General features: G+C 31.6%; 7 protein-coding genes across 11 annotated transcripts; 2 read left to right on the plus strand and 5 right to left on the minus strand.

Annotated features, from left to right (window-relative positions):
* Positions 1-1,540: 1,540 nt before the first annotated feature.
* Positions 1,541-12,769, minus strand: LOC143047912 (bcl-2 homologous antagonist/killer-like). Its single transcript, XM_076221253.1, has 5 exons — positions 12,585-12,769; positions 10,802-11,058; positions 9,786-9,929; positions 8,044-8,230; positions 1,541-7,431 (listed from the first exon to the last, which is right to left on the minus strand). The coding sequence occupies exons 2-5, from the start codon at positions 11,047-11,049 to the stop codon at positions 7,324-7,326; spliced, it is 687 nt and encodes a 228-aa protein (XP_076077368.1). The 5' UTR covers positions 11,050-11,058; positions 12,585-12,769; the 3' UTR covers positions 1,541-7,323.
* A 10,102-nt stretch (positions 12,770-22,871) lies between these two features.
* Positions 22,872-43,460, minus strand: LOC143047913 (S-adenosylmethionine decarboxylase proenzyme-like). Its single transcript, XM_076221254.1, has 12 exons — positions 43,318-43,460; positions 41,119-41,205; positions 34,750-34,876; positions 34,256-34,330; positions 33,786-33,813; positions 32,821-32,863; positions 29,693-29,750; positions 28,046-28,126; positions 27,271-27,363; positions 25,644-25,718; positions 24,333-24,413; positions 22,872-23,685 (listed from the first exon to the last, which is right to left on the minus strand). Exons 1-12 carry the CDS (start codon positions 43,428-43,430, stop codon positions 23,548-23,550), a joined length of 999 nt encoding a protein of 332 aa, XP_076077369.1. The 5' UTR covers positions 43,431-43,460; the 3' UTR covers positions 22,872-23,547.
* A 3,243-nt stretch (positions 43,461-46,703) lies between these two features.
* Positions 46,704-75,955, minus strand: LOC143047914 (cyclin-dependent kinase 8-like). Of its 5 annotated transcripts, none has more exons than XM_076221256.1 (14): positions 75,773-75,955; positions 72,611-72,686; positions 71,008-71,118; positions 68,055-68,195; positions 66,457-66,514; positions 65,907-66,038; positions 63,460-63,603; positions 62,536-62,605; positions 61,754-61,826; positions 61,101-61,198; positions 60,649-60,736; positions 59,961-60,068; positions 53,081-53,110; positions 46,704-49,675 (listed from the first exon to the last, which is right to left on the minus strand). In XM_076221256.1, the coding sequence occupies exons 1-14, from the start codon at positions 75,898-75,900 to the stop codon at positions 49,583-49,585; spliced, it is 1,350 nt and encodes a 449-aa protein (XP_076077371.1). In that variant the 5' UTR covers positions 75,901-75,955; the 3' UTR covers positions 46,704-49,582. The 5 variants fall into 5 exon arrangements, with proteins under 5 accessions (XP_076077371.1, XP_076077370.1, XP_076077373.1 ...); XM_076221255.1 differs by having other exon boundaries at positions 75,767-75,955; XM_076221258.1 differs by having other exon boundaries at positions 59,994-60,068; positions 75,767-75,953.
* A 10,028-nt stretch (positions 75,956-85,983) lies between these two features.
* Positions 85,984-89,126, minus strand: LOC143047916 (NADH dehydrogenase [ubiquinone] 1 beta subcomplex subunit 4-like). The gene is made up of 3 exons (XM_076221261.1): positions 88,888-89,126; positions 87,319-87,462; positions 85,984-86,164 (listed from the first exon to the last, which is right to left on the minus strand). Exons 1-3 carry the CDS (start codon positions 89,044-89,046, stop codon positions 86,093-86,095), a joined length of 375 nt encoding a protein of 124 aa, XP_076077376.1. The 5' UTR covers positions 89,047-89,126; the 3' UTR covers positions 85,984-86,092.
* A 212-nt stretch (positions 89,127-89,338) lies between these two features.
* On the plus strand, positions 89,339-119,414 carry LOC143047917 (transcription termination factor 2-like). The gene is made up of 24 exons (XM_076221262.1): positions 89,339-89,445; positions 91,264-91,363; positions 91,635-91,721; positions 93,822-93,888; positions 94,205-95,305; positions 95,679-95,865; positions 96,709-96,783; positions 97,108-97,263; positions 97,829-97,928; positions 100,930-101,069; positions 102,900-103,028; positions 105,683-105,836; positions 107,285-107,411; positions 107,972-108,171; positions 108,650-108,708; positions 111,828-111,919; positions 112,442-112,533; positions 113,004-113,247; positions 113,973-114,122; positions 114,731-114,798; positions 115,162-115,398; positions 115,799-115,873; positions 117,463-117,546; positions 119,215-119,414. The coding sequence occupies exons 1-24, from the start codon at positions 89,403-89,405 to the stop codon at positions 119,273-119,275; spliced, it is 3,828 nt and encodes a 1,275-aa protein (XP_076077377.1). The 5' UTR covers positions 89,339-89,402; the 3' UTR covers positions 119,276-119,414.
* A 2,442-nt stretch (positions 119,415-121,856) lies between these two features.
* On the minus strand, positions 121,857-129,580 carry LOC143047918 (lambda-crystallin-like). The gene is made up of 6 exons (XM_076221263.1): positions 129,427-129,580; positions 125,100-125,334; positions 124,521-124,682; positions 123,665-123,859; positions 123,098-123,203; positions 121,857-122,116 (listed from the first exon to the last, which is right to left on the minus strand). Exons 1-6 carry the CDS (start codon positions 129,450-129,452, stop codon positions 121,884-121,886), a joined length of 957 nt encoding a protein of 318 aa, XP_076077378.1. The 5' UTR covers positions 129,453-129,580; the 3' UTR covers positions 121,857-121,883.
* A 1,000-nt stretch (positions 129,581-130,580) lies between these two features.
* On the plus strand, positions 130,581-138,562 carry LOC143047919 (lambda-crystallin-like). Its single transcript, XM_076221264.1, has 6 exons — positions 130,581-130,641; positions 131,267-131,501; positions 131,860-132,021; positions 133,093-133,287; positions 134,581-134,692; positions 138,250-138,562. The coding sequence occupies exons 1-6, from the start codon at positions 130,613-130,615 to the stop codon at positions 138,477-138,479; spliced, it is 963 nt and encodes a 320-aa protein (XP_076077379.1). The 5' UTR covers positions 130,581-130,612; the 3' UTR covers positions 138,480-138,562.
* The last annotated feature ends 5,617 nt before the right edge of the window (positions 138,563-144,179 follow it).

Raw genomic sequence — 144,179 nt, forward strand, 5'->3', positions numbered from 1 at the left:
AACCTTCCTTCTGTGGTCATAAACCTTGTGTCAAAATTTCATAGATTTCTATTTACTTAAACCAAAGTTATAGTGCGAAAACCAAGAAAATGCTTATTTGGGCCCTTTTTGGCCCCTTATTCCTAAAATGTTGGGACCAAAACTCCCAAATTCAATCTCAACCTTCCTTTTGTTGTCATAAACCTTGTGTTAAAATTTCATAGATTTTTATTTACTTTTACTAAAGTTAGAGTGCGAAAACTAAAAGTATTCGGACGACAACGACAACGACGACGCAGATGACGACGCCATCGTGATACCAATATAAGACCAAAAAATTTTCAATTTTGCGGTCGTATAAAAATGATTATTTTGGGGCCACTTTTTGGTCCCCAATTCCTATTGGGACCATAACCCTCAAAATCAATCCCAACCTTCCTTTAGTGGTATTGAACCTTCTTGTAAAAATTTATAGAGATCCATACAAATAAACACAAGTTGTTGTCTATAAACTTCAAAAATGCGTCTTTTTGCCCTTTTTTGCCTCTTTTTTTCCTACATATTCGAGAAAATTTATCCCAAACTGAATCTCAGCCTTCCCTGTGTTATATGGAAACTTGTGGTACAATGTCAGAGAGATCCATACAGTTCCACACAAATAATTGTCTTGAAACTAGAAAAATGCTTGTTTTGGCCCCTTTTTGGTCCTTTATTCCTAAACTGTTTGCCCAATAAGCCCTTAAAATAAATCCCAATCAATGGTATTTAACATTGTGGTACAATTTCAGAACAATTGAAATACCAATACACAACTTTTGTCCTAAAACTAGATAAATGTTGTTTTTGGCCCCTTTGGGTCCCTAATTCCTAAACCATAAACCCCAAAATCAATCACATGCTTTCATTTGTGGTTATAAACATTGTGTTAAAATCTTATTGATTTCTTTTTACTAATTCAAAAGTTATTATCCGGAAACAATCTGTCGTCGTTGTTGTCATCAGCGTGATACCAATATACAACTATTTTTTTTTTTATTTTTGTGGTCGTATAAAAACGTCAAAAACTTATGTTACAGCATTAAAACTTGGGGTACAGCATCAGAATTGTATTATCATTTTAATTACTATAAAACACACAAATATGTCAACAAAGACAGACAAAAAGACATATAGACAATGCACACAAGCAAAAACGAAAGACAAGAACACAAAATATACCAAAGATGATGAGATGTTCTTTGACATAGCCCTGGTTCATCAACTTTCTACTTTCTGCATATAAAGAAGAAGACAAAAGAGCATAGCTTATCAGGTAAATCATCAAACAGCATTCATTGTTTCAGCTTACCAGAGAAATACAATGATGACTTCAGATAAAATTCTCATGTACACAATTATAATCCTGGTATCTTTGATCATTTTTTTTTTTCAGACAAGAATATGATCAACCAATCAAGTTAAGAGAATTTGATAGTTGCATGGTCATCAAGCTAAGGAGCAATGGAACATTTCCACCTTTTTGGTGTTTTGAAGTTATAATGCCTTATAAAAAAATAATATGTATGTAGTAAGTGGTTTAATATCTCAATAACAAATCTTTTATACAATTGTTTACAAAAACTGAAAATCAACAAACACTCATATTGTTAACTATATTTTCAAAGGCACTTCAGTAGTTCATTATAATAACAAATAAAATGAATCATGTTGAAGTTCATGGAAAATATATAAAATAGTCAAAATCCTGAGCATCAAAAACAAAGTATTCTCAAGACTATTACTAAACTGATTATTTTCAATAATTTTAACTTTTCTGCTATTTTAAAGCTATTTATTTTGTCATTTTCATTCAAATTCATTGTTAAACACATACATTCTCAAATGATGAAAGTAACGAGATAGTTTTCAAAATTTTTACCACAATATATATCATCTAATTTAATGTTTTTATCATGTAGATCAGGTACCTAATTCTGCAATACCTCACTCATGCTAATTTATTAAGTAATTTAACTAACTTTTGTGCAAAAGATTGTTTTGGAATCCCCATACCTTGTTTTTTTTTCATTTTCAGTGCCTTTTACCACCTGGATTTAATTAAGGAATAGCCCATTCCTAATTCTATACAATAATCTCAATGATTGCATTTGCATATAATAATGATACATAAATGGAAAATGATTTGATTAAAATTTGTTCTCATTGCTGAAATTAAGTTACTTCTTCTTTAATCACGTTTTTATCGTCCATTAATACAGATTTTATGAAGAGCATAATCTATGGATACAAATAAGATTAAAACCTTCTTCAAAACTTCTTTCACCATGTAAAATAAAACAATCAAATAATGAAAATAGTAAACTCGTATTACTCTTAATTTGTAAACAAAATACATTGGGATTTATCTTCTGATTTTGAAATTACAAACAATGAAAAATTATAACATGCTTAAAGGAAAATATGAATCTTTTATCTAGAACAGTAGTCCTTGCTGTCATAAAACTTTTGAGTCAGTTTTTTGTACTCGTACTCGAAAATCAAACAATGAAAATGTTGGATTTCATGTTTCGAGCATGATTTTTGTGCTCCAAGCACTAAGCAAAGTTTTATGACTTCAACCCCAGGTGAATAAATCATTGTGTTTGAGGTGAAGCAATAATGTAGAAACATCCTTATAATATGACAACCAATTTGAGACTTGGTATAAAATCACACATTTCAAACATGAACTTTAAAATTCAGTAAAACATATGTCCATCTCCCAACATAAGCATGTTATTTTACTTTCTTTAATTCAGTTAATTGTAAGAACATTTAGTCCTTAGATCTTTAGTTTTCTTTATTAAATAAAATTATTTCATAAAATTTGTAACAAAGAATTTTACATTCAAACAATTACAATGCCATAAAATAGTTTGGACTAGTTAAGTATTTATAAAAGGTATAGATTTTTAATTATAATAATTTATCATTCAGGTCAAAAACTTCTTCTTAGAGTCATTTCATGACAAATATTCATTAAATGGAAGCAGGTAAGAATTTTTTCTGAGTTTTTTTTCTCGAAAAAAGTAAACCAACTAGTTTTCACCTCGACTTTTTTTAAAACAATATATATGCCAGGTGAAAATCAAAACTTTCTTTTTTATCTATTATCTTTTTATTATTTACATCAACAGATGTCCCGAGAACATGAAATTCAATTTGTTTACAGAGGATTTCATGACCATATCCTTCATTACACAAATGAAATCATAATACAATATATAGGTAATCAGTAAAATGGTCATATAATTAACTTCATGGTTCTGTGCTTCATAAAAAAATATCTGCATGTTATTTAAATTCTTGAAATATCTATTTCTTGTTAAGGGTGTAAATGAACTGGTTTTCATTTGTTTTTAGGTAAAGCTAAATTTAAGTATCTTGCTCAATACTGCTTTGTAACAAAATAAACAAGTATATAAATAGAATCTTGATTCGTCAATTTACGAAAATAAAAGTATCAAGGCTGACTTCACAATAATATTATATATTTGTAAATCACAGCACTTAAAGCAAAAGAGTATTACATTGTAATAAAAAGATTACTTATCAATTGTTGAATGTTTAAAGCACATTACAATCTAACAGTAAAATCCCTTTCATTGTATTCAATAAAACACACACATACATAAGAATATAGACAGACATAAAGTAAGTACTCTTATTGTCAATACTGTTTTTAGATTATCAGTTTTGTTCTATAACAAAAATTATGTAGGATTATCATTCTTATTTTGTTACCAATCTAATGCAAGATTATCATTTCATCTATATATGTGTTTAGATTGAACATGAATATAACTAAAACTAACCATCAGTCTTGTCATTTTAACCTGTTCTATCTTTTGAAACTGGCGGTGGTTACAAAAATTATCAAGTTAACTTAGTGAAATGTGATCAAAACAATAAAGATTTGATCACTTTAAATGACCTCGATCACTTTAAATGACCTTATCTTATTTTTTAATGACTACATGCATTTTATTATTGCATTGTGAAATGGTAAAATACTGCTAACAAACTTTTATCTTGTGTGGAATCATTTATTTTTGTGGGAAGCAATTTCGTAGGATGAGAACAAATTTATTAAATTCAAAATGAAAATTATATTTAATATGATGGTTTTATCAATGTTTGCATAAAAGCCAATACAATTGATAATAATACTACTGTAAACTCACATTTTGAATTGTTTTATATCAATTAAACAGGATTTTTCTCAAAATCCTAAAATTTAAAATCGCATTTAAGTCTAAAATGACAAAATCGCAATAATAAAAACTCGCAATAATTTCTGAATTTACAGTTCCTAAGGAAAATCTAACCAGAAGTAAGGTTATCATTCTTACAGCTACTCATTTTTTTACGGGTAATTGTATATTTCCCTTTCATCATAATATGAAATATTGAAAACAATTTCATACAAAAAGTTGAAATGTCAACTATGATAACACTATCAATATGACATCATAACATAAAGAGTGACATAGTAACTTATTTGAGTAATGTGGAAGGTTTGTAACCAAATGCTTATGTTCGTCTCTAATGATTGAAAAAAATTTATGCTATGAACTCTTCTAGAGATTATCTTATCTTGAGCAAATAAAGTACATCTGAGCAAGACCTTAAACTAGATATGTTGTATCTCCTATGATTGTTCAAAAATAACAGAAACATCTACAGAATATGAAGACAAAACAAGATGATTTCAATTCTTGATAAACTGCTTCTCCAAGTTCACCTTATGCACATATTCACACAACAATGAGAGCGATCATATACACTTTTTGACAAACAAAAAAAAGGTGTGACATGTAAAAACATGAATAAAGTCCCATAACTCAGAAAAAGTGTAAGTTAAAATTGTTTAAAAGTACGCAGACCCTTAAACCACTATTCTTAATAATTTGGTATGAAGTAAATCACTCGAGGCATTCTTGAGCTAGTGTATAACATGCTAACACCGGAAATACAATATGTCCCACAGATTCCTACTTGATATAAACGACAGCTGCTGCACATATTTACATTTATCTAAACTCCTTTCAATATACATGTTCATCTTTACAAACAAACAAAAAACATAAATTTGTATAGAGTACTGGCCATTTATACTTTATAAATGATATGTGCTATGGTTGATGAAAATTCTAATTACATCACTAAATATAAGGCCTAAATATTTATTACTAGACCCATAACACAACTTGTCATCTAGGAAAAAATCACCAGAGATATTCTGATTTCAACCTGTATCAGCTGCTCCCATTTGTTTTCAATAGCAATGATCAAATGCAAAATAAAAGGGTTCAGGCTGTTCTACTGTTTGTTTTAAAAGAGAGTCAAGAAGCAGAACCTCAATAACGGTAAACCTAACTTTCAAAAGGTTATGTCATTATTTTCATGTGTTCCCAACCCCTCTCAAAACCCATAGCAAACTTCAGGGAACAACCCCCTTACAAATCAGTAATATCTGATGCAGTTCTGGTTTTTCCTTCATATAAGAATGGTAAAAACATTGAAAAGATGACTAGATGGCCAACATTATTACCCTTTTTCATTTTAACATTTGGCACTAGATTGTATATTCATATCTGATGATTGTTGATGACTCAAACTCTCAAATTATAATCGCTGAAGTACTAATACATATATAATCTACCTATCTAATATGCATATCACATCAAACAAATTTAAAAATAAAAAAATAACCTCTTTATTGGTATCCTCCGTTCAAAATTTGCAAATGAAAATTATATATTTTTTTTTTTTAATATTATGAGGAAAAGAGTTCAATTATTGATGGATCATTTTTATGGAGAGTAGAAAAAAAACTTGGTATCTAAATTATAATCAATAGAGCTAAGATATTGAAAATTTTCTTCTTTAATCCATCAAAAATTTAATTGGATTAAATGTTAAATACATGAAATAATAGTTAAATACTTCATTATATTTACAATTCAACCTGAGTTTAATCATCAAACATGAGATTACACACAAAACTGTTGTTTGTTCTAAACAACTGGACACCATGCATGAATACATTTATGTCATGTTTTGCAATTAACAGGAATAATTTGCATAAAACATATAAATATATTAGTATAAATAAGTGTACAAAGAAGTATTTTATAACTACAATTATGTCAGGAATGTGGATAAAATGAAGCTAAACTCTCAAATTAAGGGGAACAAAAACATTATGTACTTGATTAATCATCACACAGGAGAAAAATGTGTAAAAATGTAATTTCAAATCTATTTTCCTTAAACTATGATATTAAACTTAAATGTTCTACAGTATTAATTCATGTTCTTTCTTTATAATCAAAGCAAGTTGAAACCCATGTCACAAATTATGACCAGATTGTCTTAAAATCCCATCTAAGTGATATTTTCAAATCAAAGATTCTGACTGTGTAACACATGCAAACTCAACGTTGGCCTTCAAAGGCAATTATGTCCTTTAGATAATGTTGCTCATCAAATATTACAAATCAACACTTCACATCCGACTAAAACAAATCCAAATAATCTCTTGCAAGTACAAGACTTCAACATTCTGAATAGTAAAATTGCATATAACAAAATAAATTAAAAACTAAATGCACCAACAAGGCACAAAGATAACAAAAAACAATAAGGTTCTTTGATCACAGTATGAAAGGCATTCAGAAATACATTTTCAAAACCTGTGTTAGTACATGGGTTTTTTAAATAACACTAAGTACATACATTCTTATGTGATCTGAGCAAAGAGAATTATATAATTACTGAGGAATTTTCAATTTTGGGGTTGAATCTTAAACCCTTTAAGATGAGTATGGTAGGCTATCTTGTAATTTGGGCAAAAATTAAAAAAAGTGTGCTTGTCCAATATCAAAATTTAACACTATCCAAAACTAATTTACCAGAAATAATTGCACTTGTTGTTGAAAGGCACTTGAAAAGAAATCTTAAAGGATGTTGTTTTAGTTAATCTGCCTGAAAAATGCTAGGAAGTGTGATCTGAAGTACCTTCCTCAGCTCTCAGAATAACTTTATTTCTAGAAAAGATAAAAATTTTCATTTTCTTCCTAAATGTACCTATGACCATTTTTCTAACAATTTTTATTATAAAATTATAAATTTAATATATTTACAATTGTTAAAACAAAATATATCTACATTTGTAACAATTAATTATGCATATTTTAATCAGCATATTTTATTAACGAGAGATCTGCATGTGGTTACCACAAGATATCACCATAGAATGTCTCTACTATAATAATCTCTAACACTAGGTGTCACTCTAAGTTAACTTCCTCTTTTGAAATACAACACTGCAGCTACAGCAGCAAGACAGCACACACCAACTGCTATATAACCTACACTAGAGGGTAGGGTGTAATTTAGGGCATCACTCTGAAAATATAAAACGGTAAGATTTAAATCTTGTATCCATTATTTTACAAAAATGTTTTAAAAATAACAATCAAATTAATTAGGACAAAAAGCCTTTGTTATTACCAGCATACATTTTTGTAATAAGTATATGGGTCAAGTGTTTTCTGGTAAGTCACTTTAATAAGGTTTAAAACATTGTGCAAACTGCTTATTCTTTAACATTTTATGAAATCCAGTCCTGCTTTTTAACTACAGTTTTGTACATTGTCAACTAGAAGTTGAGATTGATAGAAGCAGTATATTCTGTGGATTATTTGTTCTTATGGTACCGATTGTGGATTAAGAAAGTGAAAGAATATATATTTTTTTACATAATCTGCATACATATGAATTCAAACCTACAGATAGATTTTTTTTTCACTTGACCCATAAAATTCCAGAAAATAAGACTGTTTCTTTAACTGATGTAGGTGTATCTATTTATAACAAAATTAATCACAAGATAAACATATCCTACCAAATATGACTTGTTTGAAATTATCAGATGATAATTAACATATATATCTTCCTCCATCATAGACAAATATAACAAGTTGTAACACAGTATCAAGTAACTATATGACAACTTACCCATCCACCTCTTTGTACAATCCAATCCACTATTTTTTCCCTGATAAATCTCACTACATAATGAACTATTAGTTTAACAAACTGTCCAAACTGAGAAGCTTTTTCTTTGGAAACTTCTATCACAATACGATAGGCAAAACATAGTAATGCTGCTACACGTCCCCAGTTAATACCTTCAGCAAAAATTCTATAAATAGACAACAAACATGGAATGTAATTAATGTTAACAATTTGTTTAAGATATAGCGGTATGAGGAGTTTTTTTTTAAAGCTTGATTTTTTAAAGTCCACTAGCGGTAATAGAACTGGTTATATGCAATAAGTATATAGAAATAAGAAGGTGTGGTATGAGTGTAAATGAGAAAACTCTCTATCCTTGTCAGAATGTCTGAAAAAAAACAAACCATTACAGGTCAAAGTATGGCCTTCAACAGAGTCTTGATTCACACTGAACTGCAAGCTATAAACAGCCCCAAAATCAGTAGTTTAAATGAATTCAAACAGAAAAACCAACTATCTAATCTAAAAAATAAAACAAACAAAAAACAAGAAACACTTTAATATAAATATGAACCACATCAACAAGTGACAACCGCTGAACAACCAGTTCCTGACTTAAAATGGAGGCATTTTATTCACTAGTTTTTGATATAATTGTGTGATGAAAATATTTGTTTTATTCAACATATGTAAAATTAAAAATACCAGCAAATTGTTAAAAATGAAGTGTCGCAGATTTGGAAAGTGCATTCCGGCACACATTACATCTTATCAGTGCATTTCAACCAAATATGAAGTATTTCTGTTTTGTAGCTAATGTCGCAGAGAAAAGTACAGAATTTTTGTTCTGACAATATAACAAATGTGTGGTAGGAACATATGGGTCAATATCTTAAATTTTTTTACATAGGCGGTAATGGTAACGTTTTTTCCCGTTGCTCAGTCCATATCGTAAACTTGGACATGTATGATAGCTCGTTTCCAAGCTGTGACATTTTCACATATGTGGTTAAATTTTCGGGGTACGAAATGAGATTACTTTTTCCGTAAATTAGCATACCCCGAACATCCTTTCGTGATGCGGCTCCTTGTGGCAAAATATCCCCTTTTCAACACAATAAGTTCTTTGAAAATTTAATACTTTGAACACATTTAATAGCTCCATATTTTTTTACACATTTATTCTATGTTCCTCTACTTTCCAAATCACCACAAATGGTTAAGCTCAGTCATTTGTAAAAAATAGAAACATGTACAATATCACTACACAGAGATTTTTTCTTTACACGTGACTTTTGAGTTCCTCATTTCGAGGCGCATTAGGGATGTTCTCCCATATATACAATTAGAATCAAGTGCTTTGAATTACTGAGGGGTAAAGATTGCTTTGATTTTGCATAGTAAACTCAAAATGCATAGTATTAAATAAATTAGAACATATAAGGCAATATTTTTAATTTCAGAGTTATCTTTCTTTATCTATAATTGTATATGGAACAGATTAATTTGTATGCCATGCACAATATGTATTAAATTAAGAATAAAATACTTTTCTTTACATTATGGTTATACACATGCACATCATTTTATAATCAAAATATCTGAGTTCATTTCATTAATAAAATGCTTTAAGTAGACATGGATAGTATCTATTTGAACCAATAAATTTATTTTTGACAGTTGTTTACAGTGAATGAAAAAATAATACCTTTACGTAATAAACCAAAATTGAACTTGCTTACTTTTTGGCAACTCTGGCAAATACATCATATGCTGTGTCTTGAGTAATTCTCAACTGTTGTATCATATCACTGAACTCATCAGCATATCTCCTATTTATATCATCACCAATGATGGCAAGCTGTCTGCCTACTTGTGATGCTTGACTGAAAAATAAAGGTGTAATATATTATGACATTATATGCTTTGAATAAGAAAGACCAAACATGTATATGTGTATGTATCCTGGGAAGCTGCAATAGATGTATCAGTTTCATCAGCACCTGCCAAGGCTGTTTTGTGTCTCACAGTATTTATAGGGAAATCAAAAATTTGTACATTCCCCATCAAGAATGTCTTATTTTCTTTTAGTCTTATTTTCTTTTAATCAACATAATGTACATTAAAGTTGCTAAAAACAGTAGTGAAACATAATTTTTGTGAACATTTCTTCACCATAAAGCTTTTATGAGGTCAAAAGCAGATCAACCATAACAACCAATTTTAAGCATTTAGCAGGAAGTAGACCTGGGCATCACAATCATATAATTTAATGATTATCAATGTGTTTACATTATCAATACATTTAGGTATAGGGACCTGGCTTTAAAAATATTGTTATCTTTTCTATTAGTGACTCAATTTATTTTAAAATATTTTCATACATGTATATGATATCTGCATTGAATCATATCACAACACAGCTTACACAAGCCAAGATGAGATTCATAAGCAAATTTATGATTTTGATTAAATAAACCATTTCCCTATATATAGCTAGTAAAGGCTTTTCCCCCTATATATAGCTAACAAATGTTGAATGTCCTACTTGAATGAAGTAATTCCCTTACAAATAGTTTTTAACCTATTGATTTTCATCAATTACACAGGATGTCAATTTATTTCTCATGATTTTTTTTTATAGAACTTTTTCAAAGTATTTGAATGTTCTTACTATGCTACCATTACTTCTGTTTTCAGTGGGCATGGTGGAACTAAAGGTCTTTTATTTTCTTGCTATGTAATTGTATCATATTACCTCAGTGGGTCAGATGTAAAATTCATAAACTCTTGAATCTGAGGTGTTGTCTCAGTTGAACTGTCGTCTGACTGACTGGATAGGTCCTCTGTATATCGTTCAAATAAAAAATTTCTCACAACATCCTCTGTCTCTTCTATAACTTGTTCCTCTGATTCTGGAGTTACCTGCCCTTTACGAGGTGAAAGCTGCCTCATATCAGATGGTTTCTTTCCACCATTTCCCGAGCCTCCATCCCAGTAGGCCATACTTCAACCCTAAAAAAAAAAATAGATACACAAATGTAAATAACATTATCATAATTTAGTAGTTCATCCTATCTACAATGAAAAAGTTCAAAATTAAACAGTAGAAAGTATGAGGAGAATCTTGATTCATAAAATATTTCGTTTTGCCCTCTGCTTCATCAATTTTAGATTCAGTATACATGTATTTATAAGAACCCTTCTTCATTTTTTATCTGGGGACAAAGTCCCCAATAACCATGATAACAGTAGAAAAATCAATAAAAAAAATAAAAAAAATCAGGAAAATTTTCCTGAATTTTTTATTGTACTAATGAACTCAAAATCGTTCAATTTTTTTTGATGTCGTGTTTTGAATTCCCGCATCTGCCCAGAATTCTACAATGTACTTCCTTTTTCTGGTCTCGTTTGTATGAAACTTTGAGCAAAATATATATCGATCAGTCTAGTATAAAATAGGAAGGAACGCAATACCATTTTCATTTTTAATAATTCCTTGATATGAAAAAAGTTGCCTGATAATAGCATTTCTTTGTTAACATTGCATATGATGTCATAACTTAAATAATGTCACAACGAAAATCCCTAACAATAGACCTAAAATCAGAAACGTTACGGTATTTTTGTTTCTTTTGTCTAACAAATATTTAAGTTACAAAAAAATAATTCATAGACTTCGTCCCCATTTACAGGTAATGCAGGCCTCATATTATGGGGACGAAGTCCCCTTTTACAATAAAAAAATCAATAAAAAAAAATTTAAAAATAAATAAAATAGGGGAAAATTTCTTGAAATTTTCATTGTCCTAATGAACTCAAAATTGTTATGCTTTTTTAAATTCTCGCATTTGCGCAGAGCGCAGAAATCTACTTCCTTTTTTCGGTCTTGTTGTCATGAGACTTTTGAGTTGTCTAGTAAAATATAGGAACTCAAGGAACACAATACCAATTTCATTTTTAATAATTCTTCAAATGTCTTTGATATGAACATGATGGATGAACGTTACCTGATGATCGCGTTTCTTTGTTTTCATTGAACATGACGTGATAACATAAATAACATCACAAGTAAAATCCCAAACAACAGAACCAAAATCTGAAATGTTACAGTATTTCCGTTTCTTTTTTAACAGATTTTGAACTTACAAAAAAAATAATTCATACAGAATTCGTCCCCTATCACAAGTAATGCCTGCTTCACATTAACAATTAAGGCGAAATTACTATGTGTGGGAACGATCCCTGAGTTAACATGTAACAAGGATGAATGAACCTTATACTTTTTCAGTGAATAGGACACAGAAATGTACATGTTTGTTCTTGACTTGGCCTGAATACTGACATGACTGAGGTGAAACCCAATAAAAATTCTTCTTTCATTTCAAATAAAGAAGATAAAGATTATATTTAGCAACCTTACTGACAATAAATTTTCATTTGACAAATAGACAGATATGTAGAAAATTGACACACATGTCGAATAACGCTTTGTTGACAAAAGTATGGCGTAAGCATGTTAGATTCTAAATTTAGCTTACTCTATGGAACTGATTTCCAACGGAATTCTTTCATGAAACAGTTATCTGTGTGGCTCTGGGCTTCGTTTTATATTGACAGTATTTTCTTATTTTGGTCTACTACTGTTTTTATTTTTTAGATAGTTATCCTTTGTGCGTCATGTTTTAAATCCCAAAGTGTTTGGTAATGGAACTCTCTTCTGAAGAAGTTACATACAATTATGATCGAAGTGAATACCCATTATACAACAAAAAATAATGCACCAAAAAGAACGTAAATAAATTTCAGATGTCTTTTTTTGTTTGTAAATTTATAATCTTTATAATGTAAGGTATGCGCAAATAGGACTATAAAGTACAAAAAAGAAGACAATATCTATATATAATGACTGACGAGTGTAAGATTTTCAACATGCAGTCGATATTCTATTATTTACGTACTTTTTTTTATTGCATGTGTACCTATATTATGTATTGTATTGTTATAAATGTTGTACTGTTAAATAATGTCTCATATGTCGGTTAAAAGCTCATTAGAGCTTATGTTTGTCTATGTTTTATATACCATGCCGACTCTAAATAAAGCTTATTTATTATTATTATTATTATTATTATTATTATATACCAGCCATGTCAAATTGCCAAATTTTGATTGGATAATACGATAATATTTTTTCTATCCCGTGGCTCAGTGGGCGTAATTTAATGTCACCCTCTCCTGCTAAACATTCACAAATAGATAATTTAAAGTGAATTAGCGTCGAAAGACAATGCGCATAGACTGTCAAAATAAAAATAAATATATCGCTTCACGGTTCAGTGTTGTTTTTTCTAATTAGTGTAACGTTATTTTGTACGTGACGTCATAGTTCAGAACTTTCAAGGCAATGATTAATGAACATTCAGAAATGGCATACTAGTATAATTGCATAAGACCACGAACAGCATTGTCAACCTCAGATTGACAATGTTTTCTAGGTGGAACAATCTGCTCTATTGAGGCCCCTCATGGGGGGGTCCTAGTAATCACATAATCACCATTTTTTTGCCAATATAATCACATAATCATTAAATATTTGCTTATCTTTAGTAATCAAATAATCATAAACTAAAAATACAGTCCTAGGTAATCAAATAATCATGAAATATTTGGCTTAATAATCAAATAATCATTAAAAAAAACGGCCAAGTAATCACATAATCAAAAACCCCATGAGGGCCCTCTCTATTGCCCTCTGAGCTATCATACAAATTGTGTACTATGTGTGGATCACTACTGGGTGACTTTTAGACAAAAAGAAAATATAGCAATCTTGAAAAGTTCTTCTGATATGTACTGATGATGTCTTATCACTGAATAAACAACGTAAGAGATATTGTATTATTTTAGTGACGACCGCATTGAGAGTTTGCATCTCATATACACCAATTAGTAGTCATATCACACATAATGGCTTACTTTTAAACAAAGGTCTTACTATTCTGCTTTTATTCTGCATGTGCTATCTATGTATTAATATATATATGTCATATATGTGATGTCTGTATGTTTGTGTTGTATGTGTATCTGATGTTATTACATGTATGTTTTGTTTATTAATATCAGTCGGTTAAAGAGCTCTTAAGAGCTCATGTTCTTTGTTATTATGTATATATATATGCAACCCGACTTTAAATAAAGATTACTTTACTTTACTTTTACTTTAAAGGTCTAACCTTGCGACTTGAAAGGAGGATTTTGTTTGACAAACTCTATACCAACCAAAAACAATGACCAGGTTAACTGCCAACTAGCAATTTTGTGATTAGTTTTTGGAAAATTGGAATTCTTTCTTCTATCAAATTTATGATATAGTAGATTACAAAATAGAAAGTTTATACTTTATAAATTGTAACAGAAAGCGAATCACAAACCCTGAAGTCTGAACTTTTAGTTAAATATTACTAGGTCACCAACTCGTAATTTTCTGAAAAATTCAAGTAAGAAAGAAAAATAAAAATCTTGTCCGAACATCTTCATGTGCAACTTCTACAACATGTACAATGTAAAAACAAAATATGTAAAGTGTAAAATGTTTTCAGATGTACTGATAGGGACACTTTTTCAACGCTAAGGTATTCATGTTAAGGTTGTATGAATGAAAATAAGAACAACGCACTATAATTCATAAGTCTCATTTGCTGGAAGATTGCCATCAAACATGTACCACCTGCATTCTTGATCGTTCACTCCGATATGTTGAAGTGTTTAAAACACCTTTGTAAATGCTGTTTTATTATAACCAAAGCAATTTAGTGGTTATAATTTTTGGCTGTATATCGTATATGCTTTTTTATTTATTGATTTGTGTATCAATCAGTCTGTTAAGTTTTCTCGTTAAAATTGTCTCATCTTTATCATTTAAGGACTTTTAAAAGCGTTCTATGAGGTTTGAGTTTTTCTCGGAAATGTTGAGGGCACTATGGTGACATATACGTTGCTAAATTATATGTCGTTTCGTCTCTGATGGAAAGTTATCTCATTGGCAAGCATTCCACATCTTCGTATTTTTATCTATGTCTAATGTTCTCGAAAGGAGTATAGAAATGTCACGATTTCCCATGTTTCAATGTTAACGTTTACCTCTATTGTCTATCGTATTTAATTTTTAATTGGCACCATGTAACATCACTTGTTAGGTTATATACCAACCAAGTCAACAGTGCTTGGAAGTTCTGGCTAATTGAACAATCTGTATGGCCCTTAGTAGCCAAATTTGACCGTTTACCCAGAATCAAACTTTAAGTAATCATAACACTTTAACACTTTTAATCTATACCATCCAGGGAATATTTCTGAGTAAATGTTTTTCATGTCACTTATTTGCTCCTTAAAATCAAAGCAAAATAGGAACGAGTCAGCAAGTAGAAGAAGAGGTTCCGATGGGAAGGCAATATATGTTGAGACACAAATTATCTAAACGTAACCAATATCATGGCACCAAATACACAGTAAACATTATAGAAAAGAAAAGCAAAACGTATTCCCCCAGACGAGTGGTTGTAGACTTTGACTACAACTGGCATCTATTCTGAATGTCTGATAGGTGGCAAATAACAACACTTTTAAAGGACTTTAAATGAATATATGTAAAGCTTAGTTTCAGTTAATTCAGTTGTTCTTGATAAGATTACCGAAGTTAAGCCAATCAGACATAAAAACATAAAAAGGCCATGATTGTCATATATATTGATGAATACGCACCAAAGTAACAAATCAAAAAAAATGACCATGTTAAAACATTTATGCCACTAGCTTGTTTTTCTGTACAGAGGAATTATAAAACAGGTAAATTCTTGAAAAAGTGGTACGCTTGATCAAAATGAAACAATTCGTGAGTTTCAGCATGTCCAAAATCTACAAAAATGTTCACATAATGGGAAAATCAAAAATTAAAGATACTAGAATGTGTTGCAAACTGCAGATAATTATTCAGAACAAGTAACATAATTTGTTCATTGACTGCCAGACAACTGCCCATACATACTTGCCAATTAACTAACTACCAGACACATCTTCAATGACTGCATTAAACCTGTTCATCATAGAACTACTGGACACCCGCCCTTCCATTGACTTCCTGTTGCATACCACTCAATTAACTGCTAGACACAGCTTTAATGACTTAATTAAACCTGTCCATCATGTAACTGCTGGACACCTGTCCATCTTTTGACTGCCTGTTGCATACCAATCAATTAACTGTTAGACTCATCTTCAATGATATAATTTACCTGTTCATCATGTAACTGATGGACATCTGGCCATCCATTGACTTCCAGACATCAGATGCCCACCAATTGACTGCCATAAACCTGCCCATCCATTTACTGCCAGACACCTGCCCAGTCATTGACTGCCAGACACCTGCTCATCAATTGACTGCCTAACACCTGTCCATCCATTGACTGCCAGACAATTGGCCATCCATTTACTGCCAGACACTTGCCCAGTCATTGACTGTCTGACACCTACTCATCCATTGACTGACAGTCACCTGCCCATCAATTGACTGTCGGACACCTGCCCATCCATTGACTGCCAGACACCTGCCCAGTCATTGACTGCAAGACATCTGCTCATCAATTGACTGCCTAACACCTGTCCATCCATTGACTGACAGACAACTGGCCATCCATTTACTGCCAGACACTTGCCCAGTCATTGACTGTCTGACACCTAATCATCCATTGACTGACAGTCACCTGCCCATCAATTGACTGTCAGACACCTGCCAATCCATTGACTGCTAGACACCTGCTCATCAATTGACTACCTGACACTTGGCCATCAATTGACTGCCTGACTAGTACTCCTGGCCATCCATTGACTGCCAGACACCTGCCCATCCAGTAACTGCCAGACACCTGCTCATCAGTTGACTGCCAGAAACCTGTTCATCCAATGACTGCAAGACACCTGGCCCTCCATAGACTACCAGACACCTGGCCATCCATTGACTGCCAGACACCTGGCCCTCCATAGACTACCAGACACCTGGCCATCCATTGACTGCCTAACTCCTGGCCATCCATTGACTGCCAGACACCTGTCCATCCATTTAATGCCAGACACTTGCCCAGTCATTGACTGCCTGACACCTGCTCATCCATTGACTGACAGTCACCTGCCCATCAATTGACTGACAGACACCTGCCCATCAATTGACTGTCGGACACCTGGCCATCAATTGACTGTCATACACATGCCTATCCATTGACTGATAGACACCTGCTCATCAATTGACTGCCTCACACCTGCCCATTCATTGACTGTCAGACACCTGTTCATCCATTGACTGCCAGACACCTGCTCATCAATTGACTGCCTAACACCTGTCCATCCATTGACTGCCAGACAACTGGCCATCCATTTACTGCCAGACACTTGCCCAGTCATTGACTGTCTGACACCTACTCATCCATTGACTGACAGTTACCTGCCCATCAATTGACTGTCTGACACCTGCCCATCTATTGACTGCCAGACACCTGCCCAGTCATTGACTGCAATTACCTGCTCATCAATTGACTGCCTAACACCTGTCCATCCATTGACTGCCAGACAACTGGCCATCCATTTACTGCCAGACACTTGTCCAGTCATTGACTGTCTGACACCTACTCATCCATTGACTGACAGTCACCTGCCCATCAATTGACTGTCAGACACCTGCCAATCCATTGTCTGCTAGACACCTGCTCATCAATTGACTGCCTGACACCTGGCCATCAATTGACTGCCTGACTAGTACTCCTGGCCATCCATTGACTGCCAGACACCTGCCCATCCAGTAACTGCCAGACACCTGCTCATCAGTTGACTGCCAGACACCTGCCCATCCATTGACTGCCAGACACCTGCTCATCAATTGACTGCCAGACACCTGGCCCTCCATTGACCGCCAGACACCTGGCCATCCAATGACTGCAAGACACCTGCTCATAACTTGACTGCCTGACACCTGCTCATCAATTGACTGCCAGACACCTGGCCCTCCATTGACTGCAAGACACCTGCTCATCAATTGACTGCCTCACACCTGCTCATCAATTGACTACCATACACCTGCTCATCAATTGACTGCCAGACACTTGCTCATCAATTGACTGCCAGACACTTGCCCAGTCATTGACTGCCTGACACCTGCTCATCAATTGACTGCCTCACACCTTGTCAATGATAAAGCTATGAAATGTCAAGAGAGAATATTTCCCCGCCAAAATTTCAATGGCTTATATCTCGAAAACAATCACGGTGACCTATATATTTTTTTGGCTCTTTTGATTCCTTTTTTAATTCCCTATCAATATAAACTAGTGTTTTGAAAAGTTAATTACTTTGAAACTGAGAAACGAACTCCCTTAAATAGATCTGCTGAAATATTTGAAAAAAAAACAACCCAATAATTATCAATAACTTAACAAGAGTACTAGCTTGTATTTGAGAGACAAAAACACGAAAAAAATCATGTTGCACAATGAACCATGGAAATTAGGTCAAGGTCAGATAAAACCTGCCAGTCAAACAGGGTCTACTAATAATCAATTAATAAACCAAATATAGTTGACAGATATGGACTTGACAACGTAAACTTTACCTTGATCATTCATTCCTGAAATGTAGTCTAGGATATGTGAACCTGGTCTGATGGACAAGGACATCAAACATTTGACAAAAAGATACTTGGTAACATAAGCCTTCAATTTACATGGTACGAATAATTATCTAGCCCCTGAAATACATGTTCATGGATAAAGCCTTATACAAAAGATGGCATTGCTACCTGATTGTAATCCATATGTTTCATATTCTGCAAATTTTGTCATCTAATTAAGGATGTTCTCTCTTGTTTTTGGATTTTTGCAAAATATTTGGAATCCTCTGGTTTTATCCATGTACGGCCATTAAAAAAATCCTAAAATCCTTGCTTACCCCAATTTTTAAGAATTATTCTATTACACATATTTTAAAAAGCCATATTTGAAAGAGCTTCTAAATGTATAATGTATGTTAAAGTCTAGAGAATCAATTCCTGCCAAATTTTCCATGGCCTATATATCAACAACAAGCACACAGACCTGATTTTTTCTGCTTTTTAGTTCCTTTATTTATATAATATCAATTTATAAGTCTTTTAAAGAGCTTGTAATTTTTTGAAACAGATTAGCGAACATCTTTAACAAAGAAACAGAGATTCATGTATAATGATACATTTCAGAGAAACATATATTAGTCTGAAAAAAAATTTACAGAATAAATTGATATGTTTATACAACAGTATTGCATAGCTAATAGGAATCTGAATAAAGATAAAAACATGAACATAAAACTATTGTGAAAATGAGGTTAAGGCTAAATAATTAATCAACATACCAACTTGACTTAAATTATTGCTGACACTTAAGCCTTATCATAGCCTATGAATGGATAAGTTTTTCTCAACCCAGGAGAATGGAAAAATAGAGCATCAAGATATTTGCAATGGGTAATGATGCTATCACCACTACAAAAGTCACACTGAGGCTCATACCAAGGGAATTTTGTTACATGCTAGACAATAATAATACAACTAACCAAATTCATAAGACTCATTTAATAGGACAAAGTTAACAAACTACATATAATACAAGAATGCATATATTGTTTATCATTTGAAATAATCATGATTATTTCTGTTAACAAAACAACATTAAAATTTTTAAAAAGTCACAAAAAAATCATTCCAAAACTATTCATATGGATTTCAGTTATTTTACTGTGAGCAAATGACTGAGTATTATGCTGTAAGTATAAATTTGGGTATTTTTATTTAATATAAATTCACTGAAGAAATTCAAAGAACGTTTCCAGTAAATTCAATAAAGATTCTATATATCTTGAAAATTGTATCCAAATGGTAAAATTAAGTTAATACTGTATTATCAAAATCAAATCTTTTAATTTATTTAGGCCACTATATACCAGTATATACAGGGCTGATTCGGCAATTTTTAAAAGAGGGTGTTCCCAACACAGGATAAAGGGGTGTGTGTTTCAAGTGTTTCAACCATATGTCCCCATTCAAATGCATTGATCGTCCAAAAAAGGGGGGTCCAACCCCCGGACCCCCCTGGATCCGCCACTGTATATATTTAATATTTTTCAACCACGCTTTCTGACATTAAACAATTATGATAACCTATTAAGCAAGTCAATCTAGATTTATTTTATTACTTTCAATTATACTAAGAAACAATGTTGTTTCCTTCTTTGAATTGACACTTTGAGTATATAAAATATGAACACAACTATTAAGATGAACTTAACAACTATCATCAGAGGCGGATTTTGGAAAAATTTGGTTTAATTTATAAAGAATCACTGAAGTATGACCCAAGCGGCTCCCCAGGGCAGTCAGTGGGCCCCTTCTTATAAAAATTTCTAGATCCGCCACTGATTATATCTTTATATTAAACATATTCATCCCCCACAATATGTCACAAATGATCAATTATAATAAATTTTAAATTGTCAAATGCAATTCTGTTGCTGTCCAAAATGAAAATAACTCATAAATCTTTAAAAGATGTAATCAGTATACAAAATCTGACATTTTAATAAGAACAAGATATGTGATCTGTTTCCTGACAATCTTTAACAAGAGACAATATATATTTGATTAAATATATAACAACTGTATATATCTTCAGCAACAAACTAGTATATTTTAACAATAGAAAAATGTCTGTGTTATATATACTCTGATTGTTTTACCAGTGTATACTTGGACAGTATTTGTTAGGAAATATTTTGACAACATTTTGAACACACGACAAGTAGATTTTAATAGTATTTTAACAAGAGACAGATTTAAGTAGAGTATATTTATTGATTAACTGTATACATACATATGAAAAATTACCAAACTATGTGATAATTCAACTAATGTAAGAAAGGAATTGGAAAACAATAAATGTATTACATATTACTGTCAGACCAATTATCAAGTATACTTGGCAATACAAAAATATCTTCCTGTAAAAGCATGTTAATTAAAAAAAAGCTAAATAGCATGTATAACATATATTTATAAAAGTACATCATTTAGTCAAAGACAAGGTATTTTTAGCTTCTCAAGCACAACCCATATTCAAAAACACCATTGTAGACCGGGATAAAACCGAAAAATCATTGTTATTCCTTGGTTCCAGTCAAACATTTTTGTCAACAGTTGGAAGTTTTAAAATTTAATTTCCGATGTTTTTACAGAGTTTTAGAAAACACATCCATGGAGATGATATTTATGTTGATGTCAACAACTGCAGGTTGTTGTTGTTTTAAAGTGCCTTTATAAAAATAGCCAATGTGATTAAAATCATATCTTTCACTTTGGTCTGATAGATTTGTTTTTCTGGGTGTGTAATCAAACAAAAAATTGTCTTGAGGAGCAAATACTTTGTACATGGATTGTAAACACTTTCCATTACTAAACATATGGGAGCATGAGTGTCACTTTTTTTTAATATCTACAACCAATCATAATTTTAAGATTTTTATTTTACAAAAATTCTAAGGAAAATAAATGCAAACATCCACCATTTATGAAGTACCTCCATCCCTCTACATGATCAGTTTTGGAGCAGCCAAATGGCTACAAATTATATACTTTTGATTTATTTATTTTCATGGATTGAGAAAATAATATTTTCCTGTATACTTGATTTTGACAAAATCTGTACACAAAACTTTTTAAAAGGAAACAAACACCTTCATATTTTTATTAAAATGTAAGCCACGGTCATATTTATCCAACAAACAAATTAGTTATTAATATAACAATATTCTGATTCTTAATATTCAAATGACTGTACTGACTTTGTTCATAAAAATAACAAGGCAGCCATGTACAAAGAAAATTCAGATGTATAAATGTAAACAGTACTGGCCAAGCAGATATATTGCAAAACTGTTTAAAATCTGAACACAGAATTCTATCAATGCCCTCTGAAAAGTCATATTCCAATTATTTAATTGTATTCTGTAAATGCATTTTGAGGAAGTTACACAAAATTGTAATTGAAATATTTCAATTTAGTTTTTATCAAAATTAAAATATTACAAAAGTGAAATTAAACAAATAAGGAGCCATGGTATGATAATACACGAAATAATGATAGCATTAAAAGGAGATTTCTAAACCTGTTTATGAGAAAGATACTTTTTTTAATTGGATTTCAGATTTTCAAATATAGAACATATGAGAACCAAAACATGATTTACTACAGTATTTGTCAATTTGAAAACTTAAGGGTTTTGCATAAACTTGATATTTGCATGTGACAAAAAAATCAAAACTACTGCAATTTTGTCATCTTCTTTCCTGAGTAAATATTCTAAAAAAGTTGCATTTACAATTTTTATTTTAATTTTTTTAATTTTTTTTTTAAACTTTGCTGTTTTTGACCCGAAGGCCCTTAACACATGTCCTATCCAGATCTTTTAATTGTGAATTTAGATTATAAATGATAGATTTAGTCATTAATTAGAAATAGCATAGCATTGCCAAGTTAGGTCAAATCAATTTATTCGGTGTTTGGCTTCATTTGTTTCTTATTTGCAATGTAAGCAAAAGAAAAAATAAACAACAAGTAAAATAAGATCAATACCTTGTTATAAACCATTATTAATGTTGATGATCACAATACATTCATTATAGCAAACCATTTGTGTTCATCATTACTTGATTACTTTAATACCTAAATGAAAAGTATATCCCAAAACCTCTTCTGCCCAAACTAAAATAATTTTTATAGCTTCAATATTTTATTGAAGTCTTATATCCATTAGAACAGGTAATTCAGTACAATAGTTACTACAATTAAGTGTTTAGGTCGTTCCTTAATAAAGTTCACACTAAACTTTCAAATTGTTGACGTGAACCTAATTAATACTTTTAATGATCGAAATAAATTTTCAATTTGGTTTTAAAAAATGTTTTTGAAAAATGTTATTAACTACTTGAGATTTAAGAAAATTTTGCACATAAAAAACAAACATTAGTAACAAAAACTCATATGAGAAAAAGCTCATATTATTTTATTATTAATATATCAAAAACTTTAGTAAAAATTTGTAATACTCTTAAGAATAACAATAAAGATCTTAAAACAGATCTTAATATACAAAACAGTGGAAAAGTCTTTCAAAGGTAGGGCCAATTTATCTAGGTTTCTGACAGTTTAAATTGAATCTTAAATGGTACTTCTTTCTTGTTTTAGAAGTGCCCCAAAGATGTACATAATACACACACATTGTTACAAATAAATATATACTAATATTGAAAGCTAATCTAATACTACAAAAATAAAGCGGAAGTTTCCCAGGACAGCTGCAAAGGCTACATTGAGTCCACACACTATCTACATTTTGGACTTCAATTGGGAGACTTCCGGACCACATCTCCTAGATGATTGGTCGTGTGTACATCGTGTAAGTAAGATTGTAGTTCTGGAAGGCACAGAACTGATGATCTTTTCTCTTGTAGCCTTTCAATCGGTACAAATCTTCAAAATGCTTGTGAGACTCCTTAGCAATAGAAATCTAAAACAAAGAAATGATATATTGCCTATTATCTTTTTCTTTCATGAAACGAGTGATATTTATCGTATCGCACTGAATGGGTATGTCGAATGAATAATAACTTGCAGTGTTAACCAAATTATCCTAAATTGCAACATTTCCATTGTAAGGTTAATGACTTCCAAAGGTCATAATGGACTACTTTTCCGATATGGCTACAAAGATTTGTGATTTCTTCAATAAAATGTAAAACACTCACATATATCAATTGAAAATATTCTTTTTTATAAATTTGGTTCCATTCTCAAAATAAAAAGCTTAAAACATCTGATGTAAACATTTAACAACAAAGGTGAACTTATGACGTCATACTGTTTTGGTGCAAAAGAACAGTGTTTACCCTGAATATGTTTTGCTATAGTGGAATAAACTCCTGAGAACCTGATATGGGTTGAAATCAATTATTGTTATTTAATTGCAATAATAATTATAATTCGCAAAGACTCATAGATTATTATAAATTGAAATAAGTTATTAAACTCAGTAGATATTAAACAATATCTAATTCTCACTTGTTATAAAACCTTTAACTGTACTGGTTAAGGTATACACAAGAGTGACTAACTGGCTTAACTATGGGTTTTATATCACTGCACCGTAATACTCACCTTGTTGGAGAAGACAGTCATCAGAAATTTCCCTGGATTGAAGCAACCCAATACCTTGTGAACCAAATCATAATATGATTCCTGCAAACAAAATAAAACTCACTTTAAAACAAACCAAACTACCTTAAATGATTTTTTATCTGTACATGCATTTTTTCAGAATATTAAAGTTAAAGAGTTGAGACCAAACGTTTAGGCAGTCATAAATATCGAATATCAAACATTGGTAGAGCTAAGAAATCAGGAGAAAAAAGTAAAATCTAAGATTGGGTGGTTTACTGTGGATGCATTTATATTTAGTGGCCACCAATTTTTCCTGGATTGAGAACAATTTGCATTTTTGAAGATATTTGATTTCGTTGTTTTGCCAAAATCTGCATACATTCATGAAGAAGATTTGTAATTGGTTGGACTTTTGAATTTAAGGTTCTTGGGTAACTATGAAATCCAAGAAAATTAGTATCCTGTGAAAATATTAATGAATCCACTGAATGTAAAAACAAAAACAAAAATTTGTTTGCTTGATATATTTTTTCATACAAATTTGTGCAACTACATCTGCAGATTAACATTTAACTGTTGTGTTCTCTAGGAATTAACAGCTAACATTATACAATGCCAAAAAAAAAATATACTACTTTTTCAGAAGACAAAACTTGTGTGATGATAGGAAAGTGTAACTCTTATACCCCAAACTTAAAGTCATAAGAAACCTCAAATTAAAAAAAAAAATCATGCATATGTTTTTATAACTAAATGGATAGTTTTCATTATACAACTTATGTACATATACTTTTTCTGAGGAAATTTTTTTAACTTGTCCACAATTAGAAGAAGTTTATTTGTTTTTATTTGCTTGCTTCCAGGAAACAATTCACCGACATATTTTCCGTATGCATAGTGACCTGAGCGTAACCCTCCTCGTAAAAATCCGGCGATCGCAATACGCATGGATCTGTCATTAAATAACAATTATCTGATTGTACATGTTAAACACGTGCTTAATACCCATGCTTTTTGTTATTTATTTACTATAAGGTGACAATCGGTAAACTTCGGCTTTAAAACACGGCATTTAATGAGCAGCCATATTTGTTAAATCATAACAGACACAGAGAAAAAAAATTGACGATTATAAATACGAAATATTTGCGTAAAAAATGACAAAATCGTGCACAGAGTTCTAAGTTTATGATATATACATGCATTGGTTCAAGAATTGGATAAACATTATTTTTCAACACTCACTGGTTTCATATGACTTAAAATCAACACTTTATAATAAAATTCTATAGTTAGAACAGTACTTACTTGAGGAACATTGCTTTCAAAACTAACATAAGAGCAATGTGGCTCTGGTGTAATGTGGATAGTAATGTAAAATCCCTAGAAAGAAAATGTGGATAGTAATGTACAATAAAAGAAAAACAAGAATGTGTCCATAGTACACGGATGCCCCACTCGCACTATCATTTTACATGTTCACTGGACCGTGAAATTGGGTTCAATACTTTAATTTGGCATTAAAATTAGAAAGATCATATCATAGTTTACATGTGTACTAAGTTTCAAGTTGATTGGACTTCAACTTCATCAAAAACTACCTTGACCAAAAACTTTAACCTGAGCTTCACACTATCTTTTTCTTTGTTCAGTGGACCATGAAATTGGGGTCAATACTTTAATTTGACATTAAAATTAGAAAGATCATATCATAGGGAACATGTGTACTAAGTTTCAAATTGATTGGACTTCAACTTCATCAAAAACTACCTCGACCAAAAACTTTAACCTGAAGCGGGATGAACAAACGGACGAACGAACGGACGAACGAAGGCACAGACCAGAAAACATAATGCCCCTCTACAATCGTAGGTGGGGCATAATAAACATCTTGTCAATTTAAGTATACTCCACCATATAAAATATAAATCAAAAAGTTTGTGTTGGACAGGTTAAAAAAAGCTAATACTTTAAAACTCATCACTATTACTGCTGTACATATATATGGAGTCATTCTCCTTTGAAGTACTTCATAAATTATGATGCAGTTCTTAAACACTTCTATTCCGAATTTATCTTCACGCCAGAAAGGAGTAGGTTCAGTAGGACCCCTTTTTAGCCCCAAAATATATTAGTTTTGCAAAATTGTTATAATGTAAACTTTTAGCTATTTATTGGAAAGTAGAATACTTCTGCTACATAAATATGGGCTGTTTTTGACAATATAATGCACATATGTTGGGTACTAGCATTATTAAGTCATGTAAAAGTAATGAAATCTTCACAATTTTAGCATTTGAGTTATATTTTAGACACTTTTCGTCTTAAATGGAAGTGGACGCATACGTGTTGTCTCAATATTAAATGTAAGTTGTATTTGATAATAATACATAACATATATAAAATTTGAGGATGAACATGGATGCGGCCACTTTCATTCTTGACAAAAACTATCTGAAAAGTGACATATTATGGCATAATTGATAGGTTTTTTATATTCAAGCTTAAATATGAGCTTCTTAACTGAATAAATCAGTTCAAATTTTTCACACAAACTAATTGAATTGACTGTAGTTGACACTTAAGTGTTTAAGTGTACAAAATCTATCTTCAGACGAACCTGAAATTTGGGGCCAAAATGGGCCCTTACCGGACCTACTCCTTTACAGGAATATAAGATAAAAATATTTTGGTATGATTGCCAATAAGACAACTTTCCTCCTTGGATGTAAACAAAAAAAAGACTACAGTACAGCTTTCAATAATGAGCCAAACCATACTGTAGGCAGTACCTCAGAAATTTAAAAGACATTCAGAATTGCTTCTGTTTGACTTTCAACGTTACTTCAGATATCTTTAATAAGTTCCACAAATTCCTATTATATATAGCATGTCATCTGATCATACACTTATGTCCAAATGGAACAGTACTTACCCCTGGCAGAATTCCATTCATAGAATATCCACATGGATCAAACAAGAAGTCATCTATCTGTAGTCCTGGTATGATATCAATTATCCCAGATTTCTAAAAAAATAAGTCATGTTTGCATTGAATGCATGCTTGTTTTTGAACCAATTAATTTTTGTTTGCTTTACTTTAATTCATGAGATCAGGAAATAAATCTGAATGGTCAAAACTAAAACTAGAACTAGTGGATAAAGAATTCCTTCAAGGCAATATTCATCTAACAAAAAATGACTTTTATCCCTATTCAATCAAAATTTACTTTTATCCCTATTCAATTAAAATTTACTTTTATCCCTATTCAATTAAAATTTACTTTTATCCCTATTCAATTAAAATTTACTTTTATCCCTTTTCAATTAAAATTTACTTTTATCCCTATTCAATTAAAATTTACTTTTATCCCTTTTCAATTAAAATTTACTTTTATCCCTATTCAATTAAAATTTACTTTTATCCCTTTTCAATTAAAATTTACTATTATCCCTATTCAATTAAAATTTAAAGTTACTGTGGATTCTTTTATTTTCGTGGATTGAGAATAACTTGCTTTTTTATGGCTATTTGATTTCGCGGTTTGCCGATTTCTGTGTACAAAGCCTATAGAAAATTTGTAGTAACTTGAACATTTGAATTCATGGTTCACCTGTTTCCATGAAACCCATGAAAATTGGTATCCAACGAATAACAATGAATCCACAATAAGCTAAATAGATAACAAGATTTAATTCATGATAACTACCTGTGTAGCTTCTGCACCATCTTCTGAAACTTCCTTGGTAAATATCTTCATTTTCTCTGGACACATATCCCACATTAAAAGGTTCATAGGTTAAGGAGAAATTAGGATAAGAAGTAATTTATAAAACAATTAAAATGCTTGCACTGCCAGATGATGTTCACAAACTACACATACCCGTACATCGAGAGATTAAAAAAAAATTTAAGTGTTCAAATACATGAAATACAAGTATCCTTGGAGGATAGTTGCATACATATCATTTGAACTTTAGTTGAAAGTTGTCTCATTGGAATTCATATCACATTTCCTTATTAAAACAAAATCTTAATCATGAGCAATTAAAGTTAATCCTAAAACACTTGGCACTTAAAAAAAAAAGAAATTATATAATATGACATGCTCAACAATATTCTCAGTATAAATTATATACCGGGATATATATCTCAAATAGTCAGATTAACCTCATCATATGTGACCAGCCGCGACATATCCAGGCTTATGGAGGTAGAAAGTCATTGTGAGAAAAACGCCATTAACTATATGTGACTAACCACTTCAAGGTTTAGGAGGGTACATTGTTTAAAATTTGCTTTTTGTATATTTATCTAGAAGATCTAGTCATGTTTTTATGACATTTTTGTTGTAAAAGCAACGAGTCATTTCGAATACCGATATGGAAATGAGACTGTTCTATGAGGACTTTTATTTATTGAAGGCACTAATTTATAAAACACAAAATTGTATTTATTGGCTGTTGGTGATGTTCAATAGCGTATTTGAATAAAATATCAAAGACTTAAATTTACTACAATACAAACAATTCTGATCTCTATTTTAGAACATGTAATTTAAACTTGTTGAAATGAAGTTAGCTTAAAATTTGTCAATATAAACTTTAAAAATTCCTTTTTTTTAATTTAGATTTATTATGCATGTCTCTAAACATAGTAAGCGACGCGTAACAGTTTATGAGGTGTTCTCATATATGCATTTAATTCGGTGAATTTATTATGGATATATTTCAGACTTCATTTATGAAAAAAAATCTTTAGAGCAGTCTCAGCATTTTTGTTTTGTTTGTAGCTCTATTCTAGAACATGTAATTTAAACTTGTTGAAATATGTTTAAAATTTGTCAAAATAAGCTTTAAGAATTCCTTTTTTTTTTAAGATTTATTATGCATGTCTCTTTACATAGTATGCAACACGTAACAGTTTATAAGTAGGTGTTCTCTTAAATGCGTTTAATACGGTGCATTTATTATTATGGATATATTTCAGACTTCATTTATGAAAGGAAATCTATAGAGCAGAATTTTTTTTTTTTTTTGTATCAATTTAAAATGTAGATTCAAATATTTTTCACTGCACACAATAAACTAAAACTTCTCCAAACTTATATATGATGTATAATTCGGCGTCAGCAAAAAAGAAGCCAAGGAAAGTGTTCATCTCTTCTTTGCAATACGTATTTCATTGAATCTCGATATTTATCATGTTTATAATTTTTCTAACAATGACGTTCTACCTCCATAAGCCTGCAAATGTCATGGCGGGTCACATATGTGATTGTTCATATTTAGATCTTTGAAATAAAACATGTTATATAGAACATATGTTTATTGAAATGTCCATTTTTTAAGGATATTTCAATGGTCTGATCTGGATCTTTAACACCAGGTACATCCTCCAACATATACAAGTGCCTGAAACATTCAAGATAACTAATTAACATTTCATTCACAAATAAAAACCTGATAATGAAAGAATTATATCATAGTTAGATTTAGATAAAGTTAGAAACATCTTTTTATTCCTGAATATAATTTGATTTTGTTTAGCATAGACTAAAAGAAAGATCAATTTGAATGCTTATTCACACTAGAGTAAATTACTGTGATTGTATCTGTTTATTTTTCAACAATAAAAAAGTCAAAAAAGTATTTCTAAATTTTGTTTTTGTGCTTCACAAATTTATCTTAAAAATCAATTACAACAACTTTCCTCCATTTATGAGTTGCTGTTTCCATAATACAGTAAATAAGACAATAATGGAGTCACAATAACTGCAGAACTTAAGTCATGAATAATAAACAGTTAGACTCTTAGTCTCAATATCATCATCTGTTCATTATCAGGTGTGTAAAACATATTTCGATCCCAAAATTGAAGTCTAAACTCTAAGGGACTCTTAAGGCCAAATACAGTGTATATCAGTTTAATGGACCTTTTTCTATGAAATCTACTGTAATGTTCTTTTCTTAATTTTGTTAAACATAAAAAAATTCTGAAAATTTACTGCTGAACATGAAAACATATGTGCAAAATTATTAGCTAATTTAAATAAGAAATGTGTCAATAGGACATGATAGCTTTTATATTTCTATATTCAGATCTATAAATATGTATAAATAATAAAACTCAAATACAGTTATCTTCACATTTTCTTTACAAATATATATTTACATTATAGTCTGTAAAAACATTCAGATACATACAATTTTCTCTTCCCCTTTTTAATATCAATACAATTACAAGCAGAGGAATAACCTAAGATAATTCATGTAAATATGCTTTATATAAATTATAAGTCTGGTTTTGGTAGAAGTAGAACATTCTTCAAGAATGATGGATAATATTTGAACAGGAAAATTTCAGACATACACAAAGTTTAAAATCTCAGGACCAGTGGTATAGATAACATAAGTAACCTTGGCAACATGCCAACAGTAAAATGATTTATCATTGTTTTAGCTGGTGTCAGAATATAGAACTTTCTATCTCTGAACCAGATAAACTGTTGACACGGAGATATGATATGCCTTGTACTTTTGATAGAATGCAAATGTTACAATATAAAATGTCAACATATAAACTATACAAAACATTCCGTCAATGAATCATAACTAGTTACAGACTGCAGGACTATGTAACATTTGCTGAAATGAAAAATGTCAAATACTAATACAACTCCATACCAAATGTCATTGACTTATTCATAAGTAGTTTCCTTTAAGCTAACACAAACTTTGACATGTAGAATATGCAAAAGATTCAAAGGCAATCAACCATTATGAGGTGGAAAGGACACATAAAATCCATGGAAATAAAACTTGCAAACACTAAAACAATTGCTTACTGAATATCATTGACTTGCCATTAGTGGTTTCTCTTAAACTAACCTAATTACAACTTTAACATGTAAACTGCATGAACTAAGCAAGTTTCAGACTATAGACCATAATTGAGGGGCATGGCCAAATAATCTCCATGGAAATTGGATGTGACTGCAAATACAAATGCAGCCCAAATATCAATGACCTACTACTAGTCCCTACCTGTTTACTGACACACTAATACATTGTTGATGCTGATGATGTATAAGCATGTCCAAGTCTCTTTTTCTTCACTTCATCAAGGAAAGACAAAAAAAGGTCAGGGGTAGCAATGATTAAGCTATCTAACAGGTCAGGATTAGGAATGATTTAACTACGGTATCTTATCTTATACTACAACATTGTTTTTATAGTGAAGTAATACCTGCTACAAAGAAGAATACACTTTCTGAATGTTAAGTTAAGTATAATACCAAAATTTAAATAAATACTGAGTAGTACTGCTTATCACAAAGGACGGTCTTTGATAATTGACCAAATAATAAACAGACAAACAAACACTGCCAATTGACCAAACTCCTTCATATTCTGTTTTTAAAAGAACATTATTTCACGTTTTTCTATTAAATTGAAGTACACTTTTTTTTTAAATTTTAATACACTAAGCATAACTTAACTGCAAGGCATAAAGAGTGATTAGCAGGTAACTTTGTATAAAGGTACAACCTGGGTCATAACAAATATAACTGGCTGATGTATGACCAATCTGAACCCCAGTTATAATTTAAATTGACCAATCAAAATTCAGTTCAGTTTGAAAACTGAGTTTGTGAATGTAGTCATACTTTCAAAGCCAATCAAAATTTGTCATGACCGTCCGTTCATCCTTGGCCATGGTCTTAAGCACCAATTTTCATTTGGTCCGATAACCTGTTCAAGAGGACAAAATAAAATAGTTTCAGTATGATTGATAAAAACAATTAAATCAAACTTTTCATGCTATATTTTTTGCTTTATTTTTAATTAATTGTAAGAGTAAAAATTCATTAAAATCAGTGTTTCCTTTATAAAATGGTTGTTTTGTTATAAAAGACTGAAAATAAAATAAAATTACTTTGAAATGGAATTATATGAATACTTTGAAATGCTTTTTGACTTACAAAGCAAACTTAGTTATACTATTGATTTTGGAACCATGGTCCATTATATGTCATTGTATGTATCCAGAATATTTTCAAATTAAAATATCAGTGTTTGATTAAAAGATCTTTTTTTTTCAAACTAATTAAAAGATAAATATTTCTAAGCCAATGTGAATAAAATGTGTGTGTTTGATAATTATTCCATTGATATTCACAACAAGTAATTACATGAAGCCTCTTTTTCAGATCTATAATTGATGAAATACCCACTCTCCCCTAAATCCCTATCCCTGAATGTGGAGAAATCAACAAACAATGTACATGTTTATCTGTCTGCACCCTTATACAGGGATATTATTTTAAATGGCCATTAAATAATTTCTCTCTTTTTGCTGCATATAAGTGTGTGTGTGTTTTGTGTATAAATATAGCAGATACAGGTTTTTGAAAAAGGGAAAAAGCCCAATAAAATATTTGTGTGTGATAAACAATGGAAATGTCTACAATATTCAACTCACCAACAGTCTTTATTAATCTTCCCAAGTGTGTAAGCAGCGCCATCTACAAATAACATTTATATGCATGTTCTATTAAAATTTTGTTCCACTTCAATCAAAATTAAGAGATATGATAAGAGCTATTCTCTGATGGTGGTGATTAGTTAATTTGATTGGCTTATCCAACATCATGAAAAAATATTCGGTTGTTTGTTTGGTCAGTGATGACTTTCAAAGGTCAAAACAATGTATATTTCCTCCATTGCATCACAATGTGAATGTTAACCATAAGAGAATCACATGCAGGTTTAACAACTCGTGAGAATTGGATATCCCTTAAGGAGGTAGACCTAGGTTAAGGGAAATAACTCTTAAAATCATCAGTACGTTTGTGTCAACCATTTTCATAAATATATTCTAAGCTTCAAGGTTACATAGATTATTTCCAATCTGTTTCAGGTAAAATACATTGATGATACTTGACTTTTACAAACGCATAACTGATTTAAAGAGTTATCTCCCTGGACCAAGGTCTACCCCCTTAAAATCAACTCTTTGTTTTATATAAATACTGTAGTAATAAAAGCTTGCTGAAATTTGTGAAACACATTTGTAATTGACTATATAGTTGTATGCTGTTTCAGACTTGACAAGAAGTCATAAAGGTTTTACTATCGGTGATAAGTCATGTTGAATTTTTGCAATTTGATAAAATCAATAATGAGAAATTATTGATTGGTAAGATATCACAAATTTAGCATTAGAATACTGTAAATTCAGAAATTATTGTGTGAATTTATAATTGCACAAAAATAGGAGATTAATTATTGCAATTTGATGAAAATCTTCATAAAAATTTATATATCAAATTCAGAATGCAACTTCTTATTATTGTGATACTTATCCAGTAAAATTATTCTAATAAATAAAAAATTGACATAATTTTTGAATTTCTGGTACAAGATCATTGGCCAGAAACTACTTACTTTTAAACAGCTGATCAAGGTGGTGTACCTAAAAGAAAAACATACTGTCATGAATGAATGACTATAACAATAGAGTAGGAAATGAAAATACAGTCATCACTTGGCCCTTTGAAATTGCCATAAAAAATGGGTTAGAAAATAAATCAGCCAGGTAGAAATACTTATGCATGTTATGGTAGTAAGTCATGAAGTGAATGGCAATACAAATAGGAATTACTCTGATGAAAGAAATTTTATCATCTCATGAATTTTCAGTAATTCTTCATTTGTATATTTTAGTACGGTCATGAAGGTTAAATTGAGGATGGAAATGGGGAATGTGTCAAATGAACATTTCACTATTACCATTTCATATATTTTCTATTTTTTGTTTGTTTACATTTGAATAACAGGTTAAAGTTCATGCTAGAAACTTGCAAAACTTCTCTGAAGAAAACAATTAAAAAATTAGTCTACCCTTGTCTAATTACCTCATCTTCAAAAGTTCTGTGTATCTTGTGTTGTTGCTCTGGCTTTGCAAATTTCTTCCTTGAGTAAAACACATCCTATAAATATGCACAATTAGTATAGTATACATGTGTTTAATATTTTATTTTCATGCTTAGTTGATTTTGACTCTAAACAGATCTTTTACTTGCTTCTTTTGACCTTTTGATTTAGATATGTTTAGTAACGATGTCAAAATGAAATTAGTACCACTATGCATAATGTTGTCAAACAGAAAGCTAAAAGGCTTAGCTTTTTTTCTATATCTATCTATCTATCTTGAAGGCAAAAATATTATATTTCTCTGCTATGAATCACTGTGCATGTAAGTAGATTCATAACAAAATGATTTTATCTTACAATGTCAAAGGGGTGGCAGACAACATGTTATACATTACATATGGCAGAAAATGGTAGTAAAGAAACCTTGCCTTTTTTCAGTCAATCAACAAAAACCATAAATATGTCAATAACCTACCACAACTTTATGGTCACCACATTTTTCTGTTACCAGTCTGATCAATGGTTCCATGGCAAGTAGCAAAGTTGTCCTTCCACATGTCTTTAGTATGAATCGCTTCTGTGTTATAAACATACTGCTTTCACTGCAAAGATATAATACAATAAAATAATTAAAATGTCAACACAATAAAATTAAATCACTAATTTTGTCAACCTGTCAATACAGTAGAAACTTCACTGATGAGTATTATATGAACCAGACACTTTTTTTCTCAAGTTTCTTGGACCATAAAGGGTGTGTGCACAATACACACTTAAAAACAGTATTCAGTTTGTATTGCTTTTTACCTGTCTGTTTATATTATTAATAATTTCATGGTATACCAAATGGGGTCACCATCCATCTTTAGTAATCATAAGTCATGCAACTCATGCCCATGGTTAATAAGATAGCATCCAGTAAGGAATACACACAAAAAGTGTAGACACTTTATAACTTTATATGGATTTCATACATTTTCTATGGACTTTTTGTAGTTATGAGACAGCTTACTCTCCTTTGGTGAATTTTAAATGACAGGCTCAGCATTTGATCATTATCATTATGACCATAGTAGAACATAAAACACTGGTTTCCAATGATCGTTTTATGTTTACCTTATTCAACATGGCAGGAAGAAAAATGTCGACCTAGCCAACCTATTTTGAAGTTAACCTCATCCTGAGTTAGAAATGGTAGATCTTTGTCTCTGCGTGTCTAGTAATTGAGAATTCTTTGAATAACTTTTAGAATGATAGCATATTACTGAGTTAGTTCCCCTTAATTGTTAATTTCTAGTTCATTCCATCTAATTTATATCTTGGACTATTATACTAACATAGTATAGTAGTCCAAGATTATATCTTGAAATACCAGAACAAGTAAAGGAGACAAATATTATAATCATGCATCATTATACATTTTGAACTCAAATGAATGTCAACTTGAGTGGGTTTTTGTTTGTCATGTTACATGACTGCCTGATTCTTAGGCAAATTAGGCCCTAAATCTTCTTCATACAAAATGTCAGTATTTGCTATGACCAGGGTTCTCACTCTTCAGATCAAATGCAAAAGTCAAGAGTTTGTGTTTGAAAAGAGCAATGTTTTTATCTTACAAGTCAACATCTTTAAATAATTCCAGAATTTGAAAACTTCCTATATCAAGAGGGACCAAAGATACCAAAGGGACAGTCAAACTCATAAATCTAAAACAAACTGACAACGCCATGGCTAAAAATGAAAAAGACAAACAGAAAAACAATAGTACACATGACACAACATAGAAAACTAAAAAATAAACAACACGAACCCCACCAAAAACTAGGGGTGATCTCAGGTGCTCCGGAAGGGTAAGCAGATCCTGCTCCACATGTGGCACCTGTCGTGTTGCTTATGTGATTACAAATCCGGTAAATAGTCTAATTCGGTATGTCACATTTATGAAAGGGAAGGGGATTGTAGTTACGACATAAGGAACATATCCGATATCATTTGTGAAACGGTTATTCCATAACGGTCAACCAACTCGTGATGGCATCCGTAAAATTTACGAAGGGATGATTTCAACTTCACCATTTGGAACTCTTGGTTTAATAGCTTCCTTGTGAGCAGTATCAATAAAATCATGATAGGAAATGCAAGCCCGGGAATATCGTATCCATTGGGAGATATATACCCCGTATGCAGGTGCTGCTGGAATGTTGCTACTTAGAAATGGAAAGTTCACAATTGGAAAGCTGAAATCATCTCTTTTGTTGTAAAGTTTTGTTTTCAACCGACCCTCATTGTCAATTTCTAGATGTAAGTCAAGATATGAAGCCGACTTAACTGTATCTGTAGTATCCTTTATCTCCAATTCGATGGGATAGATGTGTTCCACATAGTCACCAAATTTTGAATTGTTTAGTGAAAGAATGTCATCTATATAGCGAAAAGTAGAGTTAAAGGATATTGCTAACTTCTTATCTTTCTTCCTAAGAAGTTCCTGCATGAAGTCAGCCTCATAATAATAAAGAAACAAGTCGGCAAGTAGAGGGGCACAGTTTGTTCCCATTGGGATGCCGACAGTCTGTTGAAAAACACGTCCTCCGAACTTTACAAATATGTTGTCAATCAAGAAATCAAGCATCTTGATAATATCGGTTTCAGAGAATTTTTTGTTTGAATCAGAGTGATTCTTTACAAAGTATGATTTATCCCTCCCTAAGACAAGATACTTGTATCTACATTGGCCATTCTTTTTTATGAAGCAAAGTAATACCAACTCTTTCAATTTGTCTTTTAGTTTGGAATGTGGAATACTTGTGTAAAGAGTAGAAAAGTCAAATGTTTTAATACTGTTACAAGATGAAAGAGAGTTAGATTGTATGTACTCTAAAAGATCTTTGGAATTTTTAAGTATCCACATCTGATTCACGCCACCTCTAGAATAGGCAGTTTCACAATAACTTTGAAGCCCGTCTTTGATTGCTGATAAAATAGATGTTAATAATTTAGAAAGATATCAACATCTTCACTGAGAAATAACCCTTTCATGGTACATATATATCAATTATGATAGCAATGATAAATATCAAGGTTTATAGTATTTATTTTAAGGATAAATCGAAAGACAAAAATAAGCCTTGAATTGGGTATCTTGTTTAGTCAAAATGCTAGATTTAAACACAATTTATTTCTTGATTTATTTAAGAAATATTGTTTGCATAAACAGCTGCTTACAATAAAAAGATAATTAACGGATTTTTTGCTTGTCAATATCCTTTATCAAGATGTAATTACATTTACAGCTTGGGCAACTAGATGTAAACTATAATTCACTAAAGAAACCCTAGATATATATAGCTATTTTTTAACATGATGTTGATAAGTGACGGCTGTGGAAACGTATCTGACAGTATAGAATATGCTAACATACATGACATAGCGCTTGATACCAAATTTCAGGGAACTCTGATTTGGTGTATATGAACAATGATATTTACAGGAATTTTAATGTCATTGCACTATATTAGACCCAAATAAGATTGGCACAGTAGTGCCTTTGTCTCCCCTCTTTTGCCCCTGCACTATGCCTTTTGTTTTCTGATTGAAAATAAGCATTTTTCAGTGAAAAAAAATGTGTTTTCTTTTTGTTAAAGCCTTTTTCAACCCATAATACCATAAAACCTATAAAAAAACCATCATAGCCTTCAGTTATGCCAATTATTTTAAAGTGTTCCTCTGCTCTTAAATTCTAGCTAGAACACAAAAGCTCAAAATTAAAGTGATTGATTTGAAATGTGTCAGACAGTAAACCATACTCACATTAAGCTTAGATTGATACTAAAAGAGATGGACTAGAAATACCCCCTTTCCATTGGAACAAGGGTGAAAAGATTAACTATATGAACAACAACTGTATCCAGGGAACTATTGATAATCTTATACATGCTGTATTAACATGATTAAAGATGCTTTAAAAAAATAAAAGTTAAAAAAAAAAGAATAAGAAGGGCCTGATCTATTAAAAGTAGGAGGTTTTAAAAAACTTCTGCAACGCAACAGGGACCATGAAACCTAAATCCACTACACCTCTGTTTATTGCAAACACCAATAGTGTCCATGCTAAGGAACATCAGGTTTTAAATCTAAAGGTGCAAATTCCACTTAAATTTGTTCGACTTGTATTTCACAAATCCATTATCATAATTACTGCAAAATTCTTTAAAAACAAATCATTATCATAATTACTGCAACATTCTTTAAAAACAATCTGTTAAAGTGAACCATCTGACAAATTACGAAAACTTTAAAGTGTCATTAAAAAGACATTATTATAAATATAGAAACAATCATATCTAACTAAGTACAGCCTACTACAGGCAATCTTTTATTGTGATTGTTTTTATATCCAAGTAGAACAATTATTGTTACTTGTAACTTAGTGATATAAATCTGTTGTAAACTTATTTGAAGACGAAAGTTAACAATTATAAAACTTTATGATGGTAGAATATTTGTTAATATGACTAAATAACCTTGCACTAGCAAAATTAACGGCCTTAATTATTATTATTTTTTTTTTTTTAGCTGAGCAGTTTAAATTTAACTTAAACAAGCATGTGTCCATAGTACACGGATGCCCCACTCCCATTATCATTTTCTATGTTCAGTGGACCGTGAAATAGGGATGAAAAATACAATTTTGCAATTAAATTAGAAAGATCATATCATAGGGAACGTGTGTACTAAGTTTGAAGTTGATTGGACTTCAACTTCATCAAAAACTACCATGACCAAAAACTTTAACCTGAAACTCCAACTTTCATTTTCTATGTTCAGTGGACCATGAAATTGGGGTCAAAAGTGTAATTGGGCTTTAAAATTAGAAAGATCATATCATAAGCAACAATTGTACTAAGTTTCAATTTGATTGGACTTCAACTTCATCAAAAACTACCTTGACCAAAAACTTTAACCTGAAGTCGGACGAACGAACGGACGGATGGACGAACGAACGAACGGAGCCACAGACCAGAAAACATAATGCCCCGCTACTATCGTAGGTGGGGCATAAAAACTATTTCAGGTGGTTTGTGAATGGGTAAAAATCACAGAGTATTCATGCATAGTAAAACTTGTTACTTTGTAGGATTCATTAGCAAAAGGAGTTCAATGATTAAAAGTTCAATTTTAAAAATTTCACAATCTCAATTAAAAAATTGCCTATAATAATAAATAAATATATTTATCAAAGTGGCTGGTCACTTTGGTCATGTTGACATGTATTAACTATAAATATAGATTTGCTTTAATTTTTGAAAGGACTTTCAATAGTTAAAGTTTATCTTTCATCTGTATTATACATTTTAAAAACATTTCAAACTTTTTTCATTTCAGGATACAACTAAGTGCACTGAAGCATGAACCAAGTAATAAATACTGCTAAAGGATTTAGACTGTGACCTACATTTTGTATGTTAGCGGTTAATCTGATTACCAATAATTCAATATTTAAAAGTATAGAAACTTTTCATAAATTGAATAATATCAACATGAATGTAAAGTAAACATTAATTTCATTTCAAAATTACTGAACTGAATAATATAATTTTTTTATTGAATATTTGTAATATTTATATTTCATAAGTTGTATTGATTCCGAATTCCATAAAAGAATATCATTGATCTTCAAAATTGAAATGCTAATTTCATTAATTTTCCATATTTAATTTTGACAAATTTTTCTGTTATCATGGTTATTTTCCATATATCAATTATCGGCCTTTCTCTTGTATAATAATTTCACCATTGTGCCTGGGCAGAAAGATAGTGCATTAAATATAAAACTACTAAAAGTAAATGTACCCTTGGGTTTTTTTCAGAAATCAAATATTCATTAACTACTCTTACAATCAGACAAATAGACAAAGGCTAACAATTTCATGTAACCTGACTAGTATTCTAGAGAGTCTACTTCAAGGTTATGTTCTGATCTAAAACTTTTTTCAGTTTGCGCATATTTTGAATAAATAGAACACACTGACAGGATCATCAAGCAAAAGATAATTTCTGTGTATTTAGATGTTTTTAAAATGGAATTCTTGTCCTTTTACCGATAAAAAAAATCAAGCACTTGGGGAAAAATATCAAGAAAATTTTATAAATTCTTTAATATTGAAGTGATTACAATTTTATTTATTAGATTACTTGTTTCAGTGATTTTTAAAATCTGAAAAAAAATAACAAAAAATATTTAGTGAGTGAGGTCAATATCTATGGACAATGATAGATAGGTGTGTAAAAATTGTAAATGGGAATCAAGATACTTTGCTTTCATCCTAGCTTATAAAAGAAAGAAACAAGAATGTGTCCAAAGTACACGAATGCCCCACTCGCACTATCATTTTCCATGTTCAATGGACCGTGAAATTGGATAAAAAATATAATTAGGCATTAAAATTAGAAAGATAATATCATAGGGAACATGTGTACTAAGTTTCAAGTTGATTGGACTTCAACTTCATCAAAAACTACCTTGACCAAAAACTTTAACCTGAAACATGCACTTTCATTTTCTATGTTCAGTGGACTGTGAAATTGGGGTCAAAAGTTTAATTTGGTTTTAAAATTAGAAAGATCATATCATAAGGAACATGTGTATTAAGTTTCAAGTTGATTGGACTTCAACTTCATCAAAAACTACCTTGACCAAAAACTTTAACCTGAAGCGGGACAGACGGACGAACTAACAGATGGACGAACGAACAGACGGACAGACGAACGAATGCACAGACTAGAAAACATAATGCCCCTCTACTATCGTAGGTGGGGCATAAAAACGCCAGATATGCATGTATACCTTAAAACATATGCATCCATGTCATCACTGGAACTTTTGCTGATGATCTCACATCTCACTATCCTCAGAAGATGTTCCCAGTCTAACCTATAAAAAACAGGAATTTATATTTATTAATAATTGGATGATGGCTTATTCAGATTTAGATTTCAATATATCTCTTAAAGACTATCTATATATAAAAAAAATACATGAGGATAGAAAATCATTATGAATCATGCTTGATAATGATAAAAATAAGTAAAAAATTTTGAAACAGATTAATAATAAGTAATTGAATGTGGTTGTGTACTTTTTATATTTATATTTTCATGAATATATATAAATATGGTTCTCTAATTCTTCGTCAATTTATCCCTTTTTGCACCCATTGTATAAAAAAATTTAATCAACGTGTGTTTCATTTGATCTCAGTTCTTCATTGGTTAAAATCCGATTATGACGTCGAATTTTCCTGTTTTCCTCTGAATTTTCAGTGGCGTAGCTAGGCTATTTTTAAGTGTACGCCCTAACCTCGGGGAGGGGTTTGAGGGCCCCAATCGAATCCAGGTTATAACATCTACTCGTAGTGGGTTCGAGGGGGAGGCTCTTTTCGGACATTACAAACTAATCAATAGCAAGTTCATCTTATTTAATCTTTTATGTTTAATCTATACATTGTTTTGATTTGGAATCTAATGGTCATTGGTGTTAGAGAAAATATCCAAATTAGTTACTTTAAAATATGTTTTAAAGGAATCGTTGGTCAAAGAGGTAACTCGAACAAAACCCCTTTTTGTACAAATGTCGTTAATGGATATGAATTGATTAATTTGCACAGATGTTAATGTGCATTATGAAAATTCGTAAAGGGTTCCGTGGAACCATGTTTCTCGCCTGGGATTACCTGGGAAAGTCAATGTCATCACTTTTATTCGCAATTACAAGCTATTGAAAAAAGATTAACAAGCTTTTAAACCAGATCTTTTTGATTCATTGATATTATTTTTTTTATTCAAAATTCAAGTGTACAATGTACGTCCGGGCGTTTTAACATTAACGTGGCTACGTGCCTGATTTCCTATTGTGACGGCATGAAAAGAGGCGACCATGTCTGATGACGTCACATAGAAAGAACACATCTTTTTGCAGATCAGTCGCAAAGAAGAAATAATTTTGCCTGCGTATTGTTTGAAAATCATTAGAGAAACAGATTCCACCACCAAATCTTGTGTAATACGAACACAATGGAAAAGTGATTGTTGTATGTGTCAAAAGTTCAAGCGGCCGGGATTAGCGATAAGGTGTATTATGAGGATTTGGTTTGCGGGATAAATCGTGTAATTTATTATTATAGTTTTCAAACCACTTGCTCAACATTGAAAAGGAAAGGACTATGCCCCTAAACGCACGAATGATGTTCACTAATACCAGAGTTTTTGAAGGAAATGTATCAAACTCGAAAGTTGTTAGCCTGAGGTCCTGGCTAATCTTGTCAGTATAGCCAGGCGTGTATCAATGTCCTGTCTGTTAATGGTTGGCTACTAATTTTGTCGCGCAATGTTTGTTTTATATCTGTATCCAATCAATTTTAGTTTAACATCAATTAGCAAAAATTAGACTGTATTTATTTTTCTTTATGAATTGATGTACAGTGTTATCATATCTTATTATTAGTATGATGATAATTAGTAAGCAGAAAAGGGTTAACTCTTATCAGCAGTAACCTGGTGAGAAAGTTAAAAGTTTTCACATGACCAAGGTGTGAATTGGATTTCACTTTTACGACCTAATTTACACATCAAAATTTATGCAAATATTTATTCAGCCTCACTTAAGATTCAGAGTCAACTGGCACTGAATCAAACACATGGTATTTGTTCCCCACCTGGCCCTTGCGACGAAAAGTTAGAATTGGCTGGGATGCCAGGCTAGAAAGTTGTCTATTTCAGTATTTGCCCAGCCTGACCCCAGGTCAACTCGACCAAATGATAGGCAAATCTTGACAAAAAATTACACAGAAACTAAAATTTGAAAAATAGATGGCAAACATTGCAACCCTGGTAGAACTACTTTTATCATTTCAGATTTTGCAATTATTTCACGATCAGCTGATACAATGATAGTGGTGATAGTGTCGAGCATGTTTTCATTTACGTGTACTTTTATTCATACAGATGTCACTCTTCACTTCTAGTACTACCATAAATGAATAATTACCTTCCTATATTTCTAAGATCAAAACTGTCATCTCCTTTAGTTGATTCAAACCATACTTCAAGCAATTTTTCGGTTCCCTCAAAGAAATGTGGATCCGACTGCACACCGGCCATTTCGAATTCGGTGAAGGTCAAGAAATGGACTAATTATAAGATAACCAAGAAATATAGAAAACATCCGAAACAATCCGAATAATTTTACTAATCACCGAAGAATAATACACACCACAACGTACTAGTTATTTTTTTCAAATTGAAATTTAATGAGATGTGGGAAATATTATAAACGGGTCAATTGACAATTTTGGTCATGTTGACTTATTTGTAGATCTTGCCATGCTGTTTACAGTTTACTTCTACTGTATCTATAATAATATTCAAGATAATAACCAAAAATTGCAAAATTTCCTTAAAAGTACCAATTCATTGACAGCAACCCAACAATAGGTTGTATAATTTTGTATGGAAATTTTAGAGCAGATACATTTCCACCTGATAAACATTTTTTTCCAGTCAGATTTGCTCTAACTGCTTTGGTTTCAGAGATATAAGCCAAAATCTATATTTTACCCCTATGTTCTATTTTTAGCAATGATGGCCATCTTGGTTGGTTGGCCAGGTCATTGAACACTTTTTTAAAACTAGATACCCTAATGATGATTAATGTTTGGTTAAATTTGGCCCAGTATTTTCAGAGGAAAAGATTTTTGTAAAAGTTAACAACAACAGGCGACAATGACAGACACAAAGTGATAAGAAAAGCTAATAAAAAGGCAGAACAGAGATAACAACTTAAAAAAAATGCAGGACAAAAATTTGAGGACTTAAAGGGCACTGTCTGACTGACGATAACCCCCTGATCCTTTTTCTTTTTCCAAAAATGGCTAATTCATATTGACAGGAATACAAGAAAGACTGAGACAGGTTGCATAAATAAATGGCTGATATTATATGTACTATTAAGGTTAATAAAAAGAGTGTGTGGATCTTGTTTGCTTGTTATTCTAAATTTAAACACTCATTTGCAGTTTAATATTTCTCTACAATTGCATATCAAAACCACATGAAAACAACAATTTTAAGACAATCATTTCTTTTTATTTTATAAGATATGATAAAACCAATGTATTACAGTCATCACTTTTAGTTTGCAATATTAACTCTTTAATATTTTAGGTATAAATACAGCACCCTCTTTTGTTAAATTAATCCTTTCCTCCATTGATATTTTATTTGTACATGCTTGATTCGCATAGGATTTTTTCAATAAAAAGAAATCATCAGGTTTAAAGTATCAATGCATTGCAAAAAGGAATATTTCATCAATGAAATTCCAGTCAGATGTTCTCTTGAATATCCTTTTTATATTAATAGATACAAATTTTATTAGGTCTGATACAGATTTTTCGCAGTTCAGACGTTTCAACTGAGGCACTACACAGGCGTCAAAAGGCGTCATTATGGAGTAAAGGGGGTGGCGTCAAAAAGCATCATTATGGAGGAAAGGGTTAAGTGTAGCAGTTGATAGTGAGAGGAATATAATGAAATTCACTTTTTGAACTACAATGATGAGAAAACTCATACTATTTAGTTACTGTGCTTAGGTTATCAAGTTTAAACAGAGAGTTAATGGCAAAATATAATATTCCATCCTTCTGCATAAACACTGACAATGACCTAGTCAATTAAAATCAACCATATACATCCAACTACTCTTTATAAATATACTAAAGGCTCAAAGGTGTCTCAATCACAAATTTTCGTAGGCTGTGTATTTGGGACATTAATGTTGCTCAATTTATAGTAATATATGCTGCTGCTTGTATGAAGGCCAATTTTTTTGGTCATTCTCTGGCATGGGATTTTTATTGCTTCTTGGAATTTTAAATAATCTATTTTTTTGTTTAAAAACTGTGGCACAGTGACCTTCTAATATCATTGTCTCCACAAAATCTATGTTTAGCATATCATTCTATCAGTAAATTTATTATCATGAATATCTAATATTTCAATTCAATTCAATAATTTATAGGAAAGAGCACAATAGAGGCATGATTTATTTACTGATATATATAGTAAACAGACTTTTTTTTTAGAACAACCAAAAACTTTTGTTTGCTTGTATGATATATCATCTCAGTATAGTTATCTGTGTAACCACTTCATCATACTTTTTAAATTTGAGAAGTGACCTTTATGAAGATTCAAAACAAGAATGTGTCTCAAGTACACGGATGCCCCATCCACACTATCATTTACTATGTTCAGTGGACCGTGAAAATAGGATAAAATCTCTAATTTGGCATTAAAATTAGAAAGATCATATCATAGGGAACATGTGTACCAAGTGTCAAGTTGATTGGACTTCAACTTCATCAAAAACTACCTTGACCCAAAAACTTTAACTGAAGCAGGACAGACAGACGAATGGATGGACGAACAGAAAAACCAACAGACGGATGCACAGACCAGTGAACATAATGCCCATAAATGGGGCATAATAATAAATGGGGCATAAAAAGAATCTCAGTGGAAGATCAAGAACTTTTTTAAAATTCTTTGTGAAAACAGGGATGTCAATTGACTGAGTTCCGCTTCATTCTTAAACAATGACCTATTTAGAGCTAATATTATAGATGATCCTTCTTGCCATTGTGGGTCCGATGTTGAGGATGTCTACCATTACTTCTTCGTTTGCCCAAAATACACATTATGTAGAAAAACCTCATTCCATAACCTTAACTGGCTATCTAAAAACTTTGTTTTAGATACAAAACTATTAATTTGCGGACACTTGGAACTTTCGAACGAACAAAATATTCAAATTTTCAAACATGTTCAAAATTTCAAAAAAAGGTCAAACAGATTTCTTATGCCTTGATAGAGCGTTGTTATTACTGACACAGAACGTCATCGTTGTCATCAATTCACAAGTCATCATCACAGAATTATATGACTTTTCAAACTTTCTTTTTCTCTTTTTACTTTCTCTCCTCTTTGGTCACCTGTGAAAGCTAGTATTATATGGTATAAACTGATTGTTTTATATGCATGTCCATTATATTATACTTTTATTTGTAACTTTATATTGTATTATGGAGAAGACTTCATAAGTATGATTTACTTGTGTCTAATCCATTTTGCTTTAATTCAGCAAATAAAATATGTTTAAACTAAACTGACCTCCACTTAAAAGCCACACTGAATCTGTTTTATGTTATATATTATTAATTCTAAATGTCGTGCTGATGGTCACTTTCTTGTCCTTTGAGCTTTGGTGGCTTACAGTAGTTGTCCTTTTAAAACACATACATGTATTAAAATCTTCAATATATTATAGTCTACATATAAACAGCAATCAAAGATTGAATAATAAAAAAAATACCATATTCTCCATATTCTTTATTTTACACATCTTCATTTAAACAATCTCCCTACAATATAAACATGCATTTAATTATACAAACAAACAGAGATAGTCAAAACAGACTTAAATGTTCAAAAATAGTAGTTTTTAATGTAGGTCTGGAATTTTCAAATTCAATATGATCATGATGATAACTTCTTCAATGAGAATCTTAAGATTTGGAATTTTACTCAGATTGCTAGCCAGTAAGCATTCAAAATAAATAATAATCTATGGTTTAATTGAACTAATTATATATTTTTTAATAGATTTGTAAGGTTTAAATGACTTTTAAAAAAAATTATAGGGCTCCTAAGTTTAGTTGCTGACCATTTTAATAAGTGAAAAGTTACTGAATGATTTGAGGGATATATATCATATAATATCATATGATTGACAATAATATTTAACTGTCCATATGAACAGAAATGAAACAACAGTTATGAAGGATGTGCTTCATATTCTGAATTCCCAAAAATCAACATGTTTTTTCAAAAAGAAACATAATAGTACATATGTGAATTTAAATTAACAGTTCTAATACTAAAGCACTAAAATTTTGCATTTGATAAAGAAAATGTAGTTATCTAAAACAGTCATTAATGTTAGCATATAAATCAAACCAAAGAAGTACCAAAATAATGCAGATCATAAATAAATGTAAAGATTTCTGATCGGCTGATCCAGAAAAATCTTCAACAACTTAGGTGATTATTTATATATATACATACAATAATAAGGTTAAGGTGGTACCCAACACATTCACTGGAGTTTATTTGGCTCGTTTAATTTTCATAAAATTTTGACAAATGATTTACTTTGACCCTATGACAAAAATATAAAAATTTCCAAAAATTTGAAACAACCATTTTATCAGAAAAATTACACTGGTTATATAGCAGTTTGACAAACACTAATTTTGATAATTGAGAAGCTTACTATTCCCTTTAACAACACAACGTAATTAAAACGTTAAGCTGATTTTACAGAGTTATCTCCCTGTAGTGTTAGGTACCACCTTAAACTTTAAGTCCACAATAATTGTACAAACCATGTTGACAGAATAGCACTATGAACACATATTGAGATATGATAAAGACTTCAAATATATCATAAAATAATGCCACAGGAAAGAGAAACATTAGCACCTTGTATGGCCAGGAAAGATATGTGTAATTCAAAAACATCTTTAGACTCATTATATTAACCAAAATAACATTGTAATATTCACAAACTGTATTAATTTAGACATCATCACTTAAGTTGCTTTATAATAGTCTTAGCAAAGAGAAACAATTTGAAAATGTAATTTCCAATGAAGAAAAATAGGAACAAATTTCTACAGTCAAGCTTGCTATTCTAAAGCAAAAATAAGCTAAGGATATATAATTTCATCCAAAATTTAGCTGAACTTTTCAGATGCTTAGCATCATTCTATTAGGTGAAGATATAGGTCAATTTGAATCATTTCATGAAAGAAATAGGTCATTTGGAATCATCCAATGAAAAAAATAGGTCAATCAAAATCAAGTCATCAAATAATTAGGTCAATAGAATCATGTCATAAAGAAATAGGTCAATAAGTTTCACCTTAAATGAATTAACTCAACAATAATCTACTTAAACAATCTGAATTGTGTTGTAAAAGTTATAGGTCATTAAGAATTATCTCTAAGGCAATACTTCAATCCAAATAATCTCATAGAAACAGGACAATCAGATTTGTCTCATTAAAAGAAATAGGTCAGATTCATCTCATAAAAGAAATAGGTCAATCAGATTCATCTCATAAAAGAAATAGGTCAATCAGATTCCTAATAAAAGAAATAGGTCAATCAGATTCATCTCATTCAAAGAAGTAGGTCAATCAGTTTCATCTCAATCAAAGAAGTAGGTCAATCAGATTCATATCATCCTAACAATTTTTCCAGGTAATTTATTCTACCAAATAAACATGAAATGAGACATCTTTGTAAAAGACCAGTTACTTTTTTATCATTATAATCTATATTTTAGGTTAAAAGCAGTACTGTAAACTTAGAAAATGGAATATAAAGAAAACATTTTGAAATAATAAAGACATGACAAAATATAATACATGTAGTATCAATTCAAAAAGAAAAGTTAAACTGATGACTGACCTAAAAATTCTTAAACATTTTGTATACACAGTGTATTGTGATTGTGTATTTACTTCCTGTACTTATATTTACAATTTTCTATACAATACAAATTCACATTACTGCATATATATAATGTTATCAGTATATATCTGCTAGAACTTATTTCCATAATAAATTATCTCATGAGAAATAAGTGAAATAAACAAATGTAAATTGTATACTGTAAAAGTAAATAAAACCCAATACATGTATTACATGTATGTTGACTTTACAAAAATATACGATACTTAAATATAGATAACTAATTTGACACTCATAATTGTAACATACTGTGGATTCATTTATTTTTCGTGAGTACCAAATTTCATGGATTGAGGAAAACTTCCATTTTCGTGGATATTTGATTTCGTTATTTCTAAAAGTCTGCACTAAATCATACAGCAAATTTGCAATTAGTTGAACATTTAAATTCAAGTTTTCCCCATACCCAAGAAATCCATGAAAATTGGTATCCAAAGAATAATAATGATTTCACAGTATTTTATAACAGTTTAAAAATCTACTTCTTTCAAGTTGGCAATTGATAACAAATATGAAACCAGAAGCATTGTCAAATGTACCAGTAACTTGATTGCAAAGTTCCCACAACAATAACTTGCAAACAATGGTTTCCATACGTGTTCTATAAGTTCTCGATTCAAGTCAATTTTTAGTAGATAGTCACAAATTTGAATCCCTCAAAATCTTGAAGTATATGTGGATGAAGTTGATGTCTGTATATTGCTGGAGGAAAACTGTAGTTGCTGCTGTGCTTGAACATTATGAATGTGCTACAAAAGAAGAAAACGTCAGATTGAATTGTAATTTACTTTCATAAAACTCCTAGCTCCTGAAAAAAGCATTAATTTCCAACCTAAATCATAATTTAATGTAAAACAATAAATAATATGTTAAAAACAGTGATTCTCAATAGGAGAATCAATGCTGTAAAAAACTTGGAAAAAAAATAAATGAAAACTGTATTAAAATACTAGTGAAATTTCCAAAACAGCATTGTTCAAAATAATACATAATCAAAATTGAAAATAAAGCATAATATCATAAGATGATCAAGTTTTGTTTCATGAAGAAAAAAAAAGCTGAAAAATAAAATACTAATGTTAGAACAGAACTAACAGTTCAATATAGATACTTCCTGTACATAATATATCCTTCAATACTTCCTGTTAATTATACCATCAATCCATTCTTTAAATAGTATTTTATATTATACATGTCTCTTGCCCCTATTAGTTAAAAAAGGGCTTATTTATGGTGGGAATGTTGAGGAGTATGACTGCCTGATAAATAACTGGAAGCTAAACATCCTTTGGAAAATATTTTATTCCTATTCCTATATTTCAGCATTGTTAGACTATTTATATCTTTGATTTTTAAAAACCACTTTTGAAACCTTAACTATGCACATTGATGGAGATCTTGTTTTCATTTCCCCCTTTCTTTTAAATATTTTTTGGAAGTGACACAAAGTGTTATTGAAAGTTATAAATGAGATAGGAAAATTATTAGGAATTCCCTGCTTTGCAGAATAATCCAAGATAGTAATACAGTAACTTGATGGAATGCAATATTTTATAAAGAAATGGATACAACATACCAAGTACATCTAAATATCACCTTATCAGAAAACTTACTATTGAAGAAGGGCGGGGTAAAAGGGTGTGTTATCCAGAATTCACGGGAAAAATTATTCTTTCGAAATTCCAAAACATTTACCAAATATTCCTGATTCCTGATAGGTGCAAAGCCCTAATTCCCAAGAAAAATAAAAGCCCAATCATGAATTCCTGAAAAAAATAATGCCCAATCCTGACATTTGAAAAAGGTCCTTCAGCCTCTCATTCAACAATGTATCATACCTAATTAGGTCAATTTAGGTGACCTAATATTGAACAATGTATTATTCCTAATTCTGTTGAAATAACTAATTATGTTGTCCTATAAATGAGATAAAGTATATATATTTATAAACACGCAAAAATAACATTCCAAGTATTATTTGGTCTTCCTCAAATGTACCTTCAACAGCCATCTGAATAAAAAAATATCTGCAAAAAAATCAGAATTCACTGAAAAGCATCAAAGTGGGACCCTAGTAAATATACTACTTGCACCCAATCAAAATGTATGAATTTAAATGTAATAGAGTACATAGTTTCAAATTTAAAGTCTATTCTGTAATAAATTTAAAAAAAAATCTTTTTTGAAATATCTTATAATCAATTACATGTAACAACATTTGCCCAAAGTATACAATAGTCTTGCCTTCATTCTTCAGACTTTCATTAAAGAACATGAAATGGGTTAATCTAATATGTAGACCTATTTAATTCTGATATGGAATTAATGTGTTGACTACCATGCAAGAAAATAACACCTATGTTTTACTTCTTACAATTTTTACTGCAGGAAAGGTGAAGTTATTGATACATCCTTTTTTAGAATTCATTAAGAATATGAAATTGTAAGATAATAAATTGATTAATGAAAATCTTGAAGATTATTTAAGTGACAGACATTTTAGTTCAGGTATTAAGTTAGTTTGAGAGGAATTTCATTAATTGGTGCAGCAGCCAATAAATTTTGTGAGAATGAATATGTTAAAATTGAGTAAGTTCAATCAGGAGCCTTTTTACACCTTAACAATAAGAATATGGATCTTCAAAATTGCATTATTTTTGGGGGTTAATTAATTGCTTTTCAACAAAATGATTCATCTAAAATTCAGTCTACCCTAATAAACCAGTACCAAAAGCACATGCAGATTCCCAAAGAGCATTAATATATCAACATGCTTAATTAATCATAGACTTTTTCATAAATTCATCAGTTTCAACGCATCCAATTTGTTTGCATAATCTTATAAACATCCTTGACAACCAATATTTCCTGTTCCTAAGTCTGAAAAATAGGATAACAATTCCAGTGGGAACTGGGAGGTTCTTATTTCAATGTGTGCAACATTCTTAGAAGTGTCAAAGATCTAGGTTTAAAACATCTTTAGGAGATGGAAGCACAAATTAAATAGGTATTCACTTTTTCAATTCCACTCATTCACCATTTAACATTCTTTGTGACAAATTTATACATATATATATCATACTTCCTACAACCTAGCCAGATAAACTTTAATACCCAGTTTTATTTTTTAGTAAGTATGAAATCTGTTTGGAAAGATATTTAAACAAAAGGGCTTTTTTTTCATGAAAAAATAAATATCTCAAATGGGTGAAACTTTTGGAGTCCGTGGAATATTAATGTCATTGCCATGCATTTAAGTACTCTTTATTATTTAATAGTTCATAAGGCTCAGAAAATATTGAGCACATGCAAGAATCATGAAAATATTTATGAGAAGTATTGTTCTTCAAGACAAATTTCATGGTAACATTTCAGTAAGATCTTAAATGCATTCTATTTTGGGAAATCTGAAAATCCCTTCTCAAATTTAAATATTTTTGAAAAATCGATTTACAAATCAGCTTTCTTTGACATTCTAGCTACTACTTATGTTATTTATTTTTGAAAAATCACTTTAAAATAAGCTTTCTTTGACATCCTAGCTACTGTTTATGTTAAGTCATAAATTTTAAACTATCTGCTCTAAATTGGATAATCTAAACTTTTAAATAGGAATAATGACTCTAAAATATAAATTTTAATAAAATAAGGTAAAAAAAAAAGTCTCATATGCTGTATAATGGGCTAACAAGAAGGCTAATAGATTTTATCTGATGAATAATTGGGATAAAAAAGTTTTTCATTTTAAATGAATTTTCATTGATCCCCCAATTTGTGCAGCAAAAAAATATATTTTTTTAATAAAAAACTGTTTTCATTATCATAATATTTCTGAATAAATGTGGATCAATTTTATTCTTATGTCTATAAATATAGGCATGCAGTTATCATGATAGGGTCCAGTAATTAACCTGAATGTGTTATCATGGATATGTCAATATAACATCATACCAAGAATTTAAATAGAAATCCTTGATCATTATATTGTTCAAGATTATTAATTGAAAATGTAAATTGAATGTACCTGAAAAGAACAACCTGAATATTTCTTCTCGCTGAAAACATCTGATTGGATACCAAAAAGTTAGTAGTGAAACAAAGAAACCAATGAAGAATAAAATTGTGTATAAAAGTTACGCAAATTTCAGACTTACTTGATTTTTGTAGGGGTACCAATTCTGTGCCTTGAAATATACAAATGTTAAAAGAGATATAGAAAGCAAAGCAAGACAAAAACACATGCTGTATTAGTGAGCTTACACTCTGTAGATCAGGTAATGTAAACTTTATTTGCAGGTTATTTCAGGTAGATTGAAGCTTTTACAGTCATAAACACTCAAAGTAAGGTATCAAATGTCAAACAAAAGTCATTTTGTCAGTCCAGAATGTGACCTGGTAAACTGCTGCAAGTAAAATATCTTTTAAAAAATCTGAAAGATCTGCATTTTTATCTTCCACGTAATTTTGATTTACTTATTCTTTATCTTTTCCAATATCCCACTTAATGACTGACTGAGATTGTTTCCAAGACAGCTGTGTATGATTTATCCATTTTTCAGTTTTAATTTATCATGAAATTGCATAACCCTTCTTTCCCTGAAACTGTGTAATACAACCAAAGGGAATGTTACCTTATGAAGGGACTCAAAAGCCAAAAACATTGACCCTTTTAATACTGCAAGTAAAACATTCTAGGTGTTCATTTATTCTTAACAGTTACCTGAAACTGATATTTCTAAAAACATTTTTCTTGCAACTAATCTAAGAAAATGGCATAACTCAGGTAACTGCTTGTGGCTAGCAGGTGTAGAAACACTCCAATAGTAATTTAAATTCAAAAGACCTTTATAATATTAAAGTACTCAAGCATGTGCAAGGTTGTGCTTGTAAACAAAATGCAAGTTTAGAAAGCCAGTAGCGTATATTCTATAACAAAATGACTCCATTGCTGGTAAAACAACCCTTTAAAATTGACCTTCTACCAAGGATGGATGCACATAGAGTCCTATCCAGATCTCAAACACATAGTCTGTTCTTGAGATTTGCATTTAAAATTGAGGGAGCGATTCTTTTGCTGGAATTTTTCATTTATTTTCTAAAAGATTATAAAAGCCAAGACCAAATAAAACTTCTTCAAAAAGTCCAGTTCATTAAATATACCATTATTCAGCCAATGAATAAACAAAATCTGCTGTTGTCAAGCAAAATCAAGTAATTAAAAGCACAGCAACAAGAAATGTTGTTGATACATAACAAAAATAATTCTACTGTTAAATGTTTGTTCCATGCCATAATTTATTTAGGGAATCTTTACTTTCGTTTCCCATGTTGTCCAACGAGGAAGTGAAAAGGAACAATCTGGGGGTAAACCACCTAATACATATAACACTAAAACTTAACATCACATCACAACTCTGAAACAGACTGTACTATATAACATGCTGGGTACAAAATGTTCAGGTCAGTATACATTCAATGTAAACACACACACCTTGTACATTTACTTTCAGGAAATAACTTTTTGATACAATAGAATGTGTTTTCCGTACAAGAAAATGTTATTCAAAATTATTCTGAACACCAGTGTATGCCAACTTTTTGATATCTAAAGTGAAATATTCAAACTCCTAACCATTTACTGAGATTGTTTGGTTAATAATTCATTGATTATTTCAAAAAGTATTGTTTTTGATACCAAACTGATAAGAAGCACACCTGAGCCTATATTGCTCCACTGGTTAAGAAAGCCAGTTTCCTTAAAAGAATGTTGATACATACAGTAGGTTTACATGTTTAACCTAGCTCCTTTAGTTTTTTAGATAACAACTAAACTGCAAAAACAGTAAACATTTACAATAAAGAGGAAATAACTGCATAACAGGTTGTCAAAATACTCCAAAAAAAGGTTGAAAGATTTTCTCCAATTGGCAATGAATAAATCTTGTCTTGTTGATCCTTTTTACAATTAAATTTTTTAACCTAAATCCTATGAAACTCATGTGGTACAGCCAATTACTGCTATAAAAAGGGAGAATGAAAAAAAACCAGATAATTCAGGGTCAATAACTCATGTTTATTCTTTTCTTTCTTAAAGACAATGGACACAAGTTGATGACAAAAGCTAACATGACCCTTACTTATGCCAGGTCAGCTAAAAAAGGAACAAATTGCATAAAATATGCATACTATTTTAGTATCTTACTTAAGCTTTTGGACAAGAGATCTAAACACTGATTAAGATATTTATCATCATCCTTTATTAATGTCTACATTCCAAAAACGAATACTGTAAATTCAGATATTTTATCTAGAATTTATGAATTGTATTTTTTATAATGAAACAAACGTGAGATTAATGGTTACTTCAGAAATTGGCACATACAAATATTGTTTTCAAAACTTGAAATGTGTTTTCATTTTTTTGGTGAAACATATCCCATCACAATTTCTGAATTTACAGTACAGTAACTGTAAGGATGAATTGATAGGCCATAGTTTTGGTTTCAAACATCATTTTCTTGTACTAAAAATTGACTCCCTGATACATGTTTTGTTTCCATGGGGATAGCTACACACAGTGAAATAACTAACACAGGTTGAAAGCATGGAAAGATGTGATGAAATGACTAATGTTTTGACTGGTCAACAATGATGAAATGACTGTTTTGATTGGTCAACAGTGATTAAATGACTAATGTTTTGACTGGTCAACAATGATGAAATGACTAATGTTTTGACTGGTCAACAATGATGAAATGACTGTTTTGATTGGTCAACAGTGATTAAATGACTAATGTTTTGACTGGTCAACAATGATGAAATGACTAATGTTTTGACTGGTCAACAATGATGAAATGACTGTTTTGATTGGTCAACAGTGATAAAATGATTTGTGGATTTCAAATGATAAATACCTGAAAAACCTGCAAATTAAAATACATCAACCTGATTAGCAAGCATGTTAACTAAAAACTACTGATACATAAATGCCACACAACTAATAAAATAATTATAGATTATTGTTGATTATCTCAATGAGATTGATTTGCTTGAGCCAGTATGGTGAAATTGAGAAAAGCAATCGAGTTGAGATGACCAATGATAATCTGTTTATCGCTGTTTTACCTATGACGACATTGTAAATTCCATTAACAAAGGGTACATGTGTCCTTAGTTACTAGCGATCATTTTTCACATCACTCTACTGTGATGAGAAAGGAAATTATCAGTCAGTAGAATCAAAGGAAAATTTTGTAAAATAGCGATAGTTCTATCTATCTACAGATATGTTGCCATGTTAGACAACTAAAAAAAAAAAAAAAAGACACACACTAACTACTAAAACACACACTACATCTATTTCTTTAAAACAAAAATATCATGCACTAATTGCTGTGTGAAAATTATTTTATTTACTAGTGCTCGATGTTATATATTAGAGATATAATACTGATTAATGTGTTCTATTTCTATTTAAAGGATTTGACAATCTAATAAGACAAATTACTTTATGTTTTTCTAGGGAACTTTAAAGTATAAAAATTTAGTGTAACATAAAATTTATTAAACTTTGAGTGAATTTTATTGGTGATTTAAATTTGACTTATTACCTTGTATGAGGCAGAACACAAAATTGCATATATCATAGGGTTGATTCAACTAAATTTTTCATACAAAAAAGGTTTTGATTCTTTAATATTTCTAGGGTACAAAATATTGTTTTTTTTTAATAATTGACAATCAAATACACTTGTGGACTTATTTTTCCTTAACTTTTTTGAAAGAGGTGGTCATTCGTCTTAAGTTTGAAAAAGATGCTTTCCAATTCTTGCCAGTGAAACATCATTTATTGACTATTTGATGTGAAATTACAAAATTTCTCAAAATTTACATTCTAAAGTCAACTATAGTAAATAAACATTTTACTGTACAAAAATATACCAATGGATACATGAAACAACACATGCTATTAAAAAAACTGCATATTTTATTTAAAAATATAAAAGGAATATGTACAACAAAGACATCAAAATAAAAACACTGTTGCCTTGGCTAGAGGTAAAAGGGGTGGGTTCAGATCTCACAAAACATGGTTAACCCTGCCACATTTCCTTAAAATCAGGAGAATACAAAACATCTGCAAGTAAAACTGTGATCAAATAACAAAGAAAGATAAGTTTTAAATAAATTCAGCCATAAATACCTTCAAACATATTTTTGTTAAAATATAATATTTTTAAAAAAAATTACCTAAAACTTAACAGGGACAATATGTAAGTAAGTCCCTCCCTGCACTGTATTTTGGTAGTAATTTTCATTCTGATTTTGTCTAGATATAAAAGTATTGGGCTTCAGACAGGACTGTAGGATGTACCCATGGTTGCGAGGTTGCTTGTAAAAATGTGTCAGGTCACCAGGTTACATTTAAGCAAAGGAGTAAGTTCGGTAAGGGCCATATTTGGCCCCAATTATAAAGTTCATAGTTACAAGCCAATAAAGGTTTTAAGTTGCATTAAATACATGCGAGAAAGTTAAACAGAACTGTTTTTGTCAAAGTTTAAGTCTAAGACGTTGATTTTTACATCCCAAAAAGGTCAAGATAAAGGATTTTGGTGAAATTTGACAAAATGAGCTGGATTTCAATCAAATTAAGGACCAGGAAACATAGAGCGCAGGCGTCGACAAACTTAATATTCAAATAAGACATGTGAAATGTCTTCACAAACATTATTTAAAAAGATTTTTGTTGTCGACGTATGCGCTCTATGTTTCCTGTCCAATAATCTATTGAAATTTACCTATTTTCATTGAATTTTTCGTGAAAAATCAATATGAGTGCAACTTGTGACGTCATAATGTAACGTAGAAACATAAAATTTTCAACAAAATAGTTTATTTCCTATCTAGTCATTACATTAGCTTTAATTTATTGTGATATTGGTCAATAAATCCGAATTTGAAATTTACGCTAAAAAAGGGGGCCATTTTAGGACCTTACTGAAACATACTCCTTTAATAAAGGTTTATAAAGGTTTGGTCACAATGTTGCTACAAAACATTAACCCCCAAAAGGTCTCAGGACAAAATTTACCATATTGGAGCCACAATAATGGTGCATTTCAAGAGAGACAATATCAAATTAAGCTATCCTTGTCCACTTTTAGGGAATAGTAGTCTAAAGCTGAATAAAAATTTCAGCTTTCTAACTGAGGGCTGGCTCACATAGTACAAAAAATAACAATAACTAGTATGGAGTTATGTAACAAAATTCTGTTTCTATAATGCTTTTGTTCAATTCTTTGAATTGGTCTAAAATTGAAAACATTATGAGTGTTGTTAAGTATCAGTATTTTTTTTAATACATTTTACTATTTTATTTTGTGCATTGCCATTGTCATGATTATAGCAGCATGAATAAATTAGTAAGACATAACTTGCAGTAAAGCACATTCCATAAAAGACATTACATGACTTTTGTTAATACATCATAACATGTAGTATCAAATACGACCATTATCAACAGTAGCTATTTTACTGAGCATCAAAGCATTTTTACATGCTATGCATTAACAGATTAGTTAAACGTACACAATACAGGCGATTAATGTAAATACACCTTTACAACACCTGTTGTTTTATATATATATATATCCTAATGTGTGTTAACACATGACCATACTTATAAACATCCTTCTCTTTTTAGTCTTTTGAGAATAAATGTCTCAACGGCAACTATACCACAACTCTTTATTTATATATAGAACTGTTGTTTCATACATATACCCTATCCTCTAAATCTTGATAAAATTGAGAATGGAAAGATGGAATATGTCAAAGGGATAACAACCTGTCCAAAGAGCAGCTAACAACCTAGTGAAGTGTGTTATAAATAAATATTCCTTAAGGTGGTACCTAACACTACAGGGAGATAACTCTGTAAAGTCAGCTAAACGTTTTAATTACGTTGTGTTGTAAAAGGAATATTAAGCTTCTAAATGATCAAAATTGGTGTTTGTCAAACTGCTATATAACCAGTGTAATTTTTCTGACAAAACAGTTGGTTCAAAATTTTTTATTTTTTTTATTTTTGTGAAAGGGTCAAAGTTAGTACTTTGACGAAATTTTATGAAAATTAAACGAGCCAAATTAATTTTAATTCAAATATTGGGTACCACCTTAAGTAATGAACATAGGGATGGTCTGGCTTGGACACACAATCCATTATCTAGTAAATTATAAGAGCATAAACCTGGTCTTTTTATGTATGACATTTTTGTATAATCAACTATTAAAAACTGTCTTGCTACTTTTACTATCTAGCTTGTTTTACATATCAAAATGAATCAGCTAAAATTAAGTGGTAGCAATCAGTTGCCATTATCAGGCTTATAAAAGACATAGGAACTGTAGCAATTTTTTAAATCAATGTGACAGTCCTTTAGATATATCATCCTTAATCATAAAAAGACATAATTTTCTTTAAAAAGTAACATTAGAATGAGAATTGCAGAAAACAGGAAAAGGTATTGGTTTCCATAGTAATTCATATCGGATGTTGAGGCTTTTTGAAGGATTCATATAAAGCTATACTATCTACAGTGTTACAAATCATCATTCAGATATATTTCACATCAGTATAAAGTCATTCAATAATGTATGCAAAACACAGACAGCATTCTTTCACAGTCATCCAATATATTAAAGAAGTGAAACAGAATTTGGAAATATTTTTAATTACCTACTGCTATAATTTGAATAAATGGACAAAAGTGAAAATTTACCTTATCCTTGACATTAAAGTTAAAAAAAAAAATAGTTTCAAATAAAATTTTGGACCGGGGTCCCCCTTCCATTCTTTCAAAATTTGCTTTAAGTAATAATGATTATAAACATCAATTATTTATCTTCTGAGCAAAATTTAGTTGTATGAAAAATGTAAAATTTCTACTTTTCCAAAAACTGTTTCTGTAAGTACAATATCAAGGACATTCAGTACACAATACAACAACAAGGAGAAGTTGTAATGTGATTTACCTGATAATCACTTGAAACCATTGAACTACTGACCGTAGAAGGGGGCATAACTCTAACTCTCTTTGCTGGTGGCTGATTGTGTCCTGATGACTGATCGGCACCTCCAGCCTGTAATTTAAACTTTATGTTTAAATAGTTACAAATATCCTCTTCATTTATATAACAACAGAGTTTTTAAGCATAGCCTCTCTATAATTTTTTCAATCAATTTATGCTAAACAGTGAGCAGCTCTAAAGTTAGAAATATTTTGCAATGTTTTCATTATTGCAAACATTACAACAGGATAGGTTTTGTCCTAAGTCCTATATTAGTAGGGTTTTTCTACACATTTTGTTGTTGATTTTTATTCTTTTTGTACTATTATTCTGGGTGATGAGGAGCTTGACCTTTTTTATTGTTGAACCCAAAATGCTGACATCTAGCTGTAGATGGTAATTTTTTTGTTGTTGTGTTGCTGTCTCAATGTTTACCTTAGATCTACATTTTTATATCTCAATAATGAGATTAAATTAAATAGGAACAAGGCACTTATTCACAGTGTAGAAAATTTAATACACTTTCATTTTTGGCCTTTATATAATTCATTCTTTAATAGGACAGGAGAGGCATTTTTTACGTTCTTCTTAATGTATAAGAAACTTTGTAAGAATTTTTTTTAATGTATAAGAAACTTTGTAATAATTTTACCTTGCTTGCTCCTGTATCAGCCTTGTCATCATCATCGTCAGTGAGGAATTCACGTTTAGGATATGGAATGTTTTTACCTTCAAATACACTGAAGCAGAACAAATCTTTATAATAAAATGTAAAGAACCAAAATCATTGTTATTATCTTCCATTGGACGGATGATGTACCTTACTCATTCTTTATAAGATAATAATTTGAGCTTTCTATGTTTTAGTACAGTTAATTTTTTTTTAAACAATGCTCTTTAAAAGACATATGAATGAAATTTTGTCTAATATAGTCTTAAAGCTATTCGATGTAAGAACATAATTTTTTCTGATAATGTATAATTTATATTGTCCATGTTTCTCTGTCTTTTTTCTTTTTCCCCATGGCTTTTTCAGTTTATTTTTGACTAATTAGATTAAAGTTTAAATGTCCTCTTTGAATCTTTCGCCTCTCTTTTACTTACTCCTGAGATGGTAAGGGGTCCTCTAAAAAGTAGGGATCCTTCATTGCTAGTTCTGAGGTAATTCTTTTAGTGGGATCCATAGTCAACAACTTTTGTAACTAAAATGAAGAGCATAATTTTAAAGCTACTAAAACAACAACAAAAACAACTTATACTACTGAGATTTGCACTGTTTGAAGTTAAATACAAAAAAAAATTAGAACCCGGTCAATGATAAATTTGACACTCACTATGTTACAATTTCCTAATTTGTACTTATTCCATGTAAGATTTAATCACTTTCCAGCTGAAGTTCGGTTAGCTTTAAGTTAAAATACATACTGTACATGTGTCTCTTATTGTAACTGCTTGTTGAATGGTACACTTAGATGATCCAGAAATGAAATTATATATTTTCAAAATTTTTGATCTGGATACTGTATTTTGGTCATAAAAGCTTATGTTTTTAATTTCAAAAAAATCCATGAAGTTTTGACAAAGTTATTCATGTCTAAAAAATATTTAAACAACAGATGGAACCAATATGTTGAAGCACCCATTGCCACAAACATGAACTAGGATCACTATGTCTCGACAAAAGGGTGAAGAATAAAAAGAAGGTGAATTTTGAAATTGATCTTTCCAAAAGTTAAAATCTTTTGAAGTTTACTCACCAAGTGAAATTGTTTACTGTCAGGCTTTACTTTGTGTTTTTCCATATATTTTACTAAATTACAATTTACATAACTGAAAATATAAAAACAAATATTAATACTCAATGAATAATATACAAAAATATCTCAGAATAGAAACAATCTTTTGTCATCTTTGTCTGTACTAATAAAGAATAATCTTTAAAAATCAGGATTAATCTTTATGAAAACTAATAAAATTAGGCACAAGGTGTTGAAGAAACTGAAAGTTTTGAATAATCTACTTTCATCAATTGAGGGAAACTCATTATTATCAATATTAAGTTATTTTGAATCAAGACCAATACCAGGTCTTGTCCATTGCTGCATGTAATTGATTAAAGTATAATTATCATTCCCTCATTGAAGGCAAGAAAATTTTAATGAGACTTTTCCTTGTCTATGAGTGTTGTTTAACTATTTGAAAACAGGAAGCAGGCCGGCTACATAGTGGATGTAAAAATTGCTAACTAACTACAACTACACATTATCAAACAGGAAACCAAATATTAATTCATTCCCCTTTCATAGAAGCCAAGTAAACTTTGATAAAAGTTTGCTACATGAAGTCTTTTGGATGGACCTATGGACAGGGGGATGGAGTAGAGTGGTTACTAAACCTGCTTTTGCTTTCAACAGGTAAAACAAAAGGATTTATTCAGACAAACACAATGTATCGCAATTAATAAGAAATTGTTAATAAATGTTTGTACATGTATGTTTGTACTTAAGATGACTCAGAAATCCAACAGATTTAAACTTACTTTGATCTTTTAAAATCTTTCGTTAATGTGCCATGCTCTGGCATTTTTCGTATATCTTCCCAATCTTTATCTGCAAATATTGATAAGTTATACAATAAAATTGGAACAAATGAAGTGAAGAGCTTATACATATAGGTAGATCCACAGAACATAAAAAATAAATGCAATTTCTTCTATGACAGAGAAAAAGACCATAATTTTGTTCAATTTTTTTAGTAATATTTATTTTGTGTCATAGATCAAATTTATTCATTTAGTGTATGCTTAGTTTTTTTGTCAATATGTTTTTTTGATTAAGTTAAGTCATATCAATAGATGTTTATAGTGTGTCTCTGTATGTTGTAATGATACACCTACTTCAGGAATAGGAAAAGGATGACGCTTGTTAAATCCTTGAAACCTGTTGCATTTTTAAACGGGACCTGGATGGAGAGTTGCCTCATACCACTTCTTCTAATTTCTATTAGAAGGTTAACTAATCATGTACATTATAATCCAAATATTTCCAAAGACAGTTGAGATTAAGGCAAACTATTATTTCAACGTCAAGATAAGATCGACCAGAAGGAAAGCATTACAGTTTATGGACAACAGAGGAGAATAAAGTGATGATATTATCTATTGCTAAACAATTTACACTAGTAATTTTTCAGACCCTTTATAGCTTGCTGTTCAGTGTGAGCCAAGACTCTTTGTGGAAGACCGTACTTTGACCTAAAATAGTTTAGTTTTACAAATTGTGACTTGGATGGAGAGTTGTCTCATTCGCACTCATACCACATCTGCTTATATCTATAGACATTGCTATTCATCGAATGGTTCAGACAACTGATCGTATTATATTTATGACAATCATGTGGTACCAAAGATTTCTAAATGCCTGAAAAGTATATTATAACTATTTTGTGTTTCATGATAACTTACCTTGTGGAAATCCCATTACATTAAATATACGATCTAACTGATCATGATGATATGGATTACTTGTTTTTATATCTTCTTGTCGACAATGAAATATAGGTTCATATGTTAATAGTTCTGCAAATATACAACCAATAGCCCATATATCTGAAAAGAAAATTACAAATATAAGAATATGTATTAATTGGCTTTCTCCAAACTACATGATCTATAATTTACCATGACCTCATAAAACTTTTCAAAATCACATATTTCTTTCAAATCAATTTTTTATATACATTTTTGTAGGTTGACAAAATCATGACTAAATTATTTTTATTAGAAGACAGTTCTGAACATTTTTTAATGTTTTTGAATATGCTTATTATTATAACATATTCTATTATAATTAATTTGATCCATACATGGTGATATGTTGAATGTACTTAATTAGCATGTCCAGTGATAAAGAATGTTTATATGGCATTTATGTTTATCTCTCTGTTTATATTTATAATTGACTCTTACTCTATATTTTAATCATTGCTTGATTCATTCTAAACAAACAAAAAAACTCAAGTTTCATACATTCACACACATAAATAAACAGATGGAAGGAAGGATGGACAAACTGATAAAGCGCAAACATTATTATACTATAAAATGCTTGGGGAGAGCAAATTATTTTGAGGCTATTGTTCTTTTAAGCTACACCAGGGGGAAATTTTGCCATATAAAAAAATATCCCAAAGCCCAAATTTTGCAAAAATTTTAGTATATCTGCTGTGAGTGAAAGTAACCTTGACCATTGAACTTTTGACATCAAAACCAAAAGAGCTAGTCTTCACCCCTTAAGTGTTGTATAGATATTGTTTATAATTCAACAGATTCAGTTCAGAAATTGAATAAATGACTTCCACATGACTTGGCAGCATTTATCATATTATAAGCTGAGTTTGTCTATGTTAGGTAAAAATTGCCACAAAACTCTAATTTTATACAATTCACAGCCCAACCTGTAATTTAGAACTAATGGCCTTTATTTGACCGAAATCTTTAAAATGAATAATCTGGAAACAATGATATTTGCCAGACAAGTCATAATCTGAAAGGCTAATGACTGCAGTGGTATTTGGGATTTAGGTTTTGAAAAAATTTATACCAAATTAAAGAACCTTAGTGAGCACGCTCACATACCCCACGTCCCCACATTGTCATCGGAGAAATTAAATAAGTATAAGAAAAAAAAATTGTATAAGAAAAAATACTGAATAATAATTTCCTGTCAATATACACATCTACATAGTATGTCCTTATTATCTACAAAATTTCATGAAATTCTGTTGTGTGTTTTCAGAGGAGTTGAGATGACAAACTGTTGCAGAAGTACATTGAAGCAAATAAGTTCAAAGGGGCATAACTCCTAGAAAAAAATTGAATCGTAATTTCCTGTTGATATACACATCTACGTAGTATGTCCTTATTATCTACAAAGTTTCATGAAATTCTGTTGTGTGGTTTCAGAGGAGTTGAGATGACAAACTGTTGAAGTAGTACCTTAAAGCAAATAAGTTCAAAGAGGTGTAACTCCTAGAAATAAAATTGAATCATGATTTCCTGTCGATATGCACATCTACATAGTATGTCCTTATTATCTGAAAAGGTTTCATGAAATTCTGTTATGTAGTTTCAGAGGAGTTGCGATGACAAACTGTTGCAGTAGTACATTGAAGCAAATAAGTTCAAAGGGGCGTAACTCCTAGAAATGAAATTGAATCGTAAATTCCTGTCGATATGCACAAATACATAATATGTCCTTTTCATATAAAAGATTTCATGAAATTCTGTTGTGTGGTTTGAGAGGAGTTGCGATGACAAACTGTTGCAGTAGTACATTAAAGTAAATAAGTTCAAAGGGGCGTAACTTCTAGAAAAAAAATTGAATCGCAATTTCCCGTCGATATGCACAACTACATAGTATGTCCTTATTATCTGAAAAGGTTTCATGAAATTCTGTTGTGTGGTTTGAGAGGAGTTGTGATGACAAGAAACAGGACTGACGGACGGACGGATGGACGGACTGAGGGACGGACTGACAGAATGACGGGTCAAAAACATTATACCCTCCGCAAACCCGTTGCGTGGGGTATAATAATATTTCATTGAGATGAGGTCTTTCAATCATTATTTTGCACTAATTCTAGTTCTAAAGGCATTCTTATGGAACAGTCTCTTTGTATTGCATAATAATCCAAAGAGCCTTAAATAACTCATCACCAGGCTTTTATAATTGTGTATTCTAGACATAGTTTTAACTACAAGATTACTGTTTAATTCCATAGCAGATATAGGCTATGGATGGCTATCCCGTTTTCCCAAAATGCACTTCTCAAGGTAATCCTCTTAACATTATCTAGGGAAATCAATAAATTCAAAGATTTGTTTTTCATTAATATAATAGTTTTTAATACCTATAGCTTTTGTATAATGCCTAGCACCAAGTAAAAGTTCTGGAGCTCTGTACCAGAAAGTCACAACCACTGGATCTAGATCAGCAAGAGGTTTTAATGGTGAATTAAATAATCTGGCAAATCCCATGTCAGCTGAAATTAAATACATTTAATTATCAAACATGAAAAGCTTAGTAAAATTCATTAAAAACTTTTACAGTTTAGAGTTAAAGCAACCAGTAGTGATATAGAAACAAAGGTATTTACTAAACCTTTAATCTGTTCCAATTAAATATAACAAAACTGATTTTTGATATTCTTTGTAATTTTGCATCTAAATGAAGGGGGGGATGTGATAATTGTGCTAACATAGAGGAATGCAGTTGATTCTTGCATCAGCAAGAACATTTACTGGTTATCACTTAACCATTAGAAAGTAAATAAAAATCCTTAATCTTTCACAAAAAACACAATATAATTTGATAACAAACATTGAACTACTTTTAAACCTGTGATAGTCATAAATACTAATGAATATGTTAACAAGTAGAAGTAACAGTCAGTTAAATACCTATTTTGACTCTGCCTCGTTCTTCACCTTCACCCATCACTAAAATGTTGGCAGGTTTCTGAAAGTAGACAAGAATTTCAACAGTATAGGACATGATACTATAAATAATGGGTGTAGTGTCATGAATTAACACACCATATGAACAAACAGCAGTTATAAGATAAGTTAAAGAAACACTCTGACCATCATAATACAAACATTATTGCCACATTTCAAGTTCTATTAAAAACCAGGTGCTCCGCAGGGTGCAGCTTTAGACGACCGCAGAAGTCGAAACCTGATTCCTAAACTATTGAGACCATAACCCCCAAAATCAATACTAACTATCCCTCTATGGTATGGAAACTTGTGTAATAATTTCAGAGAGATTCCTACACTTACACACAAGTTATTGTTTGAAAACTAGAAAAATGTTTATTTTGGGCCCCCTTTTATGCCCCTAATTTCAAAACTATTAGGACCATAACCCCCAAAATCAATCCCAACCTTCCTTTTTGTGGTATTGAACCTTCTTGTAAAAATTTGTAAAGATTCATCTACTAAAACTAAAGTTATTGTCCAGAAACTAAATCCATCTTCGGGTGACGACATCATGATAGCATTATATGACGCAAAAAGTGTTTAAAGTCGTATAAAAATGTTGAGCGATAACCCCAAAGTCAAAACTAACCATCCCTTCATGATATGGCGACTTGTGGTATAATTTCAAAGAGATTCATACACTTAAACACAAGTTATTATTTGAAAACTACAATAATGCTTATTATGGGCCCCCTTTTTGGCCCCTTTTCCTAAACTATTGGGACCATAACCCACAAAATCAATCCCAACCTTCCTTTAGTGGTATTGAACCTTCTGGTAAAAAACTATAGAGACCCATTTACAGCAAAATTTCCTTAAATTAACAATTAAAGGGCAGCAACCCTACAACAAATTCTCTGATTCATCTGAAATTTCAGGGCAGATAGATCTTGACCTCATGAACAATTTTACCCCATGTCAGATTTGCTCTAAATTTTGGTTTCAGAGATATAAGCTAAAATCTACATTTTACCCCTATGTTCTATTTTTAGCCATGGCGGCCATCTTGGTTGGTTGGCCTGGTCACCGGACAAATTTTTAAAACTAGATACCCCAATGATGATTGTGCTCAAGTTTGGTTTAATTTGGCCCAGTTGTTTCAGAGGAGAAGATTTTTGTAAAAGTTAACGACGACAGACGATGGACGCCGCCAAGTGATGAGAAACGCTAACTTGGACCTTTGGGCCAGGTAAGCTAAAAATGGAATATGACACCAAAAATGAAAATGTATCATTTAATATCAATTGTTGGGCAACAAATGATAAAACTGTTGACAATCTTCACAAGTTTTACATTAAATCTAACATGTTTAATGAGTTTTTTCAATTATCTGTACGATAATTGTTTTATCCAAACTGATCATTTTGTTGTCTGCTCTATGGTCGGGTTGTTGTCGCTTTGACACATTCCCCATTTCCTTTCTCAATTTTATGTTCATGAATTCTAAATTAAATGATACAAATCACAATATCCTGTCAACAAACCGCAATAAGATTGTCTATCTTGTACAAACTCACCAGATCTCTGTGTAATACCCAGTTAGCATGAAGATAGTGTATTCCATCAAGGATTTGGAACAACAAAGATTTAACCATATTTTTTGGTACATCTATCTGTTTTTTGTTTGCTTTTGCTGATCTATGGAATTTTATTATATGCTGAAAATATATATTAATAAAAGTATCAATTAATGGTTTTATCTTCAGAACCGATTCTATGTCAAATACAAACAAGAGTGCACACGCTGAAATGTCTCGCCTTCTATACTAATCATTGATATTATGTTGATAGTCCTAAGTATAAAGCTCAGCTTTATTACAACTGTCACATAAACTTAACATTAACCAAGATAACTAAACAAAGACCAATGAACCTTGAAAAAGAGGTCCAGGTCAGATGAACCATGCCAGGCAGACAGGTACAGCTAACAATGCTTCTATACAACATATATAGTTGACACATTACTTATAGTTTAAGAAAAATAGACCAAAACACAAAAACTTAACACTGTGCAATGAACCGTGAAAATGTGGTCACGGTTAAATAAAACCTGCTTGACTGACATAAAGATCATAATATATTTCCATACACCAAATATAGCTGACCTATGGCATATAGTATTAGATAAAAAGACCAAAACTCAAAAACTTAACTTTGACCACTGAACCATGAAAATGAGGTCAAGGTCACATGACATCTGCCCGCTAGACATGTACACTTAACAATCATTCCATACAACAAATATAGTAGACCTATTGCATATGGTATGAGAAAAACAGACCAAAACACAAAAATTTAACTATAACCACTGAACCATGAAAATGAGGTCAAGGTCAGATGACACCTGCCAGTTGGACATGTACACCTTACAGTCCTTCCATACACCGAATATACTAGCCCTATTGCTTATAGTATCTGAGATATGGACTTGACCACCAAAACTTAACCTTGTTCACTGATCCATGAAATGAGGTTGAGGTCAAGTGAAAACTGTCTGACAGACACGAGGACCTTGCAATGTACGCACATATCATATATAGTTATCCTATTACTTATAATAAGAGAGAATTCAACATTACAAAAAAATTGAACTCTTTTTTCAAGGGGTCACTGAACCATGAAAATGAGGTCAAGGACATTGGACATGTGACTGACGGAAACTTCGTAACATGAAGCATCTATATACAAAGTATGAAGCATCCAGGTCTTCCACCTTCTAAAATATAAAGCTTTTAAGAAGTGAGCTAACACCGCCGCCGTAGCCGCCGCCGGATCACTATCCCTATGTCGAGCTTTCTGCAACAAAAGTTGCAGGCTCGACAAAAAAAACTAATCACAATGCCTGACTTTAACAATTATTCAAATCCTTTTAATGAAAGTGTGTGTAAATCAATTCAGTAAGCACAGAAGAGTAAAGATCGCATTAATTTATTAGTGGGAAGTAAAATTAAAAATTGCATTGTCAATAAACTGATTCAACTACAATTCTGGACAATGGAAGATAACTCTAATTTTTGTCTAGCCTGCAACTTTTGTTGCAGAAAGCTCGACATAGGGATAGTGATCCGGCGGCAGCGGCGGCGGCGGTGTTAGCTCACTTCTTAAAAGCTTTATATTTCAGAAGGTAGAAGACCTGGATGCTTCATACTTTGTATATAGATGCTTCATGTTATGAAGTTTCCGTCAGTCACATGTCCAATGTCCTTGACCTCATTTTCATGGTTCAGTGACCACTTGAAAAAAAAGTTCAAATTTTTTGTAATGTTGAATTCTCTCTTATTTTAAGTAATAGGATAACTATATTTGGTATGTGCGTACCTTGCAAGGTCCTCATGTCTGTCAGACAGTTTTCACTTGACCTCGACCTCATTTCATGGATCAGTGATCAAGGTTAAGTTTTGGTGGTCAAGTCCATATCTCAGATACTATAAGCAATAGGGCTAGTATATTCTGTGTATGGAAGGACTGTAAGGTGTACATGTCCAACTGGCAGGTGTCATCTGACCTTGACCTCATTTTCATGGTTCAGTGGTTATAGTTAAATTTTTGTGTTTTGGTCTGTTTTTCTCATACTATATGCAATAGGTCTACTATATTTAATGTATGGAATGACAGTAAGGTGTTCATGTCTAGCGGGCAGATGTCATCTGACCTTGACCTCATTTTCATGGTTCAGTGGTCAAAGTTAAGTTTTTGAGTTTTGGTCTTTTTATCTAATACTGTATGCCATAGGTCAACTATATTTGGTGTATGGAAATATTTTATGATCTTTATGTCAGTCGCGCAGGTTTTATTTGACGGTGACCTCATTTTCACGGTTCATTGCACAGTGTTAAGTTTTTGTGTTTTGGTCTATTTTTCTTAAATTATAAGTAATGGGTCAACTATATATGTTGTATAGAAGCATTGTTAGCTGTACATGTCTGCCTGGCATGGTTCATCTGACCTTGACCTCATTTTCAAGGTTCATTGGTCTTTGTTTAGTTATCTTGGTTAATGTTAAGTTTATGAGACAGTTGTAATAAAACTAAGCTTTATACTTAGGACTATCAACATAATATCAATGATTAGTATAGAAGGCGAGACATTTCAGCGTGTGCACTCTTGTTTAAGATGACTTTAACAATGACATTATTTATAATTTTAGAACAGATATTAAATTCCTGCACCTTGCAAAAGTTGTGGAATTTTCTTAACAGGTGGAACATTGTTTTGTGACTTGAACGTCTGAGCATATATTACATTTATAAATTCGTGGAAATGTTCATGGATTGTTCTGATCAATGCACTATATTTTGTGTATCAAAATTAATTCATGGATAGGATGTATAGAATGTTATGATCAATGCACTATATTTTGTGTATCAAAAGGTAGTGATAACTTAAGCCCTGGAAGATTAAGATTTCAAGTCAGTAGCATAGGGCTTTGATTGCATTTCATATTTCATGCAATCTTTACCCGAAACCTACCCATAAATCATGTTCTGCATAGTCAAACAGTAGCCATACTTTTCTGTCTGTGTGTGACAAGAAAACTTTCTGTAAACTGATAACATTAGGATGCTTTAACTCTCTCAAAAGCTGAAAGTAAATAATATGTAATACTATACATCTCATAAACAAACAAGTGAAACTGCTAGCTACTGCTCACTGGTGATACCCCGCCCAAAATAAAAAAAATTTCGGCAAACAGGAAGCAGTTGAGTGATAAATCTGAAAACGCATCACATGGTATAGTTGACTTATTAGAAATCCTTATGTATTTCCTGAGAAAGATGCGATAAAAAATATTCATGGGACGGAAGGACGGACAGAGGTAAGACAGTATACCCCAACTTTTTTAAAGTGGGGGTATAATAATGGTCAATAATTATTGCATTTCATTGAAAGCTTTGGTACAAATTGAATACAGTAATATCATAGGCTCTATTTTATTTTCTTGAGGGAAATAAGTATAAATAATAAAAAGACTTTAATTAAAAGTAACCCAATATGGTAGCATAAAAGTTAATAGTTTATATAATTACTTACATGTATATCATTGTTAATATTCATTAAACAGGTAAAGGTAAAATAATTCTTGATGCAGATGACTATTCTTAAAATTACTTCAGCTTTTGTTTATAGTGGAAGGCTTGTTTTTTGTCAGTTGGAAAGATTTGGTATTTTCTATATGTAGGAAATAAAACTGTTTTCAATAGATTTTTAATTTGTTCTTATGTTGTATTAATATTGTTACACCAATGTCATAGTTTAGAGGGTTTGCAGCTCACAAACATGTTCAATGTTGCAACATTCTTGATGTGCTTTTTACAAGCCAGGATATATCATTATGTGGTTGTAGGTGGTTAATGTCTGCAATAGTTATCAATAACATTTTTATAATTAATCAAATATCAGGCTGTAAGTTTTCTCTTTTAAATTGTTTTTAATTTTAATAAGAATCTTCACTACAACAAAATTCTATCACTCTATGTCTGACAGAAAAACTTCCTAGAAGATGGGACAAGAAGTTTCCTTTTAAGAATGTGACTATTAGTCTGTTTAAAAATAACAAGCTTTTTAAAAGACTGTTTTAAATTGATTGTTTTTAAATAAAGGAACTTAAAAAGCAGAAAAAATTAAGGGTCTTTGGCTTGTTTTCGAGATATAAGCCATTGAAAATTTGGCAGGAAATAATTGTCTCAAGACATTTCATTTAACAACAGCACCTTTTTCTTCAAAAAATTATGAAAAAATAACAAGAATTTGATAGGATTTTCAAATATGGCTTTTTAATCAATATGTAATAAAATAATGAAAAGAAAATTGGGATTAAGCAGGGCGGATTTTTTTAGTGGCAGTACATGGATAAAACCAGAGGAATCAGAGGAACCAAATGCCTTTCAAAAATTAAAAAACAAGAATAGCGAACATCCTTAAGTTTTTTTCGGTTGTATCAAAGTGTTTTATATTTATTCCTGACCTATTTTCTTTAAATAATGAATGATCATTCTAGATACTGCTACCTTGATCAGGAAAGACATAACTCCCCTACTATATTATGTTATGGAAGCTAAACCAAATTACTTACAGCTATTTCTCTACATGCTGACATAGATATTCCTGTACCTTCTATCTGTTTTAAAGCATATTCTCGTCCATCAGTGCTGAAATTCAAATCAGAGAAATACTTTGGATCCGAAATAGCTATTTCAAAATTTATACCTATAAACATGGAAATTGCAGACGTTTTTCTCTCAACCACACAAATGTTATTAATTTTAGTGTTTTTTTTTTAAATCCTTCAATATGTAATAAAATCTCATACAACATTCTCACTCATAGTATAGTAGCACTTAAAAAGACTAGATGTATTTGTATGAAACATATGGGCCTGTTCACAAAAAAATCAAGAAGTCATTTTTAGGAATTGTAAAATTTTGGTAAGCTTGAATGCTGATATTTTTGTGCTTTATAAAAAATATTACCATAAAAAATTAAAATTATATACCTGAATGTATAAGATGTCTGCATGTTGAATAAATAGACTTATACATACAATGTACTAAAAATTAGCTTAATATGTGAAGTTCAGTGTATCCCAAACTCTGTCTATCTGACAAAAGTCACAAAATGTCAGACAAGAAATCATTCGGTCAAACAGAATTTTTTGGAGATTTTGGTTAAATATATAGAAGAAAAATTCAAATTTATTTTTCAGTCAGACAAACCCTAAAACAGTTTGGCACAGACTAGAAGTTTTGATAAGAAATAATAAACAGCTGCCCCACGAGCACATGATACACCCGTCATCTTGTGTGTGAAGTTTTATGCAATAATCATAAATAGTTTCTGAGATATGGGGCGACATTGAGTTGGCCTAATTGAAACAATTTTGGAATAACGCACATCTCTCCAAATGTAATTAATTAAATTACATTAAAGTCATAAGAAACCTCAAATCAAAAAAAATTAATGCATATGATTTTTATAACTCAATGGATAGTTTTCATTATAAAACTTATGTACATATACTTTTTTCTGAAGAAAATTCTTTAATTTATTCATATTTAGAAGAAGTTTACTTTATTTGAATAGCTTCCTTCCAGCAAGCTATTCCCCCCGACATATTTTCCGTATGCAAGGTGACCTCAGTGTGACCCATCTCGTAAAAATCCGGTGACCACAATACGCATGGATGTCCTTAAAATAAACTATTAATATCTGAATTTACATGTTAAACACGTGCTCAATTTCCATGCTTTTTTGTTTATTTTTCGTCAATTGTCGACAAACAGGTGACAATCGTTAAACTTCGGCTTCAAAACACGAACTTTAATTACCTGCCATATTTTCACAACAACACTGACCGATTGAGAAAAAAAATTGACAATTATACGAAATTTACACGAAAAAAATGATAAATTCGAGCACAGAAGACGAAGTTTAGGATGTTTGTATGCATTAGTTCAAGAATTGGAAGAACATTATTTTTCACCGGTCACTCGTTTCTTATGACTTTAACATGTAATTGAAAATTGACAAGAAAACACATTGCATTCAATTAAATGATAAATTGTAATTTTTAAGGGTGTACAGTTTCATATACCCATACAATCTCTAATGGGAAGTTATTATAAAATTGTTTCATTAAGGTACAAATGTATGTTATAAATACAATGTTCCCTGTACTCAAACTACACAACAATTTTACAATGATTATCTCTAAGATGTGGAACCAAAACTCTTAAGAGGGTAGGAATGCCCTCTAAAGTCAGGTGTCAAACAGTCACTTTCAGCTACCTTTAGAGTCAAATTGATAAACTTTTACCATCATTTGTCAAATTGATAAACTTTTACCATCATTTGTCAAATTGATAAACTTTTACCATCATTTGTCAAATCATCCCTATTATGATGCGTCAAAGATCCTACATGTAAATAATTATCGTTACTGTAATTTTTTCAATCTAAATTTAATGTAATTTGTCAAAATCAGTCATTTTTTTTATTGTCTTAAAGAAAGCATATTTTTAATTGTCATGCATCAAAAACATTACTGTTGACATCATTTGGCAATTTTTCTTACTGTTATTCATCAATAAGGTAAAAATGTACCCCCCTTACGACCTTCTCTATCTTTTTGATATTTTTAAACAATTTTAAGATGGATGGTCTACAAATTGTAAATTTGAATTGTTTTACATTGTCATTTCGTAGTCTTTTAAAGATGACTATGCGGTATGGGCTTTGCTCATTGTTGAAGACTGTATAGTCGGTAATTTCTGTGTCATTTTGGTCTCTTGTGGAGAGTTGTCTCATTGGCAATCATACCACATCTTCTTTTTTGATATTTAAAAGAGCTACGGTTCTACAGCTACATCAAGGATAAGTATAGTTTACTATACAAATCTTTGACTACATTTACATATATAATCTGATGACTGTCATGAGGGTAATAACAAATGCCCTTTACTGTCTGTTATTTCAGCTACCATTAGTGCCATAGTGATTGAAATTTTACAGTGATTTGTCAAAATCCACTTATCCTGATTTGTCAGAGGTCTCAAATAATTCTATAACGTTACTTTTATTTTTGGAAAAATTTAACGTGATTAATGATTTGTCAAAATCTTTCGATGTTTTTATCGACTAAAAGAAAGTCCATATTTCATTATTATTTTACAGTTTACAACATTTGTAAAGAACTATTACCGTTATTTGTCATGAAGGTACCCTATTCCAAATAATACACCTTATCGCTATTTGTCCGCCATTACTGGACATCACACAGGTTCCCGTAAAATTTTGACGTCATAATTCAAAATATCTGACGCCACAATGGAAAAGTGATTGTTGTATGACGCCAATAGTTCAAGCGGAACAGATTCTCGGGTCAAGCGGAAATAGCGATAAGGTGTATTATGACGTCTTGAAAGGCTATTATAATTTTTTTCTTTGACGTCGAAGTAAGGCGTCAAAGAAAAAAATTAAAATAGCCCACCCTCTATCATAGACATAACATAACAAATCATTAAATTTATATAGATTGCCATTGAGTCAATACTCAAATAATTGTACAAAAATAGAAAAACAATAAGGAATTCTTATCATTCTTCAAAAAATGACACGTATTATCTATACGTCTATAATGCGTGATGGCAAGAAATACTAAAAAATAAAGAAATAACTCTTAAAAAATATAAAATCGACGATTTAGTGTGCGAGACATATGCTTCAAACACACTTTAACCTGTTCTTCCTTTTGCCTTTATACACATGTCCATATGTTCCTCGTCCAACTTTGCATCCTTCGTAATCGAAAAGGTCCTCGACTTTTGCTCTTTCTGCATTGGTTTTCTGTTTATATTCAAAATCCATTTCTTTGACAAGGCTCAAAAATATTTATTTTCCTAAAGATGCTTTTTAAATAAAATTCCTTTATTAAAAGCGTATTGATGATCAATACGATCTAATTACAGAACATTCATGGAACGACTCAACTATTCCGGGTTTTCAACACTGGCAACGTAGATTTAAGATCATTCAAAGGGGCACTATAGTTAGAATCTAGCTACGAGATACAAATGTATATATATAATAAAAAATAAAAAATATAATTTATTTTTGTTCAATTAATAGTGAAATAATAATTCGCCTTTAGCGGCCAGTATGTTTCAATTTTGTCAAAATAAGCTGAGAACCATTGATGATGAATAATTATCTTGTTTATCTCAGCCGTTGCCAAAGCCATGCCGGAATAATTCGACTTCATTCACGGAATCCGTATTTTATATGTGAACTTCTGCTAGAGATGGATAACGCATACATTGTGCGTTTTGAGTATTTAAAGGAAAATAATGCCAATATTGAAAGTGAAACAAAAGTAAACTGATCATTTGACGTTGACTGCATGATTCGATCCACATAATATCCTTTTTATACAGGTACAAATGTACCGGAAAAACGATGATTAACATATATTTTTAATGTACAATATTAAGTTAAAGAGACCTAAAAAAAAAATACAAATGCACGAGCTAGTTTCTATCTATATCTATATTATGTTTATATCGCTTATATGACCATCGGTCTGAGGTCTCCGGAGGTCAACTCGATAGTTAATTAAATGCATGGCGTCTAGACTAAAATACACTTATAACGAAGTTACATGTTCCCGAGCCCATACCCTGCCGGTAATTTTTTTTATTTTAGAGACTTTTTATAAAATGGATAAATGTAGCTAGTGTAATGAAATCAGAGATCTATATAATTAGACTGAAGTATAGCTTGCATCAATTATTTCTCAGTATATTGGAGAACCATAATTTTTTATAAACCAGAAAACTGACGGACCAAAACTATACATGAATTCTCGCCTCGTATAACTCGTTGCAATACCATATAGAGTAAAGAATAATGAGCAAACTGAAGAAAAGAATACAGAAAAATAACCAAACAATTAATAGGATACAGAAAGTGAAGACAATCCCATCCCTACCCCAGTCATTCATCACTGAAGCAAATACCAAAAAAACAGCTAGGTCTCTAAAAAATGATCAGATAGCAATTTTTGACAAATATCAAACAGTTTTGCATGTGCCAAACACCTTCCATAGGCAACTGCATGTATAATACACTTAACATTCAGTGACAAATATTTCAAGCATGTACAGCTGGGACGTTTACAAATAAACCATACATATAATGGCCAGGCCCTGTTAAGTAGCCCGCCTTCCGGGAAGAAGGTTGGGGAAAAGTAGCCTGTTGCTGGTACACATGAAGGCAGCTGTTGAGATGATAGAAAAGTTAAAAAAAAACACCTTAAGCTTGTAAGCATATATAAGATAGCATTTAGAAAAAAAGAACCGTACACATAGAGCTAATGTTTTTTTTTTTTTATAGAAAACACTCGTTATTAGTACAATTAAATGCGTACGGCTTCTTACCAACCGATTCTTTCGTCGAATCTGTTTCCACAGACGTATTTATTGCGTCCGGTGGCGAATGTGTCATGCATGTTCAGGATAATCATATATATATATAGTGTCATTTGAAACTCTGAACTCTGGTCGGTAGTTGTCTCATTGCCAATCATACCATATCACCTTATATTATATACTCTGTTTTCCGTCCGAAAGTGTGTTTCGCAACCATGGCAACGGATCTTTATATAGCTTTTTTGAACGATTTTTTTTACCGAAAGTAGATGTTCTGCCGTTAAAAGATATTCTAACCAACTTAGTCACTAATTTGTAACAGAGGCTTTGAGACTAGGCTGATGTTATACAATATAGTCCCCCGATGATAGAAGTACCATATTTCATTTAGTATGTTACATGTAAAATAAAATGTTAATACATTTTATTGAAAAAAGAAATAATTTTATATTTACAGATTTTCTTTAGTAGAAGCCAAATTGGACTTTTGATCCGGACAAAAGTAACTATTACATAAAGTCAATTCGACAAAGATCATTTACACCAATTTTTATTGATATGATTGTGTAGCTTCGAAGTTGGTTAAATGTTTGAAAAAAGTTCATGACGGAGGGACGACGAACCCCAAGTATTGAGAAAGGATCTTTGGAACCATCGGACCAGATTGCTAAAACTAGTCTAACCAAGCCACCTTTTAATATTGGAAAAGAAACGATATGATGTATCAATTAGTGACACAAAATCACAACTGGCATGCGTATGGAAAAAGAAAAGCAAATGATTCTATCGCTTTATTGCTGTTACCGATCTCAAAATCACAATAAGGCCATGGGGTAAGTATTCTTACAAAATTTCGTCCATAACACGAAAAAAAGTCAAAGATAAAATACGCAATGGGCACTTTTCACACATTTCCGCGGCAATTTTCAATTTGTATAACTAGGGATAAAATAAAAAACTCAACTAAAAGTATAGTAGCTATTGAATAGGACTGCAACGTGAGGATGAAGAATTTCTTGGATAAGCATTCTAAAGGCAGAAAATTTCGTCCGTTAAACGGAAATAAAGCCAAATTTTATAAAATAACACGGGGGGGGGGGGGGGGGGTGGAGAGTCAAATTTTATAAAATACGCATTGCATGAGCACTTTCCAACCCACTGCCTTTGCATTTCTGTATGGCTAGGGATTATAAGCTCTGCTAAATAAATAGCTATTGCAAAGTACTACAGCGGGAGGGTAATAAATTTCTTGGGTACTATCTTAAATTTCGTCCGAAACATGGAAATAAAGCCATATTCGATGAAATATATATAAACGCATTGGGGACACCCACTTTCCGACCCATCGTCTCGGTTGTTCTTTTATGGATAGGGATTTGTAGACGCTGCCATTATGAATAGCTATTGGATAATACTACAACGTGAGGTTCAAGAATTATTAGAATATGCATTTTTAAAGGATGGAAATTTCGTCCGTAACATGAAATAAAGCCAAATCGATAAAATACGCATTGGTGACACCCACTTTCTGACCCATTGTCTCGGTTGTTCTTTATTGCTAGAGATTAAAGACATGTCATAATGAACATCTGTTAGTGACCTTCTGCTGTTGTTTTTTCTATGGTCGGGTTGTTGTCTCTTTGACACATTCCCCATTTCCATTCTCAATTTTATCTATTGGAAAGTACTACAACGTAAGAGTAAAAAAATCTGTAGTAAGCATTCTTAAAGGTAGAAAATTTCGTCCAGAACACGAAAAAAAATGAAATACGCATGGGAACACCGATTTTCCGACCCATTGGCTGTTGTTCTTCATAGCTATTGCACGGTGGGTATGGTTGTCCTGCGAGAGAACGTACTGTGCTGGTGATTCGGTCCTGACGGGTGCTGGTGATCAATGAAAAAATGTAAACAAAGACGAAAATGATAATTTTTTACGTTTTCACTCATAAAAAATGGAAGAAAACAGTTGAGATTTTTCAATTTCGTTTCTTATGGGTTCATATATAAACCCTTGAAAAAATGACCCTCTAAACTGTTTCAGTAAGCGTAACACAAAAATGCTCATTTTCAGAAAATCTGGAACTGAAAAAATAAAACAAAAATGCTCATAGAGTCCGCTTTCTATGCCGCAATCCACACGACAAAACAATTTTGTGAAAAAACATTGCAATTTATTAAAATTTAGCATTTTCTCAATTTATTCATGTCCTGATACTGTGCTGGTGGGTCCTGTCATTGTGTTGGTGGGTCCTGATACGGTGCTGGTGATTTTGGATAAAAATTTGGTCATATTTGAAACAAATGTTACAAAATCAATAAAATTAGCCAGATAATTGTTGCCAACAGGATCTATGACTCCTATTTTAGCTCTTGTGCATCCATTTGGCTGTTTCAATGTGTTTTCAAATGATCTGAACTTGTATTACATAATAACATAAAAGGGCAGCATCTTTCGTCCAATATCAGATAACAATATATAGTATCTAAAATAAGTTAAAAATTCCACAATACTATATAATTCATTTTATGTGTCAATTTGTTCGAAAAAAGTCGAAAAGAAGAGACTTTTTTTAATGTCATGATTATATGTCGCTTTCTAGATCTATGCTTAGCATTTATTTCAGATGACATGGACTCCTCACCCTGATGACCCTGCTGCCTTTCATAACTTTATCCGTATACCTATATTAATACTAGTAGATAAACAAAATGCTGCATGCAACACGTATTTTTGTATTTAAAATGATTCGTTGTAACGAGAATATTTGTGGTGAATGGAAACTGTGAGGGTCACAATCTTAAATTGCTTATAAATGTTGCTGGAACCAGTTTCGTTACCTGATCTGAATTTTCTGAAATGTGCAAGGTAGATAGACATTTTGATTTTTTTACTCGGAAATGAACCATTGTGTTGATCCCATGCTAAACAAGAAGTTTCCCCTTTATATCTCTATTATTCATTGTCTGTGCTGTTTTGATACTATTGCAGTTTGCACATTTCGGAATTGACAGGCCACAGGAGGGGTCATAAACCGTACACGAAAAGATAAAATATTGATATAAGTACTTAATTTGCATCTTTGAACCCCCATCCCGGCTTGTTTTTTTAGGAGCCTGTGGTGACAAAAATGGTCGATTACAGACAGCCGTGTACGCATTTTACTTTCCAGGCGGGTTATTGTTGATTGTTAAAGTCCTGAAAACGGATAGATGGAAACAAAAATGTTTGATATATCTGGCTTTAGATTCAGTTTTTTTTTAAATATAAATTAAGGCTACATTTTAATATAATAATTCTATGAATTCACAATATAAAAAAAAGCAGAAAAACAAATGAATGAAGTGAAATATCTTAGTAATGAGTCAATACTACAGAGATGGTGTGTTTGACACACAAAACTTAAAAGCTTAGTGATATTACCAATATTAAAATAAAAGTGTATTTTAGTTGGGTATTTTTTCCATTTACTCATTTTCAATTATAATCAAGGCACAGTTTATTTTTATTCATGAAAAATATTTATAGATATAGGAAGATGTGGTGTGAGTGCCAATGAGACAACTCTCCATCCAAATAACAATTTAAAAAGTAAACCATTATAGGTTTAAAGTACGGCCTTCAACACGGAGCCTTGGCTATATATAGAAAAGAAGGACACATTGTTCACTTCCTCCCCCGTAATTCTTTATCAAAAATATTTATTTTGAAATGAAAAAAGCTAAGAAATCTTAATTTTATTAGTGTTCTCTAGGTTATCTCGTCTTCATTCTCTGACATATTCTAGCCTGCCCTTTCATAAAATAGTGATTTTGTTTTAGTGTTATCTCGAACTTTCGAGAAAAAAAACTGATAACCGTTTAGACAAAAAAAAAATGTGTCGGAAAAATCTTACAGCAAGTGATTCTTAATAGCTATAAGATACATTTTTCTTTTACAATACAACTTTTAAATCTTACGGGAAACTGTTCCAAGCTTTCACTGTAACCTCGCTCTATCTTATCCCCATCCCTCCCCCCCCCCCCCAAAAAAAAAACCACCGAACAAACAAACCCGCAATACTATTGTCATTCTTATAGTCAGCACTCAATTGTTCACAAACAAATGTGTTTTAAGCTGCTAAAGACATGATTCAAACGCTCAGAAAGTCCTTTGTTCTATATTTTTGCTCTCCATTTTTATGCAAAACCTTTTACATTTTTATTTTATGGGTTATTGTTGAAGGTCGTACGATGACGTATGGTTGTTAACACATACTTCCTTTGGTTCCTTATGGAAATTTGTCCGTTGACAACAAACATACCACATCATCTACTTTATATAAGTATTGTATAAATTACAACGTATTTTGGTGATCTTGCAAAATGATCGTAATCCCGAAAATCGTAAACATATTTTCTTATCTTAAAAGGGGGCAAGAAGGGTTCCATTAACAGGCCAATAAATAAGATTACAGTTAGTTTTAAAAAAAATAGGGGTATTTTTTCTCTCATAATAACAGTAAACAGATTCACAACAATGTCAATTTCAAGAAAGCAGACAACAGCTAATAAGTCAATAACAGTACAGCATCAATGATCTTGAATATATGCCACTTTTTACTAAAATATAAAAGCACAGAACCAGGACATAGGAGCACAGAACCAGGACCGTTTTTCTTATCACCAGCACAGCGTCAGGACAATTCCGTTTTACGAACTTGCACGACTTTTGCAATATAATATTGTTGTAATATACTTTGCATGGTACTTATGACACATCAGAGAAAAATTAAGCAACAAAACGGTCGTTTTATTGCCGTTCTGATACAATGTAAACAAACCCACCAGCACAGAATCAGGACCCACCAGCACCCGTCAGGACCAAATCACCAGCACAGTACGTTCTCTCGCAGGACAACCATACCCACCGTGTATTGGTAAGTACTACAACGTATAAAGGGTAAAGAATTTTTGGTTAAAGGTAATCAATTTCGTCCGTAACATCGTAAAAAAGTCAAATTGATAAATACGCATTGGACACTTTCCTACCCATTTTCTCCGCAGTTCTGTATAGCTAGGATTTAAAAACTCTGCTTAAAAAAAATGCTTTTTGATAGTACTACAGCGAGAGGATATAGAAACTCTAGGGTAAGAATTCCTAAAGGCCACAGGTAACGTCCATTACACTAGAAAAAAAATCAAATTTGATAAAATACCGCATTGGGGACACCAACTTTCCGACCTATTGTCTCAGTTGTTCTTTATGGCTAGAGATTATAGACCTGCCTTAATACACAGGCATTTACTATTGGTAATTAAGTCCTACCATGTAAGGGTAAAGAATTTCTGGTGTAAGCATTTTAAAAGGTCGAAAAATTTGTCCGTAACACGATAACCAGATGCTCCGCAGTGCGCAGCTTTACGCGACCGCAGAGGTCGAACCCTGAACAGTATGGACACTACATTCAAGCTTGATACAGCTCTTAATTTGGATTGTGATTACATTGTTGACACAACATAGGTTTCTGACACAGAATGAAAGTGGTCTAATGAACTTAACAATTTTTTTTGGCTTATGAACAATACACTATGCTGTTGAATATTATTGCCTCAAAACAAATAATGGAAGAAATTTTCTTTTTAATTTCTGAAATTTGAAATGAGAAAAATTGTTTTCCCCCTTTTTCTATACACTCTTCCACAAGTTATTGTCTGGACACTAGAAAAATGCTTATTTGGGCCCCTTTTTCCTAATCCAAAGGGACAATAGCCCCCTTTAATCAATCCCAACCTTTCTTTTGTGGCTTCAAACCTTGTGTTTAAATTTCTAAGTTTTATATTTACTTATACTTAAGTTATTGGCATATTACAAATTATGCTAAAAATTATTGGTCAAATTTCGAAATATACTTTTAAAAGTTATTGGCAAATATCCAATGGGAGTTTATTATACTTAAGTTATTGGCAAATTTCCAATGGAGTTTATTATACTAAAGTTATTGGCAAATTTTCAATGGAGTTTATTAATACTGAAGTTATTGGCAAATTTCCAATACCCATTTTTTAAAGCAGTGTGAAGTAGTTCCAACATTACTTCTGGATTACCTCCCTTACACTGCTTTCAAATTGTCTTAACTGTCCCTTAACCAGAAAAAAACCCTTGCTTTTCCCCCCAAACCCCGAATTTATATATGGTTTGAGCCATAACCACCAAAAGTCCATCCTAACCATCCCTTAGCCTAGGCTTAGTAGTATGGAATCTTGTGGTATAATTTCAAAATGATTCATACAATTTTACACAAGTTATTGTCTTGAAACTACAAAAATGTTTGTTTTTGGCCCCTTTTTTCCTAGACTGTTTGCCTCATAACCCTGAACATAAATCCCAACCTTCTACTTATGGTATTTAACATTGTGGTACAATTTCAGAGCAATTGAAATACTTATACACAACCTATTGTCCTGAAACTAAATAAATGGTTGTTTTGGGCCCCTAATTCCTAACCCTTAGGGACCATAACCCCCAAAATCAATCCCAACCTTCCTTTTGCGGTTATAAACATTGTGTTAAAATTTTATTGATTTCTATTCACTTTTACTAAAGTTATTATCTGGAAATCATCTGTCTTCAGAAGACGCTGACGACAACGTGATACCAATATACGACCAAATTTTTTTTAATTGTTGCAGTCGTAAAAAAAAGTCAAATTTGATAAAATAAGCATTGGACACTTTCCAATCCATTGCCTCGGCACTTCTGTATGGCTAGGGTTTATAGACTCTAACAAATTGCTATTGGATAGAACTACAGCGTGTGGGTTAAGAATTTTTGGGGTAAGCATTCTAAAAGGCCTAAAATTTCGTTCATAACAAGGAAAAAAAATCAAATTTGATAAAATATGCATTTGGGACACCAACTTCCCGACCTATTGTCTCAGTAGTTCTTTACTGCTAGGGATTTTAGATGCTGCCCTACTGTACAGTTATTGGATAGAATAACAACTGGAGGGTAAAGAATTTCTGGGGTAAGGCTTAAAAGCATTCTTAAAGGCTGAAACAGTGAAATAAAGCCAAATTTTATAAAATAAGCATAAGAGACACCCACTTTCCGAAATGAATGTCTTTATGTCAGTGCAAAAGCTCAATTTGATCTCATTTTTAATTGTTACTAATATTTGTTGCCATATTGTTTGACCAAATAAATCAGACAGAACTCCGTCATTACACTATACATGTAAGTAAACTTTTTTCATATACATTTTGTACTGCAATTTAAAACTTGTGGCCACATTGTTAGGCTGTAAATTTTCAGTTTCAACATTATGTGAGAATTTCACACCAGTATTTTTGCCATATCAGGTTTCAAATGGTTGAGAATTTCTCAAGTTTATTCTTCTTATTTCCTATAAATCAAGTGATTGGCTTATTTAGCATCATGGTTCCATACAATATATGATTAAAATGGATATAAAAATAAACCCGCAAATTTTTAATTAAAAGATTTGCGGGAGTTCCAAATGTTTGTGACAGTTGGACTACAGAATACAATGATGGTAAACTATAGATTGACATGAAGTCAAATGACCTGTGTTTCTCTGTCTTCAATTTTTTTTACATGAATAAGGTTCTAGATATTAGATCTAATTCCATTTATGAATTCATCCAGCTTTTAACCAGATAACAAGACATCACACCTTGTCTGCATTACTGATCATGATTGAATATGATTGATTGATTAATTGATGGTTACATAACATCCAGTGGTAAATGTTCAGGACAAGATATGTATCAAGTATTTAAGACAAAAAATTAACTATGAACTATGAAAGGTAGTGATAAACTTTTGAAGATTTAGATATCAAGTCAGTACCTTAGGGTTTTGATTGCATTCAATGCAATCCTTACCCAAAAATATAAATACTCATCCCTCTCAGCCTAATGTGTAGTTAAGGTCAGGAAGATGTAATATGATAAATTTAAAATACACTGTAAAGTTTCAATTTCTACTGGCCAAAAAGGTGGTTGCACCATACCTTAAGTAACACAAACATCAATTATAGTAAATAGTAAAATGGTAAAATAGCAAGCTTGAGGAAAATACAAGAAAAAAATCCCTCAAATGGCAAAATAAAAAGTTCAAGCTCTTCAAACAAATGATAAACAACTGTCATATTCTTGACTTAGTACAGGCATTTCCTTTTGTAGAAAATGGTTAGTTGTTTAATCCTGGTTTTATAGGTGTATTGGTGAAACATCAATAAACTGGTAGGTCAACTTGTATAAGCTTAACAATTACAGAAAGCAGGGGCAGATGCAGGAATTTTCGAAAGGGGGGGTGCTAACCCAGGGCAAAGGGGGGGTGCAGGGGGTGCAAAACATATGTCCCGATACAAATGCATTGATCGGCAAAAATAAAGGGGGGATGCGCACCCCCGGAACCCCCCCCCCCTGGATCCGCCACTGCAGAAAGATGGATAAACAATACTCAATTGATACCAATTTCACTTACATGAAGGCAGAATAAAACAAACAAAAATACATCTTGTTTTGAGAGTTGTATCTCATTCCATACATGTCATACAAACAATCAACTTCAATAAGTGTCATAAACAAAAATCTAATGAAGAATATTTACTGTCAAATTTACAAAGTTAATACACATATTTCCAAGTCCTATCTTTTGCTGGTATTTCTCCTGCCCTGCATTTTCTTTCAAATTCTTGCTGCAAGGATAAAAAAATATATTACTATTTTTATATGACAAGGAATGCATGGTATAATCAAAACAGTCAATTACGGTTAACTGGGATCAGTTGTTGGTTGTCCCATTGACATTTCTTTTCCTATTTCCCCCTGTTTTACTGAGTATTCGTCCATCACTGAAGATCATCTGAGGAAACCAGATATCTTGGTCATATCTACTGAGATTAATTTATGTTGTTTGATCATATATCTTATTTGATCAGAGATTTTATAATCATATTATTCATATTTCATAATAATCATTTATAATTTTCTCAAGGTATAAAAACAAACAAGTTGAGTCAAATCAGGTGTGTAATTTTGTTCATCTGATCAGAATATTTGTAATGTAAATTTGTGTTTACAATCTCATCACTCTCATGTCAGTATACCAGAAGACAATAAATTATGATTGAATCTACAGTATTTATATTTAATGCCACATGGACATTAAGGGATACATGATTTATTTAGAAGCTAATTTTGGCTTTGAACTAGCTCTCAGTAACTACTAGCACTCTCAAATCTGCACTTTATCATGTTTATATCTAGTGTCTTTAAGTCAGTTGATGAATGAGTTGTTGTTTTATGCTTTGCGTCAATGTTATGAATTAAGCCATTTCCAATTGGTTTTCAGAGTTTGTTCAAATGTTGTGCTTATATATAAGTACTGTGATTGTAACACTGTCCCTGGTAAGAGGAGGATTAAATACTGACACATGCATATTCCATGTGTCTGTTAAAAGTCAGGAGCCTGTAATTGATTCAGTGGTTGTCTTTGCCTGCTGTTTGTCACATTTGTTTTTGTTTATTGTTTATTTATTCATTTTTAAAATTGTTTAACATATAGATTAGGGCCTTTTATATAGAACTATAAAGTGTGGGTTTTTGTTCATTGTTTAAGGCTGTATGTAGACCTATAGTTGCTTATATAATTAAATCCTCTTCATTTAGATAGTTGTCTCATCAACAAGCATGCATCTACTTATGTTATAAAGTTGTTTTTGTTTACTTCAAATTTAAAGAATTATCAGTTCTCATTATTAGTTAAAATCAAGAAAAAGAGTCTTATATTTTCACAATAATAAAAGAGCAGACTAATCACTTAGCAGAAAGAATAATTTTTGATACATACCCTTGTGTAATAAACATAACTAAATAACACTGCAGGAATAACTCCTAGAAATAAACCACCAACTAATCCAGTTTTCTTGGTTGGACGAAAATGATCATACTGTGTTGCTTTCAATGCTTTAAACCTCTGTATTGCTGGATCAAACTGAAATTACAATATGGGATTTTTTGTTGATTATGATTTTGTAATTTTCAATACTAAATAAATACAATTAAAATGCAGCTGAATTCTTCCATTCTGTTTTGGGGATTCTCAATAATTAACGACAAGAAGAATAATCTAGCAAAGGGAGACTTACTTAGCGACAAGAAAACAAATTTCGTCAATTTTCTTGACAAGAAGTCTAAATATAAATTAGTCACTCAAATAGATATTAAACATTAAATTGAAACATGCATCAATGTGTGTGTGTTTTTTAATATATTTACATTATTTTATTATGCTTAATATAGAACACGATAAACATTTGATTGTTACAAAAATAATCAGATTAATACATGCATGAAAAGTGTGTAATGGTGTATAAAAAACTATCTGAAAATTCACTATAAGACATAGTGATACATGTACACGATAGTTACAACAACATTTAAAAATTTATAAATACAACACATAATCAAGTATGGGCTTTGCTCATTGTTGAAGGCCGTACAGTGACCTATAGTTGTTAATTTCTGTGTCATTTTGGTCTCTTGTGGAGAGTTGTCTGATTGGCAATCATACATGTACCACATCTTCTTTTTTATATATATAATTCATTGATCATGTTGACCTTTTTCGATAAATATTTTGTTTATAGAGATTTTTTTTCTTGCCAATAAAGTTGTCTTTTTGTCACTATTTTATTGTACTTGTGACCACAAAATATCTTATTGAAACCATGTCTGACATGCATGTATACATGTTGAAATATAATAAAGTGTTTTTTTCCAATTTTAATTTATTAAAAAAATGTATATAATAAGAATATGACATTAATGTACAAACATCACCAAGGGGAAAAGCAACTCAATACACCTTATCGCTAGTTGTTCGCCATTACTGGACATCACACAAGTTCCCGTAAATGTTGACGTCATAATACAAAATTCTAGATCAAAATTCAGACCCACAATAGAAAAGTGATTGTTGTATGACGTCACTAGTCCAAGTGGGACAGATTCTCTGGTCAGCCGTTAATAGCGATAAGGTGTATCTGATAGCGCACTCCCCTATATTATAAAAATAAAACAAGGGGAGAAAACGGGATACAAGTTTAAATCTAAGGGTTGTTACTTGTAATGGGGGCTAAGGGGTTACCTTCATAACCAATTAAAAACGATATAAATTCTTGACAAATGTACCTTGTGTTGTATTTAGGTATTTAGAATGAAAAAAAAATCTGAGACAAGTGGATGCGATTCCTATCCTCAAATATACATTTGAAAGATATTTTTTTGCAATGTGTATATGTTTATTTGTCCAATTTGGCATTTTGTTTTGCTAGTCCGAAACTATTTTAACAAATGCATGATCTTCAAAAGTTTAATACAATATATTGCAAACAGGAATAGTTATCTATGAACATACTGGGAATTCTGCTTTGAACGGATCAGTGACCTTCCTTTGCCATTCAGCTTTTAGAGCAGCTCTTTGCTCTGATCGCCGCCGTATAGCGTCCATTTCAGCATGGCTTAAATCATACAGTTTATGTGGATCCCATAATTGGACCCGTTTCCTTTCTGTCATCTCTAAATACTTAAGTAGATTAAACTTCTACTTTAGAGAAAAAACATTACAGCTGAAAAGTAAAACCGGAAGTAAACCTAACAATTGTGATTGAATAAAGGCAAGGTTATATCAATTGGTCAAAATTAATGAACACAAATGTTCTAATGTTGATGTGGAATAAGATACTAATTCATCATGGCCATGAGAATATACTAGTTTGGCATATTTTTGTTAGTTTTAAAGTGGATGTTTTTATTTCTATGCAATAATAATATCTCTAAGTACTTCACGGCTCTACCTTTTATTCTTCAAAGTCTCGCGGATATTCGCGGGATTTATAAAATTTGCAGTTTTTCAAATTGAAAGTAGACCTAATGAGTAATCTGAAAATGGAGGAAATAAAATGCACAGAACATAGTATGCTTACGTTTGAAGTGTCTTAGAAAGTATTTAAGTCTTGAATAATACACAAAGTACCTAAACACCATTTATTTTCAGACAAAGGTGCCTGCAGAGCCAGTGACAAATACTAGTGAAATAGAAAATAAAAAAAACCCATGAACACAAATAATTTATGATGGAACATAACTTGTTAAAACAAAATATAAAAATTCTAAATGGTATATTGTAATGTACATTGTGACGTCACAATTACTTTGAAAATTATGCAGGACTGCCAACTCTTTGACAATAGACAACTTTCGAGTTCAATGCATTTCCGTTAAAAACTTTGGTTATAGTAAACTTCATTCGTGTGTTATAGGGTGTCGTCACTTCCATTCCAACGTTGAACGAGTGGTTGGAAAACTATAAAGCTATATTGCGTAAATTATTTGGCAAATTGAATTATCATAATTTTCTTTCAGCACTGCTGTCATTAGGAAATATTAAGTACCTACAGAACAAATCTTATTTCTAGTTTATCCTGCACAATGACGATCACTAAGAAGCTTGATAAATGTTTATCCTGCAGGGATACCGGCGATCCCCTCTATCTGGTAAATGACGCCATAAAGGCGTGCATAATTGACTAGTTTTCTCCAGTGACAGACAAACTTGGAAGAGATCTAAATTAATTACTGAATACACCATAACACTATAATTTCAGTATTTGGAAGTCTGTCCCGCTTGACCCTAGAATTTGTCCCACTTGAAATGTTTATGTCATACAACAATCACTTTTTCATTGTGGCATCAGATATATTCAATTATGATGTCAAAATTTTACGTTAACTTTTATGATGTCCAGTAGTGGCAGACATATAGCAAATGGGGGGGGGGGGGGGGGGGGGGGGGGGTCGAGAGACGCGTACATTTATATGCGTGGAAATTTCCATTGATCATGTTGATCTATTGTTTTATCTCTATGATCTTTACTTCAAAGGCTAAATCTCTTGCATTTTCTTCTTGATAACTGACAATACTGAAAATGCATATGACATTCATAAAACATGATCTGAAATAAAGGATGTTTAGATTTTGAGTTGTCAAACTTTATATGAATCAGATGTGTCAAGATTGCTTCCTTTGATCATGTTGATCTATTGTTTTATCTCTTTCATCTTTGCTTCAAAGATCTACTCCCAGTGGAGACAATGTGATTTTCTGGTAAGCAATATGCTATCCAGTTACACAGATAAAGAACATTGAGGGAAATGTACACCTTGACAGATTTAACAATCTGAAGTAATCTGCAGATGTTTGCCAATTGTTATTTTGATGTATCATATACAAATTAATGGGAAGTGATCTGTAAGGATAACGGAAATCCTGAAAAAAAAACCTTTAGTTTTGTTGTTGCCATATCCTTCTGCTTCTTCCTGGTAAAAAATCCTATATTCATACAGTGCTCTCCACAGGTCCTTTCTTGAATGTGATGCTTTCTTAATTGATTTTCTTATAGATCTTGTTATAGACATATATAATTTTTGAAATAAAAACATAGCATTTCAAATTTTGAATAAAAAAAACAAAAAAAAACATCTTTGCATATTGTCTAGCAACACAGAAAATCTAACTTGGTTAAATTAATTTTAAATTTTGGCAGTAATAATAATTAAAACTATGTTCATCATCGTTTTTTTCCTTTTTAATATCAGAGCAAAAAAATAAATATAATATACAGCAATAAACGACAACCACTCATTGAATCACAGACTCATGACTTGCGACAGGCACATACAGAATTTACAATCAAGTGCATTATACATTTTGTTAAATTTGTACATATTTCAGAACAACTTTGCTATTTGAAGACTGGAACTAAAGCTGGACCTAACTATGGAGTTAGTTTCTATGTGTGTCCTCTATCATGTGGATTTTTCAAACAAACACAGTATGTATAAACAAAGGATTAGAAAGCAGTCAATTATTTAGGATTTAGTAAAATGTCAACCAGACCATGAAATAATTTTATGTTTGCTAATGTAGTGACATTTGCTTTTCATAGAACATCTAGATACATCAATATTTAATATAATGATGTGGTAAATTATGATCCAGATAAAGATTTTAAATTATTTCAGTACATTTTGAGACAATATAATGGTGCCAAATGATGTTTATTTATATTATTATCACAGTAAATTATTTCCAATTCATTTCAGAATTTCTTCCACAAAGTGTCCTCAGCATCCAGATGAGATTGTAGATTTACAGGCAATATTTTTTGGCAAGAGTTCTGGTGAAAAAAGGTATATTGGAAATTAAAAAAATTATAGTACTGTAAATTCATTATTGTTCGTTGGATACCAATTTTCGTGGATTTCGTGGTTACAGATAAACCCTGAAATTAAATGTTCAACGAATGACAAATTTTCTATAAGCTTGTATGCAGACCTCGGCAGAACCACGAAATGAAATATCCACAAACATTCAAGTGTTCCTTTATCCACGAAAATTGGTAGCCATGAAAATAAATGAATCCACAGTATACTATATAGCAAGGGTCCGGAAACGGTCATATTTGCCAGTCATGTCCTAAACTGAAACTATAATGTCCTAAACTTTTAATTGGGATTTAGGTCAAATTTTATTTTTCAACCGTAATAATTTCGGTCATTTCGTTGAGATCGACTTTCAAAATCGCCATTTTGAACATATTTTTGTTTGTTATCGACTTCCTGTAATTAAACTGCCACTTCATTATAGTGTTATAATCCTGAGGGCCCTCCTAATAACTATATTAATGCCTCGGGGAGCTATTGGCTAATGATTGCTAATCTCTTTACCTGTGTTTTTAATTCACACCTGGCAATTAATCACAAGCTCCAAACTATTATTATAAAGAAATAAAAATTCCATACCAACTGGCTTCATTATTTAATTACTCAACAGGTCAGACAATTGTCAATTATGATTTAAAATTAAATAAAAACTTGGTTAAATTTCATAGAAAAAAATATTTTTTTACTTCTAACACACGTGCTTTGTTTACTATGTAATACGCATGTTTGAAATTCTCTTCCACAGATTTAGACAATTAATTGTAAATATAAAATAATTTCATCCTAAATAAAGCTAGTGCAACTATTTTAATTAATATTCTTACACTATTAAAGGTAAAATATTAAAAAGCCGATGATTTCCTGTGATTTGGATAAACAAAACTAATCCCGGAAATGAGTCCGGAATTGTTCATTTTAGTATTGTCGCAGTACATCCGGTTTGAATTTTGACTTCAGAATCAAAGGAAACGTAAGCAATAACTGAGAATATTATCGTTTTGAGTCATTAAAATCATTTTATTTATAAACTGTTGCCTTCCCTTAATTGCTCTTGAACGATTTTTGGAAAATGGTAGGACAAATCATGAAGTAAATGCGATGCAACAGTGAAACAAGTTTGTTGATGCTACGAACATGACGATCGAGTATGAGCATACTCAAAATGAGTCTCATGCAGTAATGTGATTTTGACAATCATTTTTTGAAAAGGGGCATCAACTTTTAAGTTGTATGAAAATGACCGAAATTAGGTGAAAAAATTTCCGGATCCTTGCTATATAGGTATGTTGTTTTTCTACTTTGGTATGAATACATAGAGATTTGGGGGAAAACAACACTATCAAGCATAAAAAAAACTCTGGATGCATTACTATTAACCTGCCCTAAAAGTAAATTAGTTCTAATTTAAAATGGTAGAAATGTTGAAAAAATTGGAAAGAGTTTTGAATGTAAATTTAAATTGAAATTTTTGAGGTCATCTTATTTTTTGAGAAACATAGATCTAATATTTTTTGGGGCATCAAACAAAAAATAATCTACAGAAATTGACAATATTTAAAAACCACATTATCTATATCAAATATTGTCAGGAAATAGAAATAGAAGTCGTTCTTCTTTTATGCAATTTCACAAATAGTGTCAAATTTGATTGATACGTATACTGAGTAATATCTAGTTAAATTATCCCTCTACCTGCATCAACCACATCTGCAAAAGCTGTTTACCTTGGAGAATCAATAAGCCTATTTGTTTTTTTAAATGTTTCATTTAAGAAAAGGATTCATTTTTTTGGAGCAAGTACATTTTCTGAAAAAAATGATAAAGTTTAATGTTTCTTTTTGATGTAACATGTATCAAAAGTGAAGGTCCAAGATGACAGCTACTTAATATCCTAGATAAATGTTTTCTCTACTTTAAGACATTTTAAGGTTTAAAAAAAAAAGAAATTAGTTAGAGATTAAATGTCACACAGAATGGTAAATGTCTCTTATCTAACCCAGATACATTTTAAATGTGCTATAATGATTCAGTGGTGAGAATAGTTTGTAATCTATTATGAATTTTAAGGAGATACCACAGGTGTCATGGAAGAATTGCTGGACAGTCTTGGTGTGGCCATAACTCAGAGAAAAAGGTAAGTTATAAATGTTTAAATCAAGTCTTTATCAAATATTTATATTACTAGTACATGTATTACCAAAGAACCAGTACACTTATAGATTTTCTTATATGTCATGCTTTTTGCATATTTAAACATGTGTAAGCATTATATTTGTCAATTTTAAACATCTTGCTATTTAAATGCTCTGTGTTAAGTAATGACAAGTATAATGCTTACACATCTCTAATATTTATTGGGAGCTGGGGTATCTGAGTCAAAGGACGTTTTTTTCTATTACAGTATCTAAATTTATTACATTAAATTATTATTATTGAAGTTTACTTTTCAGGTCTCAGTTAAGCCTTTGGGTGATCATAACCATCAAAATTTAGAGAAGCAGTCAACATCAGACAGTATTACACCTGCCCATCAGAAGCAGACAAAAACACCACCAAAACAAGATAACAGCAAAGAATCACCTTCAGATTCTATAAAATCACAGACAGACAAAGCAAGAAGCCATTCAAATTCCAAAGCAAAGTCACATGATACTGAGACAGCTGATGATGATATTGTAGATGGTGTTGTTAACTTAAGTATTATTGATGACTCAGATGAAGCTGATCAGAACTCCTTTGAGAAACTGAAAAAATCAGCCCAACAAGATAAATCAAATACATCCAAAGAAGAAGGAATGAACCAGGCTATGGCTAATTTGAGCACATATGATGAAGAAGAGTTTGAAGATAATCCTTCAGACAAAAGTTATGATTTAAAATCAAACTCTTCTGGTTCTTTGCCAAGTCCTGGTTTTACTGATAAAGATGGCAAAAAATCACCAAGAACTGATATTGCTGAGAAGTATAGCAAATATAAAATAAAAAAGAAATCATCATTAAGTCCAAGTCAACAAGATAAAGAGATTTGCAATGCCAATTACCATGAAAACAATGCAAAACATCAAAGTCCAAATTCAGATGTAAATTTGCCTCTTTCTGAAAGAATCAGACTAAAATCAAATGAAAGTATAAAGTCTTCTTTATCAAGTTGTTCCTCAACGTCTGAGGATGTTAACTCACCTGGAAGAAAGTCAGAAGTTATTGATTTGATAAGTGACAGTGATGAGGATGAAAGTGAAAAAGAGGCTGGGTTACCAGAGCAACCAAAAAGATATCAGCCTCCATCTCAACAGCAGACAGCAAGTCAACAAAATCAGAAATCAGGATCAGAATCTATCATTAAAGATGCTGTTCAACAAGCACAAGATCAGAGAAGTCAAATGAAATCTTCACTCCCTCAACAGGTGACACAGAATATAGTTCAAGGTCAAAAGCCACACACTCAGTTCATTGCACCAAAACCAAGTGCACTGACTTCTGCAGATATGTACAACTTACAGCTAGATATTGATAGAAGGACTGACTTACAGAGACAATTAGAAAGGTTGAAGGTAGGATATTTTTTTAAGTGAAATTACAAAAAATAATGTCAAAATGTCAAGTAGTCAAGGAGTCAGCTATCCATCAAAATTTTATAAGTCAATGCTTTACATCTCCTTACCTACATTTTATAAACAACTGACGAAAGGTAAATTAGAAAAAAAAGTGAATACAAGTGCATCTATCATGTCTATAGTCTTGTATGAAATATGAAAATGGGAAATTTGAATATAAACTTTGATTTTGAATACATTTTTATCTTTAAATTGGTTCTGCAAATGTGTACATTTATAGGAAAATTATAAACTGCAATTTCAGATTTTACTATTTTAACTGAAATTCAGATTGTATTTTTAACTTTTTAGCATATCTGATTATTTTCAGCATGTTGTTGCTACAGCTAAAATGTCAGCTTTGCCAGATAAAGGAGAGAAACTCATCCGACAAGTAGAAGATGTTGAAAGAGCACTTAAAGCTGTCAGTAGGAAGATTGACAATACCATGCAGACCATGAGAAGTAATAAGACAGGCCAGGATACAGGAAGTAATAATAATCCTGCAGCAACTCAGGGTATATACATATATAGCTTATTTCAAAAATAAATGAATAAGGTGGGAGGAGTTGAGGTTTTGTAGAATAAGAAATTTCTTCTCATGATTGATGGCTGTACAGTAATCTATGGATGTTTCACTTCAGTAATCAGGATACTCTGTTTTATTGGATAGCATTCTTAGTTCTTCATATCCCAGTTCTAATCTACTGTCCTTAACATATTTTGTAATGACTTTTTGTTTATCCCGGAAAAAATATCAATCTTGAACAGAAAATGAGCATTGTCAAGGATTTGTGTAAGATTTAATACACAACTAAGACAATGTTGAACTGAAACAAAAAATCTGAGAAAACATTGATTTTAAATAATTAATACATACATGGAAAGTAGTGATAAGGTACTAGTTTTGATTGGTAAAAATGTGTCATAAGGGATATTTTTTTACCAATTCAGTGTTTTCTTTGCTGTTATCCTCATAGATATTAGATATAAGAAGATGTGGTATGAGTGCCAATGAGACAACTCTCTATCTTAGTCATAATTTATAAAAAGTTAACAATTATAGGTCCAAGTAAAGCCTTCAATACTGAGCCTTAGCTCACACCTATCAGCAAGCTATAAAAGGGCCCCAAAAATGAAACAGGAAAACCAAGGGACTAATCTATATAAAAAACAAGAAATGAGAAATGCTTATTAACCACATCAACAATCGACAACCAATGAATTACAGGTTCCTGACTTAAGATGGGGGGCAAACAAATGCAGCAGATTTAAATGTTTTAACAGGCGCTAACCTACAACGGTAACCTGAAACAATAATATATAACAGTGTTGTTTGTATTTGTATCTTTGTTTTTAAGGTGCAGTGTCTACAAATAATACTCAACAACCTGCAGATTCATCGCAGTACCAAACTTACAAAATTGTTCAGCCAGGTATGTAAATTATATAAGTAGACCAGGGTAAAGGTATAAATAAATAAATTAGCTGTTGGCGTTGTTTGCTAACCAAATAGACACAGCATGAGCTTTACTGAGTTTGTATCTGTCTTGAATATATAATATAGGAGAAAAGAGGTTTTAGGGTTAATATCATCAGTCTGCTATACCGTGTGATGCGTTTTCAGATTCATCACTCAACAACTTCCTGTTTAAAGTCAAGTATTTGGGCAGGGGTATCAGTGAGCAGTATGTCACAAGTTTCACTTGTTCATTTAAAGTTTAATGTCAATCCTTTTTTATTTCTTCCCATTTTTATAGATGGGAAGACATCTGTTGTAAAGATACCAGTGACAAGTGGGTCTACACAACCTATATCCAACCACCAGTCACACAATCCACAGGGATTAAAACAAACCAGTATACTAGCCCACACACAGACTATACCACCACACATTATGCAGCAGTTATATGCAGGTTAGTTATTGCTATAAATGTACTAGAAAAATATTGTAGTAAAAGTTTTGACGTCTTTGAAAATAAAATTATTATTTTTCAGTTTCAACAGCATTTTAATGACATCAATTGTGTAATAAACCTATGATTATCACATGGTGAAAAAAAGGTTTAAAAAAAGAATTAACTGAATTTGATGACTTTTATAAGAAATCTAGAGATGAAATTAAAATTGTACAGAAAATTCAAAGAAATCCAAAATATTTTGCAAAAATATGTTATCTGCTTGAATTTGTAAATTCAGTTTTAGTTATTATGACTTGGCATAATGTTTCATGCTCTGTGAATCTCTCACTGTGGTAACATACTCATTGTGATGCGATTTTATAAAATCATGTGAAAAGTTAGGTTTGATCTAGATTTTGAAGTTCAATGTAATAGTGAGAGTAGGTCATAGTTTACTGACACTTATCTTGTAACCTGGTAGTTATTTTATAAATCTTGAATCATATAATTTGATATGCATTAAATATTGCTATCGGGAAAGGAAACCGTAATAACTAATATAAAAGTGATTTTTTCATAGCAAATCCGCAAGCCATGCAGTTGTATGGAGGCAGAATGACAAACCAGAGAATGAGAGAAGTCACAAGTATAACGGCTGAGGCTATAGAAAAACTTCATAAGTAAGATTTTGGTCTACTTACAGTGAGTTGACTGTTAGTGTTGCTCTCCACCAATTGCAACTCATTCAAAATTTTGACCAAATTGCAATTTGTTTTTTAAAATCAAATTGTTCAACTGGTCAGAAATTTGAACCAACTGCTGTAGAAAACCACAGCCAAGTCATGAAAGTGCAAGGTGATAAAATAAAACATACTTACAATCCTATAAGACTTTAACTCCACTTTAATGATGTTGTGATAAAACAACAAATGGAAGTGTTTAACGACCTTGACTGGCTATACAGCCCTCGCACGGTCGGCTCGGTGCCCGAAGGCGATTGGTGAGCATTTAAATATTTTCTGCCGTGGGTCAGGAACTGGTAGTAGAGGACGCCGAATGGAGGCCGCCATCTTGGTTTTGGTGAGTTGTTTTTGGTTTTTGACTATTTTGGATTTTTCTTCTTCACAACGGCTGCTTTCAGGGCCAGTTTGGTCAGCTTGGCAGCCCGCTAACCTCGATGAGTGAGTACCGGTAGATGAATGGTGGATGTAGTTCTAAAGATGACAGGAAGCGTTATCAGGACCCAAAGCCGTGAGGCAGTTACATGCAGGTCGTATCACCCAACAGCCTAGGATACAGCCCTCGGACGTTAATCGGCATAACACTCCCCATGATACAATGGTTTTGGAGTGCATGTTAACGCGGGTACGCCAACTACTACGTCTATCTGTACGGCATGGATTGGTTTCTGTCATCTTAAGTAGTATGTCGTTGTTCATCTAACTGTAAACCCTCATCGAAGATAGCGGGTAAAGGAGAGCTGGCCCAGCACGTCCGTTCAGCTGTAATGACTGAGACGTGACTGATTTTTGATGTTGTGACAAAATTAGTTTATCAGTTTGTATAGTTATATTATATTCATTTCCATGCTGAAGGGGAACTGTTTATTTTGAATTGCTATTAAATTGTCCAAACTAAGCTTTCATATAGTTTTTCTTTCTAAAAGTCTTCTATATTTATAAGAATCAGATATCATTTTAAATAAAACATCATATATTCAGTAAAATATGTGTGAAATAACAATATGCTATTGATAAATTTTCAGGGGAGATAACCTAAAATATTATTCTTTTGAATAAAGACTTTTTGAAAGAAAAGTTATTATCTCCCCTATGGAAACTTCCTACAAACATATATTGCAATTTTACACATATTTTACTGAATATGAAATGTTTTAATTCACATAATGTCTGATTCTTATAAATATAGAATACTTTTTTGACTTGCTATTAAATTGTCCAAACTAAGCTTTCATATAGTTTTTCTTTCTAAAAGTATTCTATCTATAATACTAAAATTACGAGGTCCAATTTGTCAGCCGTCATCACCTAAAAACGACGAATAAAAAAATTCAACTTTATATATAACTAATAAAGTACAAAGGTGTAGATTAAAAGTTACACCACTCCAGGCCCTTTTGTTTTCCACGTAATTAATATTGCCAATAATTAAGATGTTCCGGGTCGAGTCCGATACCGATACCAATAGTATATTCACCTGTTACTGATTACCTTATCTGTACGTTCCGCATCTGACAGGCGCACCACCAAACGGTGTATTCAGGATTAATATGTTATATAGTATTACACGGGTCATAATCACAGGGTTGACACTACTTAATTGTCAAATTGTTACCTATTGTAGTATTTTAATCAGTTAGACTTTCTAAGATAACAATACGAATACGAAAAATCTGGACTAAAATAAGGCGTATAGGCACAGTTTTCAATTTGTTAGCGGGCATGACGTAAAACAGTGAATCAAAGAATTCAACTTTAGTTTATTTATGACTAATATAGGACAATGCTGTTGATTAAAAAGTACTCCATTCCAGGACCTTTTGTTTTCCAAATAATTAATATTATCAATAATTGATAAGTTCCAGTTCGACGGGTTCAAACAGAAAGATTTGAAAGCGGAGAAAACTGTGTATCTTATAATCGGCATGACTTTATCAAATGACAATGCTAATACTAAAATAAGGCTTGCACATAGTTATATACTTTAATTCAGTCACGGACCTGCGATATCACGGGTGTGTTCTAGTATTTATAAGAATCAGACATTATGTGAATTAAAACATTTCATATTCAGTAAAATATGTGTAAAATTGCAATATATGTTTGTAGGAAGTTTCCATGGGGGAGATAATAACTTTTCTTTCAAAAAGTCTTTATTCAAAAGAATAATATTTTAGGTTATCTCCCCTGAAAATTTATCAATAGCATATTGTTATTTCACACATATTTTACTGAATATATGATGTTTTATTTAAAATGATATCTGATTCTTATAAATATAGAAGACTTTTAGAAAGAAAAACTATATGAAAGCTTAGTTTGGACAATTTAATAGCAATTCAAAATAAACAGTTCCCCTTCAGCATGGAAATGAATATAATATAACTATACAAACTGATAATTTAATTTTTGTCACAACATCATTAAAGTGGAGTTAAAGTCTTATAGGATTGTAAGTATAAAGATAAAAAAAGTCTTATAGGATTGTAAGTATATTTTATTTCATCACCTTGCACTTTCACATTTTGACTGAACAATTTGTTCAATTTTCTGACCAGTTGAACAATTTGGTTTAATAAAACAAATTGCAATTTGGTCAAAATTTTGAATGAGTTGCAATTGGTGGAGAGCAACACTAACAGTCAACTCACTGTAAATGTGAAATTTTCTAACAGTACAATGAAGAAATAGAGCTGTTGAAAACTTGGCTTAATTGTCTTGTCTTTTTATTTATTTATTTTCAAATTAATATAAAAATGCACCAAATCATCTATTTGTAAAGGTCAAGATCATCTTATTTTAGTTTTGACTTTTGTTCACTAAATGATTCCTCAAGCAACACAAGATAATTCCTCTATTAAAGTGATCAAAAATAATTTTGAAGTGTATTGCTTGCTGAAAGTAATTAAATAACTATATATATAAGTGTGTATAATTTTAGACAAATAAAAACTTGTCCTGATGACACCTATGAATTAGAAGATCCTGAAGGGTTAAAAGTTCCCTTAATGATGCACCAAAGACAGGCTATAGCATGGCTGGTATGGAGGGAAAAACAGCAACCAGCTGGAGGAATTCTGGGTAATGTTGTTTAAGAAATAATTCATGGAAGCCATAGATTTGTTGGAAATTTACTTCTCAGTAAACCCAACATTTGCAATTTTAAATTTACATTTTTTTTATCGTAAGCTACCGTCAAATTCACTGTTGACATGTTGTAACCGAGGAGCCGCCATGTTGACTTGCTGAAATCAGTAAATGTGCGAATAATGCAATAGAACAGAAAACAAGCAACACCTACCTCAATACTTTATTTTAATGCAATTGTATCCGAGTTTAGAAGGTAAACGCAATAAAAAAACCTTCAGCTTTGACGTTTTCATTCGTATGACGTCATGTTTTGAAATGACGTTAATGCGCAAAAATCATTACTGGAATTTCACAGAATTTTAATTAATTTTGTTTTTGTCCATTTTTCCGTTCTCTAATGTGTAAATTCTTTTTGTTATGCATCAGAATCAGAATAAATGTTCTGTAGGGTTTTATTCAATTGTAATTGTTAACACAGCTAAATCCACAACCGTTTACACATAGGTTACGATACATGTGGATTTAAGTGGGAGGCATATTTAAAAAGCCATTTGTGTACATCTTGGAGTCTGCGCTAAGTATAGATATATCGAGAATTTTATCACGGTGTTGTTTACAAAGCAAAAGAAGCACGTCATATTAGAATTGTACTTTAACATGTGATTTCTAAGTAAGTTGTTTCAATTTTTTTAAATATACTAGACTCCCTCATATATATGTTGTAGTACAATGCATTTTGATTCCCTGATTTGGTCCTCTTTTACTTTACTCATTGACTTTGAAGTATATCTGGTTTATATTGAAAGGTAGAAGGTTATATTGTCTTAGGATTAATCAGATTATTACTTAAGGGGGTTAGCGGGTCTAAATCATTTATATAGGATTTCTCTATATTTTTCTATAAATGTACTTTATCTTATAGTTAATAGAAAAATAAAATAAAAAAGTGGGGTCACTGTTCATTTGTGCTCACAATCTGCTTTCGAAAGAAGCATACATTTTTGTAAAGGCGTTTTTTTTCTGTTGAAGTAATAGAAGAAATAAAGGTAATATCGAAATAAAAAAAAGAAATTTATTACAGAAATCGCGATAATTGTACAATAATTTAGTTTAAGTACAGCTTATATGGAAATTATATTAAAAAAGATAGGTCACCGATGAGTTGAAAAAGATAATTCAATTTTAGAGCCCAAAAAAGGCATTTTTCCACCAAAGGGAGATAATTTGGAACTTTTTCAATGATGTATACATTTTGAAAGTCATCTGGGGGCCAACATAAATTGATTGTTTTGAATGATTTTTGTACCATATGATAAAGTAACAACTACAAAAGGAAATAAATAAAATTTGTAATGAAAAACAAATGTTTGATTTTTTCTGAATTTTTTATACCCTCGTTTAACCAAGTGAACATGATTGATTTCTAAAAAATACTGAAGTACAAATGAAAGGATTGTAGGTCTGAATGAACAAAACAAGCAATTTTATTTTATATCTTATGATCATTAGAGCTAATTAAATAGAATACTTCTGTATCTAACACGTTTTATTTTCCAATTTTCACTATCCCTTACCTTGTGGTTAGTGAATGTTTGACAATTACACCTTCACAGTTGATTTGGACTACACAATTCTAAAAATAACTCTAGGACTCATAGAATAATGTTAGTTACTACTATGTGCCATCTCTCATGGAGGAAAATGGAAAAACATGTTGGATCTGCATTATAAATTATAAACCAGTTTGTGTTCTTGTTACGTACAATTATAAATGAAAGGGGTATCTTCATTATGACCACATTATGTTCTTTTTTTGGATAGCTGATGACATGGGTTTAGGTAAAACACTGACTATGATCTCACTGATAATGAAACAAAAACAGCTGAAGGAAAACGGTACAGAAGAAGATAAACAGACTTGGTTAAGTAGAGACAAACAGTTAGAAAAATGTAAGTAAACATAAAAAAAATTGTGAAAACACAATAAAATAAAAAAAATTAAGATCTGAGGAGGTTTATATTTTGACCTGTCCAAAATCAGGAACCATGTCAGTTATGTTATAGTGGGTTTTTGTCTCGCTTGTCGGAGTCAAAAAGCGAGACATAGGTATGCTGTTCCCGGGCGTCGGCCATGGCGACGTTGACAACGGCATCAACAATGTATTAGTTTGCGATTAGGTCTAGTTTATGGTGAACCACTAGTGGTAAGTCAAAGATATTAGGTATGCAGTTGTATAAGTATTGGCACATCTCATTTCCATGGAGATTATTTGACCCCGCCCCCTCATTCATGGTCTATTGACTTTGAAATTTTTGCTTAGTTTTAATGTATTAGTTTATTAGGTCAGTTTATGGGGAACCACTAGTCATAGGTTAATGATAATTGGTATGCAGTTATATATATAAGCATTGGCATACCTCATTTCCATGGAGATTATTTGGCCCCGCCCCCTCAGTTATTGTCCATTTACTTTGAAACTTTTGTTTAGTTTTCATGTATTAGTTTGTGATTAGGTCAGTTTATGGGGAACCAGTAGTGGTAAAGTAATGATAATTGGTATGCAGTTGTATAAGCATCAGCATATCTCATTTCCATGGAGATTATTTGGTCCCGCCCCCTCATTTATGGTCTAATGACTTTGAAATTTTTGCTTAGTTTTAATGTATTAGTTTATTAGGTCAGTTTATGGGGAACCACTAGTCGTAGGTTAATGATAATTGGTATGCAGTTATATAAGCATTGGCATACCTCATTTCCATGGAGATTATTTGGCCCCGCCCCCTCAGTTATGGTCCATTGACTTTGAAACTTTTGCTTAGTTTTCATGTATTCGTTTGTGATTAGGTCAGTTTGTGGTTAACCAGTAGTGGTAGAGTAATGATAATTGGTATGCAGTTGTATAAGCATCAGCATATCTCATTTCCATGTAGATTATTCGACCCTGCCCCCTCGTTCATGGTCTATTGACTTTGAAATTTTTCTTAGTTTTTGTCGAGCCTGCAACTTTTGTCGCAGAAAGCTCGACATAGGGATAGTGATCCGGCGGCCACAGCTACGGCGGTGTTAGCTAAGTTCTTAAAAGCTTTATATTTTAGAAGTTGGAAGACCTGGATGCTTCATACTTTGTATATGGATGTCTCATGTTACGAAGTTTCTGTCAGTCACATGTCCAATGTCCTCGACCTCATTTTCATGGTTCAGTGACTACTTGAAAAAAAAGTTAAGATTTTTTGTAATGTTAAATTCTCTCTTATTTTAAGTAATAGGATAACTATATTTGGTATGTGCGTACCTTGCAAGGTCCTCATGCCGGTCAGACAGTTTTCACTTGACCTCGATCTGATTTCATGGATCAGTGAACAAGGTTAAGTTTTGGTGGTCAAGTCCATATCTCAGATACTATAAGCAAAAGTCTACTATATTTAGTGTATGGAAGGACTGTAAGGTGTACATGTCAAACTGGTAGGTCTCATCTGACCTTGACCTCATTTTCATGGTTCAGTGGTTATAGTTAAGTTTTTGTGTTTTGGTCTGTTTTTCTTAAACCATAAGCAATAGCTATAGGTCCACTTTATTTGTTGTAATGTATGGAAGAATTATTAGCTGTACATGCCTGCCTAGCATGGTTCATCTGACCTTGACCTCATTTTCATGGTTCAAAGGTCAATGTAGAGTTTTCTTGGTTTATGTTAAGTTTATGTGACAGTTGTAATAAAGTTTTATATTTAGGACTATCAACATAATATCAATGATTAGTAAAGAAGGCGAGACATTTCAGCGTGTGCACTCTTGTAATGTATAAGTTTGTGATGTCAGTTTATGGGGAACCACTAGTCGTAGGTTAATGATAATTGGTATGCAATTATATAAGCATTGGAATACCTCATTAAGCTCATTTCCCTGGAGATTTTTTGGCCCCGCCCCCTCAGTGATGGTCCATTGACTTTGAAACTTTTGCTTAGTTTTCATGTACCGGTATTCGTTTGTGATTAGGTTTGTCTAAAGAGAACTACTTATGATAAGTCAATGGTATTTGGTTTGCAGTTGTATTAGCATTGGCACATCTCATTTCAATGGAGATTGTTTAGCCATGTACCTTCAGTTATAGTTCAATGACTTTAAATATTTGCTAAACTTACATGTTAAAATGTTGCTATTTTTTATTTTAACATTTGCATTACCGGTATAGAAATTACAAAAAAGCGAGACATATCTCTGTGATAACAGTGATATTCGTATTGTCATACATTGTAGTTAACTGGCAGACCATCATTTAAGGCTTTGTTTAACAAGAAGTGGTTTAAAAATAAAACACTCTTTCTGTTAAAAAAAATCACTAAAAAATAAATTGTAAGCTTGTTAAACATAGTCGTTTTGAGGTTATTTATATCTTATGACAGAAGAAATTTGTAATTTTTGTCATTTTACACAAGCAGGAAAGCCAATTTATTTTTCACAGCTTCTTTTGGAAGTTTATTGTAACAAATTTAAAATGGTTTTTGATGAACTTATATTTCTTAAAAAAAGATGAATCTTGGGTATGATTTTTAAATTTTAAACCTACCAAAACTTTATATTTTTTTCTTGTTTGTCTTTTTAATAGTGAGCAAAAAGTTGGTTAAATCACGAGCTACTTTGGTGATCTGTCCAGCATCTTTAATCCATCAGTGGAAAACAGAGATAGAAAGAAGAGTAAAAGGAAGTAGACTGAAAGTGATGCTGTATCATGGACCTGATAGAGAGTCAGATATACTAAGGTAGAGTTATGTTCCCTTGATGAAAAAGGGGAGGTAATCTTACAGCTGATCAATTCAAGTGTGTACTTAGTCACATCTATACTTTTAAATGAGAAGACCTCATTTTGTGTGTCGCTTCTGTTCCTTCCACAATAAATTAACCATCATGCCTCTGTGTCCTATAGGTACCATGCATAGTTGCATTTGTCATCCTCGCTGATGATTATTCCGTTTGGGTTATTTTGGAAGTAAAATGAAAATAAAGAGGTCTGGATATTGTTTCCGTCATCGGACAAGGTTCTTGGAGGTGGGGGGGGGGGGGACAGGACATTTTTTTTGCTTTTTCTGTATACTATGAACATACAAGTTACATTGTAAACAAACTTTGATTTTCTATATTTATCTTATCTATTTATAACTCTGTATTGCTACTTTTACTTTTCATTTTTTCTCTCACCATGACGACGTCAAATTCAATGCACCACTTTGAGTACTTCAGGGATTAATTTCTGTATAAAAATTGTCCTGATGAAGACTGCCTTGCAGGCCAAACATGTAGACCATAGCAAATAAAATTGCAGACCATTCGAAGTGTTGTTGTCAATTTTGGATATTATTTTAAAGTTGCATTTATTTGCATAATTTGACAACCCTGCATATCAAGGTATCCACTTCAGGGACTCTAACGAAATGATTCACACAGGCATTGGTTCAACACATGGAGTTTAATATGAACATACATATTCGATAAAATAAAGTGTACATTGTATTTGATATTTATTATGATTTCCAAGTTTTCTATCAACGGCGGTCATATATTATATAGAGATTAGAGTATATGTAATTTCACAGTACGTATAAAAAAAAATTGAAAGTAATAGAAAATAAAAAAAAGAAGATTAAGAAAAAAGGGGAGCGCTGATATAAATTGTCCTATGACTTTTGATACCTTTCCTGAAATGCTCTAGTCATTTTTTTTTTCATCCTACAACAGTAACTTGCTAGATAAACCATGAATTCTTTATTGGTTATTAAAATGGTTTAAAATGCATAAACAATGCTACAAAAACCTTTTTCTAACCAATCCAAATAACCAATGGGCAATAATTTAATTTATCTAACAGAATATCTTATTTGGACATTCATACATGTACATACTTTGATTGATCAGTTTGGCATTATTATCAGTAAACTGCTCATCTGTAAGTGCTAGTTATTTAAAGTACTTCAATGTTTTTTTCCATATACCATAAGTATTTGTCAATCATTTCGTCTTAGATTAAAACTTAGAATTACAGTACCAGGTACTTAAGAATAGATAACCTTCAATTGCCAACTTCTTAATGTATGGCTTATCAACTTTTTAACTTACCGAAATTGCCATTTTTGCCATTTTAAGGCTATCAAACCAATAGTTTTTATATTGCTTCTAAAACAAGTCTAGATAATTTAGCATCTAAATGTTATAGATTAGCTGACAATGATGTAGTATTGACAACCTATAACCTGGTTGCTAAGGAGGTTGGGGCAGCAGATATTAATGCTGAGGACCCTGCTAAGGATGAAGATCCCGATGAAGAGGATAAAAAAGATGAGGTTATAATTTTAATACCAATCTGTACAAGAATTTTATTGTTTTACATTGATTTTATTATTTAGATTGTAATTGATAAAAGTTGGTTTTAAGTCAAGTCTGCATCATGCAAGATATGTTCATCGTGCATATTTATAATTTTGTTTGTATGTCTAAATGATGTGATGACCTGTTTTCCATGATTCAATGATTATGCATTAGGTATTGCTTGTTTGATTTTAGTTCTGGGAATGCATACAATTAGGTACTGGACAATAAGCATCAATCTATTATGATTATATTTACAATTTAAGACTACAAAAGGCAAGGAAATCTGGAACACTGTCATAATTTACCAGCTATCGATATTATTGTTAAAGACCAAAACAATTTGAATATTGAGACTAGCACAGAATCAAGATATATTTGTTAGATAACTGGGTGGAAATAAAGGGTGTATATGAATGAATTGCAATACTACATCAAGAAAGGAACATATAAAAAGAGAAAGTTGAAGTAGTAATCATATGAAACAAAACATACTATATTGTTCAAATAATAAATGTTTATTGTTTTCTTCTAGCTTTCTGCAGTGAAACACAAGTCAGACTCAAAGATGTTACGCATTGCCTGGGATAGGATTGTATTAGATGAGGCACACAACATTAAGAATCATAAAAGTTTGACGGCAGTGGCAGTGTGTAGACTAAGAGCTGGTTTCCGCTGGGCACTGACTGGTACCCCTATACAGAATAAACTTCTAGATATATTTTCTTTATTAAGGTATTTGCATGTAAAAAAATATTATTTCGAAACTTCATTTGTCATTTGAGTAACAATTAAAAAAATTCACCTTTATTCTTTAAATTTAACTTTCAATTGAAACATACATTTCATTGAAATTCAATAGCTTACAAATATACCTTATTTCTATTTGGAGATTTGCAACACTTAACCAAAGAATTTATATGACATTTTAAATATTGACATCATACAAAAATCACTTTTCTTTTGTGGTATCAGATATTTTCTCTTAAGAAATCAAATTTTCTGGGAGCATCTCTGATGTCCAATAACAGGCGACAAACAGAAATAATGTAAACAATTTTGTGTGCTGACTGAAAGTAATATCTTTGAAAATTCATCTGTTAACGACTAAATTGAAATTTATATAGGTGTTTAACTTGAGGTAAAAAAAAAGACATTAAGACATAGATATAATGTTTGAGTTTTTTCAGATTAAATAATTTTAAACTTTCAGATTTTTAAGATGCTCCCCATTTGATGAATACAAGTTATGGAAGAAACAGGTTGAGAGAGGTATGTCAAACGTTTTTTTTGTACATGGTAGAAATGTACAGCTTAAGGTAAGGTTTGCATGAAACCTGGATTTTTTTCTTAGTGATATTACACCAATATGATACATCATTTCGTTCAAGGAGGAGTACCCAATCATTTAATGAAAAAAAATCAAACATCGCCCGTCCAGTTTTTTCATGTGAAAAGCTCAAAATTCCGATTTTTGACGATTTTTAGGGGAAATTGTATTTGAATTCTTCTGAAATAATAATGTATGCAAGTGACTATAAAAAAATAAAACTGAACAAAACATGTATAAATAATTGTGGTCCATTCATTAATAATAAATTTTAATTAAAAAATCATAAAAAGTTCCTAAAAACAAGATTTTTTTAATTTTTGGGTTAAAAAAAAACCGTTGCCATGGCAACAAAAAGCCAAAAATATCCTTTTTCCGGGTCCCCCGTTTTTGTAAAAAACTGTGAACTTTAGGATTTAACTATTTGCATTGCAATGAGTTAATAAAATTGGTATGTCCCCGAACTCGTTTTTACGGAAATGGGCGTTATGTGTTCATGTTGTCATTTCTGTAAAACACAAAAAATTGATCTCCAAAGAAGATAGTCATCTTTAATAGCATCTTTTTACAAAGAATCATTTTGTCTTGTAACACTTTGGGACTGACCATAGTCAATGACAGAAAACAGTGATTAACTTAGGGATGACATCAAAAGATCAATGTAGGATAAAAAAAAACTTAATTCAAATAGTTTGGGGGGGGGGGGGGGGGGATAAAAGTTGCTGCAAGTTTTTATCAATTTGACATCGATTTAACATATATCCATATTGGTCAATCAAATTTTTCCCAAATTAAGTTAAGACGGGTGAACAAACTATGTGAATTAAGTTGTTTTTTGTTATCCTACATTGAACTTTTGATGTCGTTCCTTAACTTTTATGCCCACAACTATCAGTCGGAAGGGGAGGTGTTTAAATTTGGTCATATTTGTGTACTAATACATGTACAAGACTCTGAGTTTGAAGGAATGTGTCCATGGGACATTGATGATGCCCCCTCTTGCATAAATATAAACCATTATAAAGCATTACGTATAAATTTTATAACATTTGGTTGAAGCAAACTAAAGATAGAGAACAGAAACGAAAAATTCGGAAAACGACCTCATAAAAATACTCCGAGCGTCGTCACTACTTCATTATGATCTCTTATATGTATACGGAGAAAGACTAAAAACTAACAATTTCCCGGATTTTATAGTGAGTCTGTACATGTGTAGAGACACCAGTTACCATCCTTGTTTTTAGATAAATTAATTCAAAGTTGACTGATATGCATAGAAGTTTGTTTGATTAGGGGTTGTAAAATGTCCAGTGGCAAATACTTCAGGTATGTTCAGGACGACACAATACAATAGGTGTGTCTGAAAGACACATTTTTAATGCATCCATAAAAAAAATACGATTAGAAACATTCCGTCAGTTGTAAAAGTGATTGATAAAATAACATATATTTCGAATGATGTAAACGTGTGGGTTGTGTGCGTATTTGCGGATAAACCTTGCAAACTGTACATTTGAAAGACCAAGTCAACATTCTGTCATTCGTAAAAATTATGCAATAAAAATATCTGAGAATATATATATGCATCCTCTATAAGTAAAACACATCAGTGGCGCATTATGTAAATTCCAACCATTTTAAACGAAATTGACTAAAAGTGTCACAAAAAATGTGCCGTTTTTCACCCAATCCTGCGTTTCTATAATTTGTATTTATACTTTATAAAAAATCGGAAACGGCGTGCATCAGACTTACAAATTCAATGAAAGAGACAGCTTAACAGTCAGTGAAAAAATTATCGGGGTTCTTGAAGCAGAATAAACAACACTTCTATCTTGTGAAAGGACAGGACGGGGACAAGCCATCAAAACACAAGATATTAGATCAATTTCTGTTGAAATGAGCTTCCCATACATTAGTTTTTTTTAAAGGTTTTACGGCGGGTGACAAGAGAAAAGGACGGGAGAAAGGAGAAATGTGAACCCTGTCCGACCCCTCATAAATCTAGAACTGTAAAAGTGACGACATCAAAATTCAAATTTATTCTGTGTTTTTGTGGTAAAAAGCATTATGCATAAGTTTTATATATCAGTTGGTTGAGGCAAACTAAAGTTAGAGAACGGAAACCAATTTTGTAGAAACGGACGTACATTCGGACGGACGTACAAACAGACAAGGATAAAACTCAGTACCCCCTTGCTACGGCGGGGGCATGAAAATGTACATTTATGAAAGGAAATAAAAATAAAATTCCGCGAAACTTTATGAATGGTTTTTGCACAAAGACGTTACGGCTTAACGTGACGTCATATAAATGAAAACTAACAAACTGAAGGTCATAACGTTACTTGTACGATTCAAATTTTGATAAAATTACATGAAAACGGCGATTTTGAGGTAGGTGTTGTTTTATTTTCGATAATATTGTAGTTATAGAACATTGGTTAATCAAAGCAATTCAAAATGGCGGATCCCTCCTTTTTTCAATTATTTGAATTCGAGTTATCTCCCTGTGTACGCAAACCTTACCTTAATTCATTTTGTTATTGCATGACTATTTCAAACATATTCAATATATTTAATAACATTTTATATAATTTGTGCATGAGAAAATATTTGTAAATGTGTGGAATGAACATTCACAATTGTTGATAAATGGCAATGGAGGTAGCTGGAAAAACACCTAATGCCAAACAATTGGAGGATTTTAAATGTTTTATTTGGTCATTTTGTTTCCTTAAATCATTCAACAAATGTTGTTGTCCATTTGATTGTCTTTTTAAATTTTACACTACATGTATTAGGCTAGATGTATCTCTGTGTCAACAGTTTATTTTATTTTCAAATGATTATATCTTGAGACTGTTAGTGGGATCTTCAGTAATGACCATGGAGACATAATGAAACAGTCAAAGGGTAAATGGTCAAATATGAACTTGAAATTTATTCAATAGGGGTAGACTTCCAATCCCTAGGGGTTTATAGGGATGGGGATTTATTTGAGAGTCTTTTTTAACAGCATCTTGTTACAATCATTTCTTGTTTTTTATATTTTCAGACAACAGTGGTCATAGTCGCCTGAATGTTTTAGTGAAATGCTTATTGCTTAGAAGAACAAAGAATCAAGTTGACAAGGCTGGAAAACCGCTGGTAAGTTTTACAAATCTAGCTTGGTCAGTTTATTATTTATAGTTGAAGTGTCTGTTAAAATGGGATCATACCTGTCGATTTATATAGGACTGTTTTCGTACTATGTTCATTTTGTTACTTTTCTTACTATGTTCATTTTGTGTTTTCAGTAAGTTGCATTTGTTTAGAATTGCTTCTTTTAAACTGAAAAATTTAAATATCTAATTCACCATTTCAAAAAGTTTTGGGTTCAAGTCATTTAAATTCTGTAGCAATTCTCTTTAATATTATGATATGAATAAAAAATTTTGGTGTATTTTTCAAATGTCATATAATCTATATCTTAAGCAGCACTTCAAATTAAGCTCTGTCAAAAACTTTTAAAATATCATTTAATTGGAACAATAGTCACACTGAAGCGTGATACATTTGTTTTGAACTCCCTTAACTGGAATGCAAATCTTAATTTTAAGTGTTGACAGGTAAACATCGATTAATCTTTTTTTAGTGTCCCCTATCAATGAAAATGTGTTTCTTTTGTAGGTAGCTTTACCTACAAAGACTGTGAAGGAATATGAAATCAAGTTATCGGACAACGAGAGAAAAGTGTATGAAAAGATATTTGCTCAATCAAAGTAGGTTGATCTACATATGTCAATGCAGTTTATGGTTAAATTACTCAAGTAATGGTTATAAAGAAAACATCAGTTTGAACACTTTTTTGGGCTCCATACAAGACCCCACAAAAAAAAATGTGCTAATAAAGAGTAAGCAGTTTTGTTTGCAAGTTTGGACAGCTAGTTAACTTGGAATTCCTCAAAGACTGTGATATATAAAAAAAAAAATAAGGGGCTTCTTGTATTAATGATTCATAAACAAGTATCTGATTTTTTTTTCAAATGTAAGGTGGTTTTTTTATTTCCAGAAAAACAAAAATAAAGATTTCAAATTTTTCTCAATTGTTGGAAATTAAAAATAAGCAAAATGTACATAATGACCATTCTAATAGATGCCGGGTTGATTGCCCAATGTCAATTTACCTAAGCTATTTCCACCAGGTGCTAGTCAATAGTGTTTTCATGAAAATTATGTTTTTTTTGTATAGAGATGTTATGAGAGATTATTTGAAACGACATGGAGAAAAGGATATTGACACTTCAAGTCAATCTTCAACATCAAATGTAAACCCATTTCAAGACAAATCACCCTCAAAGATTGTAGGTCAAGGGTCACAGGCAACAGGAGGCGGTCTGGCCCTCAACACACAACAGAGACCTGGAGGTCAAATGATCTTGGTTATGTTGTTACGGTTACGACAATGTTGTTGTCACTTAAGTTTAATGAAAGATGTAAGTATGAAGAATACAGATATAGAACTTGTTCTTCTATAACAAATAAGACTTTCAAAAAGTAGAAACAATTAAATGACATGCATAATTTAAAAACAAAGGATATGGATTATTCCTCCATGTCACAAAATCAGTACATGCATAACCAAATAACACAAAAGCAGAGGTACAACACTTTTATTGCTGTTATTCATCTCTAAGTCACTACAAAACCTTTAACATGGAGCAAAGTGTACATTTTGATATTCAATATTATTACACAAACAATGTGAAATGAATTATAAAACAGTAGAAAGAAATTTTACAGATTTAACTAATTTATAAACTATTTTCACAACATTTACTGTCATTAATCTAGATTGTTACATTGTCTCTCTGCATATTCACAATTCTTCAAGAAGAATGATTAACTAAATTTAACATACAGCATTTCTCATTTTATTGGTGGTTCCAAAAAGGCAGGGCAAGTTCTTCAGATCTCAGCTATGGATTGGTGTCAAACAGTCAATATTATACCAGAAGTATGATGGTCTTCTTTGTATCATATATTTTTGAATTGAGCAGCCCTATCATTAGATAATGGACATCATGCATTTCAGGATAAAAAAGATTTAAAGTGAATGAACTATATTTTCATTGAAGTTGAATATTATTCAATATGTAGTAGGGATAAAAGATTTTTGTTTTGTTTTCATCAAAATATCTCTAAAGTACCATTTTTGCAGGCACTAGAAGATGAAATAGCCGAGGATGAAGGTTTAGAGTTAGATATTGTAGAGCAGATGAGAGGAATGGGTCTGGAGGAAGAGGGAACAAAAGAACCTTCTCTTACCAAATCTAATGCCTGCTTTGAAAAGGACTCTCTCAGTACAAAGGTACATGAAAAAATGAAGTACACCAGTTATTGTGTTTCCTTTGCTGATTGATAAACATAGATATTAGAAGATTTGGTATGAGTGCCAATGAGACAACATGTTTACTTAGAAGACAGTTAGAATTTGATGTTAATGTCATATTTGACTTCCTTTATTTCTGTTAATTTTTTTTTTCTAACTGTAAATGCAGAAGGTTGATATTGAAAATGTGTTTTGTTCTTGTTGATTTAAAACACTAATCAGTTATTAATTTATTTATTTTTTGTCAAAAGAAAATGTCAGTGTTTTAACACTTTCAATGCAAGGCAAAACTGCAACTATATCCATCTTTGCAACAGTAGATGTAGCAGTTAGATATAAAAAAAAAAATGAGATGTGGTATGAATGCAGTGGCTGATCCAGAATTTTCCATAAGTGGGGGCCCATTGACTGCCTAAGAAGGGGCCTGCTCCAGTCATGCTTCAGTGATTCCCTATATAAGCAACTAAATTTTTCCCAGAAAAGGGGGGGGGGCAGGGCCCCTGGGCCCCGTCTAAATCCACCTCTGGAATTCCATTGAATATATTTGTTAAATTGTGATTTGTTTCTTTAAATATTTTAACTTTCAGGTGGAGGCAGTTATGAAGAAATTGAGAGAAATAAGGGATTCTTCAGAAAAGAACAGAAGACAGAAAAGGTATTCCCATTTTTTTCTTTTTCTTTATGAAGTGTATAAATAATTAATGATGTAACAAGTCCATCTACTTTTGAATAATTTTTGTCATATTATCTTATTTCATTATTTTGAACCTTGACACACTTAATAATGCAATAAAACAAGAGTAAAGCTAGATTTTGTAATATTTTAAAGACTTTTTTAGGGTCTTGTTATATAATGTTCTGTGAATTTGGTAGATATAAGATGTGGTATGCGTGCCAATGATCTCATGTATATTTATAAAAAATAATGAATCAATGTATCAGTTTTGAATTTTAATCATTTTGTTCATTTACAGATTTGTTGATGTTTTATAACGTATCTCATAAATGTATGTTTCAGTGTAATTGTGTCACAGTGGACTAAGATGTTGGATATAATAGCTGTCCATCTAGATAGAATGGGTGTTAAGTATAGTGTCATCCAGGGCAACATTCCTCCTAAAAAGAGAAACGAATTTGTGGAAGATTTTAACACAAATCCCAAAGGATCTGAAGTAATGTTGGTGTCCCTGAGGGCTGGTGGTGTTGGTCTTAATTTGATCGGAGGAAACCACCTGTTCTTGCTAGATCAACATTGGTATGTTTTATACTACATTTATTTGTATGCACATGTATGTATTAGGTGTTATCTATAAATTTGATTTCTTGGACCATGTGTTTGATCATAATTCAATGTATTATGAGATCCTCAAGGAGTAGTATTTCTCATGTTTTAGTGACATTTGAAAATCAGAATATGGTATTCTTACTTGAATTTAACTTATTGTCTAAGCATTAAATATCATCAAATGTAATACATTGCATCTATAATCTATATTCAATTTAACCAAACTTGAACAGTCCAAATTAAGAACACCTTTTGCCATTGTTATCATGATACTTCAAACTTTATACATTTATGGATTAACAAAATAGTTGAAATGTGAAGAGGTTGTCCTTAGTTGTAAATGCCTTACCTTTTATATTCTATTTTGCAGGAACCCAGCATTAGAAGATCAAGCTTGTGATAGAATATATAGAGTAGGACAGACCAGAGATGTCATGATACATAGGTAAATATTAGATTAACATGAGAGAATATTACAGTTTATAGAGGGGGGTTCCTTAAACTTTTAATTGGGACAGTTTTTGATGAATAACTTTGAAATTAGAAATGTTTAGATAGATTTACAGTTTTTTATGCCCCACCTACCATAGTAGAGGGGCATTAGGTTTTCTGGTCTGTGCCTCCGTTCATCCGTCCGTCCGTCCGTCCGTCTGTGCCTCCGTTCGTCCGTCCGGTTAAAGTTTTTGGTCGAGGTAGTTTTTGATGAAGCTGAAGTCCAATCAACTTGAAACTTAATACACATGTTCCCCATGATATGATCTTTCTAATTTTAATGCCAAATTATAGTTTTGACCCCAGTTTCATGGTCCACTGAACATAGAAAATGATAGTGCGAAGTCCAGGTTAAAGTTTTTGGTCAAGGTAGTTTTTGATGAAGTTAAAGCTACATCAACTTGAAACTTAGTACACATGTTCCTTATGATATGATCTTTCTAGTTTTAATTACAAATTAAAGTTTTGACCCCAATTTCACGGTCCACTGAACATAGAAAATGATAGTGGGAGTGGGGCATCCATGTACTATGGACACATTCTTGTTTTAAGGTAAATCGCCTTGTTTCATTAGCACTCATTAAAAAAGAGCATAAAAAAGAGATTTCTTTTAAGTTAACTGTATTCTAACCCTAATGACTAGTGTGAGCTATTGGCACCAGTTGGCTTCCATAAATTAACAATTAAGCCAATTGCATCTCATTTAGCCATTCATCACTAGGCTGTTTAGATAAAAGATTTAGTGCTTGTATTGCAGATATCAATCTGGCCAAAAGGACAAAAATGTTTTAGAATATTTTAAAACTAGTTATGGAGGATCTGCATTTATGCCCCTCCCCTCTATAATAAATTATTAAGTATCTCAAAAATGATTTTGACCCCCATCTCTAAACAATATATATTATTCATAGTCTTGACCTTTCTAGTTTACCAAAGTTTTATCCCAGGGGACATGTCCTGCTGCCTTTATATCATTGATTGTTTTAAAATACCATTTAGGGGCCTTGGTGCTCAAGTAGTTCAAGTATTTATTTTTGTAATCACTAGCCAGTCAACACTGAGGTTGTGAGTTTGAACCCTGCTCGTGCTGGTGCACTCAACTCCAATCTTAATTGACTAGCTAGGATTGTCAGTTTTCCTATAGAAAAGGTTGGTGACTTCCTCTACCAATAAAAACTTAACACCACCAAATAGCTCAAAAGTGCTGCATTAAAACACAGAAAATCGACATCAAATTAAATATAATCTGCAATATAGATTTTACTGTGGATGGGGTGTCATGCCCAACATACCCCGAAAAAAACAAATAAATTCCCCACCAATTTTCCATTGATGTTATAATTTGCCAATCTTTTCTAGAATGAGTTTGCTCTTCATCTTTTTTTTAACCAGAATACCTTCTTTACATGCGTTAGATTAAAAATGAGATTTACAAGGCAAAAGATGTATGAAATAAGATTAACTTAGATATCAGAAATGAATTGAAATTTTTAATCTGTCCACAAGCTACAAATATCTTCAATGTTTATTTTATTTCGACAGATTTCTATGTAAAGATACAGTGGAAGAAAAAATTGTACAACTACAGGATAGTAAGAAAAAACTTGCTGATAATGTTTTAACAGGGTAGGTTCTTATCATCATTTGTGAGGCCTCGGTGGCAGTGTGGATAGTTACTACTGTAATCACTAGTCAGTCAACACTGAAGTTTTGAGTTTCGAACCCCACTGGTGTGGGTGCACTCGACTCCAATCATAATTGACTAGGATTGTCAGTTTTCATTTTTAAAGGTCATGGTTTGCTCTAGCCACTCTGGATTCCTTCACCAATAAAAACTGGCCGCCATGAAATAGCCCAAAAGCAGTGGTTAGAAGTGGTGTTCAAAACACAAAAAATAAAATATTAGCATTTGTGACCAGCCAAGTTGATAAAATATCACAAAATTGGTCTGCATTATTTATTTTGTGACATATTAGCTTTTAGTCTGTGATCCTCATGAGACCAATCAATGGATTTCAGTTAAAATTTAGAAAACATTCAGTTATAGTCTTTGTAAGAGGTTGACTTGAGGATATATCAACCTTAAAGAAGTGTATCGGCTGAGAATTAAGTCAAAGGTTTATATAATTCTTTAGATTGATATATTCTCAAACAAAGTTACAATTGTCTTTAAAATTATTGTTAATTTGCAGAAAAAAGAGAAAAAAAATCTTTCATTAGCTAGTACAATTTGTTTTTTTTAAAGAATTTGGAAAAAAACTCTGTAATATCACTTTCTATGTTCCATTTTCAGTCTACCTTTGAAATACAGTTGATCATGTAACTCTTTCTGAACAAATAAGATTAGAATATAGTAGACAGTTATTTAATATGTAACTATGCAATAGATCAAAATAAATTTCCCTTGGTATGAAGATCAGCTCATTGTTCTATTGTCCGAAGCCAACGGCTGAGGGCAATAGAACAATGATCTTCATACCAAGGGAAATATATTTTGATCTATTGCACTATTACACCTTCAATAAATGTTTTATTACCTAATACATACTGAGTCAGTTCTAACAAATTCTTAGAAATAAAACACATGAAAGTAACAACTGTATTAATTATAATGTGTAAGAATCATACATTTACAACCAATACTTTAGTAATTCAATAAAACGGACATGAAAGCAGAGTTATATAAGGTGGTACCCAACACTTTGACAAAAATTAATTTGGCTCGTTTAATTTCTTAAAATTTTGACAAAGTATTTACTTTGACCCTTTGACAAAAAATATAAAAATTTCAAAAAATTTGTACCAACCGTTTTATCAGAAAAATTGCACTGGTTATATAGCAGTTTGATGAACACTTATTTTGATCATTGAGAAGCTTGATATTGCCTTAACAACACAACGTAATCAAAATGTTTAGCTGATTTTACAGTTATCTCCCTGTAGTGTTAGGTACCACCTTAAATGACAAGAAATCATTAAAGTAATTCTTCAAAATTTGCAAACCGCTCCATCATAGAAGTTATTTGCAGACGATCAAAACAATAAACCCAAGAATGTTTAAAAGACCCAATTTGATTGGGCAACATGAATACCTTTCATTTAATCAGATTTCAGAATAAGCAGGTCAGTCAATAGACTGCACACAGGTGCAATAGAATGATAATTTCCAGTGCAATAGACCATGAAACAAAAAATGGCAGAAAAATAGCAAATAAAAAATAGAAATATTAATAAAACAGTAAAATACTCTTTATTAGGGAATAATATTATACCGTTATATTGTTTATTTTTCAGATCAAAGGCAACAAGTTCCAAACTGACATTACAGGATCTCAGGATGATATTTGGTGTATGATGGATAGTAAACTATATGGACATACATGTACATGCATTTTAATTGCTTTATTTATTTAATAGTAGCTATATAAGGATTTTAGAATTTTTAGATCTCTTGTGTTTTTATATGTCATTTATTTGATAAAGACATATTTGTATTGGGGATTTACATTTATTACATGCATAATTCAGAACTTTTATAGTGCAATATGATGCAAAAAAATAGATGCAGGTTTTTATACTTTATATTGTTAAAATACTAGAATCTTCAATATTGAACAGTTTTTTTCAAAAAAATGTAAGACTATACTGAGTTGACAAAAATGTCTGATGTTTTTATTTTTACTTCCTGTAGTTAGGCCAAATAAAAATATATGTGTGGTTCCAGTGAACCTACCTTCCCTACTTTTTCGTCTTGAAATTAGCCTACCCTAAAGATTTTATTGTCATTTTTCATTAAGCACTGTTGAATTCAGAATGATTCTCCCATAGACTCCAATTAAAAAAAAACATAAAATAAAAAAAAAATCCCTACCTACCTACCCAAACTTTTTTTCAGATGTAACTGGAACTACACATACTATTTTATTTGGCCTTAAGTCTTGAAGAGCTGTATATTTTAACCATGAATACCATTAGTTGTCAATCATTCCTATGCAAAAAAGTGTAAAGAAAAAGTTTTCCCTTTCATAGTACTGTCAAAGTTTTGTGTATTATATACATTTTTCTTTTAAATTCAAATTGCCTTACAGGGATACAAAATATACAGCAATAAATGTTAGAAATGAAAAAATTTAGTTTTGTCTGCCTGCGATGAAAATTGCAGAATTTGAAGACCTAGGTCTCATAACCAGTAGGTGGCGTTAAATATTCATGTAAAGCTCCATATTTTAAAATACAGATACCTTTTTCCACAAAGTTTCCCTTGTCATATATAGATATAAGAAGAATTAGAAGATGTGGTTGGGAGTATATATAGATATAAGAAGAACTAGAAGATGTGGTATTAGTGCCAATGAGACAACACTCCATTCAAGTCACAATTTGTAAAAGTTAACCATTATAGGTCAAAGTCTTCAACACAGAGTCTTGTCTCGCACCAAATAGCAAGCTATAAAGGACCCCAAAAACGACTAGTAGTAAAACCATTTAAACATGAAAACCAACGGTCTATTATCCTCGACCTTATTTTCATGGGTTTGTGACTACTACTATTTGTTAAAATTTTTATGCCCCATTTATTGGCATTATGTTTTCTGGTCTGTGCGTCCGTCTGTTTGTTTGTTCATCCTTCTCTCTCGCTTCAGGTTAAAGTTTTTGTTCGAGGTAGTTTTTGATTGAGTTGAAGTCCAATCAACTTGAAACTTAGTACACATGTTCCCTATGATATGATCTTTCTAATTTTAATGCCAAATTAAGAGTTTTTAACCCATTTTTACAGTCCACTGAACATGGAAAATGATAGTGTGGATGGGGCATTCGTGTACTAGCTATATATAGGGAAACGTTCTTGTTTTTCTTAAAGTGAAATGCTCACTTATAATGAGTAATAGGATAACTATATTTGGTATATGGGTTCCTTGCAGTATTAACATGTACAACAGGTAGGATACACCTGACCACTACCTCATATCATGGATCAGTGATCATGGTTTAATTTACAGGTCAAGATATTATAAGCATAAGGTCAACTATATTTAGTGTATAGAATGATTGTAAGGTGAACATGTCTGACTAGCAAGTTTCTAATCTGACCTTGAAATTTCTTGTATGGTTTTGTGGGCACTGTCAACTTTTCTTTAAGTTCTGTTTATAAGGATAGTAAGCCATATGTCAACTATATTCAGTGTAAAGAATAATTATGTGGGGTAAATATAAGTCTAGCAGGCTTAATTTGACCTTAACCTCATTTTTATTGTTCAAAAGTAAGTGTTAACTTTTCACTGTTAGGTCTGTTTCGCACTAAAGCAAAAGATTAACTTGTTTGGTGTATGGAAATGTGTGGTGTACAATTCTGGCAGGCAGGATCTTACCTTGACCTCATTAAGACTATCAGTTTCAATGTAAATTCTATCTGGGTCAGTAAGGCAGGCAAGACATTTCTGTGTGTGCACTAATCATGTTATGATACATATATCATACAATAATAAAGCAGTGCAACATTTCAGCAAAATGCTTTCGAGTGGAACAAGACAAGTCTAAGGCAGTAGTCAACTCTGGCCAATGTTCAATATTATTCTTTTTAAACTATTGAAATAATAATTTTGAGATTCTCTTACCTTGCTTATCAGTTGGCTGTAATACTCCAATTATATACATAAAATTAGGTTCACATCTTTGGTTAATATTTTTTTTAAATATTTTAAGACCCCAGGTAGAAAACTGGAGGAGATTAATTTATCACCAATCGGGGATCCTATCATTTAAATAGAAATGTTTCTTTTCTTTTGAATTTTTACAGAAAATGATGTTAATGTTGCTATAATTAGTAACTAAAACTCAATCAAGTTTAAGAGGATTACCAGCAATGCTGTCCTCTATCAGCAGACTTCTCTAAATAATAAAAAGCGTTGCTTTGTTTTTACAAATATGAACAAAAATCAAATCTATATTTTATTGATATTTATTCACTGTTTACTAGCATCAGCTTTATTCATGTCTTTAATGAGTGTATTTAGGGCAGATAATCTAGCATCTCTCCATTGGTATCGTTCAGGAAGTTTATCAAGTGGTGTTTTCTTCACCATTTCCTCTTGTATTTTACTGAGCACTGGAACATCGTTAAAAGGCTGTGGTGGCTCAAACGTCTTTTGGACTTCAAGAATTGGCTTAGCATACCTCTGACTATAAACATCAAAGCCTGAAATATACATACATGTAAACAGGAAGATTACAAAAATCATGATTACCTCTTGAACAATTCAAAACAGAGCACAAATGTTGCTTCCATTGTCAAACACTTATTGGTTAAAAAGAATAGGGTTAACAGGAGCAGTTATATGATAGATAAACAATATATATAGGTATCTATTTAATGCTGTTTGTTTATTGAAGATAAAATTGCTTTTGCATATCTATGGTGTAAGAATACACAGTTATGAGTTATTTATTCATGTAGGTAAAACTTCATTAATACAGGAACATGCATATATGCTATTTCCAGATTAATAGTAATGTGAAAGCCTCAAACAAGAAACCTCATTAGTTTGATCCTTGGATGGGTTAAAATGAAAGAGAGTAAAATTAGTATTAGCAGCAGCACATCGAAGATTACATCAATACTTGGTTGATTAAGATAAAAGTAACTTTAGGGTGATATTTTTTTTAGACCTGCAACTTTGTAATCTCGTATAAAAACTCAGTGAACCATCTTAAACATCATTTGAATTGTTTAACATTGGTGATTTCAGGGCCTTTATAGCTATAACTATGTGGTATTGGCTTTGCTCATTGTTGAAGGCATACGGTGACCAATAGCTGTTAATTTCTGTGTCATTTGATCTCTTGTGGAGAGTTGTTCCATTACTATACCACTTATTCTTTTTTTTTATATGAAATATTCGTATCTGGTTTAACTCCAGGATGTGAATCTTATATGTGCTGCTGGACATATTGGCACCCCTAAAAAGTTTTGCATGTAATATTCAATAATTATTGAATCTGATGTAAATGGCTTGAATATTTTAGAAATAAAACATTTAGGAAAAAGGATATCTGGAATTAACTTATTCACTTCAGGGAATCTAATGTACCATCGATCACGACTCATAAAACTACAACTTGAAATATCATTTGTCGCAATTCTTATTTCATCTTGATATATTTTTATTTAAAAACATACCATCAGCATTTAGGTAAGCAGTTTCTAACACTCCAAGAAAGGCATATCGTCTTCCCAATCCTTCCGTCATTACTAGGTCTATGTCTGTGGCTGTCATAACTCCTTTCTGATCATACAAAGTTAAAAAAAAAAATTAGATTGTTCTTTGCAGAATTTATCATTCAAGATTTCAGAAGTGATTCCCCGAGCAGAACTTATGGGACCAAAACAATTATTTTACCAATGTTTTTGTACTATCTAGTACCTATTAGTATTTTCAGTTGTATATAACAGGCTTAAATAAAAAAAAAAAACAACTGTAAAGTTGAGTGGCAATGAGAATGTTCTTGTCCTTTCATTTTAAATAATGCGTACTTCTAACCACCTTCCTGTGATTCAGGGCTGGTCCAAACTTTAATACAAAAAAGATATGAATGTTCCTAACAGATTTGTATCAATGATAGGCATTATAGTCTTCACGAACCAACGATTTCAATAGTGGGCTTCATTTACAGTAAAAATGAAAAATGTCTGTCTCTCCATTTAGTTTCAATCAAATTCACACACGGACATTTACTAAATACATACCCTAAACAAATCAAAGCATTCTTTGAAGATTGCATTTTGTAATCTGTTCAAAACTAATCCATCCTTTTGCTTTTTGACTGTGATTGAAGTTTGCCCTATTTTGTCCATCAAGTCCTTAGTTTTTGTTAAGACATCGGCATCAGCCCATTGTGAGGGGAGAAGTTCTACCAGAGGCACATAATAGGGGGGATTCGTCTAGAAAAGAATTGGATACATTTTATTTTACAACTTTCAAGTCTTAAAACGCTGCAGAACAGAATGAATCTGAGTGAAATTGTGTTTTTGTTTATTGTTATATTGACAATGTACTGTTTTTTTTGAAATTTATAAAATGGGCAATTAAAAGCTGAACAAAGTTGTTTACTTATAAAAGCTAGATTAATTTTGTGCACATGATTGAAATATTGGGGAGAAAACTGATTTCAACTTATTTTTTTCTATTACTTTTTCCGTTACAGTTTGAAATGTCCATATAACAAAACATTCATGCAATCCTGGCACAGATGCTGTGTGTATTTTTAATATTAAACCAATGAATCCTTCCAAACTGTTGTTTTGGTCAGGGGGCAGTAAATACGAAGGTATAGTCAATTAAAAGCAGTACAATATTTACCATCAATTACCTTTTTAATGCCGAGAAACAGAGATGGTTCTTAACTTAAATTAAGCCTGAAACTGCCGAACATGTGGTTGGTTCTACTTTAAAGCAAAAATGAATATTATATAAGTAAAAACGATGAAAAACGAACCTAACCAAAAACATAAATTTATTTCACAGTCTATTTTTTTAAATTATTTTTTTCCAGTTTTGCTGAAAGCAGTTTGCAAATTTTAAAGATGTAATGGCAAGACTGACCGGGTGAGCAACAATAAATCTATTTCTATGTTTAAGTTGGTCAGCAATCCGAACAGGTAGAATACAGCTAGTGGAACTCGCAAGAATGGCAGCGTCGCTCATCAAAGCATCTATCTTACTGTGCACTTGTCGCTTTATCTCTACGTCCTCGAATACACATTCCTATAATTAAAGGCATCACTCAAAATTCTCATATTTCTGAAATCATTGATATAGTATTATAATTAAACATATTTCACTTGACAATAATGTGATTTCATAGATTTATATTACAAAACAATGTAATATTTTTGCACTCGAATTATCAATTAAAACTCAACTGAGGACAAGTTTGACTTTCAGTAGACAGCATTACATATGCGCCATTTCAGATACAGGTGAGAATGTTTTTTCTCTAGTCTAAAAAATGGCTCTTCGGTTCGTTTGAATTTCGTCTGTTTTGTATTTCTCTAAGAAATAGCGACTTTGATGTTTTTACAGATCATTTGTAGTAGTAAATAAACTTCTGAAAATTAGAAATTGACAATAGTATACACCTTTATTAAAAAAAGCAAAATTTTTATTCTAATCGGTTCATACCTGAATATAAAAGGCATTGTTTACACATGCTGTTAGGTTTGTTGTTCCTTCGATCAAGGCTGTTTGTTCCTCAATTGACAAAGTTCCTCTAAGCTGGCCTGCAGATTTTAGGCTTTCAAGCTCTGATCTTATTGCAGCTAAACCTTCCTCTAGTTGTTTTGGGACCGTGTCATAAATAGACACTTTATAACCACTCCCAGCAAATATCATAGCCCAGCTCCGACCTATCATTCCACTTAAAAAAATACAAATTTACTGTGTTGCTAGTTTATCAATTGGCACGGATACTGAAGATAAATTACGAATAGCTAGGAATGGGTCTTCGACACAGCGAGAAATTCCTGTACCCGGAAGCGGGTTACAGATAATATTTGAAAGGAAATCAATTTAGTTTTTTTATAACGCCCAATGACTAATATTAGAGGTATATTGAAAATAAGATCAATGAAACAAATTGGACACAGTTTAGTATTGATACGATATTTGTTAAAACATTAGTTAAAAAAGTGACATAATGGAAGTTGTTCGCTCATTTAACTCAAACAATCGGTTCGAGAAAAAAATCATAATGTTTTTCAAAGCATTCCATATAGAAAAAACAATGTTTGTATCCTACATTGATTGATCAATAGTAAATGAATCGGCTGATTGTGTACAATGGAATATCTGTACTTGATAGAACTTTACCACGTTAACTTGTACAGACTTATGTAGGTCAAAATACCATGCCATACACTGATGATTTCTTATAAGTGTTCACTGAGTATTCTATGATAATAGTAAGAAATGACAAGGGCCCTTAAAAAAAATTTGAAAATGTTGTATATTTAAAGGAACACTACCAATTACTCTTATAATTATGTACACAAACATAATAAAAAGTACATGTGCATATATTTTGGTACTTATAAGCATATAATATTATATATACATATCTTTCTGATAAGAAACAACACACTAAATGTCTTTTTTACTTCCCATTTGGCATTTGAGTTTCCAGTTGCTTGTATAAATCACATGCTCACATGCAAATTGAGAATAATAGATATCTTGATCATTATTTTAACTGAGAAAAAATAAGTAGATAAATCCATAAAGTAGTATGTAAACTATGTTAAAATATAGCGGCCATCTTCGATAATAGCCAATAACATTGAGAATGGAAATGGGGAATATGTCAAAGCAACAACAACCCGAGCATAGAACAGACAACAGCCGAAGGCCACCAATGGGTCTTCAATGTAGCGAGAAACTCCAGCACCCGGAAGTGTCCTTCAGCTGACCCCTAAACAAATATACATACTAGTTCAGTGATAATGGACGTCATACTAAACTCCGAATTATACACAAGAAACTAAAATTAAAAAGCATACCAGACTAACCAATACATTTATCAGGGATATTCACCATATGTACTAAGGTTAAGCTCTTAAAAGAGTCAAGTTTTGAGAAATCATGTGTTTCGTTACAGCGGCTAAATTTGGATTATATTTCAAAAGTACATCTAAGAGTGATTTTTTTTTCAATTTAAATCAAGAGTCTATAAATTCATTTTACTTTTTTTTTTAATGGATAACAGACAAAGAGTCATATGATTATGAAAGTAAGCACACATACATGTTCAAATACTTTTTTAAGTACGAAAATTACGAATGCGTCTTAAAAAATGTCCTGTACCAAGTCAGGAATATGGCAGTTGTTATCTAATAGTTCGTTTCTATGTATCACAGTGATGTATGTTGCATTGTCGTTTGTTTTTTGTTGCGCCTCGGTGTTTTGTTGTTTCGAATCTTTGTTTTCTTCTTGTAGTTAATGTGTTTTCTTTGGTTTTGGTTTGTGGCACGGGTTTGTTTTCTCTCGAGTTATGAAATTGAACAGCGGCGTACTACTGTTGCCTTTAATCACCACCCTATCACAGCCCTTGTTTCCAGATTCAGATTCAGATTCAATATTTTATTAAAGTCTCACTACTTGCAATACATAAATATACAGTACATACAGAGTATATACACACTATAAAACAGACAATACACAAATATAAATTACAAGTACCATTCTATTAAGAATTATGAGAGACTATAAAACAATCCTTAACAATATGCCGGATTACCAACACAATCTTTATAGATGGGTGTGTGTGTGCAAAATCTCACAGTGTATGCAAATGTCTGTTATCGTCTTAAAATGGTTTTCACCATAATGACACAAAACAATAAGACAATCTGATAGGCTAGCCCTTTTTATTATATAATCTTGAAATCTTTGCTGATTTGGTCAATTTGACACTTAGCTTATGTCAAAAAAAGAGTGTAAGGCAAAATATCTTACACTATTTCACATTTCCCAAAACAAATTAGCATTATGAAAAGAGCTGTAAAAACCATGCCAGTCAACAGTGACGTTGAGAGTTCGAACCCCTAATGCGGGTACACTCGACTCCAATCTTATTTGACTAGGGTTGTCAGTTTCCCTATCGAAGGTCGGTGGTTTTCTCCGGGAGCTCCGGCTCTCTCCATCAATAAAAACTGGCTGCCACGAAATAGCCCAAAAGTGGCGCTTAAAAGTGGCGTCAAAACACCATAATCAATTAAAAAACGATGCTATAAGTACTGTGCAGCGGTTTATTGTCATATATATATATATATGTTACAGGCATTTTCTAAATTTAGGCATTTTGTAAAGTGACTAAATTTTCAGGCAATTTATAAAATGCCTAAACTTGACAGGCATTATACAAAATGACTAAAAATACCTAGTCATTTTGTAAAATGCCTGAAATTTAGAAGCAAAATTTAACAAATTGCCTGTTCAGTTTTAGGCAATTTGTAGAAGAAGGACATTGACCATAGTGGACAAAGCACAATGTCTTGCAAAGAAAATGACTAATGGTTCAGTACTTGGAAGGTTTGTTTGTCATAGGATATATTATTTTTAGTGAAACTAAGTAAAGTACATACTCAATTCGTAATTCTGATACCAGAAGTGAATTTATGACTATATTGTCAATAGAACAAAATTAACAATAGAATTTTTTGAAATTCTAGATTCAAAACAGTAGGGTGAAAAATGTGTAGACAAAAAAGATTTTTTTATTGACTGATTGCTGTACATGTCATGCATGTAGAATTCTTAATGTGAAAAAAAGTTTTGCATTTGAATAAAATATGGCAATATATTTAATGTTCCTTTTCAGAAATAATGAGAATTTTAGATTGGTACATACACATCGAAACAAACTCCCCTCTACAATATGGGTTTCGCCATACACGGCTGTGTTTTGTTGTGATGTAAATGTATGGTTGGTAGTGTCATCTGATACGTGTTTCAATCAGTACAGCCTTCTGCAAATTGTGTCTACGTTTAAATTTATATGGTTCAATATATGGATTGGAGAAAATTTTGGTTTAAGATCACAATTTTTTTAAATTGAATATAAAGGGCAATAACTCCATAAGGAGCAATTGACAGTTTTTGTCATATTGTCTTATTTTTAGATTGTACGATGTAATTTTTTGAACGTTATTGCTGTTTAGTTCATCTCTATAGGCTTTAGATATTATGAAAGATAATCAACAAAATTGTAAAATTTCCTCAGTAAAACTGCATTTAACAGACAAATAACAGTGCTTTGACAGAATAAGTATCTACTGCTAAAGAAGATATTCATGTGTGCCATGTGTGCTTATTGCGAACCACAATGAAGTCGAAAGTTAAGTATTTGTCAGTAAAGGTACATTGTAATGAAACGGTAAAATATATCATGATTCAGGTTTCGCAAACTTTGGTTAAAGTGCTTAAACCAGATTTAATGCCAAACAATGTATTTACAAACAAATCAGGACAAATATTGTGTGACAGTTCTGTAGTCCAAACATTTTGAGAAATGAAAAATTTTTTTTTTTAGAGTTTTTTGGAATAATTCAGTAAAGTTTGTTAATACTCTTATTTTTAATTCAGTAATTATCATAATTAAAGCTGCTCCGGTGTTGAAAGCTTTTAATTGTATATAATTTCATTCTATAAAACCATTTCAGGCATTTAGTAGAATGCCTATCAATTTTTCCAGGCATTTTGTAAAATGCCTAGAAAAATTAGTCATTTTGTATAATGACTGAATTTTGCAGGCATTTTAGAAAATGCCTAAAATTTTCAGGCATTTTACAAAATGCCTAAATTTAGAAAATGACTGTAACATATACACAAACAAACAAAATAAAACTAAAAAAAGCTAAGAAAATATCATTCAAGATCATTATTAGGTATAAGTATATTTCTTTGATCTATAAAATATGTATGTATCATATGAATAAGTAATAAAAAAACTTACCATCCTATTATAGCCACCTTGTCCATTCTAAACAATATGCCTGCTTATCGAAAACAACGTTAATAGGTAGGATGTCAGGAAAGTCACACAATTTATGCAAATCTGAACATTATTCACACTGTATAAAGATAACGACACACTCTTAAACAGATCACATACTATATTACATGTGATTTTCAAGCAGACTTTATATAGAAATTTTAAGACTGTATAAATTAAAGTAAGTGCCGTAATTCATTTCATTAATTGTTTGTTGTTATAACATTTATTTTTACTTAAACTAGTACATACAGTATATCATTATTTCTAGTTGGACATCTTGTTGATTCTTCACGACGAATTGCATAACTGTCGTGAGATTATAACTCATAAATAAATAAATAAATTTGAGAATGGAAATGGGGAATGTGTCAAAGAGACACAACAACCCGGTCAAAGAGCAGAAAATAGCTCAAGGCCACCAATCGGTCTTCAACACAGCGAGAAAATCCCACACACCGGAAGGCGTACTTAGACTACTTTCTCGATATGATTTTCGGCGTAGATTTGTATACGTACGATTACACTGTTAACTATTTCGGTTTGAAATGAAATCTTCCTCTGGTGTAAAGAATATGTTATCAATTCAAGCATCACAAATTAATTAGTAATACTAGTGCTTATTACTCTATATAATTACAAAAGGAAAAGAAATATTTACGGTAGAATCGTTTTATTAAGAAGAAGGTTTCAAAATATCACCTGAATCTACTACATCGGGTACTATGTTCAAGGCTAATAATTCAAAATGTAATTTTTCTTACAAAAAATAACATTCAAGTTCAATTTTGCTTAGGGTATAGCTGTAACCTCATATGTCACGTAAAATTTATAAACTGAGATTTTCATCATGTTATGGAGGGGTATATGCAAAAACTACCAGCAAAGGGACTGTGAAATTTCCCCAGTCGCTAGGAGAGGGAAATTCGGTCCTAGTATATCTAACATATTTTCTATACAGATTCCTAGAAGTGTATTGGTGATAAGATTCAACTTATTCTTTCTTTTTTTGCTTACAATTTCTCAATATTAAGCATTTAAAATCCATTGAATTCACATTCCTTAATTGTAAAATACTATTTTCTTTATTATTTTGACAATAAATATTGACTAGGACATATGGAATACACATTTTTTTTGTAGATAAATGATGGAAAGAGTTGCAATTGTGGGAAGGTAAGACTAGATCATTATTTTTTATATTAAATGATTAGAGGAAAGAAAGAATTTTAACTTCGTTTTTTCGTAAACTGTTTTGTAATAAATAAGGCCGTTACATGTATTTTTATCAGTTGAATTGTTTCATATTCATTTTTCATGTGCGGTATGGGTTTTCTCATAATATTATTCAATACCGTACGGCTGCCTATACCTGCTAAGATCCACTTTATTTAAACTTTGGTGGATAGTTGTCGCAATGTCAATCACACCATAACTCCTTATTTTAATATTCAAACGCTAAATCATTGAATATATACAATAAACCCTAAATATTAAAAGTGTTTAGAGATTGTGATGTGTTCTGTATCTGAAAATAACAATGCAGTAAGTATTTTAGGGGATACGTTTTTATCTTTTGCAGAATATTTCGAAACATTCACACCTTATCATGATCCAAGACTTTGTACACTTTATGCGAAATATTATAGGTTATTTGAATCACACACCATCAGCTATATTATTTTTAAAGACAACATAATTGTGATTCTTTATGAACAATTATATCATCTATCTTTAATCATATTTTTTTTCCGGACTAGGTAACACAACTGATATATGATTCATGAACTTTATTTTGAAGTGGTCTGATTGGTCGGAGTTGGGCCATGTTGTTTGCTGCAGCGGGATACAAAGTTAGAATATACGATATTGAACCAAAACAGATAACCGACGCACTCTCCAACATTTGCTCACAACTAGAACATTTGGAAGAAATTGGTTTAATGCGAGGACACTTGACTAAAGAGCAACAGTTTCAGGCTATAGAAGGAACAAATGATTTGAAATATTGTATAGAAGGAGCAATATATATACAGGTAAATAGATACATGTATTATATAGAAAAAGCCAAATGTATACATGTAACAGGTATATATAGTTTTTTTTCTTCTCATTGTTCTATGTTAAATTTTCAATACAAAAATTATCATCGCTTATCTTCACATATATTTCACGAACATTGATTTGTTGTGGAATATATAGCCAACCCACTCTATTTTCGAAATGACGAAACAGTTCGGGGTACTAAGAGTAGCTCGTTTTTAGATTTGATACCTAATAACAGTGAAATGAGCTACATAGTTTGATTTTTACAAAAAAAACAAACCATTTTCGTTTCACCATTATTAAAGTATTTATTTAAATCATGAATATGATCCATTTTTACTATTTTAGGAAAATGTACCAGAAATTTTAGAGTTGAAGAGAAGAGTTCACCAAAAGATCGATGCTATTATGGACCCTACGGCAATACTAACATCATCAGCCAGTACCATTGTACCTTCAGATCTGTGTAGCCACTTGAAAAACAGAAACAGGTTTATCGTTGCTCATCCTGTAAGTTTATCTTAATCATAATGTTCCCCAAGTTCCAATTTAAAACGTTTGGAAACTAATGAATGTGTCCCAGAAAAGTACAAAAATCATGCTGAGCTACAGAAAAGGGCTTCGAAGTATAAAATTTTAAGGTGGTTTTTTTTCTAAATATTTTAGTAAACCAGACTCTCTATTTTTATTTCATTAGAATTATTAGTGGCACGCGAATCATGTCAGTTAAGACGCAAAATCAATTAAGAAAACGACGAGCATTAAAAACCAAACTTCTAAGCAGGTTCTGGTCCAGTATGTGGCACTAGTATGATTATATAGTTGTACGGTTGAATGGCAAAGTAAAAGAACTCTGAGCATGCTTTAAAAAAAATCTCGGAATACTTCGTTGTTTCATTTGTAAAATCTTTAATATACTCAATACTTTTCTGAACATATATTCTGGTATTTTTTATACCATTACTAATTCACTTCACCTACCAAGGAAACAAGGGTATGAGTTGCACTGAAAGAATACATTTTTATTACCTCCTTTATATGGTGATTGTCGTAAGTCTGGTGTTATGTTATTGGCAATTTGTTTATGAAAAGATTTTGAAATATCAATTTAAATTTCTGTTCTCTGTTGATATACTATAGATAAGGTCCAATTGATCTTAAAGGTTGTACTACAATGAAACGATTTTTATGCCCCACCTACCATAGGCGAGGAGCATTATGTTTTCTGATCTGTGCGTCCGTTCGTTCGTCCGTGCGTTGACCGTCCGATCGTCCGTATGTTTGTCCTTCTGTCCCGCTTCAGGTTACAGTTTTTTGTCAAGGTAGTTTTTGATGAAGTTGAAGTCCAATCAATTTGAAACTTAATACACATGTTTCCTATGATATGATCTTTCTAATTTGAATGCCAAATTAGAGTTTTGACCCCACTTTCACGGTACTATTGAACATTGAAAATGATAGTGCGAGTGGGGCATCCGTGTACATGGGACACATTGTTGTTCTTTTTAATTCAATAGCTATCTAATGTATCATACTATTGTAATAATGTTTAAAACATACAGATATTTAAATATTTTGTAGACAAATCCTCCATTTTATGCTCCATTGGTAGAACTTGGACCTTCTCCATGGGCAGATCCAGATTTGTTGCCACAAACAACAGCCTTAATGAAAAAGATTGGACAAAGTCCTGTCACTGTTAAAAAGGAAATATTGGGATATGTCCTCAATCGGATTCAGTATGCTTTATTACGGGAATGCTTTAGTCTGATAAGAGTAAGTTCCATATAAATTGTATATATTTCATTTGTGTTGTAATGCTTTCTCCTATTTATGTGATTATGAACACAGGCAAGATATTTTTCAATGAAATATAAGGAGATGAGACAACAAATATGAATAAAGACCAAAGGAAAAGGAAAAGGACTTGTACATTGAAAGGAAATACTAGATAAATAAATTTTCTGAAATAACAAGCAGACAAAAAACAAAAATAAACCAAAACAAGATCGTGAACATACAGACAAACAATTTTTATGCAATCTCACATTAAGGTTACACATATAAATATACATGGTCATAATTATCAAGTATTAATTATATAATTTGAATTTTTCAAAATACTTGGGATTTTCTACCTCAGAGTTAGATTACCTTGGCTGTATTTGACAAAACCCGTAAGAATTTTGGGTCCTCCCTACTCCTCATCTTCCTAATTATTTGGCCTTTAAACCTTTTTTATTAGAGCAACACTGATTAGCTTTTTATGAACGCGTGTCTGGCGTTCACAATTTTAATCCTTGAATCTATCAGTTTATTTTTTGTTTTGCTTGAAGATGTTAGTTTGTTTTTTCCCATTGAAATGTAAATTCACATTGTTATGCTATAAAATTCTAGTATTTTAACGATATGCATTTGAAGCTATGTACATATGAGACACAGTTCCATATTTCTGAATATTTCTATGTCAAAGGCAAATAAAAACTTGAAATACATAACCCGATTGGTTAAATAAAATTGTATAGTCTGCATCATTTCTGCCTCTCTACAGTAACCTAAATGAAACTCTTAAACAAAATGAGAAACATATGTTTTGTGCTATTATTTCATTTGTTTTCATTCGAATTGATTTTTCGGAAATAACGACTTTGCAATATATAATAAGATATAGTACAAGGCGTATGTATTTGTTAATGCTGTTTTTATTTTCTAGTTGCTCTACCAGTCTGTTCATCAAGTTACTAAAAAGCAAGACTTAACATTCTTAAGATAACATAGGTATCTATCAGACCTTGACACAGCCAGTTCACATTGTGGTAGTTTTGAATCTAGCGTTTTTCTATTTTTGTTTAGGAGATTGATATTTGTGGGTTCATAATATTTTAATACCTCGTGTTTTCAATAGATAGAGAATTTTTTTTCCACAAAAATATCTTAGTACCTGAACTCTTATCCGACTTAGATGTATCTTCCACTTCCTGTACATAAAGCTGCTGGTGATTGAACAAATTTTTTAGCACTAAACACACATTTTCATTCATTTTCATTCTAATTGTTTTATCCTTTTAGGAAGATGTTGTAAGTGTCCAGGATTTGGATAAGGTGATGTCTGATGGACTAGGCCGCAGGTATGCCTTTATTGGACCATTCGAGACTGCTTACTTAAATGCTGGCCCAAATGGTAATTTTGTTTTTAGATACGATTAATATATATTGTTCATATTTATCAAATATTTTTAAAAAAGGTTGTAAGCCAAATTTAAAATATTTGTCGCTAAAACTTTTCTGTTTTCTATACTGTTTTTATGTCGTTTATAGCTGCCTTTTAAATACCAAAATATTGAATACGTGTGGTTTCCATTAAGCGACATTGTAGTATCGCTTTTAAGTAATGACCAGGTGATCTTTGCTTTGTTTTGGTCAATGATGGCACAAACATAAAAACACAAACATGTTCAATTGACCATTGTTACATTAAAAAAAGATCGACATTGAATTCCTTATTCTTAATTTTAAAGGAATGAATCGTGAAAGTTTGTCAGCAAATTGTTACCACTATGCTTTTTGATTATACTCCAACTCTGGTTATATGGAATACACATAAATTGGGGACAAAGAGTAAAATAACAAATATACCAAACTCCGAGGAAAATTCAAAACGGAAAGTACCTAGAACCAAATGTAAAACTAGAGGCTCTAAAGAGTCTGTGTCGCTCACCTTGGTCTATGTGAATATTAAACAATGGACACATATGGATTCATGACAAAATTGTGTTTTGGTGATGGTGATGTGTTTGTAGATCTTACTTTACTAAAAATTCTTGCTGCTTACAATTATCTCTATCTATAACAGTACTTTCTGTGGAAAATGTTATTGAAAATCTTCAAATTTTAAGAAAATTGTTAAAAATTGACTATGAAGGGCAATAACTCCTTAGGGGGTCAATTGACTATTTTGGTCATACTGACTTATTTTTAGTTCTTACTTTGCTGTACATTATTGCTGTTTACAGTTTATCTCTATCTATAATAATATTGAAGATAATAACAAAAAATCAGCAAAATTTCCTCAAAATTACCAATTCAGGGACAGCAACCTAACAACCGATTATCCGATTCATCTGAAAATAGCAGATAGATCGTGACCTGATCAACAATTTTCTTTCCTGTCAGATTTGCTCTTAATGCTTTGGTTTTTGAGTTATAAGCCAAAAACTGCATTTTACCCCTATGTTCTATTTTTAGCCATGGCGGCCATCTTGGTTTGTTGGCCGAGTTACCGGACACATTTTTTTAAACTAGGGGTGCAATCAACAGTTTTTTACGTGACGTCATTCTGTAACAGGGCATGTAATAGTGGACCCATCATGCAGAAGTCAGATATTCATAGTTATATAGATATCTATACATCAATGGAAAGATAATTCTATGAACTTTCTGAATAAATAAAAAAAAATCCAACATCTCTTGTTTAAACATGCAAATTGGTACAAGTTATCAGCTGGAAATTAGGCATTTTCCCCCTAAAAAACCTTAAAAACAGACCACCTATGGACACACGGATCAGTAACCTGTGCATATATTTGAGATTTCTTATAATATGCATTTCGAAGAGCTTATCCGGCTGATTTAAGAAAATGTAGTTTCAGCCTACGTTCGCCTGCTCCGAAAGGAGCTATCTTACCTGACAAATCAAAGTGCTTTTTGCAACAGGTGAAAATCAGCTGTTTATGGAGTTGCCTCCCATATAGTAGGAAGTCACAAAAACATTTTTTTTTTTTTAAATCTTGACAAAAGTGGCATTTTAATTGAATTTCAATATATGTTTTTCACATTGAACATAAAAAACAATCAACTTTTTCATTTAGTGGTATATAAATAGCAGGGAATTCCATCAGTATGTAATTCTCACTGGGGAAATACCCCTAGTTTTTAGTACGAAACTGTTTATAGCACCCTAGATACTCAAATGATGATTATGGCTAAGTTTGGTTAAATTTGGCCCAGTAGTTTCAGAGGAGAAGATTTTTCTAAAAGATTACTAAGATTTACGAAAAATGGTTAAAAATTGACTATAAAGGGCAATAACTCCCAAAGTGGTCAACTGACCATTTTGGTCATGTTGACATATTTGTAGATCTTACTTTGCTGAACATTATTGCTGTTTACAGTTTATTTACATAGATAAATTCAGCCGTATAAGAAAAGCAAAATGAGAATGTTAAATTTGATGTATGCCTTTTTGTGCTACTTTGTTACATTTGTTGTTTATGTAGTGATATTAAGATGATAACACAATATTGACTGTTGTACCCCTATTTTTGACATTTTTACTCTTTGAGTATGTTTGTTTTGTTCATGCATCGTTGACAATGTAATGGAATTTGATGCGACTGTCATACAAGTGAGAGGTTTAGCTAGCTATAAAACCAGGTTCAATCCACCATTTTCTACATTAGAAAATGCCTGTACCAAGTCAGGAATATGACAGTTGTTATCCATTCGTTTGATGTGTTTGGACTTTTGATTTTGCCTTTTGATTTTTGATTTTCCTTTTTGAATTTTCCTCGGAGTTCAGTATTTTTGTGTTTTTACTTTTTATCTCTATCTATAATAATATTCAAGATAATAACCCAAAACAGCAAAATTTCCTTAAAATTACCATTTCAGGGGCAGCAACCCAACAACAGAATGTCCGATTCATCTGAAATTTTCAGGGCAGATAGATCTTGACCTGATGAACAATTTTACCGCGTCGGATTTGCTCTAAATGCTTTGGTTTTTGAGTTATAAGCCAAAAACTGCATTTTACCGCTATGTTCTATTTTTAGCAATGTCGGCCATCTTGGTTTGTTGGGCGGGTCACCGGACACACTTTTTAAACTGGATACCCCAATGATGATTATGGCCAAGTTTGGTTAAATTTGGCCCAGTAGTTTCAGAGTAGAAGATTTTTGTTAAAGTTAACGCAGTACGACGACGGACGCCGGACGCCATGTGATGAGAAAAGCTCACTTGGCCTTTCGGCCAGGTGAGCTAAAAAAGGAAGCGCAAATACACCAAACGAATGGACAACAACTGTCATATTCCTGACTTGTTTTAAATACACACTTCATTTCATACAATTTAACACTGTGAATTAACTCATCATAGATACAAAGATTAAATTTTCATTAACGCCAGACGCACGTTTCGTCTACAAAAGAATTATCAGTGACTCTCGAATCCAAAAAAGTTAAAAAGGCCAAATACAGTACGAAGTTGAAGAGCATTGAGGACAAATTCTTAAAGTTTTGCCAAATACAGCTAAGGTAATCTATGCCTGAGGTAGAAAAGCATTAGTTTTTCAAAATTTTAAAAGTGTTGTTAACAGTTAATTTATTAATATAAACATATCAATGACAATTTATGTCAGCACAGAAGTGCTGACTACTGGGCTGGTGATACATGTCAGCACAGAAGACGTGACCACCTATTGATTTCTTTTTGCAAACGAACACATCATCCTTTTTTATTTAATCATAAAAACGTTTTATATAACGAACAAACCGTATGATAAGTGTGTGGTTTTAAACGATCAGTTGCTCTTTGTTGGATAGAAAAATAAAGTCTTATAATATATGTTATGTTAAAACTTTAATTTTAGTTTGTAAAAGGCAATTGATGCACATTTTTTCCCATCTTTTATGAAAAGAAAGAACATTCAAACTTGATTTTATAAAGAGTTTGTCATTTTAGGTATGCTTGATTGGGGTCGGAAATACGGGGCAGATATTTTGAGAGTTTGCCAGTCTTTTGGAGGCCCAGAACCATTTGAAGGCCCAACAGTCGATAAAATGCAAAGTGAAATGGTGAAATATTTACCTTTGGATAAACTGGACGAGAGAAGAAAATGGCGGGATGCAAGACTGTCAGCACTTGCAAAGCTTAAAGCTTCTTTTGATTCCGGAGAAGACAAAGATAATTGAATAAAATGAAATGAATGATAATAATAATAATAATAGTAATAAATGCATTGTGCATGTACTAGTGCGCAGTATTTAATCCCTTATTTGTTGTTATTTATGAACTCACCATAGAATTTTTTTAGAAACCAGGATTGTTTTATATTTCCGCTAGACGCACATTTCGTCTACAAAAGACGCATCAGTGACGTTCGAATAAAAAAAATGTCAAAAGGCCAAATCAAGTACGAAGTGAAGAGCATTGGGGTCAAAACAAATCCAGAAGTTTTGCCAAATACAGCTAAGGTAAACTAATACTGAGGTAGAAAAGAAAAGCCTTATTTTTTCTTTCTCGCGTCGCATATGAGTATATGTTGTGTTCAAGTTGTTATTTTGTACGAATAACAAATTATTTTATGATAATTTTTATAAACCTGCTACCTCTTCTGGTGTACTTGAGACCACAATGGTTTACGTTTGGGTTCGTGTTGCTCAGTCTGTAATTTTTTATGTTATATATTGTGAACTGTCTTTTCCCCCCTCTTTTTTGGCATGAGGTTGTCAGTTAATTTTAACTTATGAGTTTGAATGTCCATTTAGTATCTTTCGTCTCTCTTCTTCATCAAATAGCAGTATTCAGAACCTCATAGGATAAATTTGATTTAGCTCGTTGCCGTCGTATTTGCATAACTACATCATAGCCTTATACAGAACTCGGGATATAAAAATTTTATATTTTATACGACACTAAATGGTATATTTAGGGCTTTGAATCTGGTTAAGCCAACGCAAACAAATCGGACATTAACTGATAAAAAACGCTATTAAAACAATTACAGGCTAATCGCCATCTTTTAACAAATAGCACCAGTTATCCAATACTGATTATCCAAGAAATGTAATCAGCCGACTATTGCTTATTTATTTTTAGATTAAATTTAACATCGAAGATAATGTTTTGATTCTTTTCGCATTCTTGTGTAAAGGCAATGTAGTTTCTTTCCAAATTCAATGACAACAATTTGGAATAAAAAAATCAACGCCGAAGCGTTAAATTCAATACTCGATACGTTCAGAATACCTTGCTATTCTTCCAGTCACATATACATTTGACATTTTTTGGACAATGTACGTTTATTTTTTTATCTATATCAAAATACGACAAAATATACAGTGAAGTGTATATATTATAGTTCGTTTGACTTTCTGTGTGTGTTACATTTCAGTGTGGTGTTTCTGTTGTGTCGTAGTTCTCTTATATTTGATGTGTTTCCCTCACTTTCAGTTTGTTACCCGGATTCGTTATTTTCTCAATCGATATATAAATTTCGAACAGCTGCATACTACTGTCACCTTTATTTATGTAGCCTTTTATCTATGGTATCTGTTAGAAGTAAATATTACGGTTTCAATCAATTTTCATTCGTTCTTCTCATTGACTATAGGGCTAAAGAACCGACATTACATAATTTAACAAAACTTATAAAGTTTGAATTTTTTATCAGTGAGTTTCGAACAGCGTCATACTACTGTTGCCTTTATTTAAGATTTCCATATTCAACATTTTCTGCATTTTTCTACATTTACCATTTGGACGACAGGCAACACTCGTACAATTCAAAATATCGGCATGAAAGATAAACAGCTACGACGAAAAACAAATCTGTTTTAAATATGATGTATTGTTATCATAACTGTAAAATGTGAAAGGCAAAAAGACAGGTGAACGGAAAAATACGATTATCAAATATCTGGAAATAGCAAAAGGTTCATTACACAAAAAAGAACCCGGAAATCCCCAAATGTCCTAGTTCGAAGACCAATCGAACGAAAATAACAACATATAACAATCGACCAAAAAACCCCAATGTTAATTTCTGTGTCATTTGGTCGCTTGTGTGGAGAGTTGTCTCATTGGCAATCATACCACATCTTCTCTTTTATAAATTTGGAGTTAGATAATAATATCTAGTTGTGGAATATAAATTCTCAATTATTAATATAAAAGTAGTACAAATGTACATAGTACGTATATCATAACTGGCAATCGGGCATGTGGACCAACCCGGGACTTGCAGTCCACCAGTAGTGTCATCAATCAAGTGTTGTGATGCAAACTTACAAGATACCATCTCCGACAATAGAAAATTGTAATACAATGTGCCAAGCTCTTAATCGTCTGTAAATTATAAAGCTATGAACAAATAAAACAAAAATTAAGAAAGATATAAAAAAAAAATGTGGTATGATTACCAATGAGACCACTCTCCAATAGAGAACAAAGGCCACAGAAATCAACAACTATAGGTCACCGTGCTGCCAATGAGCAAAGCCCTTACCGCTAGTCACTACAAACTACAAAGCTACAAACGCAGAATTCTCAAGATAAAAAACTCAGATAAAACAAATTCAGTCATGAAGTAAGATTCCCATTGACAAGGTCGATGACTTTGGAGACTTATATTCGAAGTTATCAAATAAAAATAAAATTGAGAATGGAAATGGGGAATGTGTCAAAGAGACAACAACCCGCCCAAATAAAAAACAACAGCAGAGGGTCACCAACAGGTCTTCAAGTTCAATTGTTACCTTGATATGATGTGGTGTTTCCAATCTGCATTGTATATTCCAATTTAGAATTCTAGAAAAAAAACATGAAATTAGTCATTAATGGGTTTTATATGTTTTCAACAAACACATAACAGTTATCATTGACACATAAATCTTCAAACAAAGGTTGTTCATTGAATTCTTTTTGTTTTTTTGTCGAGAGAATATAATACAAACTCAGACAAATAATGTTGAAATGTTTTCTGAAAATAAATAGTTATTAAAGATAGTTATCCATTACGTCTGATGATAAAGGATTACAAACAATTCAAATCAACGCGTTAATGGATTAAATGAATTAACTATTACAATCAATCAGGTATTAGGTGCTCAAAATCATACACAATATGATTATATATTAAAGTAGTCTTTGTTGGCTATTCGATTACTTTAATATCATTATTTGGTATTTCCATGAGTGACTTAAAACCAATTTGCGTCGCATTCACGAAAATGACTCAGCTTCAAGTCTTAGCTATGAGGAGTCAGCACTGCATAATTGACCTCTACATGATAGACCATACAGAAAAAGGGAACACTTAAGGAAATATTAACATGCATTATAGTTCGTTTCTGTGTGTGTTACATTTTAACGTTGCGTCGTTTGTTTTCTCTTATTTTTGAGTGAAATTTCACATTGCGATAAGACGTGTCACGGTACTTGTCTATCCCAAATTCATGTATTTAGTTTTGATGTTATATTTGTTATTCTCGTGAGATTTTGTCTGTTGCTTGGTCCGTTTCTGTGTGTGTTACATTGTCGTGTTGTTTCGTTGTTCTCCTCTTATATTTAATGCGTTTCCCTCAGTTTTAGTTTGTTACCCCGATTTTGTTTTTTTGTCCATGGATTTATGAATTTGAACAGCGGTATACTACTGTTGCCTTTATCTAACAGCTGTAACGGATAATGCCGGATGAAAAAGATGAACGTGCAGATGATGAAGATGATAATGTAAGCAGTAAAACTTACACAGGTACCAATATTTATGTATTCAATGACGTGTCCTAGGTATCACAAAAAAAACCCCGTTTAGATCACATTCTGAAAAAAACCCCAACGGGCCGCGTATAGAGGCTATATGCCTCACCATATATTTGAGATTTACGACAACAAATTCCATCAGAAACAAAAAGTGAAGGAACTCTCAGGTGACGGAGAGTACCACAGTTATATATTACCCTTATTAAATTGCCTAAATATAATAAATATAATAAATTGTTAAATGGTTTGTCATCTTATGAAAGAATCCCTCATACTTTTTTACCTCAAGATACAGAATTATACCGTGCTATTTTAGCAATTAATCAATCTATTATATTGACAGTAATGTGTGAACAAAACAAACAGACATAAAAGGTAAAATGTCAAAAAGAGGGATTCAGCAGTCAACATTGCGTTATAATCTTAGCTACTAAGCCAATATAAAAACCAAAATCTGAACAAAGCGCATTAAAACAACGGCAGGATTTATAACTACCGAGCCACACCAAAAGTATATAACCAGAATTCAAGGTTAATAACTTACAAATTTAAGACAAATTAAAACCAATTGTTCAGAGAACCATTGATGGTCTTTCCACCAGTAAAGATCTTTTTTATATGAAAATATTAAAATTTGGTTTTAAATGTCAATTATAGTGTCAAATGACAGCTTATTTAACGCCGATTTCAAAAATATATGGTTTCTATACAAAAAGATAGAAATTAGGGAGATCAATTTTTACGTCCGAATGTGTCATACTCTATTATTTAATAAATCGTTAATGATGAAATTGTAAAACTTGTTTTTAAGGGCCAGGTTCATAAAGTAGATGTAAAATCTATATGGTCAATCTAACTATTGTGATAATCGTCTGTACCTGAGTACTTGATGAGACAAAACCAAACAGACGAGAAAGGCAGTACAATTAAAGTAAAGGACTCAGTATTTGCTTTTCGTTGACAACTATGATGAAAACAACATATGAAACAATCATCAAAAGTTTCTAGCAATATCAATAATCGAATAATCTGTGTTAAGTTTAACTTTTAAAATGATTTAGCTACATGAATGATGTTGAACTGTAGGAAACATATCGATGTACGATGAGCCCCAAAAGTAAGGACATTTCTACACCTAACACTGGATCATTACATAAGTTTGGTGATCTTTGGAATGAATTCAGTCAGAATACTGGATTCCACGGAGTCAATAAACTGTCAGGAATAACAAGCAGACACAAAATAAGATGGTGAGTATCCACTTAAAATGTGAGTGTTTGTTATTCCTTCATTCGTTTCTCACCATTTAATTTAGTTTTTAAACTGTTAGTATTGAGAATAAGGAACACAGTTATAATCTATTAAAATCATACTGGTGTATTAGACACATGATTTTTTTTATTAGTTATAATTTGCTGCCAGAAAGTGCGAGTACTCCCAGATCTGTACTTAGTGTATTTTTTGTTGTTAGGATGTAAAAAATATACCTCACTGAGTTTTTCTCATCTGATGAGTTAAGCCTGTATATGTTTTTCAAATATTGTACTATATTACATCGCTGTCTCAGGTTAGGGAAGGGTTTGGCGCCCGTTAAAATGATTTACATTTTGTATGTGCCTGTCCCTAGTCAAAAGTTATCAAAAGTACCAGGATTATAATTTAGTACGCCAGACGCACGTTTCGTCTACATAAGTCTCATCAGTGACGCTCATATCAAAATAGTTATAAAGCCAAACAAGTACAAAGTTGAAGAGCATTGAGGATCCAAAATTCCAAAAAGGTGTGCCAAATACGGCTAAGGTAATCTATTCCTGGGACAAGAAAATCCTTTATTTTTCGAAAAAGTTTTGTATCAGGAAATTTACAAAAATATCCAAGTAATTCATAGGTTGTCGCTACCTCAGAAATAGATAACCTTAGCTGTATTTGGCCTTTTTTTTATAGGAATTTTAATCCTCAATGCTCTTCAACTTCGTACTTAATTTTGCTTTTTTAACTTTTTCTGGATTCGAGCGTCACTGATTAGTCTTTAAAAGACGAAACGCGCGTCTGGCGTAAATGCAAAATCTAATCCTGGTATCTATGATGAGTTTATGTATTGCTGTTTATAATATATATATATATTTTTTACA

This window comes from Mytilus galloprovincialis, chromosome 10, assembly GCF_965363235.1.
Source record: "Mytilus galloprovincialis chromosome 10, xbMytGall1.hap1.1, whole genome shotgun sequence".
NCBI classification, from domain to species: domain Eukaryota; kingdom Metazoa; phylum Mollusca; class Bivalvia; order Mytilida; family Mytilidae; genus Mytilus; species Mytilus galloprovincialis.

Bases quoted from the DNA above. Each gene is read 5' to 3' on its own strand.
- LOC143047912 (XM_076221253.1), bottom strand. From the start codon at position 11,049: ATGGCCTACTGGGATGGAGGCTCGGGAAATGGTGGAAAGAAACCATCT. The intron at 9,930-10,801 runs GTAATATGATAC...TTTATTTTTCAG, and splicing joins TTTACATCTGACCCACTGAG to TCAAGCATCACAAGTAGGCA. The intron at 8,231-9,785 runs GTAAGCAAGTTC...GTCTATTTATAG, and splicing joins TTTGCCAGAGTTGCCAAAAA to AATTTTTGCTGAAGGTATTA.
- LOC143047913 (XM_076221254.1), bottom strand. From the start codon at position 43,430: ATGGCCGGTGTGCAGTCGGATCCACATTTCTTTGAGGGAACCGAAAAA. The intron at 41,206-43,317 runs GTAATTATTCAT...TGTTTTTTATAG, and splicing joins GATCTTAGAAATATAGGAAG to GTTAGACTGGGAACATCTTC. The intron at 33,814-34,255 runs GTAATTAGACAA...TTTTTCTTTTAG, and splicing joins ACAGAACTTTTGAAGATGAG to GTACACCACCTTGATCAGCT.
- LOC143047914 (XM_076221255.1), bottom strand. From the start codon at position 75,900: ATGGATTTTGAATATAAACAGAAAACCAATGCAGAAAGAGCAAAAGTC. The intron at 66,515-68,054 runs GTGAGTTTGTAC...GTCTACTTTCAG, and splicing joins GGGTATTACACAGAGATCTG to AAACCTGCCAACATTTTAGT. The intron at 61,827-62,535 runs GTAAGTTTAAAT...TTATATTTTCAG, and splicing joins AAAGATTTTAAAAGATCAAA to TTATGTAAATTGTAATTTAG.
- LOC143047916 (XM_076221261.1), bottom strand. From the start codon at position 89,046: ATGACAGAAAGGAAACGGGTCCAATTATGGGATCCACATAAACTGTAT. The intron at 87,463-88,887 runs GTATGTTCATAG...TTGTAATTTCAG, and splicing joins CGTTCAAAGCAGAATTCCCA to TTTGATCCAGCAATACAGAG. The intron at 86,165-87,318 runs GTATGTATCAAA...TTATCCTTGCAG, and splicing joins GTTATGTTTATTACACAAGG to CAAGAATTTGAAAGAAAATG.
- LOC143047917 (XM_076221262.1), top strand. From the start codon at position 89,403: ATGAGTAATCTGAAAATGGAGGAAATAAAATGCACAGAACATA. The intron at 95,866-96,708 runs GTATATACATAT...TTTGTTTTTAAG, and splicing joins TAATCCTGCAGCAACTCAGG to GTGCAGTGTCTACAAATAAT. The intron at 115,399-115,798 runs GTATGTTTTATA...TCTATTTTGCAG, and splicing joins TTCTTGCTAGATCAACATTG to GAACCCAGCATTAGAAGATC.
- LOC143047918 (XM_076221263.1), bottom strand. From the start codon at position 129,452: ATGGACAAGGTGGCTATAATAGGATG. The intron at 124,683-125,099 runs GTATGAACCGAT...CTTTAATTATAG, and splicing joins ACAATGCCTTTTATATTCAG to GAATGTGTATTCGAGGACGT. The intron at 123,860-124,520 runs GTCAGTCTTGCC...ATTCTTTTCTAG, and splicing joins GATTTATTGTTGCTCACCCG to ACGAATCCCCCCTATTATGT.
- LOC143047919 (XM_076221264.1), top strand. From the start codon at position 130,613: ATGATGGAAAGAGTTGCAATTGTGGGAAG. The intron at 130,642-131,266 runs GTAAGACTAGAT...TTTATTTTGAAG, and splicing joins AGAGTTGCAATTGTGGGAAG to TGGTCTGATTGGTCGGAGTT. The intron at 132,022-133,092 runs GTAAGTTTATCT...AATATTTTGTAG, and splicing joins GGTTTATCGTTGCTCATCCT to ACAAATCCTCCATTTTATGC.